Here is a 144179-nt window from a genome sequence, read left to right on the forward strand (position 1 = left end):
TAGTTCCTAGGTGCTTATACTCTCATATAAGTGTGTTGATTTTTTATTTTAGTGAGAGTAAGCCTAGAGGTCTTCCTAGTGATTTAATTCATAAATTCATTTGTGGGAAATCTTCTTAAGCTTGTGAGTCTTTGCATTGTTGTTGCAAGTACTCAAAAGCTTGTCTTGTGTTGTTAAGAAAAATATTTTTGACAAGCTTTTTTTTTTTTTTCAAAAATATCTCTTGTGCTTGAGCTTTTGAAAATCTTGTTTGGGATATTTGATTTTCATATTGAAAGTTAAGCAAGGATTTTTCCACTGATTTAATTTGATAAATCTTGTGTGGGAAAAATCCTATAGCTAAGTGGGTCTTTGCATTGTTATTGCAAGACACATTTGGGCTTGTATTTTGTGTGTGCAAAAATCTTTTTAGAAGCTTATTTTTAAATATTTCCTTGTGCTTGAATATTGAGAAAGTATTGTTTAGAGATATTTAGAATACCCTTGATAGAAATCTTTGAAACCCTAAGCTTGTGATTGAGATATAGTGATACATAGTTTCAAAGATAGTTCTAGAATACACTCTTGTGCTTGATTAGATAAAGTCATTATTCTGAGTGTTGATTGTACACATAAAGCACTGAGCTTATAGTTCCTATATTATTGATGCGCATTGATTAGTGCTTGTGCGTAGTGGTACATATTCACTTATGTAAGAAGCATTTCCGTGTACGCAAATTTTATATACATTTGTTGTATTCCAAGCGTGGGCTTGAAAAGGGAGACTAGCCCTATTGAATAGTTCTAGATTGGCTTATACCCGATTAGGAAAGCTAGGTGCACCATCCTGGTAAGGTGTAGGTTGAGGTCAGCCCCGTGAATTGACCTGGTTGTAACCGGTGCCGCTCCACCCATTAAGTGAGCTTTAGTGGAACCCTCAAGCTAGCGAGCTAGAGGTGGGGACATAGGCACAGTTGGCCGAACCCTAATAACATATCATGTGTCTGTTTATTTTTCCGCAATTTATATTCCTACACATGTATGTTATTGTGTGAATGATGCGCGTGATTTAAATTTAAGATATTATACTTATTTGCATATTTGGGATTGCCTAGAAAGACTCTAGGTTGTGAAATACAACTAATGTCTGGTTTAACTTAGGAATAAGTTTTAAAATTCCAATTCACCCCCCCCCCCTCTTGGGACCAAAGCCAACGAGTTATTTGATTACCTTTGCAGGGGGAGTAGTGTCTTGGAAATCCAAGTTGCAAAAATGTGTTGTTTTGTCCACTATAGAAGCTGAATTCATTACAGCTACTGAGGCATGTAAAGAGTTATTGTGGATGAAGAAATTGGTTCGTGAACTTGGATTCACTCAGAAAAGGTATGTGTTATTTTGTGTCAACCAAAGTGTTATTCATCTCAATAAGAATTCAACCTTTCATGGAAAATCAAAGCATATTGATGTGAGATATCATTGGATTCAAGATGTTTTGGATTCTAAGTTGCTTGAACTTGAGAAGATCCACATCAATAAGAATGCTGCTAATATGATGACAAAGGTGGTGCCTCGTGCGAAGCTTGAGTTTTGTACTGAGGCAACCGGTATCAAAGTTGTTTGATAATCTTAATGAATGTCTCGTTGATCTTATAGGCTGGAGGGGGTGATTTGCTGGGTCTAGCCCACATTAAATAAATAAATAAAAGGGCCCATGCGCTTGAAGCCCATTAGGGCAAAAAATATTAAAGGAGGCGGCTATGGTTGTGTGCTGTGCTGCACTAGACAAAAAAAAAAAAAAATAGAAGCTATTGTTATTGTGTGTGGGGAAGAACACTCATGGCCATATTTATCAACTCGACAATCTGAAGGTCTTTTGTGATCCGATTTTGATGAAATTTGGAGAGCACGTTTGGGATTTGTCGACCTTCGATCTGAACAAGGGAAATCTGTTTTAGAGCTTTGGAGGACTTGATTTTATAGTACTGACAGTAACTGCATTCGAGTGACTTTTTTCTGCTCATTCTTATTTTATCGCGATTCTTTTAGAAATCCTTTTTGCTCTAAGTTTGTGAGCATTTTTTTTTTTTGTGATTGTAGTGCTGTAATTTTTGCCTCTATTATTGTGAAATTTTTATTGGGTCTCATAGGCCCCGTGGTTTTTACCCTTCACATTGGAGGGGTTTTCCACATTAAAAATCGTGGTGTTCCTATTGTGGTGTGTGATTTATTATTATTGTTGGTTGGTTGTTTTTTATCGTCACATATTTTTTTTGGAAAAAATTATTTGTTGTGCTAGTTGTCTTGTTACTTTCCCAACAAGGCATGCATGGATGAATATATGAATAAATATGCATGGGAATGCATTAATGCATTGATGTGAAGGTATGTATGGATGGATGAATGCATGGATATGTATGCCTGCCTGAAATGCATGCATGATTGAGATACATGGATGGAATGTGGCATGCGTGGTGGTTATGTAAATTCATGTATGTATACATATAGTTATAGAATTTATGATTATATGTGTGCAAGTATTTATATATGCCTATATGTGAATTTATGTAACGCCCCAGACCCGTCACGTGGGGCTCGGGGTGTTATGAGATCAAACACGTGTCTCTGATACCATTCACACAGTGGAATTAAATTAAATAACCTCAAACATAATACAAAAGTTCTATATTCACATAAGAAAACCCAAAAAGTACAACCACATTCTCCATATTAGATGACCAGAATAATTAAACATAAAACTATACATATCTGTTCTTTTTATTTACTCACAAAACTACCCTACCCTAGAGCTTTCTACGCTCGATCACCTTGAAGACCTGAAAAGATTAATAAATCGATGGGGTGAGACACCTCTTAGTAAGGAAGAAATAAGTTACAACAGTGTGTGGCTGAAATGTTTAATTTAATTACAAAATACACATACAATCATATTTCCATACCAATAGCAGCTGAGAGAAAATGCACCTTTAATCATAACATAGTCGACTTCTCTGTCACCCAATCACATACACACATACATGATTATTTTACTGATAATTCCCGAGAATAGGGAAGTCTACTTGCCCATACAAGTAGATTCCATCTGCTCTAGTGCTAAGACCAAGGTACTCACCTTTCTCAGTAAGTCATCGGGTTATGTATTTAGGTAAAGTATCCGAGAATAGGGAAGGTCACCCGCCCATACAAATGGCTTTCCTCTGCTCTGGTATCCACAGATAATTACCATAGCACTCGCCTTCCTCAGCAAGCCCTCAGGTGGAGAATTCTATTTTACCAAAATACTTAAGTAATTAAAGTTACACGCAACCAATGACAATTATTTCGCAGAGTTCCACACATATACACATACCACAATCAATCCACACAAGATATACACATTATCCATTCTCAACCACATAGGGTCTATCCACACAAGATGTAACATCCACATAGGACTCTAATACACACAACATACACATCCACACGGGACTAATCAACCACACAGATTACACGATCACATAGACCAGAACACAAACCACCATGTTTATGGTAAATAGGTAAACAAACTCCTTATACCACTTCCAATGTTTCCCCCCTAATATAAACGCCCATATAATGACCTCCTCATACCACTGCCAACGTTATATGACAGTTATATTAGGTACAATATAACGACTTCCTCATACCATTGCCAACGCTATATTGCAATTTACATGAACCACAACACAAATCAAAAGCAAATCCAATCACTTAATACATCCACACATCTACCATAGTATATACAATCAAACAGTATCCACAACCAACTAGTATTTCCAACCAAGCAGAAATCATAGCCCAAATAGCATTCATAATCATAATAATTCATCAACCCATAGTACTCGCAACCATTTAATTTTCAAAACTATTTTCTTGCCACACAATTTTTCCCAATATATTATATATTCAAAAACAGTATTTTCAGTAACTGCACGGTTTAGAAAATTATACCTAAATATGTAGAATTTATACCCAAAATTAGTCGGTTTAAAATTACTAAAAATGCTTAAAATATTTCTCCTTACCTACTCTTCGAGATTCCTACCTAAAATCAATCAAACACAAGACCCTGCATTCCAAAATTCTCAACTTTCTCAAATCTCAGAAAAATGCTCATATAATACTTCCTAGGTTCCAAATATCTCAAAATAATAATAAAACCTTAAATTATCTCGCTTACCCTAATTTTGGGATGTTTCCCAAACCTCTCAAATCAAAATTCTGCTCTGCCTATGTTGCAGAGAATCTTCCCAGGAGTCTAATGGTAGCTTCCGATCGTTGAACCGAGGAGAAACAGGGCTAGAAACCTAGAGAGAAGATGAGAGGGCTGTTTTTCTAAAGAGAGAGAGGGGCTGCATGCAGATTTCTCTCGCTGAAAATGAAAAGAATCTCTATTTATAGGCAGGGATTCGTCAATGAGACACGCGGACTCATCGATGAGTTCAAGAACACCGTTCATGGACGAATCCGGAAACTCGATGATGAATTTCAGTAATATGAAAACCCCTCTTGGTAACTCCTCGTCAACAAGACATATGCCCTCGTCGATGAGCCAAAGTAGAACACTCGTCGACGAGACCAGTTGGTTCGTTGACGATTTCTTGCTAACATCCTTTAAAATATTTCTTTCTCTTCCCTTTTCTCTTCTTTTATTATTTGTATTAATTAATTTTTCCAGTTCGTTACAATTTATATATGAAATTTTAACATGTATACATGTGTATATGAATGTTTAGTATTTTCAAGTATTTATATAGCTAGATATATATATATCTATATATATAATGTAAATGTAAATTAGATATGCTTCTTTAATATGTGTAAATGGGTAAAATGTCCTTTGAGAATAAGACGAGTATAAGTAGGAGTGTGTATATGTGTGTCTATATATATGTATGTATTCATATATAAGTAGATGTGCATGTATATGTGTATGTATAATATAAAATATGTGAATATGCATGGAGGTTTGTAAATATATGTTGATTTATATGTTTAAGTATATATTATATGTAGTTGTCTAAGAAATATATGTAAGCATATGCGTATTAAATTATGTGTATACATTATATTAGTGAGTGTGTATTTGTGTATGTGTGTATTGTATGAATATAAGTGTGTGTCGATAGTCATTTTTTACTAAATAAACTTTGACCCATATGAAGACATCAAATTCAAAAGAAAATAAAGAGAATCAAAATTTCTTCATAGAGCAGTCGACAAGCCTTCCTTTCATTCTTAGCCATTAGTGCTACCCACAAGCGATCGACTTGCCTCTGAAGGTGGTCGACCAATTAGTAAATATTCAAAATTTTGACTTTTTTCATGTGATTGGTTAGGGATTTTGGTTTAATCACATGTCCCATTGTTGCCACTTGTCAACTTCTAACATTGAGAGTTGATGGTTGGTGGTTATTGGAAGTATTTTTGAAATTAAATTTTTGAAATTTAAATTTGAAAAAGGGTTCTCCCTCCCTTCTATTGAAGGTTTATAAAAGGACCTCTTAAGGAAAATGTAAGGACAAGCCCAAGTGGAGGTAAGGTGAGGATTTTAAGGCATAACCATAGGTCATAAAGGTTTCTTCATTGGAAGGAAATAAAGAAGAGAAATTATAATCCTTTACTTTTGTAAGGGACTTCTGGGATGAAGTGGGGGGTCTTCCACTTGATCTATAGAGGTTCATTCTTTCAAAGAGGTTAGTGTCAAACCCTTAACTTCGTTCTTTTTGATTCATTTTGTTGATTTTGGCATGTTGAAGTATGTTTATGTATCTTTGAATGTTATGATTTATAATTCATGATTTTCCTACTCTCCTATGTCAGAAATGCATGTTAAAGATAGTAGAACATGTTTGTATTATGATTGCATTAGAAAAAGCATGCTAGAATATCAAAATTGCACATTTGGGTTGAAGTTCGCTTTTTGGCCTTCAATCAACCCCTTTTCTTTTTGAAAATATAGTCATTGGCTATAGGCTATTGATTGGCCCCTACATGCGGTTGACCGCCAAATCCTAAGAGTGCTCATTTTTGCACTCACTCTTGATTTCTTTTGGGATTCAAGCATTTTGTGTTTCTACACATGCTAAAGCACCTTTGATTAATATTAATTAAGATTCTTTCACAATAGTTTTCGAGATTTCTCTAGAAAAAAAAAAAAAAAAAAGTCTTTTTCATTAAAATCAAATGGATTTGCATGAGTTTTCATAAAAACATCTATGTTTTTATAAAGTTTTCAAGTTATTTGGAGTCATATATCCATGAATTAGCTTTTGAAAGTACACCAACCTTTTTCGAATCACTTTAAGGCGGGTTTGTGGTTTTCCCTCCAAAAATCCACATTTTTTCAAATAGTTTTATGTTTTCCTCTAAAATAAACCAAAAATGTCTTTTAGAAAATTTAACTTTTTTATGACCATTCATGATGTGGCTATTGAATGAATTAAAAAGTCTCTTTTCTAAAAAATAGAACGAAAGATTTCAAGTTGGATTTAATGGTTTTCCTCCCTAAGAAACCAAATCATGCAAATTCAAATGCTTTTGTTTTTTTTTTTTCATAAAATAACCAAAAAACTTTTTTAAACTTAAATCAAAAGTTTTTTTTAGGAGCCACATATGGCTTGGTTCCTCTTCTGAGGATATGTAAGTAATATACTTTGCAGATCAAGTCATTCCAAACCAAAAAATGAATGCCCTTCTTCATTTCTTCATTATTTGTTTGTTTTCATGTGTTTTCTATGTTTCGATTGATTAGACATTAAAGTAGTAGGACCAGTTAGCTTTGGTGTATTCTCAAGAGGGGGGTGAATTGGGTATTTAAAAAATTACTTCCTAGGTCAATCAGTTTAATAGCAATATTGTAACAACCTGCTTATCTTAACATATAATAAAACATATTTAATAATGAAGTCAACTCGAACTCGTGGGTAACGGGGACACATCTAACATACACAGCAGAAATCTAAGTAGCAGTAAATGAAAATCACATTCTCATAACCATAAAATACATAATACCAGAGTCATCTAGATTCCAAAATACTATATTTATATACAATCTCCAAAAATACAAAAATATATCTAGGATACCGCAACAAAAATCTCCTGATCCTAGTTCAAACTTACCCTCCTAGCGGGGTAGCACAAGTGACTCAACGGTGGCCTCGACCCGCCGGTCCTTCTAGGTTTCTTGAAAATTATTTAATGTTCGGGGTGAGACACTTCTCAGTAAAGGAAAATAAGATAAACACAATTGTGTGGCAAAATGAATATTTAGTGCTATAATACATATACAGTACATTTCATAAGCTGGAAAACATTCATGATATCATGTATGAATAATCATAATTTTCATAATTTCTAATAATTTATACTGACCATGAAATGTCTGATATAACTGATAATACTAAAATTTACCCATGATGTATAGCTAGCTGATGTCATGTATTACCCCCCATGACAGGTTGTGTAGTCCGAAGGCAGGACCTGACAATGGCAGGCTGACCATTACTGAGTCAAAAATGTTTGTAAGTACGATGAGTCCGCCACACCCTAGTACGGACTACCAGGTGGACGTCTACAACTCTACATTGAAAGTCACATCAATTATCCATCTCCCACCCCCTTATGGGGCGGTTACCAGAAGTCTAAACATAATATCTGATCTGTATAGCAACAGTACCATGCTCTTGTAACTGAACTAAGCTAATATCCGGGTTCTGATAAAATATAATACATGATAATATATTTGTCTAACATAAATAGATTGATAGCATTTTCTGAAATAACATACATACATATGGCCTTATGTCAGTTTCTTTCATATCTGCGGCCTTGCACCGAACATTCATAAATACGGCCTTGCGCCGAAATCATACGTAAAACATGGCCTTGTGCCGACTATCAATCACGGCCTTGCGCCGAACATTTCATACATATCATTTTGAATATAGAATTCATTTTTCATGTATTTTAAAATCATAATGTACTGCAATATTTCTTACTCTCTAAAAAACATACTTTATTCATAAAATTGTCATATTATAATACTTTCCACGTAAAATAATATTCATGCCACACATTACTGTATAAAACCATACATTCTATTCTAAAACAATAATAACTGGCATTTCATACATATATATACATTTCAACATAATAGCAGTATTTTCTCAAATATGCATTTTCTCCATAATATACAAATATAACACATGTTTTCCTGAAAATTAATTTGCTGATAATAATAATAATAATTTGCATGGAAAATAACTGCTTTAGTTTATTCCCTTACCTGATTTTTGAGAAGAAACTCCCTTAAAATTCACTAGTCTTGCACCCGTAGGGTTTCTCATTCAATACCTTAAAAACGACAACTCTCAGAACTAAACTTCAGTATTTTTTCATGAATAACATTTCCTATAACTATGGGAAGACCAAATTTTGCATAAAAAGTCTTACCTTAACCCAGCGATCAATTCCAACTCTGCCCCACCAACAATCCGCTCCAGAAAACTTGGAGAGAATTTTCTCAAGAGCGTCGTGGTGGCCTCAGATTGTCGATCGGGCAACTAACGAGGCCGAAATCGAAGAGAGAGGAGAGAGAAACCGTAGAGAGGAGAGAGAGTGAAGATTTTTCTAATTTCTGCATAAAAATATGAGGTTTGGGCTATTTATACTATGGGCTTCGTCAACGAGCCATGTCACCTCGTTGACGGGGTCAAAAAGGCATCTCGTCGATGAACTCTCCCTTCATCCATGAAATTTAGATTTTCCAAAAACATCCTCTCAGTATTTTCTCGTCGACAAAGCGCACCCTCGTCGACGAGCATAAAACACCACGTCGTCCATGAACGCAAAGTGTTCGTCAACGAAGTCTACTGCACTCTCTTTTACATTTCCATTTTTTTCTCTCTTTCTATTATTTAAATACCATTATTCTTCGGGTCATTACAAGTATTACTCAACCTAGGTTCTGTCTATGCAATTATAAACTCAATCATTCACAATAGTAAAATATAAATATTCATGTGTTGGAATTTAAAAAGCAAAAATTAAAAGCACGCACAAGAAATGTTATCGGGGTTCAGCCAATTGTGCCTACATCCCCGCCTATAGCTCGCAAGCTCAAGGATTCCACTAATGCTCACTTAACAGGTGGAGCGATACCTAATACAACCAGGTTAATTAGCACAGGGTTGACCTCAACCTTTACAAATTCTCCTTACGGGGCGGATAAGGCCCTAGGTCAAATTCACAGGGCTGACCCCAACCTGATCCTTCTAGGCTAGATCAAGCCCCCTCAGGCCACACCTGGAAATACAATTGTATTCTTCACAAAAAGCTGGATCAGTGATTATTCTTCTCAAGTTAAGCAGATATGTACCCAATACGCGCAATCATATACATATCAATAAAATAGGTAATGTAAGCTCAGCGATGTAAATATATGTGCAAATAACACTCAACAAGATATGATCACAATAATGTTCAAGAGTGTTCTAAACAAGTTGTATCTTTGAGACAGGTTTATATCAAATCTCAATGTTCAATCAGAGTTCCAAAGATGCTAGTCAAATATTCAAACTAACTCAAAAGATTTCCTTAAATGAAATAAGCACATGAGTAGTTTGAAAAAATATTTTAGCTTGTAAAAAATATTTTGCACAACAAAATCAAAGCTATGGGACACTTGCAATAACAATGCAAATATCCTAAGCTTGCTAGTTTATCCCAACACAAGATTTATTATATTCAAATATGTGGGATAAACTTTGCTAACTCCCCAAAAATAAATAAGTCTATCAAACAAGAACAATGGGAGTATTAGCAATCTCTAATAATTAATAACCCAAGCAAGAACTCTCACAAAGCTAAAAATAATCAATGGAATGAAGGTATGAGAGTGTTTGGAAGTATTATAGGAAAAATGGGATTTTGAGTTTGAGAGAATTTTGGCTAATGATTTTTCTTAATCTCTCCTTAATCCACACAAATGAACCTATATTTATAGGTTAGGGTAAAATTATAACCGTTTGGGACATGTTGGGAATTCTTAGAAAAGTTCCAAAATGTTTAAATGAAATTAACCAAAATAACCTGCATTTACCACAATTAAATAATTTTTAACCCGATGTTTTGGGTGGCTGAACTGTGATTCAGTCGCCCGAATAGACACAATAATAAAAGGTATTTAAATAGGTTCGACAGCCCGAGTTTCAGTTCAGTGGCCTGAATCAAAGTCAGAAACATTTCTCTGTAAATTCGAGTGCCCGGTCATAGGTTTGGTAGCGTGAATTCATGTGTTCAGTCGCTCGGGGCTCAGTTTGAACTAAATAGCTCAGTAGCCCAACTTGGTGGAATGTCCTTTTTCAGGTGGTTCGGGCGCCCGTGGAAGGTGTGCACCATTTTGTTTGGTCGCCCAAGAGCCTTAGTCAACTGTTGACTTCTCAACAGTTCAGGCGACCGAGGAGTTTTGAACTCTTGGGGTTTAGTCGCCCTAGCTCTCTCAAATTCCCTAATATTATTCAATTTAGTGCATTTTTAACACTCATGTATTTTGTATGATATGTGTGTGAGTGTTGGGACCTAGAGTCATACTATGGTCTTACTGGGGCCATTTTAAGATAGTCCCAAAAATTCGGCGTCGATCGACCCCTAAGGTCATTCGGTCCCTATGGTCAGTCTATGGCATTTCTGAGCTTACAAACCTACATGCATGACATGCAGGGATTATTACAGACCATATTCCTAGTTACTATTACAGACTCATATTACATTAATTGAATTTACAATATGAAATAGAATCTTCAGGGTTTTCGGGCCTCACTTCAGGTTGCCACATGTCATTATATGAGTATTTGTCAATAAGAACCTACCCACAAACTTAGCAACCATTAAATACTTGAATATTTGTCATAATCAAAACAGGGTATGACCTATAGGGTCAATAATCTCCTCATTTTTTATGATGACAAATACTTGCCTACTTCTTCTTTTTTTGGCCACAAAAAAAAGGGTCTAAATAAACATTTACGTATATAGGCAAATAATCATCTGAATACAAGATATGTTTGGGAAAAGGTTTCTAGAAAATTCGGCAGCATGCCGTTTGAAAACAGAACATTTTTCCCAGAAATACTTGCATACAAGTGACCTGATTGATTAATATATTGATATATATCCACAACTACTTACTCAAACAGTCCAGTATTCTCAGCACATAAAATAGAGGTATAACTTTCAGTCATTCAAGAAATATAATAGTCATACAATGCAAAAAGAATGACAAAGATAACATCTGCAATTAAGCACACAAACAATATAACTAGTCATTTAAATGATTTAAATGACATGAAAACAAGGTTAGACCATAAGCATACACAAACCATTACAATTGAAACATATCATAAGACCCGTGGAAAATTTGAGTTAAAAGCAAACGGCATATGATACCAAATAGAAGGTTTGAGCATAAAACAATCTAACAAGTTCGCAAGCATTTTTATATGAAGAATATATATATTTATATCCCCCTTAGGATGTTGTCAAGAGATACTAGGGGTGATGCTTGCAAAAGCTTGCAAAACAAACTTCAAAGATCATGCAAGCAAGCACAATTTTTCTGGTAGGCATTTGAGCACAGAATAAAATATGACCAAAAAAATACAATCATGTAAATCCTGAGAATATAGCAAATTCAAAACAAGGATCATATGGCAAAATCAAATGATTGTGGCAAATCAATATATTTCAAATTATGATTTTCAGTAATGACTTTTCATTTAAGCACAAGCCACACTTGATTCAAAACGGATCTAAGCTAAAAGATATTGGTGAGCATAACACGATAGGAATTTATGCTTAGATGCTCCCCGCTTTCAATTTGAATTATAGCTTAGATGAAATGAGCTACTTATACTCATCAAGATTGATTTCAATATGTCAAGAATATAAGTCATTCATTTTAAATCTCTTAAACTAACCATACTCATTATTAATCAACTATATTTATCTTTATCAGTATAGTTGTCCCTATAGACCCTAGATGCATCAAAGAATATATATTAAGGCATGCTATGTAGTTCATGACACAAGAACATTCCATATCAAATCATAGAACTTCAAGTGCAGGATATAATGTTCAAGGATTTTCAGAAGAGCCTCAATATTTCAAAAAGTGAAGTGATGCATGTAAGTCATTTATGCGCTTTCTATAGGGATGGATTTGAGCCTTTCTAAACGGTTGATGATTATGCTAGGATGAAGTTTAATTATCTATATGGTTTCAATCATCCTTTCAAAAATGTTTTAATATTAATTTTTGTCATAATCATCTTTAGCACAAGGTTTTATTTTGGGAAAAATTCCTGTCAAAATTTTGGTAGCAAGCTGTTTGTAAATCGGACATTTTCCCATAAAATATGTATCTGATAGGTTCAATTAAGCAATTTATAATTAAGTTCAAGGCACACGAGAACCTAAATCAACTACCAGCATGCAATTCTCATCAACTGCATCCATCATGCAGGAGGCCTTCTAGACTAAGAATGCAATCAAGTAGATTTGAGGATAGATTTGAGTTCAATACAGTGCTATCATTCATTAAGGTATATGAACTATGATCATAAGAGTATTTAATATAAATAGTCATAAAAAAGAAATGCTCCCCTTGAGTTATGCACTTGTTCATTTTATGGCTTTTTCATCACCAAATATTTTAGCCAAGGTTCCTAAGATTTTCAATGGATTTAGACTTGGCATGAATGCTTTAGGCTTATCAAACCAAAAAGTCACAATAAATATCTTTTCTATAAGCTAAGTCTATCTTGCCTCTTCTCTTATAAATTTCAATACGTATGAGAGGCACAAGTTCAAATGACATTAAACTTTAAGAATCGTGCATAGGTTTCTTGAAACTTTGCATTTTTATATATGTTGAAACCTAAACCAATCACGTTAGCCATTTAACTTAATCATGAAGATGAAGCTCTAAAGGTTTTGACTTAAATTTTGAGAGCTTGTGATGATGATTTAAATACTCTTAGTAGTTAAATTTCTATTAAGTTTAGAAGAGGTAGGACATTATTAAAATAGTTTTATGATAGTGAATATGTCCAAACCATTTAGACAAAGAGCTACTAGAAGTATATGAATTTTTGAACACTTCCCTTTGGTGATTGGAAAGTATCCTTCAGATATGATCACATAGAGGAGCAAGGATACGAACCAAGGAATGGGTGAAACCTTGCCGAATATGATCGTGGTTTGGTAAGGATTTCCTATGGATGTGATAAACCAAAATTAGAGGATTTTTATCATTTTGGTTCAAAGGGAATATTTTGATTTAATCAATAAAATTTGAATTCCTTAGTGGTTGCCTCCAATCTTAATTATAGCAAGATATCTTATGAAGAGCACATTTAATATATATTAATCATTTATAGTCAATTGTGCTTTAAGCCTAAAGTGATGACTAAATTTTGATCCAGGCTTTGACTAATGAGATTAGGGTTAAAAATATATAGAATATGATGAATCCCTAAGACTCATTTCTGTGCAATGGACAACAGTTGCTTAACTTTGTGATTTTCATGTTAGCATGGGTTAAACATTTAGAATTAAGTACTAGGCATAGATGCCATGTCCGTTTGGAAGTGAATAAAGTGTCTTAGTATAACAAGATAGTTAGTGAGTGTGTATACTAAGAATTTCATTTTAAGTAACAATTACTTCTCAAACCTACAATCATCACAACCCCCTAAACTTAGAAACTGAGGAAAGATTAACTGGAAGATGATTTCAATTTGAATCTATTTTTCCTTAAGTCCTGTGAGGTTTGCCTTCATAATCACCCAAATCATTTGCTTATCTAAGCCTCTTCCATTTTTACCTCACGTGGCATGATTATGGGTTTGATGAACTAACCATGAACCCTTTTTTGAAAAATTTATTGCTTTTAATTCTTAATGGTTCATTATGATTATTCTTTTCATTTTTATTTTTGAGTGTTATGCTAGAATAATCATCTATTACTTCTTCTAAGCAGATAATTTTTAATATCTTCTTAAATTTTCTCTTTTCTAAGGAGGTATGATAATCTTTTAGTTGACCTAATTGCTTAGCCACCCTTTTATTCTCATTCTTCAAAAATGATCTCTACTTAGATAACCTTGCTAAAAATTATTCATTTTCAATAAAGTCTTATCTAGCATTTCATACGAAGGCATGCTTTCAATAGTAAATTCAATACAAAATTCATCATAAGATATATCATAATTAGTACATGAATCATTGCATGCTTTGTCAACAGGACTATCACAGAGAGTATCAGATGATTCAATATACGATATATTGCAATATTTTTCAAGAGAATCATTGCATACATTATTAACAGTATTATCAACAGATGATTTAGCATATGGCACAACATAGCATTCAGCACAAGAATCATTAATCGAGCTAGAGTGAGAATCACATACCTCATTGCTGATTACTAGCTCATGATTTACCTCCTTTTCCTGGGTCTCTCCATATCTCTTATTCAGCTTAACCCAGATCTCCCTTGCATTTGTACATGTCATAATCTCAAGAAAAATATTAGTCTCTAAATCACATTATAGCATTGTCCATAGCATGTGAATTTGCATGCGACAAATTAATATCATTCTCTACTGGCATACAAATTCCCTTATCAATCACATGCCAGGCCCACCAATTCATAGATTTTGCAAATATGCACATTCTAATTTTCCAAGCGGTGTAATCAACACCACAAAATAATGGAGGACTAGAAGGTGACTGTCTCTCACCGAATGGGGATACACCAATGTGAGTCATCTCAATCTTTTAGAAAAAAACGTTTAAGTCAATGTTACGAGGTTTTGATACCAATTATTAGCTTTGGTGCATTCCTAAGAGAGGGGTGAATTGGGTATTTAAAAAATTACTTCCTAGGTCAATTGATTTAATAGCAGTATTACTCAACCTAGGGTATGACTATGCAATTATAAACTCAATCATTCACAATAGTAAAATATAAACATTCACGTGCTGGAATTTAAAAAGCGAAAATTAAAAGCACGCACAAGAAATGTTATCGAGGTTCGGCCAATTGTGCCTACGTCTCCGCCTCTAGCTCGCAATCTCAAAGATTCCACTAATGCTTACTTAATGGGTGGAGTGGCACCTAATACAACCACGTCAATTAGCACAAGGTTGACCTTAACCTTTATAAATTCTCCTTGCGGGGCGGAGAAGGCCCTAGGTCAAATTCACAAGGCTGACCCCAACCTGATCCTTCCGGGCTAGATCAAGCCCCCTCAGGCCACACCTGAAAATACAACAGTATTCTTCACAAAATAACTGGTATAATGATTATGCTTCTCAAGTAAAGCAGATATGTACCCAATATGCGCAATCATATACACATCAATAAAATAGGTAATGTAAGCTCAGTGATGTGAATATATGTGCAAATAACACTCAACAAGATATGATCACAATAATGTTCAAGAGTGTTCTAAACAAGTTGTATCTTTGAGACAGGTTTATATCAAATCTCAATGTTCAATCAGAGTTCCAAAGATGCTAGTTAAATATTCAAACTAACTCAAAAGATTTCCTTCAATGAAATAAATACACGAGTAGTTTGAAAAAATATTTTAGCTTGTAGAAAATATTTTGCACAACAAAATCAAAGTTATGGGACACTTGCAATAACAATGCAAATATCCTAAGTTTGCTAGTTTATCCCAACACAAGATTTATTATACTCAAATATGTGGGATAAACTTTGCTAACTCCCCCAAAATAAATAAATCAATCAAACAAGAATAATGGGAGTATTAGCAACCTTTACTAATTAATAACCCAAGCAAGAACTCTCACAAAGCTAAAAATAATCTATGGAATGAAGGTATGAGAGTGTTTGGAAGTATTATAGGAAAAATGGGATTTTGAGTTTGAGAGAATTTTGGCTAATGATTTTTCTTAATCTCTCCTTAATCCACACAAAAGAAACCTATATTTATAGGTTTGAGTAAAATTATAACTGTTTGGGACATGTTGGGAGTTCTTAGAAAAGTTCAAAAATGTTTAAATGAAATTAACCCAAAATAACCTATATTTACCACAGTTAAATAATTTTTAACCCGACACAGTTCGTGTAGCTGAATCGTGATTCAGTCGCCCGAACAGACACAATAATAAAAGGTCTTTAAATAGGTTCGGTAGCCCGAGTTTCAGTTTGGTGGCCCGAATCAAAGTCATAAACATTTATTCGTAAATTCGGGTGCTCGGTCATAGGTTCGGTAGCCCGAACTCGTGTGTTCGGTCACCTGGGGCTCAATTTGAATTAAATAACTCGGTAGCCTAAGTTTGTGGAATGTCCTTTTCAGGTGGTTCGGGCGCCCGTGGAAGGTGTGCACAATTTTGTTCGGTCACCCGAAAGCCTGAGTCAACTATTGACTTCTCAACAATTCGAGAACCCGAGGAGTTTTGAACTCCCGGGGTTCGGTCGCCCGAGCTCTCTCAAATTCCCTAATATTATTCAATTTAGTGCATTTTAACACTCATGTATTTTGTATGATATGTGTGTGAGTGTTGGTACCTAGAGTCATACCATGGTCTTATTGAGGCCATTTTGAGATAGTCCCAAAAACCCGGCGTCGATCGACCCCTAATGTCCCTATGGTCAGTCTATGACAATTCTGAGCTTACAAACCTACTTGCATGACATGCAAAGATTATTATAGACCATATTCCTAGTTACTATTATAGACCCATATTACATTAATTGACTTTACAATATGAAATAGAATCTTCAGGGTCTTCGAGCTTCACTTCAGGTTGCCGTATGCCATTATATGAGTATTTGCCAATAAGAACCTGCACACAAACTTGACAACCATTAAATACTTGAGTATTTGTCATAATCAAAACAGGGTATGACCCATGTGATCAACAGGACCTTCATGAGATTAAGTCCCCTTGCATAAGTCCTACGAAAGCATTTTCAAAGGGTTAAGGGTTGAGATATTTTTTGAAATGAACAACACCAAAAGGATGAGAAATTATAGAGGACATCGACTGGCCTTTGTAGATGGTCGATTGCCTTGTTTTCAAAATTTGTCTTTTTATATTTTTCAAAAATTTCAATGTTTGTTTTTTAAAAATTATTTCAAAAATGAGATGCGCGCGTGCACACACACACACACAAAGTAAGCACGTTAACCATGAAAAGGAACGAGTGTTTTAAGGTGCTATTGTTTTGAATTCTAATTAAAATAATAATAATTAAAGCATTACCTTCCCTATTCATACATGTACTCCCAAACCTAATCTGTTTATAAAATTTTTCCTTGTTATTGTCTTTTCAAAAATTAAAATAAAGTGGCGACTCCATTTTTTTAAAATAAAAAAGGACAAGTTGGATAACCAATGATTTGGTTATTTATACTTGTTTGATTTTCAAAATGGTCACCAAATTTGGCAACCCAAACGGGTCCTCAAAAACTCGATGCCAACAGTATGTATAAAGCATTTTGTGTGTGTGTGTGTGTGTGTGTGTGTGTGTGTGTGTCTATATATATATGTATATATATATACCATGTATAGGTAATTATATAGGTATGTATATGTATATATATTTGTGATGTGTGCATAAGTCCTTAAGCAATAATACATCTATAGTTTATATTTTAGTAGGTGTATTAGCATGTGTAATTATGTTTGTTTATTCAAGTTTTTTTATTTATTTATTTTGACAAAAAGAAATCAAAATTCAAAAAATTGAAGAATGAAAATGAAAAAAAAAAATCTAATTTGGTCTTTAACTTTCTCTTTATGAGTGTGGTTTTATGCATCCAATTATGTAGCTTTGATTCTCTAAATCTAATACTGGCTCAAGATGAGATAAGGGGAAGATCTTATAGTATAGTGTATTTTTTTTCATGTCCCTAAGCATGGTGGGGATCATTAACTCCCAAAGATTGTGATTAAGGGAGATTATGGTCTAAACTAGTGACATTATATCTAATGAATCAAGGATTATAGAATTAGATGTTTGTTCTTGAGATAAAGGTTATGAAATCTCCACCTAAAGCATTCTCAAAAGAGTATTTTAAAGACTTTTCTTGATTTTAATTAACCAATGATGAAACCCTAACTTTTTAGACTCTTGCATCATGCTCAAAACCCTTCTAAAAAAAAATTTAAATTCACTATTTTTCACTCAATTTCTTCAAAAGACTTGTAATACAAACCTAGTGACCTGTTTCTAAACTTTGGTATTTAGGTCGGTAATACAAACCCGATATTTTCAAACCAAATGTTTTCCGTCATAATCATCATCATGCTTTTTAAAAATTGGGGCTTGGAGGTCAACCCCTTTTAGGGTGGTACTCTAGGTTTTTTGAATCCATGTTAGAGTGCTCTTGGACAGTAATGATAATACTAGAGGATAAAAAAGGGTCATTTCTCTTATTTTCTCCTCTTTTCTTTTAAAGGCACATACACACACATGGATTGCAGTTACCATTCTAGGAATGGGTGTCAATAGGGTGTTTGTTAACTAACCATTTGTAAGATGATTATTCAGTCACCTTCCTTATGCACAAATGCACTCTCAAATTCAAATATTTGATTTTACGAACTTTTTTAGGGTTTTTTCTTATTTTCCCATATATATATATATATATATGTGTGTGTGTGTGTGTGTGTGTGTGTGTGTGTGGTGGCGACTCCATTTCTTGTGTGTTTTTGTCTATCTCACACATTTTTCTTCAATCTCTTTTCATTTGGGGATCACCATTTCCTTCGTCGGCACCCCAAATAGAATCTTGTGCCAACATTCACCAACTTGGCTTGTGACACCCAAGCTTTGCTCAAACCTACTTTTATATAATACAAAATAGATTTTATTGCGTTTTTCCTTAACTTAACCCCTATGTCTTATATATATGTCAACTATATATATATATGCATATCAAAATTTTTAAGCTTAAGAAAGCTACGAACTCTTAATAATGAATCCTTGAGTTTTTTAGTTTTTAGAATGTTAAACAACTTAAACTATTTTTCCATTAGATGATAATTTTTTTCTATGGAATGAAATTGGCTACTTTATTAGCATGTATTTTTTTCCTGTGAGGATTGCATCATTACTCCCAATGGTATCATGTCCAAAGGTGAAAGCAAAATGAGTAATCTCAATTGCCAATCTTCGTATGTAGCTCTATGGATCCATCGGTCTGAAGTTTCGTTTTAAACACCCATTTACAGCCAATTGATTTTTTTTTCCAGGTGGAAGGTGTTGAAGAACCCATGTATTATTGGTTTCTATGGCTTGGATTTCAAAAGCCATGACATCACACCAACGGGAGTGTAGCACAACCTGAGAATATGAGGTGGGTTCGGGATATTAGGACATAACAGAAAGAAAAGCCAAATGTTGATTAGAAAAACGATGATAAGATTAAAAAAGAGGAGAGACAATGAACTGTACATGAGAGACATCTTGAAACTTGTGAAGCCGTGGAGGACTTTGGTAAAATAGGGCAAATATAATCATCCAAGTAAGCGGGATGTGTGACGGCTTGTTTGGGTCATGAAAAGATTGGTGGAGGGGGTGGTGGGGAAGGGGGCGAGGGTGAGGGTGTCAGTGAGGATACCAAGGGAGAAGGAGAGAAAGGTAGGGGGCTAAGGGTAGGTGTGGTTGACTAGGTAGGTAAAGTGTAGGAAGCGTGTATATTAGGAATAGGAAAGGGAAGGATGGGAGAAGATGTAGGAGTTGGAGGTATGAGATGATAGGGAAAAATATTTTCTTTAAAAGTGACATCACGGGAGATGAGAATTTTTTTTGTTTTCAAGATCGTATACACGATAATCGTTATGATGAGCAGGATAACCCAAGAAAACACATCGAAGAGCACGAGAAAAGAATTTATCGTGATGTTGACAAGTGGTTTGGGCATAGCACAAACATCCAAACACTCGCAAGTGTATATACAATGGTGGTTTCTGAAAAAGAAGTTCATAAGGGGACTTATGATTGAGGTTGGGTGAAGGAGTGTGGTTAATTAAATAGGTGGCTATGAGAATGCATTCACACCAAAAAGAGATGGGAAGATTAGCTTGAAAACGTAAACACCAAGCCACATTAAGAAGATGGTGATGTTTACGCTCGGCAACACCATTCTGCTGAGGTGTATCCACACATGTGTGCTTGTGAAAAATGCCTTGATCATGGAAAAAAGTTTGAAGTGGGGTGGATAGAAATTCTCGACCATTATCAATACTTACATGCTTAATAGTGCAATTGAAATGATTTTTGACCATGGCGCAAAAATTTTTAAGGTAAGTGAAAGTATCAGATTTCTTACATATAAGATAGACCCATGTAGCACATGAACTATCCACGATTGTTAAAAAATAATGTGCACTAAAGAGTGAATCTGTAGGATAACTACCTCATATATCACAATAAATCCAATTAAAACAAAATGTGCTCTTATTTGTGTTCAAAGAAAAAGGTAAATGAGTGTGCTTTGCTCTAGCACAAACATCACAAGGCAAATGAGAAGAAAAAATATTTAAAGTTTTCGCAATACAGGAAGGGTGACCAAAATGTTGATGCCAAAGAGTAGTGTTAGAAAAACGTTGAGAGTGAAAAACTAAGGCAGAAGGAGGTTTATAGTGGTAAAGCTCATCCCGTACTTCACACGTTCCAATCAGCCTCCTCGTTGATAGGTCCTAAAAGACACAAAAAGTGGAAAAAAATATAGCAACACAACTGAGATCATTGGTAAGTTTGCTAATGGATAATAAATTAAATTTAAATGAAGGCACATAAAGAACATTAGAAAGAGAGAAATTAGGAGAAAACCGCATAGTGCTGGTATGAGTTATAGGAACAATGTCACCATTTGGAAGCTTAATGGGGCATGACTGATTGAGAAGCTGAATATTATCAATAGAAGACAAATTGGAAGTCATGTGATCAGAGGCACCTGAATCAACAATCCATTTAGTGTTAGAAAAAGAAGCAGAATGACAAGAGGCAAGGTTACTGGCAAAATTGACAGAATTGGTGTTCAAGGGCAATAAAAGATCTAGTTGATGGTATTGTTCACTGGTGAGACCAGGGAAAACAATCTCAGAAAAGGTTGAAGAACTTGTGATAGTATTTGCAGCCATTGAAGAACCAGATGCTTCCATAACTGCAGGTCAGTTTAGATGAATCAAACCACTGAATTGAATCAAATTTGAATTGAATCAAACAAAAACTTGTAACTGAGAGATGAGAGAGAGCTAGAGGCTGAAGATCTACTGCACTGACTACTGCGTCACCAGACTAAGAGAGTCAACTGAGACAAGACTTTGCCGGACTGAGATAATGCCACAAATGATGATGCTAGAGAACTGAGAACAGCCAAAAAACTAAGAGATGATGAACCAACGAACACCGGAGATGCTAGAAACTTAGAAGTGGGAAACGATAGGTTCAACATGTTTAAGAGATGGTAGCACCGAACAAAATTAAATAGGAGACGACGTCTTCTGAAAGATGCTAGAAAGAAGAGCCGAGAAAAAGAGGCGACCACACGTCAGAATAGAACCGGAGACGACAACAACGTCAGAGAAGCAGCCGGAGAAGCTGAGAGATGGCCAGAAAAAGAAAAGAAAAATGACGAGGGAACTACTGGCAGGACGACTGGAGAAGATGAGGGACCACCAGATACCATGTGAAGATTCATATTTCCATGCATGATATAATTACAGAGAGAGAGAGAGAGAGAGAGAGAGAGAGAGAGAGAGAGAGAGAGAGAGAGAGAGAGAGAGAGAGAGAGATTTGGCTAGTTGCATGCCAATGGACTGAACCGAACCAAGCGGAGTCGAAAATGGAATCAAATCTGCTTCAGAAATTAATGGCTGAGAGAACGCCGAACCAAGCTGAACCAAAACTGAACCAAATATGTGAGAGAACGTTGAACCAAGATGAGCCAAAATCAAACCAAATCTACTTTAGAAATCAATGGCAGAGAGAACGCCAAACCAAGCTGAGCCAAAATTGAACCAAATCTGCTTTAGAAATTAAGGGCAGAGAAAATGCTGAACGACGACGGTGTTTGCTGGGAGAAGGAGTTCTGGACGACAATGGAAACTGCAGGGAGAAGGAGTTCCGAATGACTATGGAGACTACGACGGCGATGACGAATGACGACTGTAGAGCAGAGAGAGAGGCTGAGAAGATTGTGAGTGTCGGGGAGGAACCAACCAAACAACGAAATTGAGAAATGGAGATATGAGAGCAGCAACTGAGAGACAACGACTACCGAAAACGGAGAGAGATGGGAGTCCGTCGGAGAGACGAGCCACGAGACAAGTCGTGAAAGACGCATGCCGGAGAAGACGCTGATGAGTCGCGACTAAGATACATTGGAACGTGTGGTCTTTGATGTCGGAACCTGCGGGAACCTATTGGATGTGTGTGGCAGTGGCAAGGTAAGAAAAACCTAGGTTAAATCTCAGGTTAAAAAAAGCCTTCGCTTTGATACCATGTTAAATTATGAATGAAGGACTTTTCCTCTATATTAATTATTGAATATTACAAGGGTGTATTTATACATGAGAGAATGGACAAAATGGAAAGAGAAAAAATGGGAAGTATATTTTGCTAATATGGAAAGTGTATGTTTCTCTAATAGTGTGGAATGACGTGCCCACGAAATCTCAAACAAAAGCTTATGCCATGTGATTGGATTCTCACGAATCATCTTTTCTACAATTGCTTTCATGGTTTTATTTGTTGAATTTGCTTGGCCATTAGCTTGTGGATTGCGGGGAGTTGATCACACTAGCTTAAGTATGTATTCTTGAGCAAATTCTTTAATCTTGTCCCATGTGAACATAGAGGCCTTGTCTACTATGATAGTCTTTGGTAAGTTGAACCTGTGAATAGTGTTTCTTAAAGAAAACAATTATTGTGTTTTGATTGCCTTCTTTAGTGGAAGGCCTCCGCTTGTCTATTCTTATTCAATGAAGTAAATTATAGCCACAACGGCAGAGGTATGCTTCTTAGATGATGGTGGGTATATTTTTCCAATAAAGTCCATCGTACATCCACAGAATGACCAAGACTTCACAACTACATGAAACTTGGTGACTAAAAGCCTCTTAGAGTGGCCCATGCTTTTGCAGGCTACACATCCCATAACATAGTTGACACAATCACTATAAATCGTCTACTAGTCCACTAAGTCAAATCTTTTTGCAACATCTTAAGAGATCCATTGCGTGTTCATTATGTGTCTTATGATAAATCCTAAGGGCACATTAAGAGTTTGACCTTTATAAAAATCATGAAATCAAAGTGCGCAAACAATTAGTGTTTGATTATAGACCATATTAATATTTTTTTATCGGATTACACTAATGGACTTGTGAATCTATTTAATATCATTTTTGTTTTCCATTTTTTGTTTTAGTTTTAATATACAAAGAAATAAATTATCAGTATACATTGGTTTACGTTGCTAATTTTCTATTTTCACTATTGATTTTTATTTGTTTTTGAAAAATTGAAAGCTAGATTCTTCTATCCATAATTATAATATTCAAAATTAATTTTCCTAAACTAAATTATTCATTTTATCCCTAAACAAAACCCTACGGCTACGCATTGATGTGGTTTGAACCGATCGAATACTTCGGCCCTGCAGAGATAGAAATACAGCGTCCGGTGCATTGACTAGTCCGCACGTTAAATAAAATAAAAGCGTGAAGAAACCCCATAATAGCGGGATTAATTTGAGAGTTGGACGATGGTCAATGGGGTGCAGGATGGAACTGGGGAAGCCTTTGATAGTTATGGTATGCGGGAGCCTCGTCTACTACCACTGTGCATATCGCAACTCCAGCCTCCTCTCTCTCCTCTCCGACGTCCTCATCGTCCTCCTCTGCTCCCTCGCGATCCTCGGCCTCCTTTTTCGCCAGATGAACATCTCGTCAGTAGTTCCTCTCCTCCCTTTGAATCTCTTGTTTTCTCTGTGAAATTGCTGTAGAATTAGGTTTTTTTTTTTTTTTTTTGAACGACTCCAAATTTGATGCAAAGAAGATGCACAATTCTTGCAGTAATGGACTGGCATTCAAATTCTTGCAATAATTTCGCGCTCTGCCTTTGATTTTACTCTTTTCTTTTGGGGCTTTTAACAGGGTACCTGTAGATCCCCTCGAATGGCAAATCTCTCAGGACACTGCTACTAGCATTGTTGCTTGCTTGGCTAACACCATAGGAGCAGCTGAGTCTGTTTTGAGGGTTGCTGCGACCGGCCATGACAAGAGGCTATTTTTAAAGGTACTTCGTTACTACTTTATGAGTTTTTGAATTCTTATATTTTTTCTAAAATTCTGGTTCATTTAGTGTAACTTTTGTCCAGAACCAGTGTTTTTGAAGAGAAAGAGTGTGGAATTCAACCATTAAGGATTTCTGGATTATCTTTGAAAATATTAGTTTATTTGCTAGAATTACAAAGTGGTTTAACTTGGTGCAGTTCTCAAATCAAAATATTAAAAATAAAATTTTCTTTGACTTCATATGTATGCTACCCTGTTTTCATGTGTTTCAGTGCGTAGGCATTAATGCAGAATGTTGGAGATTAGACCTCCTCATACTGCATTTTTTTTTTTTTTGCGTTAAGGATGATATGTGGCGTTACTTTATGGCATCTGTTCTATCACTGTTTGCCTTGTATTGTTTTCTTACTCTTCGTTGGCATCAAATATTCTTTTTCCCATTGGTACGTTTATATGGGGTGACAAAAACAATGAATTACAGACTATACATAATTAACCAAGAAAACCTGTCTTCAATCCCTTTTCGTGTTGTTTTCCCTTTAACTCTTTGCTTTACTTTTACCACCTTCGGGATGCACTTTGTTTCCTTTAGGATCAAACAACTTTAAACCCATATTATCCATTAATTCTTGAGCTTCTAGACCCTTCCTAGGAATTCTATCCTTCATCCTCAAAAATAGGAACCTCCTTCAACCCTTCTATTAGGGATGGATGTGCATACGATAAATCCCGAGTACATTTGAAGAGGAAAAACCATATCCATATTGTTCCCGATTCACATCCAAAAGCAGCCCCCTTTGAACAATCAAACTCACTAAAGTCCTCACTATCATTATCTGAGAGCGCGCCCCCCCCCCCCCCCCAATTTCTTCTTCTCCTTACCTTTGCTAGCTCAATCACAAGTTGCACCCTTCTTAGCATATGGATCTTCTGTAATACTTAATTCTCCTTTTAAATCTCTCCTTAAGATCTTTGGCACCATCTCACCAAAATGCTCTCTCTTCTCTTCATATATTTTCCTTACATGTGCACCCATTTGAATTGCCTTCCGATGAGCATAAACCTTTTGGCCCCTAAACTTGTTTGAATTGATTTCTGTGCCAGCAGGTTTCCATCACAAATCATCATATTTTTTGTTATTATTGTCCACACTAGCTTCTAAATCTTTTGTGGTACCCCCTTCTTCAATACCATCACTGAGCATTTACTTAAATTTTTGTCCTCTACTCGGGATTGCTCCCCTACTAAAATTGAACTGCCATAATTAATTGATTCACAACTAGATTTAACCTTCTCTTGTCCTTCAAGGCTGTTTGGACAAAATTCTCATTTCGTTGATGTGAAGATAGCTGTTTTCTTTTTCTGTAGTTGTGAAATAGATGGTGGACCTGGGCTTGATTCGATTTTTGGCCTAAATGCTACTGGTTCCTACTTGTCAAGCTTGAGATTAATACGGACCTCGACATTGTTGAGATCATTGGGCTTGAGGTGTAGGCTCTTTTAACTCTATATTCCTTGGGCACATTAGATCTCATTACCTAGTTGAGTTGATATTTGAGCCCAATCCAAGCCTCATCATGAAAAAACCAAGTTACCCAACAATAGACCCATATATAACACAATAGAAATAGATGTAGGCCCAGACTGGTTCACCTTCAACCCTTGGGCAGCCTCCTAGGAAACCCTAGCTACCTTTGTTGAAGGCCATAAACCAGTCTCTTCTTCTTGTCAATCCAATTGTCCCACATCAGTTTCGAATAAGTTTTGTTGTCGACCGCACCACAATGTAGCCAAAGTTGCTCCTTCCCTTGCAATATAGCTTCCTTCTAAGATCAAGGTGCTCGCTGTTTGCACAAGAAATTCCAGTCACTTGACAACTATAATCCTTAATTGAATCCACCACCTGTGGATGAAGATCTTTTGCAAAACTCCACTAGCTTTCATTACGAACACCACTTGAGATGAAAATGGAAATCTTTTTCCAGTTCCACCGCAATCCTAATTCCAAAAACTTTCTCTTCCTCACCAATCCAACCACCATTCAATAATCCACCTTTCCATACCTTGTTTTTGGAGAGAAACTCCTTGCTCGACCAAACATTGAACTATCAACCAACCATTGCATCATTGTTGAAGAGACCCTAACCTAATGATTGTGAAGGGGGTTCCTTTCAAACTACAAAACGAAATTACCCTCCCTTACTCTCTCTAAACTTAGATCAAAGAATTTCTTCTCAATCTAGATAGTTTGATAGGACCACTAGCCATAATCAAACATACACTAGATGAAACCAAGGGCTTTGAGAGAGGAGGGGAAAGAGAGGGCAAGTATGATGCAAAATAGTGATCTAATTTTCTTATGAAACCACATCAACAAAAGTACAAAATTCATTTGAATGGTTGGGATACAAGGGGAAGTGGCAATGCTTCTTATGCGAGTTTTTTGAAGTTTGTTTTGTAGGTTGCTTGTTTGCTCTTTCCTTTTACTTGATTTGAAGTGGGTAATGGTAATAGGGTTTGATTTTGGGAGCATATTTGGGTGGGAAAGGTTTTATTGAGGTTGTTGCTGCCTCTTATTTTTAGATTATCCACTTTCCACAGTGCACCAATGACAATTGTTTTTTTTGAGCTAGTGTACCCTTGTGTCATCCCATTTGGAAGGCTTCGACTTTTTTTAAGATTTGGGAATTCATTTGGACCTTGAATCTTAATAGGATTAGTACAAAGGACTTGATACGGGTAAGGAAACCCTATAAGGTCCTTAACCCTCTTGTTTGTACGTTGTGCTATGAGTCCAATAAGAAAAATGTGCACCTTTTCTCCATTGTTGGTCGGTGAGACAACTTTGTGGTGCTCTTTTCTCTTGTTTTGGTGAAGAGTCGTGTCTCAACACAATGTGTATGATTTCTTGTTAGTGAACAGGGTTTTAGGAAAAGTAGAATAGGAAGAGCTTTATGTACTTGTTTAATGTATACCATCGTTTGGATGTCGTGAGTCAAGGAATGCGAGAATTTTCAAGGCTGAGACAAGTTCTCCACCTTTGTTGGGGGGTACAGTTAACTTTCTTGCTTCTTTTTAGGCATATTCCTTTGGAATTGGGGCACAACATTAATTGTAATTAGCTGAATTGTGGAGGATGTCTTATCATCCATTTATTGAACTTATGTTTAGTTTTAGTTAAGTAATTCTTAGTTAATGGAAGTTGTAGTTTTGGATGGTCCTAAGAAGCAAATGGATTGAGTAGTACAAAGAGGTTTCATTGAACGAGGATGAGGATGGCAAGGAAGGCTTGATGATGATTTGGAGAGCTTGTACACTTCTTGTAAGGATTTATTGTTGGATCAGTTAATGGTGGAACAAGGGTAGACGGCTTAGCATTTCCATGTCGTCATTACGTAGGTCATTACGTAGGAGTGAGTATTTCTTGTATGGGCAACATATTTTAGGGGATAAAGTTTTTGAAAGGTCATTACGTAGGTTTGAAGGACACAGATAATCAAATAAAAATTTTAGTTGAAGAGGGTGCTTTGGCTACTATCCCTTTGAAAATGTCTTTCTGTTCAAATTGTTTATGGGTTTACTCTTGCAAGAGAGCAAGGCATGGCTGTGAATGTGCTTTTCATGTTGTATCAAGAAGGTCCCACATGCCAAAAGGTGTATTGTCCATTCTTTGCCTGCCAAATTCTACTCTTAATTCTTTGTGCCAGAAATATACATTTTTTGAGGGAGGGGAGTGACCATACATTAGGGGATGATAGGATGAGATAGACAACTAGGATCTGCAAAAATTCCTTGAGGGATGGGAATTAAGATGGTGAAGAGATGAATATGGTAGTTTCTCCTAAGACATACGAGAGGATAGAAAAAAAAAAAAAAAAAAAAAAAATAATGTGTGAAAAGAATTGAATAAGTTAGCTACTTTGATGAATTATAGAAGGGGTAGGGGAAGAGGTAAGGGGGGAAGTGGTTAATTATGAAGGTCATTAGTTGGGATGTAAGGCATCTAGGGAATGTGAGGAAGAGAGGCTTACTAGGGAAAATTTGAGTAGCAGTTTTGATATTGTTTTTATCCGGCAAACAAGACTTAAGACTTATTTGTGGAAGGTTCTTCCCTCCTAGGGATTGGCTGCAGAATCCCTATCTTGTTTGATACTCGTTAAGTTGAAATTGATAGTCTCGTGGGTGGTTTTTTTCTTTGGCAGTTTTGTTGGAAGTGAAAGGAAGTGTTAGTGGTGGTTCATGTTAATCTATGGCCCATCAAGACCCACTCTAAGGTGTTACTTTGGGATGAGTCATTTGCTGTGTATGATTTTCACTATCCTTGGTTATAAGGTGATACTTTAATGTGGTGAGATTTTTTAAGGAAAAAAATGAGAAGGTAGGGTTACCTTGAGTATGAAGAATTTGATAGGTTTATTAGGGATTGTGGGTTGAAGGATCTTCCTTGCGTAATGCTTTATTTTCATCGTTAGAATTTTTTTTTTGGGAAGGGGGGGGGGGGGGAGGGAGGGGAATGGTAGCTAGTCATTTTTGTAGGTTTTTGTTTTCTAGTGAGTGGGAGGATGAGTTTCCTAATCTTTCTCAAGGGGTCTTGTTTAGGTCATTGTTGGATCATTTCGATATTTTATTAAAGTCTAGCAAGGTCAAGCAGGGCTTGACTCTGTTAAATTTGAAAATAGGTGGCTTAGTCACAAGTTCTTTCGGTCTTTGGGTTAGGAGCGTTTGGAGTGAGAATGTTAAGAAAAGTTGGAAAGGGTTTAAGTTTATGAAAAAACTAAAGCGCTTAAAAAAGAAGTTAAAATTTTGGAATATTGAAGTATTTGGGGATTTTAGGGCTAAGAAAAACAACATTTTAGGTGAGCTTAATTTGTTGGACAGCAAAGAAGAAGAAGGGGGTCTTTTGGAGTGTGATAAGGCTAAAGGGGTAAAGCTAATTCATGATTTAGAGGAGGTGATCTTTAGGGAATCAAGGAGTTGGAGGCAACAAACAAAGGTTTAATGGCTTAGGGGAAGGTGACTGTAATTCAAAATTTTTCCATAAGCTGGCTATTGGTAAGAGGAGAATGAATATGATTATAGAATTGGAATTGAGGGGAGGAGAGATTGCTACTAATTCTTCTTTATTTGTAAGAAGATAATAGATTCATGTATTTTTTCTATTTTGTTGGCTGAGGAGAATGTTTGTAGGACTGTGTGTGAGGGTTTGAAGTGGAGTCCTATTTATAGTGATTGGATGAGGCGGTTCAAAGGACCTTTTGTGGAAAGTGAGGTTAAGGCAATTGTGCTTAAGATGGAGAGGGTTAAGGTTTGGGGTCCATACTCCAAATGGGTCTAGTATGGCATTCTTTCAGGACTGTTGGGATGTGGTTATTGGGGATTTTCAAACAATCATTAGTGAGTTCTTTTTTTAGTAGAAGTATTAACTCAACTTTCATCACTTTGGTGTCTAAGAAGAAGAGGTCTATTAAAGTTGCAGATTTTCAGCCTATTAGTTCTGTGACTACTGAGTAAAAGATTATTGCAAATGTTTTAGTTGATAGGCTGAATTTTATTTTGTGATAGGCGATACTATTTTGGAGGCTCAAAGTGCTTTTGTGGAAAGTAGGCAAATGAGGTTGTTGAGTATGTTCATAGAAGGAGAGATAAGGGGCTTGTTTTTAAAGTAGACTTTGAAAAAGCTTATGACCGAGTTAGTTGGAACTTTCTTGATGAAAATCTTTTTGATGAAGGGGTTGGGTGAAAGATGGATGTCTTGGATGAGGGGAGGGGGTGTTCATCTAATGCTTCTTTCATTGTCATTATCAATGGAGAGCTTAGATCTTGGTTTAGGGTTTCCTTTGGGGGGAGTGGTTAGGCAAGGAGTTTCTCTTTCTCTTTTTTTGTTCATTCATGTGGGGGATGTTTTTAGTAGATTAAGGTGGGAGTGAGGGGGTTATGGTTTCTCATCTTCAGTTTGCGGATGGTAATATTTTTGTTTGGAAGATTAAGGAGTCTCCTTTAAATATTCTTACTATTATGCAATTGTTTGAGAGGGCCTTTGGTTTAAAAATAAATTTGGGGAAGAGTGGGACGTGTTGTATGAATTTGGATAGTTCTAGATCTTTGGAGTTTCTCTTTAGTTGGGTGTGGCATTCTTGAATGACCCTTGAATTATTTTGGCTGTGGTGGTCATCCTAGGACAATTGGTTTTGAGATTTCGAGGTGGAGAAGGTGTCTAAGAGGTTGGATGAGTTTCTCTAGGTGGGCTTGCCTAGCATTCCTTTTTATTTCTTGTATAGTTTTAGAATCCTTGGGAGGCCAGTCATATTGAGAAAATCATTAGATTTTCTTTGGTCGGGGATGGTTGAGAAAAGGGATCATTTGGTTAGTTGAGAGGTTGTTTGTAGGTCATAAGAGGAGTGGGGTTTGGGTCTTGGTAAATTGGTGTATGAGAACATTGATTTAATGGGTAAATGGTTGTGGCTTTTTTCTTAGATGAATCTTCCCTTTTGGCACAAAGTTTGGGTTGAGATGTTCCTGTCAAAGCCCTTGGAAGGGTATTTCACAGTTATATCCTCCTTTTTATTCCTTATACCAATTTTTTTTGTGGGAAATGGGTCCACAATTCGGTTTTGGGAAGATATTTGGGTGGGGAGTTGTTCACTTTGCACATCTTTTCCTTGTTTGTATAGACTGTCCTTTTTGCACAATGGATCTATTTATTCATTTTTATTTCAAATTGGGAGGAGGGGGAATTCTCTTAGAATTTCCATTTTGGTAGGGCTCTTAATTATAGGGAGGTGTTGGAGCTCATCACCTCTCATAAGAGTAGGAGGCCTTTCAAGGCTTTCTCTCTGGGTGTTTGTTCCCTTTGTTTTGAAAGTTCAGATCTGTATCTCACCTGTTCCTCCATTGCTCTTTTTCATGTGGGCGTGTCTAGACTCTAGAGCAACAGAGGATTGTTTGGCTATTTCATTTTCAAGTTTTGGGAGGGGTAAAGATGGTTTGGCATTGTGGAGGTGTATGATTTTTTCAGTTTTGTAGGGGATTTGGTTGGAGCAGAATGCTCGAATTTTTATGGGAAAGATTCAGTATAGAAAATTCAGTATCTGGCCTCCTTGGGGGCTTTTGGAACAAGATGTTTCTTCTTTTTCAGATTTACAGCGTGATCGGCTAGATGTGCTGTTTTGATATTTTTGATATTTTTTGTTTTGTTCTTTTATCTTATAAGAAGGTTTTCTTATGCTCCTTGTTGTACTTCTTGTTCTCTTTAATAAAATCTCTTCTTTTTTAATAAGAAAATTATTATATTATTTTGACATCATAGTAATGCTACTTCCTACTTTTAATATTTTAATGTTTTATTGTTTTTCTTCAAATTGAAGGTCATCTTCTTTGAAGACTCGAAAGTTGTTCTTTGAAGGGTTTTTTGGAGTTTTAGCAGGGTTCAAAATCTAGAGCTTCCTCTTATTATCTTTGATAGATCCAAACTTTAAATACTATTAAAAAAACCAAGGATGGGTCTTTCTTTCGCTCATGTAACAACTCTCTCACCCTCGTGTGAGCACGACCATGGCCATGTTAGCAGGAGGCTATGTTAAAGCATTCGACGCAGATCAAAGGAAAATCCTTCAATATGAGATTGGATAAGAAAGGGGAGGCCCCTTTATTGTTGTCACGGGCCGAGTATTTCAAGCCTTTGTGAAAGGACTGTGCGACGCTAGCTAAACCCCTCTTATTTAACTAGCCAGCCTATCGTTTACCACAATTCATCCACAAAACACTTTCACCAACCAAATATTAGCGGAAGCAGCAAGCAACTTATGAAAGCAGTGAGAAGTAAATAGTAAACATTGAAGCAACGCAATTCATTAACAACACCTCCGTTAAATTGTGTGTCTAGCGAGGGAGGCAAGTAGGCTAAACTCGTTGACAATTGCTAGTGAGTTTTACAAGTTGATGAATAGTCACCCTCCCCTAAAGAGCTTTCAATGCTATTCCCACTCTAGCACTAGGAAACATCAAAGTGATTGAGGAGTCATATTGCCTTTTTTAGCATTGGGAGAAACTACTACTAGAAAATAAACCTACACTAGTATTTACATGATGGAAACCTATCCAAAACGCATGAGACAAGCGGTCACAGGCAAACATAATGCCTTGAACAAGCTCGGCTCATGACGCTTCGCCACTTATGCGGTCGACATCCTTGTAGACTTTGACTTTAGGTACACTTCTACTTTGTTTACGAACGATTGCATATCTTCTGCATAAACCCAATTGATTTCTTTGTCACTAAGGCCTTTCCACTTCACTAAGAACTCGTGCCGCGTCTTCCTTGAGGATGCGAACTCTCTGTCTGTAAGGATGTCTTCAACTTCACTTCTGTCTTCAACTTCACTTTTGTTAGGTTGCATTGTCTTCAATTCGGCTCTAGTTGATTGATTTCTGCTCGGATCTTCAGTGTCGGCGTTGAACGGCTTGAGGCAGTTGACGTGAAATATGGGATGCACTTTCATCCAAGTCGGATGGTTGATTCTGTAAGAGGCTTTCTTGACTTTGGCCAAGATGGGGACTGGTCATTCATATTTGCGAAGTAGTCTCCTATCTCCTCCTTGTAGTGACCTGATCTGTTTAGGATTGAGCTTAACAAGCACCAAGTCACCTACGTTGAAGTGCTGTTGTCTTCTTCCCTGATCTGACCACTTCTTCATTCGCTTAGAAGCTTTCTCCAGGTAGGCTCAGACAATCTCTGCATTTTGTCTCCATTCTCTGGTAAAGATGTATGCCCTAGGACTCTTTCCTCTCCACAACTCGTCCACTGTGTGAGGTAACAGCGGTTGCTGGCCTGTAACAAGTTCAAAAGGCCTCTTGTTGGTTGTTGAGCTCTTTTGGGCATTGAAACAAAACTAAGCCACATCAAGTAGTTGCACCCAATTATTTTGGTTGGCGTTGATGAAATGGCGCAAGTACTCTTCCTGTAGCCCATTGAATCTCTTTGTTTGTCTGTCTGTTTGTGGATGGTAACTCGAAGAGAGTCCTAGCTGTGAATTGAGGATTCTGAAAAGTTATGTCCAGAAGTTGCCGATGAATCTTAAGTCTCGGTCACTAACAATATCTTGGGGACCACCCCAGTACTTCACAATGTTCTTGAAGAACAATTGTGTTGCCTCCTCGGCCGAACAGTACTTTGGTGCGGGTATAAATGTACCATACTTCGAAAACCTGTCTATAACCACAAGTATAGACCCTGCGTCTCACACTCTGGGCAGGTTGGTGATGAAGTCCAGTGAGACACTTTCCCACGGTTTGGATGGTTTTGGTAGGGGCTCCAGCAGCCCTGCAATCTTCTTCCGCTCTACCTTGTCTTGTTGGCAAGTGGGACAAGTTCAGGTATAATCAACCACATCATCATGCGCGTGTGGCCAATAATACCTCTGCTTCAGTAAAGCCAAAGTGCGCTGCCATCCTGGATGTGCGATCCACATGGTATCACGACACTCTCTCAACAGTGTCTTCCTTAGATCACCAGCTCTTGACACAAAGAGCCGGCTACCATGGGTCATCAGCAATCCATCTTCCATCCAGAACTGACGTGCTTTCCCCTCCTTAGTCAGCTTCATGAGGTTTTGCGCAATCGGATCTTTGGCTAAATTATCCTTGATGCGCTCCCGCATCGTCGTGGTAACAGTACTTACAGTCAAGTGTGTTTCCATTTGCAAGGCTGCCAACTTGGCCTTCCTACTTAGTGCATCAGTCACTTGGTTCAGGTGTCCCACCTTGTGCTCAAAGGAGAAATCAAATTTTGCCAAGAATTCTTGCCATCGGCCCTCTTTTGGTGTCAACTTTGGGTGTGTGAAGAAGTGGCTTACACCTGAGTTATTCGTTTTCACCACAAACCTTGATCTAAGTAAGTAGTGTCATCACACGGGGAGACAATGTATCACCGCTAGCATCTCCTTTTCTTGAGCTGTGTACTTTTGCTCCGCTTCACTAAGCTTACGACTCTCGTATGCAACAGGATGCCCCTCCTGTAACAAGACTCCTCCAAGGGCGAAGTTTGATTCTTCTGTTTGCACCTCGAAGGGTTTCATGACATCCGGAAGAGCAAGTACTGGATCTCTCATCATGGCATCCTTCAAGTTGTCAAAGGCTCCTTGACACTACGTCCAGTTCCACCCCTGACCCTTCTTCAGTAGTTATGTCATAGGAGCAGTTTTCCGTAAGTACCCCTTTATGAACTTCTTGAAATAGTTGGTAAAGCCAAGAAAGGAATGCAGCTCCTTCATTGTCGTTAGGATCTTCCATTCTTGAATCTCCCCTACCTTCTCTATATCCATCCTGATATGACCTTGCTCAATCACATAACTAAGAAATTTGATGCTCTGCTGAGCGAAAGAGCACTTCTCTTTCTTTCACATACAGACTGTTCCCTTTCAGCTTGTTGTCGTTGTCGAGCACCTTCTGTAGATGCTCTTTATGTTCCTCTAGAGTGGAACTGTAGACAATAATATCATCCAGATACACCACGACAAACTTGTCGAGGTATTCTCGAAGTACTTGGTTCATCAAGGTACAGAATGTTGCAGGCGCATTCGTTAACCCGAATGGCATCACCAAGAATTCATACGCCCCATACTACGTCACACAAGTAGTCTTCGGCTCATCACCATCAGCAATCCTCACTTGATAGTAGCCTTATCTCAATTCAAGTTTAGTGAAGTACTTGGCATGACTCAACTGATTCAATAGATCGGCAATCAACGAAATAGGTTACTTGTTGCGCTCTGTCACCTTGTTGAGCGCTCGGTAGTCCACACACATCCGCATGCTCCCATCATGTTTCCTTTGAAAAACACTAGTGCTCCGAATGGTGCTTTGGAAGGGCGAATATATCCTGCTTTGAATAACTCTTCAAGTTGTTTCCTTAACTTTGCTAGCTCTGGAGGCGCCATCCAATATGGCCCCTTAGCTGGTGGTTTCACTCCTAACAACAACTCGATCTCATGCTCCACACCTCGTCGTGGAGGCAAGTTATGAGGCAGCTTATCCGGCATCACCTCCTTGTACTCATCCAACACAGCTTGGATGGTCGAAGGCACCAGCTCTTGGATTACTTCTTCATTTACCACTACCGTGGTTAGATATGTCTGCTCACCCTTTCTCAATCCCTTCTTGAGTTGCATGGTTGAAAAAAACTTCTCCTCGTCTCCTTTCGTTGCAACTGCTTGCACCATGCAAGGGTGATCTCCTATTAGACATAGGGAACTAGCAGAAGGCATCGGCACTGCCTTCGCCCCCCCCCTTCCCTAAGGAATTCCATTCCCAAAATGAAGCTTCACAGTCACTTGCTTGGCTACTCCCAGAGCAGGCTGGGCTACCGAATTCATTGCTTTCATGTGTCCTGTATCCTTCTCCAAGGATAAGTTGAGTCTCCTTGCTTCTGCCTGTAAAACAAAATTATCGGTTGCCCCTGTATCCACCATAGCACGGGTACTCTTCACATTGATCCTTAAGTCCACAAACATTAGTCCTTTCACTTGTGTAACTTTTGGTGCTTTCACTTGCTTTTCCAATGCATTCAGTAGATGCATTTCCCCCATCCTCGAGGTATGCCCCTCTTCCCCATCTTTCCACTATTTGATCTAAAGTGGAAGCTTGCAAGGCATTAAGTGCTGCCTTGTGAGGGCACTCAAAAACTCTGTAAGGGTCTCGACACAAGTAACACGAGATTTTACTCTTTCCAATGGGTGTGTTGAACCCTCGAAACGATGAAGCTTCTTTTGAAGTTGATGCTTTATAGTTAGCTCCCCCACTTTTAGGTTTGCCCTTCTTGAAAGACTTTCTGTTGTTTCCTCCTACACCAAACTATTTGGACGAAGCGGTAGTATCAGTAGCGTAGTCAGTCAAGCGTTCCATGGCAACTTGTGCGGTAGACAAGTCTTGAACTCTTTGCCTATGAAGTTCTGCTCTTGCCCACGGTTTCAACCCCTTAAGGAAATAGAACAGCTTGTCCATTTCCGACGTGTCCCTGATATCCAACATCAAAGTAGAAAACTGTTTCACGTATTCCCTGATTGACCCAGTATGCTTGAGGTCTCTTAGCTTCTTCCTAGCATTGTACTCAACATTCTCAGGAAAGAATTGGGCCTTGAGCTCTCTCTTAAAGTCTGCCCAACAATCCACAACCCAACGTCCATTTTCAATTTCATTGTACTTGGTACTCCACCACAGTTTGGCGTCACCAACCAAGTACATGGTTGCAATATCCACTTTCATCTGTTTTGAGTTTGTCCTCATAGCATGAAAGTACTGCTCCATATCAAACAAGGAGTTCTCCAACTCCTTGGCATCACGGGCATCCCCATATGTTTTGGGTTCTGGTATCTTGATCTTGCTAAACTCCGGAGTGTTAGAGTTTCCCGTAGCAAGAACCACCAAATTCACCTTTGCAGTCAAATCAGCTATTTGAGCTTGCAAGGTTTCCACAGTATGGTGAAAGTCCTCTGACATTTCAGCTAACAAACTTGCTTGATGCTTTTGTGATCCCGCCACTTCATCGACAAGTTCCCTCAATTGGGCCATCTCCATGGCCACATTATTGGTTGCTGTCTCAACCTGTGTTTCTAGCACACTAATTCTCTTAGCATTGGTTGGCGCCATGGTCATACCAAAGCTTTCCCAATCCCACAACGAAGGCAATTGAATTCACGTAGCAACTAACCGAGCTCTGATACTAGGTGTCACGGGCCGAGTATATCACGCCTTTGTGAAAGGACCGTGCGGGGCTAGCTAGACCCCTCTTGTTTAACTAGTCAGCCTATCATTTACCTCAATTCATCCACGAAACACTTTCATTACATTCAAGCAAATATAAGTGGAAGCAGTAAGCAACTTATGAAAGCAGTGGCAAGACAGTAGTAAACATTGAAGCAGCGCAATTCATTAACAACACCTCCATTAACATTGTGTGTCTAGTGAGGGAGGCAAGTAGGCTAAACACTTTGACAATTTCTAGTGAGTTTTACAAGTTGATGAATGCTCACCCTCCCCTAAAGAGCTTTCTATGCCATTCTCACTCTGACACTAGGAAACATCAAAGTGCGAGGAGTCATACTACCTTTTTTGGCATAGGGAGAAACTACTAGAAAATAAATCTACACTAGTATTTACATGATGGAAACCCATCCCAAACGCATGAGACAAGCGGTCTCAGACAAGCATAATGCCCTGAACAAGCTTGGCTCGTGACCTGTGCTTGCTCGAGAATAATGTTCTGGAAATAGTTGGGTTAAATTCACGAAGGAGGCAGTTTCCTGGCTCGCTGATGGTCTATGACTATCAACTTTCATTTGGTTGGAAAGGGGCTCTAGAAGCATTTGCAAGGGAAATCTTCATTGCTGGATGGCGATTAGGTGGGCGAGGGTGGGGACTTTTCGGAATTAGGGTTGAGGGGAAAGGTAAGAATAATTCTGTGTTCATTTCTGAAGGCAAGGAATCTAATGGCAAACATTTGCGAATGTGTTCTGCAAATTTGCAAAGGAAATTCATCACAATTTTTGAAGGAGCAGGCGTCGCAAGCTCTTCAGCTCCCAGATCATGGAGTAAGGTGGTGATGGAAGGAGAGGTAGGCGAAGGCTGCTTAAGTAGTCCACAATCAGAAAAATTGTGTTTAAAATTGTGTTTTAAGTGTGGGACTGATCTGCGATTGAAGGAATCGGGGGTGCTGTAACCAGATGACAACGCTGCTTGATTGGAGGCAAACGTCCATAAGGTGCAGGGAGCTAGGGTTCTGGTGGTTGCTGCTAATCTTGCAGAGGTGGCTAGGGCTGCAATAGGGGATGATAAGGCTACGAAGTCTGGGCCTGGTCGTCTGGTTCTCATCCTGGATTTTGGCCAGGTTTGTGAGAAAGGTGGTGCTTCTTCTTGAACAAAGCTGGGCCATTTAATAGAGCAGGCCTGGTGTCTTGACAAGAAGGCTATGGGCTTTTCTCTGGATTCAAAAGAAGTCTCTTATGAACAGGGGCTTTCACAGATAGGTCTCGTATCTGAAAAGCCCCAGGGCAAGGATATGGGTGTTCAGGTCCTTCCTTTGTATGACCCTGTTTATGAACAAGCCCACTTTCCTAGCCAAAATTCACATAGGGGAGAGGTGGTATTCAGAAAGATGTTAATGAAATACAAAATCTCTCTCCAGCTCTCCAAAATAAGCATAGAATGGATCAGCATTCAGAGTGTAATCAGGATGATTTTAATTTGGTTTTGAAATCAGTTTGTGAAGAAAATAATGATGATATATAAGTGTCAGATTGGCTGTTGATTCTGGTTTTGCAGAGGGATTAGAGACTGGTGTCAATAGGATATAAAAAATAAGAAGCTGGATTGGGTAGGAAATCCGGTGTTTTAGGATTTAATTCTGAAAAATCTAAGGGTCCTAAGGTGTATGCTCATTGGAAGGCTGCAATGATGGGTGCAGAGATTAAGAAATTATAGGAAGCAAAAAGAGAGCATTCTGGTGAGATAAGGCCAAAGATTATAAGGAGATATTCTGAAGGAAATTTGAGCATTGTGGAAGATACACTTGCTAAGATAAAGGATTTAGAAAGTGATGGAATTAGCAAAGGAAAGGAGGCTAAGAAGTGGGGAGATTTTTCAGATAACGATAATGATGACATCAGCAAGTTTGACTGTGATGGTGGTTTGCTGTTGGACGAGATTTGGGAACAATATGGATATGTTTCTGATTCCTGTGATGTTCTTGGGGACCCATCATATTTACATCCTGCCCTGTTGGAAGGATTGGAGGGGGTTCCTATTTTTGGGAACAATGGGTTGGATAATAAACTGCAGTGTAATGATGGAATTTTACCTACACCAGTGGAGGTGATTTCAAGAAAGGACTTAGAAGCCCATGATAATAATGGATAAATTGGATTTAAAAATGTTTGATGCTGGTGGAATTGAAGTGCGCTTTGATGGGGGGTAACTGGGTAAGTACAAAGCAAAGGGTCAGAGAGAGCTTGCAAAATTTAAAGTGCTTGGTGAATTAGGACTAAAAGTGATTGAAAAGGGGTTTTCTTGGTTAAGAGTACTTTTCAGTTATTTTTATTTTTTTATTTTTTAATTTTCATTATTATTATTGTTTTGTTTCTGTTTTTTATTTTTTCAGGTGGACCCCAAGTCCCCTTAGGTTGTAACTTCTCTTTCTCAATCTAATATGCCTTCTTTTATTATTTAAAAAATATTTTAATATTTTACTATTATAAAAATCATTATAGTGTGTGATAATACTATGAGATAAAGGGTATCTCTGTCCAAAATGGCTAAATATTGGGGGTTTTTTGTCCCATAAATTTGGGTGCCATGTTACCTAAAATGGGGTTGAGAACGTGATTCCCATGTTTTTGTGGGAATGTAGGGACTCCAGCATCATCTTCCTGAAAATCTGGGAAGATTTTGTGAACAAAATACCCCCCTAAATTTCCTAAGCCTATGCCTAAGTAGGTTTGTGGAATATGTGGCTGAAGTCACAGCTCTTTGTCAGGAATGTACTAAACAAAACATTTAATGTATGTTAATAGTATGGATTTTGGCTTCCAAGACTTAATGATGGTAACATGGTTCGAAATCGTGGTCGTGGGTGTCACGGGATGCGGGTGTTACGTAACGGGAAGCGGACATAATGGTTGTGAATTTTTTTCACGCATGCACAACCATGCCAAAATCGAAAAATAAGCATGAAATCCATTAATGCATGATTTTTAATGAATTTTGACAACTTTCATTCAACCTACAAATGCTTTTTAATAGGCATTATGATTTTTATATTAATTTTAGTACGCTACTTACAAAAAAAGGCATATTTTTTAAAAGTTTGCATTAGTTTAATGGGTAAAAAAATGTAGAAATGTAATTAAAATGAAGAATCAATTAATTAAAGGCATAAAGTTACTAAAAATGAGTCAATAGACTGAATAATTTATATTAAAATACAATAATTTATATTACAATTTTCAATTTAAAAAAATAAATATGGAATTGTAAATCGTACACTTTAATTATTTAAATGGTAGTGTACTTTAGTCACTTTGAGACTTGACTAATTGTGTAGAAATTAGAATTTATTATAAATTTTTGATCTAATATTAAATTATTAATTGTGAAGGTATTTAAAAAAATAAATATGTAGAATATTAATTAATAATTTTTTACTAAATCTGTACTCTAACTCTCTAAGTAACTATAAATTTTATGTTTTAATAATTTTATACTAATTTTTTTATTTTAATTAATAAATTCTACTTATATAATCATTTACAAATTTGCATACTAATTAAATAATAAATATAAACTGAAATTATAAAATAAACTAAATTATTAATTTAGAATAAATTGGTAATTTACAATTACATAAACCAATGAAGTAGAAGAACTGAAGAAACATACCCACTCTTGAGTCCCAAGTCCCCACTGAAGCTGCAAGAGAGCTGCAACCTGCGAGCCTCCAAAATTTGGGGGAATTGAAGGCTTCGAAGCTTATTTTTGGAGCTGCGACTGCGAGCCTGCGAATGGAGACGACCTGCAGAGCACAAATCCTTCAAGCGACAAATCGAAGATTGGAAGCTGATTTTTGGGTTCTTATGCTGGATGAAGGAGACGAACTGATGAAGAGGGAAAAATCGAAACACCTTCAAGGGAAAAATCAAACACCTTCAAGACGAACTGGCAGTCAGCTGACCTGCGATGGCTGCGAACTGCGAAGAACACTTTCAAGGCAAAAATCGAAGCTGATTTTGGGGATTTTGAAGCTTCAGATCAGTAGATTGAAGCTGTACGAAAGAGACGAAGAGTGAAAGAGGGAACAGTACAACAAATCGAAGCTTCGAAGCTGCTTTTCGTTTCTTTGGAGGCTTCAAATGAGGAGATCTAAGCTAGGTGATGGAGGGAAACACACAAAATGGAGCAGATTCGAGGGGATAAGGAAGGTACGCAGTAGTGTAAGGGGTTGTCGGCTGTAACGTGTCGTAACGGATGTTATGGGCCGTAACGTTAGTGTAACGGCCGTTATGGTTCCGTAACGGCTGTTATGCATGTGAATTTTCTGCTCACCGCTAATGCGGCCTGTAACGGTATCGGAGAGATGATTTTGCGCGTAACGGCCATTATTTAATACCATGGATGGTAAATAAACAAATGGAGCCGAAAATATTTATATTTAAAAAATTAGAAGTGTTATGGTTCATAATCTACCAATGAAATTTTCAGAAACGAATGGTTGTGTGTTTGTTGTGCTTATTCTTATTTTAGTATTGTTGTGCCCATCTTTCTAGAGTGAGATTGGCCCGTTTGCTATCTTTTTAGAACCGAGTCTTGGAAATTATTTTGTTCTTGCAATTGGAAAAATGGGAATGCAGAAAATGCTGTCATTTTTTGTGTTTTCAACAGTTAATGCTGCAATAGTAGATGCTATGATAGTGGCGAATGAGATGGTGCCTGGTGGACTGTGAGGAGGACGGGTGAGGGTGTTGTTTTTAAATTGAATATTAAAAAGCTTATGTTTGATTAGTTGGAGGTTTTAGAAAAACTGTTGACGCACAAAGGGTTTTGGTTCTAGGCCGAGGAATTGGATTAGGGGTCGCTTGTCCATTACCAATGCTGCTGTTATTATTAAGGGGGAACAGGTCAAGGTTTACAACATAAGTGTTCCTTTGGGTGGTAATCTTAGGTCTTTGGATTTTAAGGATCTATTGTTGCCAAATTGTCTAAGCATCTTGATGGCTGAAGGGTGCTTTGTTCTCTTTTGGTGGGCATCTCACAATGATTCATTCCTGTGTTTATTTCATTCCTTACTATTTTTTTTCCTTGTTTCAGATTTCAGCTGGGGCAGCTATGAAGTTAGAGAAGGGTAAGAGCAGAAAAAAATATTAATTTTTAATATAATGGATGGGATGCTAGTATTGGTGGTAAATATACTCATGAGAGTCCTTGCAGATATCTTCTTTGTTCCCCCTTTCTACTATGCATAAAGTTGATGATGGATCTCTTTTCTGTTTTTGGGAGGATATGTGGGTGGGAAAATATGTATATATATATATATATAATCTTTTCCCATTGTATTTACTATCTTTCTTTGCTACATAATGCTTCAATTTCTTCTGTGATAGTCATAGAATTGGATTCTGTTTCTTGGAATATTCATTTTCATAGAAATTTGAGTGATCATGAGGCGGTTGACCTTTCTTGATGCTCATTTTGTCGGATGCCTTTTGAACTCCATCTGTGGAGGATTCTAGAGTTTTGACCTTGGATGGTTCAGGTTTCTTTCCTTGCATATTTTTTTTCCCTTACTCATTCTCCTGTGTCTTTTCTCCTTGCTAATTGTATTTGGAAAGCTAAAGTTCCTTCTGAGGTCAAGGCATTTATTTGGTTGGCTGTCCTTTAAACCAATAATTTGTTGGAAAGTAGGTGACCTTACCAGAGGTATCTTAGATGTCTGTGTTGTGTTGGATAATGCTGAGACTTGTTCCTATCTTTTTTTTTTTTTTGCATTGCTGAGTGGGTTAGAAGTTATGGAATCGATTGGTTAGGGATTTTTTTTTTTTGAGAATTGGATGTGCCTGGAGTCATTAGAGGATTTTTTTGCAGGTCTGTTTTAGAGGTTTTGGGAGGACAAATGGTGCTCATAAATTGTGGCATTCTGCTATTTTTGCAGGAGTTTTGGGCAGTTGGTTGGACGGCAATCCACATATTTTCATTGGACACACTCTGACTTTAACCCTGCCTTCATGGCGTCTCTTTTTGGCTCTCTCTTCTGGATGTTACATGTTTTTTTTTTTTCCCTCGAGCTCCAGAGAGACTTAATGGCTTTGTTGACGTGATGTTTTATTTATTATTATTTTTTGTTTTGTTTGCATTTTCCTGTTTTTTGGTTTAGAATACCTTATTCTCTGCATTTTATCTCGTTTTTTTCTCAATGGAATTTTGTTTTTCTATAAAAATAATTATAAATATTATATGATCCTTGTGTTTCTTGCCAGGTGGTTGCCACACTTTATGTGCTATCAGCTTTGGGACGAGTGGTATCGGGTGTCACCGTTGCTTATGTTGGTATGTAAGCCATTTTTATATTTTTCTGTCTTGCTTTGATGCATGAAGGTTTTTTGTGTTTCATTTGGAAAGGTGAACAATAATGAATGCTTGTGGGATTCATTACGTCCTATAGAAAAATTAGTAATTTTTTTATACATATGCTTCCCCGAAGCTGCATGCACCATGATTTGAATCTCATGACATAATAAAGAGTCCTGATGGCATAACCGTCTTCTCATAAAAGACAGAAAACTTAATGACAGTCACCCAAATGTGAAATGCTGCCAGTGAATTTAGAACCCAGAAACGATTGTCTATTGGATAAAGAATAGTACAGTACTACCAGAATGACAGGAAGGATTTATAGCTAAACTATTGGCAATGTTGATACATAACCTATTCAGTACCTTTTTCAAGGATACAGTGTGGAGAACTCTCACTTCTGATGTGTAGTTCTTCGTGCATGTTGGAAGCCCTTGTTTTGTCTTGAGATTAAAAAGCTATCACAGTTTTCCATTACCTATAGATGATCATTGCTGTTAATCCTTTCACATGTCAAGGGTTCTGATCCTTCCAGAATATGCTAACTTCATCAAAGGCAAGCAACCCCTTGAGATGAAGGGCATAAACATAATTTTGAGTTGAGAGGAGAGGAGAGGAGATGGTCGCGAGGCAGTAATTTGTGCTGATCAGCACTTAATTATAGAGTTGTTTGTGGGTGATTACTCTTTGATTATAAATGAGAATGTTTTTTGTTTTCAAAGAAGAATGGCTCTTTTAGCATTATGGAAAGAGGTGATTAGAAAGTCTATTACATCTTATGTGGTCTGAGAAGCTTTTTTAGGTGGAGGAACTTCAGAGAGCCTTTTTTGAAATGGAGAGGGATAAGGTGCTAGGATTGCATGGTTATTTGCTGGCTTCTAGGATTGCATGGTTATTTGCTGGCTTCCCTCCCTCCAACCTCTGCACTAAGCTCTTTATTATTTTTATTATTATTATTATTATTATTATTATTATTATTATTTTTTCTTCCCAGGAATGCTGGAATGTAGTGAGAGGAGACTTGTTGAAGGTATTCCTGGTTTTATGAGGTGACTGGGAAGAGCATGAATGCCACTTTCATTACTTTAGTCCCTAAGAATGAGCGTTAAATTGAGATATTTTCGTTCAATTAGCTTGGTTACTAGTGTTTATGAGATCATTACTACTAAGGTTCTTGCTTGTTGGTTGAGTGGTCTTTTGGGTGCTACTATTTCTAGCACTTAAGAGTGATTTGTTGGGGGTAGACAGATTCTGGATTCTATTTTAGTGGCTAATGAGGTTGTGGAGGATTCTAGCAACTGGGTAAATTCGATTTTGAAAAAGCTTATAATCAGGCGAGTAAAAGTTTTCTTAATGAGGTTCTTAAGAGGAAAATTTTGGTGTGGATGGAGGAAATGGATTAGTGGTTGTTCATCCTCAGCTACTCTTTTAGGATATTGTCAATGGCGAGCACGAAACTCATTTCATTGATCCTTTATCACTTTTCTGGTTTACCTAGGTTGTAGAAGTCCTGGGTAGGGTAGCTAGCAGGGTTTTTGTAAAGGGCTTATTGGTTGGGTTTGAAGAGGTTTATTTCTCATTTACAATTTCCTAATGGTACTATCTTTTTTGTTTTATGATTGGGTTCTTTCATTGTTTTTTGTTGCTAATTTTTGAGTAAATATTGGGTTTGAGGATTAATGTCTATGAATGGCTTGACTGGTATGAATTTGGGTTATAATGAGCTATCTGATTTGGCTTCTTTGGCTAGGTGCTTTACTCTTGGTTGACTTCTTACTCTTGGGGTCCACGACAATTCTTGGTCAACTGCTTTTTGGATCCTGTCATTGCTTTTTGTTGCAAATTTTTGAGTAAATATTGGGTTTGAGGATTAATGTCTATGAATGGCTTGACTGGTATGAATTTGGGTTGTAGTTAGTGAGCTATCTGATATGGATTCTTTGGCCTCTTTGGCTAGGTGCTCTACTCTTGATTGACTTTTTACTTATCTTGGAGTCCACGAAAAATCTTGGTCAACTGCTTTTTGGATCCTGCCATTGCTAAGATGTGTAAGCAGTTGGATATTTGGAAAGATGTTTTTTATTTTTAGGCTGTGGTGGTTATGTTGCTCTAATTCAATTGTCCTGTCCTTCTATTCCCCTTTATTTCTTATCTTTGTGCTTTTCTTTTTTTGGGTGGTTGTATGGCTCTATTTCAGGTGTCTTTGTCTTCTATTCCCCTTTCATTTTATTTTTTATTTTTTTTATCTTTGTTTAAAATTTCTGTGGGCATCGCCTGAATACATTAGATAGGCTGTTGATTTTCTTTGTTTAGTTGTAGGAGAGAAGGACCATTTCATGAGTTGGGAGGTGGTTTGTGGGCCTGAGTTGGGAATAAGGGTTTAAATTAGATTGGGGGTGGGGGTTGTGTCTTGGGAATTTTTTGTATAGAAACATTGCTTTGGTGGGGAACTGGTTATGGCATTTTCCTTCGGAAATTAGTTCCCTTTGGCACAAAGTCATAAAGGTTAAGGTTTTTTTTTTTTTTTTGGATATCGCCGGGTGTCCACATCCGTTTTTACGGTCCGTGACTAATCCCACGCCCCGTGATTCTGGCCCCACATTACCACGAGGATGTAAGTTCAGGAGCCCAGTGGAAGTTAGGATGCTAAATTAGGAGATAATGTTGACTACTGGGGCCCTTGAAAATTTATTTCCTTGGTTTCTTTGTTCTTAGGTCAAATATACAGTGGAAAATGGATTTCAGGATGACTTTTGGAGGGGCAAACTTCCTTTTCTGTTTCTTTTCCCATCTTTATCGCCTTTGCAGTCTTGATAATGCCCTAATTGCTTTAATTTTTTTTTTTAATAATTAAAAAAGTCACTTATTAAGAAGAAAGAGATGAACAACAAGAAATGAAGGAGATGGCATCCTCCTAATTAACAAAAACTAAAGAAAGGAAACAAGAAAAAGTATTTACAATAAAGCTTACTAATTCTTCTGAATCTCAGTTTAAAAGTGCCTGCAGCAAAAGCTCCCAAAGAAGCAAGAAAGACAATTTTATCCTATAGCAGGCTCAAAGGCAAATGTCAACTCTTGAAGATATGACAATTCCTCTCTAACCAGACACACCAAATAACAGCAAAAGCAGCCCATCTCCACAGAATTCTCGCCTCATTAACCCTTCCTTAACCCATAAGTGGATGGAAAACCATCCAAAGACTCTTGGCAAACCCTTTGCTCTCCAAACAAACCAAAGAGTCTATTCCACATATTCCAACCAGGAGAACAGCGCAGGAAAAGATGAGAACGAGATTCCACATTACTGCAACACATCAAACACATGTCTACCTGTTGCTAGGCCTTCATACTTGCAACAGATTCTTTGGTGTCATCTATATTAAGGATTGGCGATCAAACGAAATCCCTCACCTTTGTAGGAATTATAGATGATTTCCTAAAGAGAAAAAAATTGGATGCATAATATTATGAGAATAGAAAGATTTGCAGAAAATATATTCCAGAACTATCTAAAGTCCAGATCCTGCTATCATATCTAGAGGAAGGCTGAGAAGAGTGTAATCAGTAGCGACTGATATGAGCTCATTAGCCCCTTTTTCATTAAGATCCTTAAAAAGTGAAAATACCAAGTGGCTTTGACCCCCTCATGATCACATCTAGGCTAGACTTTGAAATGCTCTCCCTAACCAAGCTGCACTTCCTATTATATCCTAAAAAGCTGATAGTCAAATTAATGGCTTGAGGGTCTTGGCTGCCTTTTCATCTCCAAATGATTCTGGAGTTATAATTAATTCCTCTTGACAAACATGTGATGTCAAACGAACTTTCACCTTTTCTGGATTTGGTAAAATGCCAAGAATAGGATTAGCACACACTGTAGGATCCCTTGAAGATATATTCTCAAAGCTTCCAGTAAGAGCAGAAAAAGGAGAGAAAACTTTGACAGGAGAAAAGCAAGCTGCAATTGTAGTCAGCTTCAAATGGAACAATTGCTAAGTTACCATTCCCGGGTCGGACCTTAGATTAGTAGGTTCCTTCAAATGGTCAACATCAAACTCAATAGGATTAGATAAGCCAGCCAGGCTTCTCCTTTAGCTGTAATCCTTCCTCCTGGAATCTTGCTATAGATCATCCTGTGCTAAATAATCCAAAAGATCAACTTATTTGTTTGTACATCATTAGCAAGACAAGTATAGTTCGGATTATCCTGTTTGCATTGCAAACCTTCTATTAGCAGGCCTTCATCCTCTTCAAAAGGGCTATATAAATCATCATCCTTCTCAGCCAAACCCCCATCTGTGCCATAACAAAGGAGCTCTCACCTCAGAATTGTCATTGCCATCAAAAGAAAACTGAGCAGAAGTACCCAGAGCTTCCCTGAAAGTACCGAAGGTTTGGTTCACCAGAACATCTTTTCCCACCTTCTGTCTCCTTTTTCTGTGTCATTTATAAGAAATAGCAGAGAGGAGCCATCATGCCATGAGGCCATTGGAATCACAGGATCTTTTACTCGTCCTTAATCACAGTTGGTAACCCTTGCCACAGCTGCTAACCCAAACTGCCCTTATCCTCCAATTTTCTCACTCTTTCAAGAGCTCCCCCTTGAATTTACACTTCATTATCAAATAGGGCAGCTGGTTTCAGTCTCAGACTCTCAAGCCTCTGCTTGTTCAAGCTGAAATGGGAAGTCTTTAAAAGAAAACGAAAGTTCCTTCAGGTTTTAGATTTGTTGTCCTCAATTCTTTTCCTTATCAATACTTGTTTAAAACCATGACCCTTTAAAAAGAACACCTGATTGTTTTTAGTAGTCTGCTGGTCAGTGGCCTTAATAAGCATCCATTGGGCTCAAACAAGGTTTGGACCTTTTGACAATCCTTAGGCCCAGCATTGGAATTAAAAAAAAATTGAAGTTGTAATTGGGCTGAAGATCACATCCCATATATCTCCTTTCAAAATTATGATTCCTTTTCCATCTTTTACACTGATTATGACCCTAGCTAGAACTGCCATTGTCTATCTGAAATATTGCTAGAACTGCCATTATCTATCTGACATATTGCGACCGTTGAAGAGATCGACTTATGAGGACTTGTCCCAATTTAAAGACAGATTCAAATCCAGTAGCTTATAATTGATTATATGCTTTTCAATGTGACCAATATGTGAAGAACCACAATCTTTGCATTTTTCGAAAGTTCCATGAATCTGATTAAGACCCTTAACCCTTATTCAACTCCCAAAGCACCAAATAAATATGAGTTTACAGAAAATGCTGCCATCCCAGCAGTTCAGGATTATTGGAATAACGTGAGATCGTGCATGGCCCTGCTGTGAGATCCTTACCTGGGATAGATTGCACCCCCTTTTATTGGCTAACAACCTCATGGATACAGTAAGATTAGTTTTCCTGAAATTTTTTTTTGGGATAAAAGAAAATAATATATTATTAAAAAACCGGGAAGCAGAATGCATGATTTAGAGGACAAGAAATCCTCCCCATAGATCTAGAGTACAGAAAAGCAAAAATATGCCAAATAAAAAACAATACGAGTATTAATTACAAAATGTACAGCTTTCCAGTGTCTTGTGAGGTCAGACAGTGATAATCTGCAAAAAAATCCAAGAGTGCACCCAAAAGGAAGCCAAGAAAGTTGCTCTATGCCATATTAGTTGTAAGCAGGTTGAGTGACATTTAAGAATCCTAGCATTTCTATCAAGCCATAAGGTCCAGAGGATGGTGAAAACAGCCGCTGCAAATGCAAAAAAGGGAGTTCCAAAGCTGCGATGCCAGTGCCACCCTGCAATGAATGAAAAGATGGGCATTTGTTTTGGTGCTTCCACAACACATGACACACATGTTAGGACTGTGATCCTTATAGAGCCTTCTCTTTTGTGGCAAACCATGTGTGTTAATCCTTTCTAGTATCACGGTCTAGACAAAAGCCTGTGTCTTCTGAGGCACCTTTAGCTCTCGAAAGAATGTGGTTTCAATGAAGGGGGGGGGGGGGGGGGTGATTTTAGAAGGTGTGCAATAAAAGATTTAGTAGTGAACGTGTTTGATGAATCACCCTCTCTCTCTCTCTCTCTCTCTCTCTCTCTGTTCCTACTAATGGAAGGTGGTCCAACAAAGAAATAAGGATAGTGAGCTTATCAACCTCTCTTTCATTGAGCAGCAGCAACAACAACAACAAAAAAAAATCTCAAGTCCCACTAGGTGGGGTTGGCTACGTGAATCCTTTTTCGTCAATTCATCCGATCGAGAATGTTTTCCTCTATTAGATTAAAGTCTATTAAATTCTTTCTTCACAACATCATTCCAAGTTATTTTAGGTTTACCCTTAACCCTTTTCATGCTTAAAATAATAACTAACTCACTTCTCCACTTAGGTGTTTTGCTAGGTCTGCAATTCAAATGCACAAACCATCTTAGTTGCCCTTCCCTTATCTTGCTTTTGACCATTGCTATTCTTAAATTATTGCGTATATGCTTGTTTCTTATTTTATCTTTGAATGTATAACATTCATCCACGTTAACATTCGCATATTAGCAACTTTTACTTTTTGTACATTTTGTTTCTTAGTTGCCCAACATTCTAAACCATAAAGTATAGCCGGCCTTATAAGCCATCTTATAAAACTTTCCTTTTAATTTTAAGGGTATTCTACGATTACACAACTCACCTAGCACACTCCTCCATTTTACCCAACTTGCTTTAATTCCATGTACTACATTTTGTTCAATTTCCCCTTTTGCTTGCATAATAGATTCAAGATATCTAAATCTATTAAAGCTATTAATTTCTTAATTATCAAGTTTAATCTTCTCTCAACTACTACTCATTACATTACTGAGCTTACATTTTTTATATTTTGTCTATTCCTACTTATCGAAACCTTTAGACTCTAATGTGGTCCACTTCAGTCCTTCTAGCATCAATCAACACAATATCATCTGCAAACAACATATACCAAGGGATCTCATTTTGGATATTCCTAGTAAGTTTATCAATCACTAAAGTAAAAAGATAATGACTCAAAGTAGAACCTTGATGTATACCTATTGTGATTGGAAAATCTCTAGATTCTCCTTATATAGTCCTAACACTAGTCACTACTCAATCACAGATATCCTTAATGACCTCAGTATATTTATTGCATACCCCCTTCTTTCTGAGACCCACCAATGAACTTCCTTAGGTACTTTATCATATGTTTTCTCTAGATCAATGAAAAACCATATGCAAGTTTCTCTTCTTTTCCCAAAATTTTTCTATTAAACTTTTTAGAAGATAAGTAACTTCTATTGTTGATCTCCTAGGCATAAAACCAAATTGATTTTCTAAAATCCTCGTTTCTAATCTTATTCTATGTTCAATTATCCTTTTCCATAATTTTATTGTATGATTCATAATCTTAATTCCACAATAGTCATTATAGTTTTGAATATCGCTTTGTTTTTGTATCTATTAACGCACTTTTCCTCCATTCCTTTGATAGTTTCTTGGTTTTTATAATAATGTTGAATAGATTAGTTGACCAAATATTTCCTTTATCCCCTAAACATTTCCAAACTTCAATTGGTATTTTATTTGGTCCTATATATTTCCCACTTTTCATTTTTTGTAACATTATCTTAACTTCAAGGACTCTAATTTTGCGAATAAATCTCCTATTTTTTAGTCTTCTCCTCATTTGTCACTTCCACGTTCAATCTTTTATTTTGGTTTTCATTAAACACCTATATCTTTGCATTTTCCTTCTTCTAGCCTTAGCAAGTTTATAAATGTCTTTTTCTCATTTTGTATCTAGTCTAGTTTATAAAGTATCATAAGCTCTATGTTTAACTTCACTAATAGTCTTTTTTGCATCTTTTCTTGCTTCTTTATATTTTTCAAGATTTTCTATATTTCTACAATTTTTCCATATTTTATACCAATTTATTTTTGTCTTAACGATTTTTGAACTTCTTGATCCTACTACCAACTTTTTTTACTACCCCAAGTATCTACCTTTGGATTTACCTAAAATTTCTTTTATTATCTTTACGATAGAGTTAGCCATTTTTTTCCGAATAGTATTTGCATTTATCTTACCCCTTACTAACTACTGTTCAATTATACTCTTGGATCATTTTATCTTTGAATTTTGCCATATTATCTTCCTTCAAGCTCCACCACCTAGTCCTCTTACGTTGATTTATGTTACTCTTTCTCTTACATTTTTTAGTATGTATAATACAAGAACTCTATGTTGTGTAGTCAAACTTTCACTCGGAATAACTTTACAATCCTTACAAGATAGATGATCCCCCTTCCTAGTTAAGAAGAAATCTATGTGGCTTTTATTAAGCCCACTTTTGAAAGTTATTAGGTGTTCTTCTCTTTTTATAAAACAAATAATTTTAATAACCAAATTGTAAGACATGGCAAAATCTCAGATTGTATCATCAGCCTCATTTTTATCTCCATATCCATGGCCTCTATGTACCCTCTCATGGCCTATATTATCCTTTCCAATGTGTCCATTTAAATAAGCTCCTAATAATGTCTTTTTAGACGTTGGTATACCTTGTAAAATACTATCTATATCTTCCCAAAATTGTCTTTTAAGGTTTTTTGCTAAGCCTATTTGGGGAACATATGCACTAATGACCTCTCTTTCATTGAGATTCCTAAAAAAATGGAAATCCCAAGAAGAAGAACCCCCAAAATGAAGGGATTGATGTGAGCGTTATGTAGCAATGAAAGCTTAAATAAACGAGGAACCTTCTACTCCAATGAGGACTCCCTACATCCTCCCAAAAACAAAATTTTGATGTTACCCACTTTGAATCGGATGAGAGGAAAGAATTGACTAGCTACTTGGGACACGAAATTCTAGGTATCAATTGTATTGAATCCCTTCTCTGTGAGTGTTCTTCTCATTATGTAGCAACATTTGAGCTAATGACATGGCAGCTAATTACGTGGCAGTTACATGGCAGCTAGCAGCTAATTACATGGCAGTTACATGGCTGCAGCTAAGTACATGGAAGTTACAGCTATAATACAAGAATCATGCCATAAATAGATAGGCAAATTATAGGCTAATTATGACTTGATATAATCTGACTTACACCCCCCTCAAATTGATGTGGGTCGATCAAGAAGCATCAATTTGCCCACAAGAAATTGATGGCGCTGACGAGTCATGGCTTTCGTAAAGATGTCAGCAATCTGGAGGTCAGTGGAAATTTGAGGAAGAGAAATGACACGAGTGTCCAGTGCTTCCCGAATAGAGTGACAATCCACTTCAATATGCTTCGTGCGCTCATGATAAACGGGATTAGTAGCAATATGAATAGCACTAGTGTTATCAACATGGAGAGGAATGGGATTAGGCTGAGAGAAACCTAGCTCAGCAAGAAGGCCACGAAGCCAACTAATCTCAGAACAAGCAGTAGACATCGCATGGTATTCAGATTCAATTAAAGATTTCAAAACACGAGCCTGCTTTTTACTCTTCCAAGAAATCAATGAATCTCCAAGGAAAAGGCACCAGCCCGTGACAGAACGACGAGTATCAGGACAACCGGCCCAATCAGCATCACTATAAGCAACAAGATGAATAGGAGAGCCAGAAGGAAAGAACAATCCACGGCTAGGGGACCCCTGAAGATATCGAATGATACGATGAACAATAGCTAAGTGTAAATGGCATGGAGTTTGCATAAACTGGCTAACCTGTTGGATAGCAAAGGAAATATCAGGCCGAGTAATAGTCAAATAGTTCAAGCTACCCACCAGTTGGAGATACACAATAGGATAAGAAAGGAGATCACCCTCCTCACGACGATACTTCGTGTTTACTTTTAGAGGAGTATCCACAAAAGAAGTATCCTGAAGACCAACCAAAGTAATTAAATCCTGTGTATACTTATGTTGATTTAGGAAGATGCCTGAAGGAGCAGTGTGAACTTCCAATCCCAAGAAGTACGTAAGAGGATCAAGATCCTTCATATGAAAAGAGGCGTGAAGATGTTGCTGGAGACGATCAATCAAAGCAGAATCGGTCCTGGTGATAACAATATCATCAACATAAACCAAAAGAAGAACAATACCAGCAGATGTCTTGCAAAGGAACAAAGAAGAGTCATATTGACTTTGCTGAAAGGAAAACTGAATCAAGGTAGTTCGAAACTTGTCAAACCATGCTCGGGGATCCTGTTTCAGCCCATAGAGAGATCGCTTCAACTTACATACGTCCGAAGAAGAGGAGGGGGGAAAACCAGGTGGGAGGGCCATTTAAAATTTCTTCTTTGAGATCACCATGAAGAAATGCGTTTTTGATGTCCATTTGATGAAGCGGCCAGCCTTGTGAAGCAGCAATAGAAATAATTGTACGCACTGTAGTCATCTTGGCTACCGGAGCAAAAGTCTCCTCATAGTCCACCCCATACTCTTGCTTGTTCCCAAGGGCAACCAATCGTGCCTTGTACCAGTCCAAAGTTCCTTTAGAGCGGAGTTTGATTGAGTAAACCCATTTACAACCAATGGCCTTAATATTAGACGGGCAAGGAACCACGTCCCATGTAAGATTATCTTAGAGTGCCCTAAGTTCCTCATCTATCGCTTTCCACCAACATTCATGTTTAATAGCCTTAGAAAACATGTAGGAATGGGAATAGAAGTTAAAGTAGGCATTTAAATCATACTGATCAGGAGGGCATGATACTTGTGCAAAGCGTCAAGGACCAGGTGCAGGAGCCATGTCAGGCTCAGGAGGCGCAGACGGCGTTGGATCAGAGGCGGAAGAAGAGTCAATCTCGAGAGAGGGCAAAAGCGATAGACGTCGAGTATACACAATTCTAGGTTTGAACCGTTCAGGAAGAGGAGGCAATTCATCATAACACGGAAGAACACTAAGCTCAAGCTAGGACTCAACATGGGTAGAAAAGTAATATTGATTTTCAAAGAAAACAACATTATGAGAAGTATGAAATTTGTTTCATAGCAAACATAGCCTTTGTGAGAAATACTATAACCCATAAAGACACATTTAATGGACTGAGCAGAAAGTTTAGGACATTAATGAGAAGGTAAATTAACAAAACAAACACATCCAAAAGCATGCAAATTAAGATAGTTAGGATGCTGATGATGCAAATGAAAATAAGGAGAATCAAAATTCAAGACTTGAGAGGGTAGTCTATTAATTAAGTAAACTGCGGTATATAATGCCTCAACCTAGAATTTAGAAGGAAAAAAGGACTCAAGCAGTAAGGTGTGAACAACGTCCAATCGATGTTGGTTCTTATGTTCGGCCACCCCATTTTGTTGTGGGTTATTAGAACAGGAGCATTGAGACACAATGCCTTTTTGCTGTAAGAAATCATGAAACTCGTGGGACATGTCTTCCCCACCAAAATCATACCGCAAAATCTTAATACCTTTAGAAAATTGGGTCTTAATATATGCTACAAAGATTTGAAAAACAGACAAGACCTCAGATTTGGACCGAAGAAAATAGACCCAAGTATATCGACTAAAATCAACAATGAATGTCACAAAATATTTGTATCAAGCATGAAAAATTACAGGAGAAATACCCCAAACATCACTATGCACAATATCAAAGCATTTTGCAGCACGACTACCATGAGAAGGAAATGAAAGAGTTTTACTCTCTCGAAGTTTGCATACCGAACAATCAAATGACAAAGCTTTAGAAACATGTTCTTTATTGCCTAACAAACCAGAACTTAACATATGAGACTAAACAACAAAGTTCGGATGACCCAAACGTTTGTGCCATATTTCACTCTGAGAATTAACTGTCATACAAGCCAAAGATAAACTAGGAATGGAAAAGTGCAATGGAAAAAGTCTGCCAACTTTAGGCCCCTTCACGAGTATCTTCCCCGACACCTGTTCGTGCACAAGACAACCATCACAGGAGAAATGAACATCACAGTTATTATCAACTAACTGGCCAACTGAGATAAGATTAGTAGAAAGTTCAAGAGGTACATAAACATCTCTAAAAGAAAAATTAATATTCTCGACTTCATCTATAGCTAAATGACTCCCATTAGCTATCTGAATCTGGGATGAACCATGATAAGAGCGAACATTGCAAAGAGTGTCGAACAATCTAGTCATATGATTGGATGCAGCAGAATTAACAAGCCAAGATTGAGATGCAGTAGTACCATTACCTTGGAGCCCTAAGGCAAAAAAGGCTGACATAATCATTTGTTGAACCATCTCTAGAGCAAGGACAGATTGATCACTAGTTGTAGAAGAACCAGCAGAAGAAGAAGACCAACCGCAGCCTGATAGGCATGAGCTTGTCGGTTCTGGGAACGAATAGGACATTCTTTGATAATATGGCCTGACTTCTTGCAGTAATTGCAAAATTTCTTTGAACAATGAGCAGCAATGTGTCCATACTCCTTGCAACTGAAGCGTTGAACCTTTCGCATATCCCTACCCTTGCCTTTCCCATGAGCTGCATACGCAACGACATTAGATGTCATTTTTTCTTGCTGAAAAATGACTTGTGTTGCGAGATGCTGCTCCTCCCGAATTAATTCTCCAAAATACACATCCAATGAAGGAGAAAGATCACAATTCATCAAATTAGAGTGAGTTGCCTTGAATTTAGGCCATAATTTCATCAAAAACTGGTCTCTCTTGCTCTGTACATGAACTTCCTGGACAGCAGAGAGAGATGCAGCTGGCACCTTAGCATAAACCATGTTAGCAAATTCACCCCATAAGTTTTGAAACCCAGAAAAATAATCTTGGATGGAGAGATCGCCCCGAGTGTAATTGGCAATCTCATATTCCAATTGAAAACGTCGAGCTATGTTGTCTTGATTATAAACTCTCTTCAAAAATTCCCACATACTTTTAGCAGTCTTGTACAACCTCAGATATAGGACAATTTGAGGATTAACAGATTCTAAGATCCATGACATTACTCTAGCATCTTTGACCTTCCACTGAGCCAAATTAGAAAGCTCAGTTGGAGTCGGGTCACTACCAACAATATGGCCTCATAACTCCTTCCCCATAACAAATATGCGGAATTGAAATTCCCAAGTACCATAATTTTTACCCGTGAAGCGCTCACCACAAGAATTTGAGTTTGTAGTCATGATGCCCGTAACAACAATAAAAGACAAGGCAAAAAATGCAAAAACCTCCAACCAGCAAAGCACAAAGCAGCCCAACTCACAAAGCCCAATACAACCTAAAAACAATTGACTTAAAATAACCCCTCTTGCTTAATACACTAGAAGCAGGTCAAAACCAGTCCAAACCAGTAAAGCCCAAACAACCCAACACAAAGAAAACAAGCCCAAAACAATTACCTGCCCTAGAAAGAGAAGCAACTGTGTGTGCAATACAATCTGTCCAGCACAACTAGCCACCCCATATCAAGCGGACAGCTTCCGGGTCTCTTAGACTGCCACAAACTCACACTAGAATGTCACCACAATTATGCCTAGAAACTACTGACCACAAAATTCTCCAAGAATGTCTTGGAAGCACCACCCAAGAATGTCTTGGCGGCACCACAATGATGCCCAGACACTACCGATAGCCACAAAACTCACACCACAATGAACCTCTAATGCCTAGAGATTCCTGAAACCAAAGAAAATTGCCTAAGATGACTCAAAAACCCTCACAATCATGAAATAAATTGACCTAGAAAACCTAATTCAAGTTTTAGGCTATGATACCATATCAATTGTATTGAATCCCTTCTTTGTGAGGGTTCTTCTCATTATATAGCAATGTTTGAGCTAATTACATGGTAGCTACCAGCTAATTACATGGCAGTTACAATTATAATACAAGAATCATGCCATAAATAGATAGGCTAATTATGACTTGATATAATTTGACTGACACTAGGGACGGCCATGAGGGATGATGCCATGCTTCTTGACTCCCACCCATTCTATGGGGAATCACCTTACTCCCTTTTAATCACCCTATGCCATAGTAAATCAACTTCTAGAGGGAACCTCCAAAGCTGCCTACAAGGTAGATATTTTTGGATACCACATGGCCAATGCCCAGGTCCCACTTTGACTTAGGTCTACTAATCACTTCCTAGCTAACTAGATGGTCTCTCCTACCCTCACCTGGATCCAACCATAGGAAATCTCGGATCAGCCTCTCTAATGATTTGGATATGTTTGAGGGATTAATAGTTGCCTAAACTAGCATTCACCTTTCTTTAGTACCACAGAAAAAGATCAACTTCAGCAGTTATGGCAAGATGGATCCGGTACCTGCTTAACATAAAAACTTCCTGTCAACTAGCATCCTGTAGTGATGGAAATGCACAATTGATGAAATAAGAGAGATCAGCCCAATCCTTCAAAGTTTTTCAATCTCAACTTACTTGTGTTCAAAATTTTAACATCCATAATGCCCCCATTTGTGAACATTTTGGTTTTTGAAGGTGGGGGGAAGTTTCTCTTGGAACTTTCATTTCTTTAGGCATCTAATTGATGGAGAGGAAAATGAGCTTTATTTTGCTTGTTACAGCACTCAACTCATTTCAGCTTTCCTGCATAGATGATAGGAGGATTTGGATTTTGGATAGTTTTGGCATCTACTCTTGCTTATCTTTCTATTCTTGTATTATTCGGTCTCCTACATCTCCCTCTATAGAAAATCATATTTGGAAAGCTAAGGCTCCTTATAAGGAGGGCTAAGAAGAGGATGATAAAGGATTTGATGGTAGCATTGCTCTTGATATTTTGTTTTTTTACAATCAGCCCAGTAATAGTGATGTCTAACAATTAAGACCTCCTGAGTTGCAGCATAGAGGGTGCACTCTTGGTTCTTCACACAGCAGCAAGGTTCCTTCCAGCATGCAGCAAGGTTACATTCAGGTTTGCAAGGCTCTGAAGATGGGCTTTCTTTGAAATGGAGCAGGAGTCGAAGCAAGTTGTGATAAGATTGACGTAGTGTGGGAAGGGCAGCAAGCGAGTGGAATCTTCAAATAGACCACCTCCATTGATGCTACATCTGTTTTTTGGGTGGCAGAGAATGATGCACCCAATCAGAGTCTACAGCAGCTGGATTCCAAGTGAAGTCCAATGATAATGCAATTGGGTGTAATAAAGAGATTAAGAATCGAAACAGGTGTGGGGGAATGCTCTCGGTTTTGATAAGGAATTGATTTGGGCTGGATGTTTCAAAGTTTGTAATCAGAGAGCACTTGTTCAAGCAGGTGCTGAGATGCAAAATGTGCTTGAAGACAGACAAATTAGTTCTGCTGGGAGGACTAAAATCTTTAGAGAGGAACAACGATGTAAGCTTTACCATTTGGAGAATCTAATGGAGGTGAAAGTGGTATTAGATGAGAAGGTAGGGGGGGTAGATGTTAAGAAGAATTGAGGTGATGCTTTTGATGATGATATTTATTGTATTAGTGAGTTTGTGTGTTGCAATGGATTTGCTTGATGAATGTTGCAAAGAATTTGGGTATGACTAAGATCCATCAGATGCATTGGGGGATATTTATCATGTGTCTCCCACCATGTTATAAGGTCTAGAAGGTATTTCCATCTTTGGAATTGGATAGAGAAAATTGGGTGAATCATAATAAGCAGGATGGAAGCTACATCTTCTATGAATGAAGTTACTAGAAAGGATTTTGAAGCTCAATAAATGATAAAGAATGGGAGTATGGTTGTCTGATGCTGGAGGCAATGAGGTTCGGCAGAATGGTAATAAGAGCAAGGCAACAAAAGGTCAACATGAATTAGATAATTTAAAGTGGTCAATTTGTTTCCCCCTTTTGCTTCCTTTAGTCTTTCATCTTTTGATAAATTTCTTTTGTTATGAAAAAAATTCATGAGAAAGGTGAAGTTTATAAAAGATAAGTTGGAAATTTGGAATAAAGAGTTATATCAAGCTAAAAGAGAGGAAGGATGTTGGAGATGGAAGGCATTTATAGATTGTTGAATGATGGGGGTAGAGCTAGAAGAGTTCGTTTGAGTAATGGCTTGAGGATATTCCCATGAGAGGGGGATATTTGTTGGAGAAAGAAGTTACGTTTAAAAATGGATTAAGCATACTGATTGTAATTCTTGGCTGTTTCATAGGGTTGCTAATGTGGAAAGGAGAAGAGCTTCTTAAAGAGTTAGAATTAGATTTTGGTTTCATGGTGAGAGACTAGAGTTAAATAGGTGACTGGATTTTGTTTTTACAATGAGATGTATAATGAGTAAGTTCAAGTCAGGGAGATGGTTGAAGGGCTTGGCTAGAGTCCTATTAAGGAAGGGAAAACTCATTGGTTAGAGAGGCCATTTCAAGTTAAGGAGGTCAATGCGGCATAGAGAGGTAAGGCTCTAGATCCTAATGAATTTTTTTTCCCAAAAACTATTTGAGTGGTTACTAAGGAAGATATTATATGGTTTTGTCATGAATTGTATGGTAATGGGCATGGTTTTAAAATGCAAACCAGTGACCAACCCAGTGATAGATCAGAGGTAAATCGGTGACTGAATTTGGTTCTTACTCAATACAGAGTTGGTAATGGTAATTTTATTCATTAATGGGAGGATCCTTTAAGTTGGAGATGCTTCTTTGTCTACTTTGTCTCAATTCTCTTTTTTGTACTTTCTTTTGTGTGTAATTAGGGGTGTAAGTGAGCCAAGCCTATTCACGTCCTACTTGGGCTTGACTCACTTGTGACTTGGCTCAACTTGTTTCTATTTGAATTCGAGTTGAGCTTGAGTATTCGAGCTGCTTAATGAGTTGAATTTGAGTTTTGTAATAATTTCACGAGCCTAGTTGAGCTTTTATAATTTCATCATTTTTAATTTTTATATTATATAAGTCATATAACATATATTATATGTATTTGATATTATATATACATTAGATTATTTTAAAACTAATTTATATTCAAATTGAACTTAATTGGGTTGAGCTCAAGTTTTAAGAAATTGTAGTCGAGTCGAGCTCAAGTTCAACAATTTTGTGATAGATTGAGTTTGAATTGAGTTTCAAGTTCAAATTTTCGAGTCGAGTCAAGTTTCGAGTATCCCACTATGTCGGCTTGGCTCTCAGCCCTACTTGAATACACTACTATTTATAATGCTCCAATTGTTTTTTTTTTTATTCTTATTTTTCGCCCCGGGGGGGAATCTCTCATGGGATTTACTTTTTTTTTTACCCTGGAATCTCAATGACAGATAGGAGTGGATTATCTTGTCAACTAATGGTGATTTTTATTTCATTTGTTCATCATCCTAGGTGTGAACTCATACTTGGCAAGGGGATAGTTCGTATCCTTTCACCCATACTCTTTTTTGGCATTGTTGTTGAAATCTTGACTCCTTTTCCTCTGGAGAGTACTTTTTTAGAAGGATGAGGTTTCCTGTAGGCTCTATAATGTTATCCTGGGGTTTGGTTATTGGCGGAATTAATGTAATTACTCCTTGTAGTTGAAGAGGCCTAACAAAGCATTCAGTTTACATATTTGTATTATGTGCTTCGTTTCTAAGGAGACAAGGGAGCACTTGTTTCTGCATTGTGAGTGGATAGACGGGTTCAATGCAAGCTTTTTACCTTTGCTGGAGTGGCGTTGGTGCTTTCTCTTGTATGACTTGTTTATGGCAAAGCTTTGGGCCCTTGGGGTTTTGGCAAAAGTAAGAGGCAAAAGGAAGAAAGGGAAGTGTTGTAGCAGTCTGCATGGTTTGACTATTATTTTATTCTGTTTAGAGAGATGCTATAGTTTTTAAAGGTCAAGCTACTCCTTCCAGCTTCTTCTGGATAAAGTTGTTTTTCTTGCTTCTTTTTGGATTTTTAGGTTACATTTGGTTCCATGGATGTTTATTCCTAAGAATGTTAATGGTTGCAGTAGAAGAATTTGATAGTTTATATGAAAATATATATATTATTACCATAAAGCAAATAAAAATGCAAAAAATTTTATGACTTCGTAATAAGGAATATGCAATGAATAACTTTTCTCAAATCTTGCCATTGGAATGCCTACTCTTTTTTTTCCTATTTCAGGTTGGATTGAATAATAAGGAATAGACAAGGATTTACTATTGCCATGGGAGAATGTTCCCAAATTTCTGTTTGCGTCCCATGTTAATCCTAGGATAGCTATTCCACAAACCAAACATAACCATAGCTTCTTGGGTATTTTGAGGTGTTTCATTGATTGATTTGCACACTTGAATTGGGGGTCACCATGGTCTTGAATTTCCGCAAGTTGCTAGTTCTCCGTTGAAATTTCCGTTTTCCTCCACCCTTATAATCGAAATGGCAGTCAATTTTTGTCTTACAAAATTTCCATGGAAATTTCCACAAATCATTCAAAATTTTTCAAAATTCAAAATTTCAGAAAAATATGTCAAAATTATAGCTATAGAATAATTTTTCCTTAAGATTCAAGACCAAAGTTTTGTTGATATTTTAACTATATAATAAAGTTTCCTATGATTCAAGACCAAAGTTGAAACTTCTTGCTTAATTAATTTTTTCTTCTTTTATTGAAGTTGAAGACTATTACAAGAAGAATATGAATGATAGCTTTCACATATTTAAAATTGCATGAAAAGTTAAACTTGATATTAGTTACAACATTTTATTTGATCATTTTCTGTTTTGTATGGTAAATAATATTAAACTAATTTATGGATTTCATTTATATTAATTGAGTATGTTTGATATTATTATTATTATTATATTATAGTTGTTACACCCTATGTTACATGTGTGTCATTTAAGTATTTTATTTATAATACTTTAGTTCTAAATCTTAAATTTTTTTGTTTATTAACAAGTCCAAAAGTTTCATAGAAGCATTCCATGCTTCACTATTGATTTCCGTCATTTTAAAAAATTGAAATCATAATTGACATTAAAACTGAATTTTCCATACTTAGCTTTGAAATTTTAGTAGAAATCAAAATTTAAGACCTTGGGGTTGGTGGTAGCTGTTTTGTAATTTTTTGTTTTTATATCTTCATGGACATCTTGTATTCCAACTTTTATGCTTTTTCCTGATCTCTTGATATATTCTGTTTTCTATGTGCGCCTCCTTGCCCTCCCCTCCTAAGTTTTTTATTCAAGGTTGATTATATGCATCTTATAAAATCTATTCTAGTGACAGAATTCTCCATTGGATTAGTGTTTGAGTGAATCTTAGTTGGTTTTGCTTAACTTTCTAATACCACTACTATTTTATCTTTAAATTATTGCGTAATTGTACAGCCTTTTCCATAATTTTGTTTTATGCATCTTGTATATGCAACCAACTTATTGTAGTTTTGTTTTCTGGAACAGGATTATGCCTGTTTTGTCTGTACTTGTTTGCTGAAAGCTCACAATTGATCAGCACATGTTTCTCTCAGTTTCTAGGGAGAAGAGACTGCACAAATGAGGCACAGGATAACATGTAGCTTCTAATATCTGGTAAACATGCATTTCAAAGTCCAATAATTTTTCTGTTTGGTTGCATGGGTAGCCGCACCTACCTTTTGCCTCTGTAAATACTACTTATGCTCCATATTTGGAGAATTACATATTTGTTTTTACAAAAAATAAATAAATTCATTGAGAAAATTAAGAAAAAAATGGGGCACTTGATCTCTTTTCCCGTATTCTTGGCATGGAGAAAGATATTCATTCAGAGAGAGAGACTAAAATGGACAAGATGCCCTTAAGACTAGAAAAAAAGAAAAAAAAAGAAATAAAAAGACCACTACAACAGGTCTGTATCCGTATATCAGGAATTTTGTGGGAAATGATCAAAAGAAACCTTCATATTTCATGATAACTGGCATCCTACTGGTTCCTCCCATGCTAAGGTATGGCCTCAAATTATTGAAGGGTCTAGATTTACATTTGAAACTAAAGTTGCTACAGGTTTGGTAGATAATTCCTAGGGTTTATCTTATTCTTCAATCAATTCTTCAGACCTGCAGAGTACCTGTTGAATTAGAGCTAGATATCCCTATTCTTGATCAAGTCTATTGGCATGGTGGTTCCATTAGATTTTTCCTCTTAGGGGGCGTTTGGTTCATGACATAGAAAATATTCCCATGATGTGATATATTTTGAATTTTTATTCTTGAGAATGAAATGCTCGCCTTATGGAAATATTTTTGTTTAGTTCACAATATAAGATTCTCAAGTATGTAAACTAGATGGCCTTGTATCATTATATCCTTGACATGTGCATAAATAATGTTTTACAACAACAAAAAAACCAAACCTTAGTCCCACTAAGTGGGGTCAGCTATATGAATCATTTTCCGCCAATTTATGCGATCATAGACTATTTCTTTTGATAGATTCAAGGATATTAAATTTTTACTCACTATCTCCTCCCAAGTTGTTTTAGGTCTACCCCTACCCCTTCTATTGTCCCGCATAGTAACTAAGTCACTCTTCTTCACAGGGGTACTATGTGGCCTACGTTGCAAGTGTTCATACCATCTGAGTCGTCCCTCCCTTATCTTATCTTTTATAGGAACTACACCTAACTTACTACAAATATGTTTATTTCTTAATTTATCTTTCAATGTTATACCACTCATCCATCTAAATATTCTCATCTCGGCAACTTTTACTTTTTGAATATTATGTTTTTTCATCGCCTAACATTCCGATCCATATAGCATATCTGATATAACTGTCCTATAAAACTTCCCTTTCAATTTTAAGTGTATTCTATGATCACATAGCGCACTTGAAGCACTTCTCCATTTTACCCAACCTGCTTTAACTCTATGCATTACATCATCTTCAATTCTCCTTCAACTTGCATAATAGATCCAAGGTATCGAAATCTACAAGTGCAATTTATTTCTTCATCATCAATTTTAACTTTGTCTCCAATATTCCTCCTATCATTACTAAAATTACATTTCATATATTCTGTTTTATTTCTACTTATCCTAAAACCTCTAGATTCCAAAGTTTCTCTTCATAATTCTAACTCAGTTTCTACTCCATCCCTAGTTTCGTCAATTAATACAATATTATCTGCAAACAACATACATCATGGAACCTCCTTTTGAATACTCTTAGTTAATTGGTCCATCAGTAAAACAAAAAGATAAGGACTCAAAGCAGATCCTTGATGTACACGTATGATTATTAGAAATTCTCTAGTTTCTCCATTTATAGTCCTTACACTAGTCATTATTCCATCGTACATATCCTTAATGACATCGGTATACCTACAACATACACCCTTTTTTTTTTTCTCTTCTAAAACTCACCATAGAACTTCCCTAGGTATCCTATCATATGCTTTCTCAAGGTCAATAAATATCATATGTAAGTCCCTCTTCTTTTCCCTAAACTTTTTCATTAACATTTTCTACTAAGCCAACTTGAGGAGCATAAACACTAATGATATTTATTATCTCTTGTCTTAATACCATCTTGATTTTTATAATTCTATCCCTTACTCTAGTTATATCCACAACGTTATCTTTTAAGTTTTTGTCTATTATAATGCCTACTCCGTTGTTATGTTTTTCTTTTCCAGTGTACCAAAGTTTAAATCCTAATTTATCGATTTCTTTAGCTTTCTCCCCCTCCCACTTAGTTTCTTGAAGGCAAATTATATTAATTTTTCTTCTAATCATTGTATCCACAATTTTCATGTTTTTACCCGTAAGTGTCCCTATATTCCAAGTTGTTAATCTAATCCTAGTTTCCTGAACTAACGTCTTTACCTGCCCACGTCCAGAATGATGCAGGAACCCTCGCATATTTGACACCGTACCTGGACGCCGACACAGCGTGTCGCTTCGGGGCGACGACCTAGCCCAACCTTGCCCACTTTTCGCTACACCCGGGTGGTTCAAGTGCAACGCGTCACTCGTAAGGGACGCCCCAGCAAATATTCGGTAAGAATTCATATCATAGTGATCTGACAAATTTTACGCTGGCTGTCAGTTACCTAATGCAACCCTCCTCCTTAATCCGGGTTTGGGATCAGTTGTGTGTGAAAAAATTAGGACATTAAGTGCATCACAGGCGGAGTTATAAATAATATATGATAAATAATTATATTTTAAACGCAAAATCTTTTGTAGAATTGTACCTACTTAAATCTATATCTTAAAAACTTTCAACGATGATAAAAAGTCAATACCTAGTATCCAATTAATCATAACAATTGGGGGAAAAGTGGTCTCTGCAAGGATTACTATTTTATTATAACATGATGATATTATTATTTTCATTTTTCTTAATAATTAAGTGTGTTAAGAATAATAATAGTGCATAGTAATACAACATTATGGGACATTGATGTATAATTGGCTAAAATAGTAAGGGTGATGTGGTTCCAAAAGCAGAATTTGTATGAGAATGAAATTTTATGAAACTTACTCATGAGAGAAGTGGAAGCTGTTCATGTTTTGTGGGATTTTTTTGTTTTCAGGATTGCTAAGATATCCTCCATGTCAAATTTCTGTACTAAATAAATACGAGAATGATTTGCCATGGGCATTCCATTCGGTGGAATGTTGAAAGATAGTTGTGAGCTTAATGCCCTCTTAAAATACACTTGGGCCCTAGGAATTTCAGAAACTTAAAATGCTGTCTGGGTCAAGAGGAATATTATTAAATACTGTGGTTATTTTTCTTGGCTTTCTATTACTTTGGACAAAGTTTTCCAATGGGGACTGAGGACTCATCTGCATATTGTGTTGATCATTGTCTTGATGGCAGAGACCATCTCTTCTTCAAGTGCAGTTTTGAGGTAATTTTCAATCGGGTTTATGCTAGCTATTTTGAAGATAAATCTGAAGGTGACTCGTATACAAAATGCCAATGCATTTACCCACACCGCTGCTAAATATTTTCATTCTTTGTTTATAAATTGGTTTTGGCAGCTTGTATCTACCGAAGTTTTGGAATGCAAAAATAAACATGAGCATGAAAGGATTCACACTGATACTAAAGACACTGCTAAGAGGATCTTTTGTTTGGCGTAAAAGGCAATTTGATGGGTTCTAGGGAAGCTCATGGTGAAGGTAAAGGAAGGTTGTAATGGTAGCTTTAGGACAATTGGCAATCCAAGATCCTAATTATAGGTCAAAATGGCTCAAAGTAAAGCCAAAATCTAGTGAAAATTTCAAAATATGGTGGCTAAACTTAATTCATCATGATTTTTGTAAAATGCAAGAGAACTTGGAATTGCTCCACATGGGGGCGTGCCGCTATTAATTCTCCTCTAGTAGTTGGTCTCAAGGGGCGATGATTTCAAAAGAGTATGGAATTCCAAAATTTGGTGAGTCAATAATGAAATAGGCCTTTCCATGGTTTTTGGTTTTCAATGGCGGTGGAGATGTTGTGAAACGATTACAAGAGGGACTTGGAAACCATCGTAGTTTTGAGTTAAAATTGCAAACTAGTGGTGCTCTAGGTTTTTTGGGATTTTCCCACAATTTTTGAGCCTTGAATGTTTTGAATCACAAACGTTATAAATTGTTTTAGGATGTGGCTTGATATTTTTTCTTTCTTTTGGGATGATTCTTGACAATAGAGAAAAATTATGAGAGAGAGAGAGAGAGAGAGATGGTTTCATACATTGTATAGACACACTACTTGCAAAATTACAACTAACAAATTACAAAATTACTCCAACTATAACATAACCATAAAATAACCTCAAAGTACTTAATATACAAAGAAAAGGGGCTTCATTGTGTTCATCATGAAGCTCCCGTGCATGCACGGTTTAGGAAAGGGACAAACTATAATGGGTATATAGTACGCAACCTTCGGTTACTTTTTGTAAGAGGTTGTTTCCATGTCTCGAACTCGTGAGCACTGGGTTTCACGATGACAAATTTGCTATTGCACCAAGGCTCCCCTTCGCGCACAATAACCCTAAATTAAATACAACTCCAAAGTTGATTATAAATTTTCACAAATTTAAATAATAATCTTTGCTATAATGTAGTCAACCAAAGCTCTTCATTTGAGTTTCTCCATCAGTTGCACTTGCAGTGGGAGGAGGGGACATGTATACCTCAAAGAGAAAGAGAGAATATTAAAAACTGCCACCATGCTGCCATGCATGAATAGTGCAAGTTATAATTGACAAATGTAATCTTATTTGCTTTTCAAAAACCACTTAATAAATTGGGTATGTTCAATATTTTTTTAGTAAGTACTCTTTGAGAACATGTCAAACATATAATCTGATGTTGCAAAATTATATATTTTAGCATCACAACTTGCTAAATATGTTATATTTCTCCCTTGCTAATATGTCTTAGGATGCTTAGGTCCTTTAGAACATAAAGAAAAAGAGGTATTGTCTCTTTCCCTAGAGAGTAATTTGTAGAGCTAGACGAGGAGAGTATATGTTTGTTGGAGGGATTCACCGGGCAAGTTGTCCTAAAATCCTAAGGGTCTTATTTGGTATTGTTATTGTTTTCTATTTTCCGTTTCTATTTCTACATAGTGAAGAAACATGTTGTAAAAATGTGTTTGTTTATGTTGCTAATTTTTTATTTTAATTTTCGGTTTTGAGTTGTTTGCAAAAAAAAAAAAAAAAAAAATTAAAACCATATTTTATGAATATTAGTTGTTTTGGAAACCTATTGTCAGAAATTTTAATATCTAAAAATGGTTTTTTACGATTAAATCATTCATTTTATACACTTGTAAATCTATATTAAAATAAAAAGAGATCATATGAATTCAAATATAATTAAAAATAGAAATATGCATAAAATTGAAAAAATAATAATAAAGTCAATTACAAAATATTTTTACTATTTTTCAATTGTCATGTTCAATAAAATTTTTATTGTAAAGTAAAATTTGAAAGTATAACACTTAAATAAAATTATTAGAATATTTTTATTTTTATTATTGTACCTTTTTAATGTGTTATTTGCAAATTTGTTATTTTAATCATATTTTTACACTATTATTTGATTTAAAGATGAAAATGAATATTTTTTAATTAAGTTTTAATTTGTTTTAGTTTTATAAATATTAATCGAACATGTTGGTTTCTCATTTTTAATTTCTATATTTGGTTTTTAGTTTTCGAGGTTTCTGGTCTTCATACCTGTCTTAATCTCGGTAGCATACAAAAGAAGGGAGACACATTGTCTCTTTTGAATGTGTGTGTACGCGCGCGTGTGAAACAACTTCATTTTACTAAAAGTGGCATCATTTCAACCTTTTTGGTTATTTCCAAAATTGCTAAAATGACATTTCATATGTAAATAGTGTTGTTTCGATATTTGTTCAATAGAGTCGAAACGAAAATATTTTGCTGCAAAACAACATTTTTTTAAATGCAACATCAGATTATATGTTTTGCTAAAAATTATTAAAACCCAAAGTCAAGCCCCGGAAGGATAGAAAAAAAAAAAATCCTCAAGAGAAAAAAGGGTAAATGTCAATTTCTGAAAGTGTTTTTCATCAGACAAGAACCCCCTAGGGCACTTTTATAGAAAGGGGTCTTAACAAATAGGTTGCAGAAATTGGGATGAACGACATTGTTCACATCAGAACTAGTCTCCTTTGGATATATTAAATTATTATTTCATATTGCTATTCTTCTTCCTCTTCTCTTTGAGACCTCTTACATCAAGCATATGTTGCTTTGGATAAACATTTCTTCTTTTTTTTTTTTTTTTGAGTAACGCCGGGTGTCCTTCGCTGGCATCTACCAGAGCAAGCCCTGGGACGCACCATAGCAGAAACTAATCCCATGCCCCACAGTTCCCACCCCAAGGCCCTGTTGGGAGGTAAATCAAGATTTGCTCAGTGAAGCAGGAATCGAACCCGAGATGCCTACTTGGGTTACAGGCACGTCCGGATCCACTCTTGCCACCTGAGCCAGCGCCCGGGGGTTCCTACAATTCTTTCTTGCACAATAGGAATAAGAATCACAGTACAAGCCTCAAAAGTCAAATCTTTGACACGGGTGTCCCTACTAATTCTTGCATCTAACTCTAGGAGCTTTGATGTATTGAATGAATATTTTGACCCCCAAATTACCATGGGTAGAACAATAACATTGATTTCTTATATTGATTTATCATAAATCCTTTTACGTAGTCGTGTCAAGTTTTTTTCTCAAATGAATTAGAAATTCTATTGCATAAGATAAACCAAAGTTGAAAATGAAAAAAATAGGATTTCTAGTGATCTGAAATGGAGCTTTAGAAATAGAATTAGAAGAAAAAACTCTATTCAAGATGCAAGCGGTCGTTTTCAATGTCTCATTTCGTAAATATATATTAGACAAATGATTAATATTCAACTCTTTATCAAATCTCAAGAACGTAATTTTATCTTTTAACGACACTAAGCTTTGTGCATACTATAATGGGCCACATTTCACCTTTGGTGCAAATGTTCAGCAACATGTTTCATGCCTTGGCAGCATTCATTGTATTGGAATATTCTCCGCTTTTATGACATCCTACTATTTTAATTACCCTTCTACATTAATTTTCAATTTTTTTAAGGGCGGACCATGGATCAACGGGAAGGTTGTTCCTTTGTGATAGTTGGTCATGGGTTTGAGTCTTAGGAAACAGTCTCTCTACATAAAAAGTAGTAGGGATAAGCTTGCATACACTGTGACGACCCTCCCCTTACCCTTGCAAAGCGAGGAGTCTTATGGACCAAGGACACCCTTCAACATTACTTTTCAACCTCAATCTTATGAATTTTTGAAACATCAAGTGCATTCGACTTAGAGGAAAAACTCTCTACAAAGGTGACCCTTAATGCAAGGGAATAGTCCACAAATATTTGTTTAAATAATTTTCAAAACATGATGGCCAATCATGGAGCCTTGTCATTTGATTTTTGTCAACTTCTCTTTAATGCAATTTATACAAGTCCCAAAATCCACAAAGTTGAGTAAAGTGAAATTCAGTCATTTCCGTTAGTCTTTTAAGTTATATATTCAGAGACGTTTACAAACGCACGAAAGTGAAATTCGGTCATTTCCGTTAGTCTTTTACGTTTATTATGGAGCTTCAAAATGATGGTAGCGAGTCGCATGATTCATTTAAATGAGTGCAAACTAAGGTTCGGTTTGGTTTAATTAATGGATATGGCTAACCAAAATTTTTTTTTTGAATTTGACTAATTCGCTGTATCGACGGATTGCACAACCCTAAAGCAAACTGTGACTTTAGAGCTTGTTCTCAAAACTATCCTTTGAAAAAAATTAGCATAGCTTTAGGTCTAAAACTTCGAATGATGCACATTTGCAACCATTTAAAAATGGATTTTTAAGACTTTGCAAATATATAATATTACTAACCTAAATTACATGGATGAAAAAACCATATCAAATTAAGAGATTGTTATGTTCTCTACCCATGTGCTTTGAGAAAATATAATTGTTTTCCTAAAAAATGAGTGTAAGTATGCAATTAATTCCATTCAAAATTTAATTTCAAGGATAAAACTTAAGATCCAAATATAATAAGGATAGTAATCAATAAAAAATGATGGAGAGAGAGGTGTGAAAACTATATTTTCTAGAAATAAGGTTGAGGCATATCCTATACATATGAGAGAGAGATAAAAACAATGAAATTCCTTTACTTCGTTTTGGAAAAAACATGCTTGCACTCCTTAAACTATTAAAGGGGCAATGAAATTAACATTCATTAAATAAAATATTAACAATGTCTTAAATATATATATATATATATAAATTTTTATATATATTATATATTTATACATAATATATATTCTATGTTTTAATATATTTTTTTTTTGTCATTTGAGCACAAAATAATTTTGTCCTTTTCACCTTTATGGTCATCTTTGCCACACTCATATTATTAAATATTTATTAGATTAATAAAGGTAATTTTGTTTGAAAAAATTACTAGCCATTCATGTAACATATAAATTACAATAATCTTTTAGATTTAACATTATTTACTTTTTGCAACCATGAATATAATTTGAGGGGTGTACTTTAAGAGGTCATTTTGTAGTAGATGGTATAATTTAGGGGACGTAAATATAATTTTTCTTTTCTTTTCTTTTCTTTTTTGAAAATGAAGAAAAATGTAACATATTACGGAAAAATATTTTTATGCTCCTGATCCAAAAATCAATATACTTGGCCTTCCTACTCAAATTTCTGTAATTTTTTAATTTCGTTATTTAAAAAAAAAATTTATTTTTGACCAATAATATATATATATATATATATATATATATATATATATATATATATATATGATTGTAGTTAGCTCCCTAAGTATGTTTTGTTTGCTAAATGTCTATTATAACGGAATAATTCTATTATAAAAATTTGATAGCTTGCCAAAAAAAAAAAAAAGATGTTGTAATTATAAAGTAAATGGAAATTCAAAAAAATTTTATGAAATAAATAGATAAAGAGTACTATTCTCGAATTTCAACAAAGAAATATCCATTTTATGTGACGACCCCAAATTTCTACCATTTTTTTTTATCTTTTATATATTCTTTTTGCAACAACATTTAGTACTCTGATACCCATAATGATCTTCACTATAATGTCCTGGACGCAAAGTGGTATCGAGGATACTTGTTCATAAATCATATCATCTATGCAGCGGAAAACATAAAATACTTAAACCTTATTTATAATACCAGAGTTTCAATATTTCCCAAAATATACATATACATCTATCAAAAATCCACAAAAACTCCTAGGGACTACTCAAAATACATCTTTCAATAAAATACTTATCCTGCAACTAGAGCAGTACTAAAGTCCCCTCTATCTCCAGGCTCGCTCCGCATGTCGGTCTGGATTTACTGAAATATTTGAATTTCTAGAGTGAGACACTTCTCAATAAGACGAAATATGTTATTGCCAGTGTGTGACAAATGAGTTTACATGAATAATACATTTACTAATCAAGCTATAACTGAGATAATATTTTAGGGTAAGACATATCATAACTCACACTTATGTTACTTAAAATACAAGTATTTCTGAATTTTCCATTTAATCATACTTTTTTGTTGATTTTTTGGGTCCTATCTCGTTTTTGATAATGACAAATACAATATATTTAATGTTTGTTGAGTTTGTGTACATGATTATATTGGGGAAATCATATGGCGGCACATATTGACTTGAAGAAAAAGAAGACCCAAAGTGTTTAATTTCTTTATATTTTTAATTCGGGTCTGTAATATTATTTAAATTCCAACGGTTTGTAATAATTAATGCATATCATGCATGTAGAAACTTATAAGCTCAAAATCATTAAATGACCTTAGGGATCACCCTTTGGTCGACTGACATATGATTTTTGGGTCTAATAAAAAATGACGTTAGGAATATACAAATTCCAACACTTTTAGCTACAATATTTATAGTTTCTGTTAGCTGTAAATCTACATATCTATATAACTATAAAAATTTCCCTGGATGGATAACTGTATATCATGAATTAACCCCACATGATCTGGGTTGTGCGGCTCGTGGGTTGGACTTAACTCTAACTGGCCTACCAGGCTAAGTCAAACTGTAAACCTCTATAGTACGATCGGCCTGCTCAACTTGATCCTGACTGCCAGGGAGCTTTTCGTCTCTCCTCTGAGGCACAATCGACTGTCATTCCACACTCTATCTGAGATGTGTGGTTGCACTATCTATATTGTATTAGCTACGGTACCGTACTCTATAATCTGTTCTGGTCCATCAGGGATCTGATACTATATAATACTATGTCTATATATTACTATTTTACCATGATTATGTAACCATGATTTTGTATAAGTTAAAATATCATGATTCTATAATATATGTAATACCATGATTCTGTAATATATGTATTTCATGGTTCTGTAATATCAGAATTATAATAGTTTGGTAAAAACTATATAATCATGGTTCTATAAAAGCTGTGTAGGACTCTGTACTAAACTAATATTTCTCATGTCACACAATTAAATAAAACTCACATACTATAATCTGTATTTTTCCGTTGTATAAGAAATATATATATATATATATATATATCTGAAGAATTTTTCCTGGAGTCTAGATTTCTGAATTTTTCTGAAAATACATAATTTCATACCCACAATGTCATACTTCTAAATTATCCAAAAATCATATTCTAAAAACACATAATTATATATATATATATATATATATATATATTATATTTTACTGGTAAAAATTTCTAAAACAGCTGGCATAACATATTTCCCTTACCCGATTCTTGAAATAAGCCCGCAGGGATCCTAATCTACGCCTGTGATGTACACGCAAAACCCCCTGTATTTATAAACCCTAATCCAGTCACATTAACCCCAAAAACATTCTCTAGTTAACATTCCTTAACCCATATTCCTTAAATAATTAGCAAAACTCAAAAAATAGCTTCCTTACCCTAACTTTGGAGTGATGCCCAAGTAACCCAAATCAACAATCTGCTCCGATTAACTTGTAGAGAATCATCTCGTGGTGGTTCCTAATCGTGGAATTGAGCTATAATGAAGCCGAAATCGAAGAGAGAAGGGGTGAGGAGTCGAACCTAGAGAGAGAAAGTGAGGGAGAGTGATTTCTTCCATTGAAAATGTGATTTTAGCCTATATATGGGCTGCTGGCCAGATGTACTCGTCGATGAGACACATGTACTTGTCGACGAATCAAAGAAGGGTGTTTGTCAACGAAGATAATGGGTTCATCGACAAACCCTTAATGGTTTGAAATTTCCCCTCTCAGGATCTTCTTGTCGACGAGTCCCTATTGTGTACCCCTTCAAATTTTATTTTCCCTTCTTTTTCTTTTCTTTATTTTTCCTTTTCCTTGTTTTCTCATAAATTAAATTTTTCGGGTCTCCACATTCTCCCCTCCTTACAAAATTTCGTCCTCGAAATTTACTATCTATCACATTTCCAACTTTAAGAGAAAACATTGCAATTTTATTAATTACTCTCACTTATAGCAGAGGAATATCGTGGTTACAAAGGAGGGCTCTAGGAGATTACAATCATTCAAAGCAAATTCTCCCAAAACCATTCATAACCTAAACCAAAACATTACCTATCCTACCTTACACTGTATAAGTCAAAATACATACATTGTCATTTACTTTTTCTTTTACTAGCTTAGTTTTGAGCTCCAATGAATAGATGTGGATATCTCTAGCTCATTTGTTCCTCTAATTTCCATGAAGTTTCCTTAACTGTATGATTGCGCCATAGTACTTTTACTAGTGGAATCCTCTTTGTATGCAGTTCTTGTTCTTTCTTATCCAAAATTTGCACTGACTTTTCTTCATAAGACAAGACATCATCAAGTTCCAGTGCCTCATAACTGATCACATGGGAGGGATCTGGGACATATGTCCTTAACATGGATACATGGAATACGTCATGGATTCTAAACAGAACCGATGGTAAAGCTAACATGTAGATAACTAGACCCACTTTTTCAAGAATCTCGAATGACCCAATATACCTAGGGCTTAGCTCACCCTTCCTCTTAAATCTCATAACCCCTTCCATTGGTGCTACTTTCAGGAATACATGTTCTCCTACATCAAACTCCAACTCTCGTCGGCTAGTGTCAGCATAGCTCTTCTGCCGACTCTATGCCGCCCTAATTCTATCTCTAATAAGTCTGACTTTATCATGAGTTTGATGTACTAGCTCTGGTCCCAAAATATGTTTTTCCCCAATCTCATCCCAGTATAATGGGGATCGGTACCTCCTGCCATATAATACCTCATATGGTGTCATCCCAATGCTGGCCTGATAGCTGTTATTAAAAGCAAACTCGACCAGTGGCATAAATTGTATTCGACTGCTCCCGAAGTCCAGCACACATGCTCGTAGCATATCCTCCGCAATCTATATTGTCTTCTCCATTTGCCCATTTCTATAAGGATGAAATGTTGTGCTAAATTTCAACTTAAAACCCATGGCCCTCTGCAAAGTCCTCCAAAACTGTGAAGTGAACCGTGGGTCTCTATACGATACAATGGACACTAGCACGCCATGCAGCCTAACTATCTCCTATATGTACAACTCTGCTAGTTTGTTCAAGGAGTAGTTAATTCTGATAGGAAGGAAATTGATTGTCTTCGTCAATCAGTCCACGACCACCTAGATGACGTCCTATTCATGTAATGCTGGCGGTAACCTTGTAAAAAATTCCATAGAAATATGTTCCCACTTCCACTCAGGAATATGGAGTGGTTGCAACTGTCCTTCCAGTCTCTAGTGCTCAGCTTTTACCTGTTGGAATGTCAAACAATGCTCTACATAATCAACTATCTCTTTCTTCATATTACTCCACCAAAAGGACTCCCGAAGATCCCTGTACATTTTAGTACTTTCAAAGTGTACAACATACAAGGATCGATGCGCCTCCTCTAAGATGGTTCTTCTAATTTTAGCATCTGTAAGTACGCATAGTCTAGTACAAAATCTCAGAGCACCATCATTAGATATTAAAATCAACCCCCTGTCCACTCTATACTCTATCTTTGATCTTTACTAATTCTGCATCGTGTATTTGAACGATCTTAATTTTCTCTAGTAAAGTCAGCTGAAGTACTAGACTAGCAATAAATGCTTGGTGATCCCTCTCCACCAGCTCTACCCCAAACCTTTCCAAATCCATTCTAATCTAATGTTGCATCACCACTTTTGACATTGAGGCACTCCTTGATTTGTAACTCAAAAAATCAGTTATCGCATTTTCTTTCCTTAGGTGGTAACTGATGATACATTCATAATCTTTAATTAACTCCAACCATCTCCTCTGCCTTATACTTTACTCTTTCTGTATGAAGAAATATTTCAAACTCTTATGATTTGTAAAGATCTCACATTTCCTACCATACAGATAATGCCTTTAGATCTTTAAGGCGTACACCATTGCAGTCAACTCTAAATCATGCGTCGGATAGTTCTTTTCATATTACTTAAGTTGCCGAAAAGTGTATGCCACAAACTTTCCTTACTGCATCAATAGACACCCAAGTCCTTTTAGGGACGCATCATTGTAGATCACAAAATCTCCATCCCCTGATGGAATGGTCAAAACTAGTGTGGTGACTAGTCGTTGTTTCAACTCTTGAAAGCTCTGCTCACAATTATCATTTCATTCAAACTTAGCATTCTTCCTGATTAGGCGTGTCAGAAGCCCTGATAGTCTAGAAAATCCCTTTACGAACCGGCGATAATATCCCACCAGTCCCAAGAAACTTCTGATCTCCTAAATATTCTTCGGTCTCACCCAATTCACCCATGCCTCTATCTTGCTAGGATCTATAGAGATTCCATCCCCAGATATCACATTCCCAAGGAATGCAACTTTCTTTAATCAGAATTCACACTTCTTGAATTTGGCATACAATCTCCTTTCTCTAAGCATCTGAAGTACTAGCCTCAAGTGCATCTCATGATCCTCGAAACTCCTCGAATAGACCAGTATATCATCAATGAAAACCATTACAAATTGGTCCAAGTACTAATGGAAAACTCTGTTCATCGGATCCATAAATACAGAAGGAGCATTCATCAATCCAAATGGCATGACAAAAAACTCATAGTGGCCATACCGGGTTCACAACGCTGTCTTGGAGATATCCTCTACCTTGACCTTCACTTGATGGTACCCAGAGCGTAGATCAATCTTTGAATAAACCCGTGTACTATGGAGCTGATTAAACAAGTCATCTATACAAGGAAAATGATACATATTATTAATAGTTACTTTATTTATCTCTCTATAATCGATGCACATCCTCATCATCCCATCCTTCTTCTTAAAAAACAAATTGGCACTCCCCAAGGCGATACACTAGGTCTGATAAATCCTTTGTCTAATAATTCCTGCAACTAGTCTTTTATTTCTTTCAATTCGGCTGGAGCCATTCTATAGGGTACTTTAGAAATCGGTGCTATCCCTGGAACTAAATCTATTTTCGATTCAGTGGTAAACCAGGTAATTCCTCTGGAAAAACATTTGAAAATTCCCCGACTATTGGAATATCAGTAAGTTTCAATTCTCCCTCTAGCATTTCCTTTATACAAGTTATGTACCCTTGAAAACCATCTCGGAGTAGTCTCCTCGCTTGTATGGATGACACTAAGTGTGGTGAGGAACGCACGTGCGACCCTACAAAACTAAACTCTTGCTTTCCAGGAGGCGTAAATATAACCTCTTTCTAATGACAATCAGTACTGGCATAATTTGCTGTTAGCCAGTCCATACCCAAAATCATGTCAAACCCCTGCATTTCTAATACTACGAGATCAGTTGGTCACACTCTTCCCTGAATTTTTACTAGAAAACTTTTAAGCACCCTTCTACACCTCACTACTAATCTCGTCGGTCTGACTACTAATAATTCAAGTATCTAGCAACTGTGTTTCTACCCCAGATAACTTGATAAACCCCCATGACACGAAAGAGTGTGTGGCCCCTGAGTCAAATAAAATAACAACTTTATATGATAAAACAATAATAGTACCTGTCATGACGTCGTCTGTAGCCTCAGCATCTTTCGGCGTCAACGCATAGACCCTCGTTGAGGCTGTATTCCTCTACTGGGCTCCTCAGGGTTCCTGGTTATTCCCCCAGAATGGTTTAGGAGTTGATGCGTTGATCAATGGCCCATTACACACCCGTGCAACATGTCTGGCTCTCCCACATCGATAACAAACATTTTCTCCCACACGACATTCTCACGTATGTCTTCTGCCACATCTAGGACAGATAAGATTAGTAAGCTCAGTGATGACCTGCTTAATTCCCATATATTTTTTTTCATAATATTATAAAAACCAATATCCCAAAACTCAGCATATCATAATCCACCTGGACTCGTGGGTACTAGAGATATATCAGTAACATATAACGGAAGTCTAAGCAGCAAGAAACATACAATCATATACATCTCATTATACCATACACCACAATACCAGAGTTACTACAACCACTGTATTTATATACATACAATACACAACCCAAAAGATATCTTAGGGTCATCCCACAAAATACACCCGACCCTATCAAAACACTTACCCTTCTGGAAGGGCAGATCAACAGTACTATATCAGTGGTGCTTTACCTGCTCTCCTGTTAGGGCTCCTGAAATGTTTATGAAATTCGGGTTGAGACACCTCTCACTAAGGGAAATAAACTAATGCTAGTGTGTGGCAACATGAGCATTTCTGTATATATATCATTTCTGGGAAAAGCATGTATAATCAAAATATGGCAGAACATAATGATTTACATAGTATATTTCATCTCATATAAATAGTAATACCAAAAACAAACATCCCTGGAAGGTTAACTGACTATTGTCATGTATTCGCCCCACATGACTGGGTTGTGCGGCCCGAAGGTGGTACCTGACAATGGTTGGTCGACCACTGTCAAGTCAAAAGTACAGTCTATAAGTCAGATGGGTCTGCCAGACCTGGTCGTACACCAGGGGCGCTCACACACTTCTTAAAAACCACATTGACCATTCAATCTCACACCACTCCGTACAATGGCATTAACATAAATATCATGATCATGGTGACCATGGACACATAGCAATGGTACCGTGCAAGTGTTAGCCTAAACCAAGCTAACCAGATTCTGATATCATATAACATATACTGAAACTATGATACATGGATATTTCATATCATTAATTATCAAATCAATCATATCATTTTGCATATATACGTATATCATGAAAATCATCAGCCTGTACGCCGGTATTTCACATTTTACCATAGTTCGGGTCGTACGCTGGCAAATCATATCCATAGCTTAGCCCGTACGCTGGCAAATCACAACCATAGCTCGGCTCGTATGCTAGAAAATCATATTTATAGCTCAGCCTGTACACTGATAAATATATCCATAACTCGGCTCGTACGCCAGCAAATCATACACATAGCTCGGCTCGTACGCCGAAAAATCATATTCATAGCACGGCTCGTACGCTAGCAAACATATAAAAATTTTGGCCCGTAAGTCGATTTTCCATTATAAAAATCCATATCTTCATCATATTTCCAGAAAACAGCATTTCATATTAATTTCAACTCATGCCACACGAAACAGGTTTTTCATATATTTAATATACTATCATTTTCAGCAGTATTTCCCAAATATAAATCATATATAAATATATTTATTTCTCTAAAATCAGATGTTGTAATAATATAATACATTTTCGTAAAATAACTAGTTTAGTTCCCCTTACCTGAGTCCTGAAAAGCTCCCTAAAACAAACAGTCCTGCACCCGCAGGATTCCCCATTCAACACCCTGAAAACAACATTCCCTAGAACTAAAGTTCAGTACTTCTACGCATACTACGCTTTCTACAACTGTCAAGAAACCAAATACTGGGTAGAAAGTCTTACTTTGGATTTGGGATGATTTCCAACTTAGCCCCACCGACGATCCACTTCGGCAGATTTGCAGAGAACTTTCTCAGGAGCGTCGTGGTGGCTTTAAATCGTCAAACTAGCAGAAATCCAGCCCAAGATCATAGAGAGAAGGTAGGAGGGTCGTAGAGGAGAGAGAGAGTGTGAGAATTTTTGAGTTTTGTGCGTTTAGACGAAGTTTTAGGCTATTTATACTAAGGGATTCGTCGATGAGCCACGTCACCTCGTTGACATGTCCTTCAGAAAGTTCGTCGACGAACTTGAACCCTCGTTGATGAATTTCAAACTTCCAAAAATCCTTTCTCAGTATCTTCTCATCGACGAGACGAAACTTTGTCGATGAGATCCTGACGAACTCTCGTCGAAGAAACCCCTGTGTTCATTGACGAGGCTTGGAAAATTTCTTGGGATTATCCCATCCAAAATGCAACGTCGTTAACTGCCTTCTTTTGTTCCTGTTTCCATTTTCCTTTCTTTTATTATTTAAATACCTTTATTCTTAGGGTCGTTACATTCTCCCCTCCTTATAAAATTGTCTTCGAAATTTACCATTCATGTAACTCATCATCCCTTAAAACAAAGCGGTCTACTTATTCTATTACTTACTCTCACTTGTGGCAGAGGAATACCGTGGTTACATTTTGAGTCCTGGGAGATTACATATACAAAAGAAAAATTCTCTCAAAACTAAAATGTTACAATAATTAAACCATTACATGTACTTGTAAAAGAAATACTATCTAACTACTTACATTTTACTTATTTAAACTTCTTGGAATAGGTTCAAATACTTTTGCTTCATCTGCTCCTCGAATTCCCAAGAAGCCTCTTCAACTGTATGATTCCTCCATAAAAATTTTACCTGAGGAATCTCCTTGTTACGTAACTTCTGCACTTTCCTATCCAGAATCTGTATTGGTACCTCCTTATACACTAGTGAATCACTGAACTCTAATTCACCATAGCTGATGATATGAGAAGGATCTGAGACGTATTTTCTCAACATAGAAACATGGAATACATCATGGATCATGGACAACATAGGTGGCAAAGCTACCTTGTAGGCAACCAAACCCGCTTGATCTAGAATCTCAAATGGACCGATAAACCTAGGACTAAGTTTACCCTTCTTTCCAAACCTCATAACCCCTTTCAACGGAGCTATCTTCAAAAACACATGATTACCCACATCAAATTCCAGATCCCTGCGGCGATTATCAGCATATATTTTCTGTTGGCTCTGAGTTGCACTGATTCTATCTTTGATAAGTCGAACTTTATCACACGCTTGCTGTACCAGCTCTGGTCCCACAACTCGTCGCTTACCTATCTCATCCCAAAATAAAGGAGAATGACATCTTCTACCATATAGAGCCTCAAATGGTGTCATGCCAATACTGGTATGATAACTGTTATTATACGTAAACTCTACCAACAGCATGAACTGAGTCCAACTACCCCCAAAATCCAATACGCACACTCGGAGCATATCCTCTAATATCTGTGTCTTCCTCTCAATCTGCCCATCTGACTGAGAATGGAATGTCATGCTAAATGATAATTGAGACCCTAGAGCTTCCTACAAGGTACTCCAAAAACATGACATAAAATGCGACTCTCGATTTGACACAATTGATACTAGCACCCTATGAGAATGAGCTATCTCCTGAATGTAGATCTTCGTTAAACGGTTAAGGGAGTAGCTGATCTCGATAGGTAAAAAGTGGGCAGTCTTAGTCAAACGGTCAATAATCATCCAAATGACATTCTGGCCGTGTAACGCCGTCGGCAGTCCTGATACGAAGTCCATAGATATATGATCCCACTTTCACTCTGGGATAAATAGCGGCTGCAATTGCCCTGTTGGCCTCTGGTGCTCAGCTTTTACCTGCTGGCACGTCAGACACCAGGCTACATACTCAGCGATCTCTCTCTTTATACCACTCCACCAGTATGACTCTCGTAGATCCCTATACATCTTCGTACTACCGGGATGAATTCTATACAAAGATCTGTGAGTCTCCTCTAAAATAGTTTTCTGATCTCAGTATTGGCAGGAACATATAATCTGGAACGGAACCACAAAGCCCCATCATCTGCAATACTGAATTCCTCCCCCTGATCACTCTGTACTCTATTTATCACCTCTGCTAACTCTGGGTCTTCCTTCTGGGCGGCTTTAATCCTCTTCTGCAGAATAGGTTGCACCATTAAACTGGCAATGTGAGCCTGAGAACCACTTTCAACTAATTCGATGCCGAGTCTCTCCAGATCCATCATGATCGGATACTGGATCTCCATAGTCACCAACGTTAATTCCCTGGACTTTCTGTTCAACGCATCAGCTACCACATTTTCTTTCCTTGGGTGACAACTGATGGTACAATCAAAATCCTTAATTAGCTCAAATCACCTTCTCTGCCTCATATTTAGTTCTTTTTGAGTGAAGAAGTACTTCAAATTTTTATGGTCGGAGAAGATCTCACATTGCTCGCCATACAGGTAATGCCTCCAAATCTTCAAGGCGTGTACTACTACAGCGAATTCAAGATTATGTGTAGGGTAGTTCTTTTCATATTTTTTCAACTGCCTGGACGCGTACGCCACCACCTTGCCATGCTACATCAATACATAACCAAATCCCTTCAAGGACGCATCACTATAAATGACATACCCCTCACCCCCTGACGGGATGATCAGCACCATGCTGTAACTAGCCTTTGCTTTAACTCTTGAAAACTCTACTTGCAGCTGTCGTCCCATTCAAATCTGACATTCTTTTAATTAGTAGTGTCAAAGGCCTTGATAAAGCTGAGAATCCCTCTACAAAACGACGGTAATACCCAACTAGCCCCAAGAAACACCTGATCTCCTAGACATTCCTCGGTCTAGCCCAATTCACTACGGCCTCAACCTTACTAGGATCCATAGAAATACCATCTCTAGATATAACATGTGCCAAAAACACGACCTTCTCAAGCCAGAATTCACATTTGCCGAACTTGGCATATAATTTCTTTTCCCGTAGCGTCTGTAGAACCTACCTCAAGTGTGTCTCATGCTCCTCATAGCTCCTCGAATAGACCAGTACATCATCAATAAAAACAACAATGAATTGGTCTAGGTATTGGTGGAAGACTTTGTTTATCAAATCCATAAATATAGCAGGAGCATTTGTCAGACCAAACGGCATAACAAGGAACTCATAATGCCCGTACCTGGTCCTGAAAGCTATCTTCAAGACGTCTTCTGCTTTCACTTTCACTTGATGATAACTAGATCTAAGATCAATCTTCGAATACAATCGTGTATCCTGGAGCTGGTCAAACAAATCGTCGATACGGTGTAGAGGATACTTGTTCTTGATTGTCACTTTATTAATCTCCATATAGTCTATACACATCCTCATTGACCCGTCTTTCTTCTTGACAAATAGAACTGGAGCTCCCCACGGAGATACACTGGGTCGTATGAAGCCCTCATGAAGCAGATCTCTTCCTTTGTCCCTGCTCCTCTACATCAATCTCTGCCTAGGCTGCCCTATCAACTAACTTATTAAAGTCCTGGATCCATAACACCACCACTTACTTGAATATACTCCGCCTCAAGCCTCTCTCAAACTGCCTCTGTGATGACCCGAAAAATAATAGTATTTAAATAATGATTAAGAGGGTGGAAAATGGAGATAGTAACAGAAGGAGGAAGTCGACTTCATCGACGACATTGCACTTTGGAAGGAATAATCAAGAGAAGTTATCGGGGCCTCGTCGACGAATACAAGGGATTCGTCGATGAGGGTATAAGAGGACCTCGTCGACGAAGGCAAGATTCGTTGATGAGGAAATATCGAGAGAGGTTTTGAGCAGTCTGAATTTCGTCGACGAGGAGTTGGTTTCATCAACAAAATTATTGAAGGACTCGTCAACGAGATGACGTGGCTCGCCAACGAATCCAGTCCTATAAATATCAAAAACCCAGACAAAACGTCAAAATTGATTAAAATTTTCACTCACTCTCTCTCTCTCTCTCTCTCTCTCTCTCTCTCTCTCTCTCTCTCTCCCTATGGTTTCTTTATCTCATCTCTTCGATTCCAGCTTCGTTGCTCGCCGGATCAATGATCTGAAGCCACCACGACGCTCTTGGAGAAGTTTTCCGCATATCTGCCGGAGTGGATCGTTGGTAGAACTCCGTTGAAAATTATCCTTGAGTTGAGGTAAGGCTTTTTAAGCCAAATTTGGTCTTACGGTAATTATAGGAAATGATATACACATGAAAATATAAAAGTTTAGTACTGAGAGTTTTCATTTTCAGGGTATTGAGTAGGAAACCCTACGGATGTTAGACCAGGATATTTTAGGGGTTTTCTCAGTAGCCAGGTAAGGGAATAAACTAAAGCAGTTATTTTTCATGCAAATCACTATTATTTATGAGAAAATTGATTTTTTAAAAAATATGTACGATATTTGAATATTATGGAATAAATGCATATTTGGAAAAAATACTGCTGTTGTACGGAAATTATGATTTTAGAATGAAATGTATGATTTACCCAACTTTGTGTGGCATGAATGTTATTTTTCATGAAAAGTATTATGATATGAAAGATTTTATGAGTAAAACATGTTTTGAGGTATTATGAAATGATACAGTATGTTATGATGATTTTGTCAAATACGTGATAATTGATTTATTTTTATAATGTATTTATGAAATGTTCGGTGCGAGGCTGTATCTATGAAATATTCGGCACAAGGCCGTATTTATAAAATATTCGGCACGAGGCCATTTTATGAAATATTTGGCACGAGGCCGTATTTATGAAATGCTCAACATGAGGCCGTATTTATGAAATGTTCGGCGCGAGGCCATATTTATGAAATTATGAAAGATGCTATATTATCATGTATTATATGTTATCAAAACTTGGATGTTAGTTTAGTTCAATTCAGGAGCTCGGTACCGTAGCTATATAGATTAGATATTTATGTTCAGACTTGTGCTAACCACCCTACGAGGGGGTGGGAGATGGATAGTCGATGTGATTTTCAGTGTAGAGTGGTAGACGTCCACCTAGCAGTTCGGACTAGGGTGTGGCGGGCCCATCGTACTTACAGACATTTTTGACTCAGCAGTGGTCGGCCAGCCATTGTCGGGTCCCGCCTTCGGGCTGCACAACCCGTCATGGGGGGTTATACATGACATCAGCTAGCTATTCATCTTGGGTATGTTTTCAGTATTATTAGCTATAACAGATATTTCATGATCACTATGAGTTATTAGAAATATGAAAGTATATGATTATTCCACCATGTTATGATGTATGTTTTTAGATATATGAATTGTACTGCGTATGTATAACTGTAATAAATATTCATGTTGCTACACAACTGTATTTAATTTATTTTCCCTTACTGAGAAGTGTCTCACCCCCAAACTTAAATTAAATTTTTAGGAGACCTTGAGAAACTGGCGGGTCGTGGCCGCCATTAAGTGAGTTGAGCTTCCCTACTAGAAGGGTAAGCCTTGATCTAGGATCATGAGATTTTTATTGTATGATCCTAAGTCTATTTTGATGTTTTGGAGATTGTATTCAAATAATGTATTTGGGAATGTAGTAGACTCTGGTATTATGTAATTAATGGTTTGATAGATAGATTATTTTTACTGCTACTTAGGTTTCCGCTGTTTTATGTCAAGCTATCCCTGCTACCCATGGGTTCGAGTTGATGTTATTACTATTTATGTTTATTATGTGATAAGTTAAGCAGGTCGTTACAATTTGGTATCAGAGCCTAGGATACTAGGTTCTGTAGACTTTAGAATGCAGCAGTTATGATACCAGAGTATAGAATAAGGGGATTTAAGGTCTGGTTTTATAGTCTAGATGCAAGACTTCCGTGGTTGTTTAAGTGATTTTCTTGGGGTGACGATTTCAGGAAAGTCATGGTAAACTATTGTTGGGTTGGGTATCTAGGTTACAAGATTGAGCCTTGAATTAAGATCAGGAGAGATGAATTAATTAGGAGAAAATATTGTATGAGTTGGATGATATGTATAAAGAAGGGGGATTTGAGTTAAGTTATTTGCTTTTCAGGATGGACCTTGGTGGCGGTAGTGCCCACGCTAGTGGGAGTGAGGATGCTGGACCCTCAAGCGCTATGGGTAGTGATTCAGATGTCGTCTTACGCAACGTGGCACAACAGGTTATGGTAGAAATTGCTAAGAGTTCGAGGGAATAGGGTGGTCCATCGGCAGGCCATAGTAGCTCGATCGAGAAATTCATAAAGATGAATCCTTCGGCTTTCTCAGGAGGGACAGATCCTGCAGTCGCTGAAAACTGGGTACAGGAGATAGAGAAAGTGTTTGCAGTACTACAATGTTCGGAGGAGCAGAGGGTGCTATTTGCCATATATAAACTAACTGGAGAGGCTGAGAGATGGTGGTCGGCGGTGAGATTATTAGAGCAGCAAAGGATTGTACCTGTGGAGATGACGTGGGAGCGATTTAAAGAAATATTCTTCGACAAATATTTTTCAGCCTCGTTCAGGGAGGTTAAGATTGAGGAGTTCTTGAATCTGAAGTAGGGACAATTGTCAATGCAGCAGTATGCGGCGAGGTTCATCGAGTTATCTCACTTCGCCCCGTACATTATTCCAGATGAGGTGAAGAAGGTACGACAGTTTGAAAAAGGCCCAAGGAGCAGAGGCAGAAGAAGAGATCCGCACCTTCAAGTTCCCAGCAGGGAGTCGGCCGTGGTTCGTAGAAGAGAGGTGGCTATTATAGAGATAAGAGACAGGAGACCAGGAATCGTGATTTCCAGGGTGTGCTGCCACCTCCAATTTGCCTAACTTGTGGGAAGAGGCACCTAAGGGAATGTCATACCAAGCGAGGTGTTTACTATCGATGTGGGGAGCCAGGGCATGTGATGAGGGATTACTAGGCTCAAATTGGTGCTGCTCCTGCTCCTAGACCTGCTCGAGGAGGCTATCAGGTGCCACGTGGAGGCCAGCAGAGGAATATGACCCCAACCAGGGTTTTTTCTTTGACACCGAGTGATACTGAGACAGCTGGTGACGTGGTGACAAGTACGGTTAATATGTTTTCATTTAAAGTTATTGCATTTTTTGATTCTGGTGCCACACACTCGTTTGTGTCCTTAGAGTGTGTTAAACTATGTGGGGGTAGAAACGCAATCATTATATGTTGAACTGTTAGTAGCTACACCAACCAGGTCAGTGGTGAGATGTAGTAGGATGCTCCGTGGTTGTCTAGTTGATGTTCAAGGGAGAATTTTATCTGCTGATTTGGTGGTGCTGGATATGCACGAGTTTGACATCATTTTCGACATGGATTGGCTAGCAGCTAATTCTGCTATTATAGACTGTCGTGCTAGAGAAGTGATATTCAGACCTATAGGAAAACCAAAATTTAGATTTATAGGGTCACAATTGCAATCCTTACCTCAGATGATCTCCGCCGTTCAGGCGAGGAGGCTGCTCCAGAGTGGTTGGGATTTGTGGCTTTTGTGAAGGAAATGTCAGAAAATGAATTGAAGCATATCAATACGCCTGTGGTGAAAGAATTTATGGATGTGTTCCTAGATGAATTACCAAGTCTACCACCTGATCGTGAAGTAGATTTTCCTATTGATCTACTTTTAGGTACAGCGCCGATTTCTAAAGCACCGTACCGAATGACGCCAGCAGAGTTGGCAGAACTGAAAAATTAGTTGCAGGATTTGCTTGATAAGGGTTTTATCGACCTAGTGTATCTCCATGGGGAGCTCCAGTGCTGTTTGTGAAAAAGAAGGACGAGTCTATGAGAATATGTATAGATTACAGAGAGATTAATAAAGTGACAATCAAGAACAAGTATCCTCTACCCCATATCAATAATTTATTTGATCAGCTCTAGGGTACACAGGTGTATTCTAAGATCGATCTCAGGTCAGGCTACCATCAGGTAAAGGTGAGAGCAAAAGATGCATCGAAGGCGGCTTTTAGGACCAGGTATGGGCATTACGAATTCCTGGTTATGCCATTTGGTCTGACGAATGCTCCTGCGATATTTATGGATTTGATGAATAGGATTTTTCATCCATATTTAGATCAGTTTGTGGTTGTTTTTATTGAGATGTACTAGTCTATTCGATGAGCTATGAGGAGCATGAGATACATTTGAGGCAGATTTTGCAGATGCTCAGGGAAAAGAAGTTGTATGCCAAGTTTAGCAAATGTGACCTCTGGCTCGAGAAAGTTGTGTTTTTGGGGCATGTTATCTCAGGGGATGGAATTTCTGTAGATCCCAGTAAGATTAAGGCGGTAGTGAATTGGGTTGGACCGAAGAATGTCCAGGAGATCATAGTTTCTTAGGGTTAGCTAGTTATTACCGTCGTTTCGTTGAGGGTTCTCAGCTTTATCAAGGCCTCTTACACGACTAACTAGGAAGAATGCCAGATTTGAATGGGACGATAGCTGGGAGCAGAGTTTTTAGAAACTGAAGCAGAGGCTTGTCATAGCTTTTGTATTGATCATCCTGTCTGGGGGTGAGGGTTATACTATCTACAGTGATGTGTCCTTGAAAGGACTTGGCTGTGTATTGATGCAGCATGGTAGGGTGGTAGCATATGCGTCCAGACAGTTGAAAGACTATGAAAAAAACTACCCTACCCATGATCTTGAATTGGCTGCAGTGGTACACGCATTGAAAATTTGGAGGCATTATCTGTATGATGAACATTGCGAGATTTTCTCTGACCACAAGAGCTTAAAGTATTTCTTCACCCAAAAGGAATTGAATATAAGATAGAGAAGGTGGTTAGAGTTAATTAAAGATTTTGATTGTACTATCAGTTACCACCCAGGGGAAGCAAACGTGGTAGCTGATGCACTGAGCAGGAAATCTGGAGAATCAGTGTTTGCAGCTATGGAGATCCAGCATCTGATCATGATGGATCTAGAGAGACTCGGCATTGAATTGATTGAGAGTAATATTCTAGTATGTATCGCCAGTTTAGTGGTACAACCTATGCTTCAAGAAAGAATTAAAGTTGCTCAGAAAGAAGATCCAAAATTGGTGAAGGTAATGGATAGAGTGCAGAGTGGTCAGGGAGAGGAATTTTGCATTTTAGATGATGGGGCTTTGCGGTTCCATTCCAGACTGTGTGTTCCTGCTGATGTTGACATTAGGAGGACTATTTTAGAGACGGCTCATAGATCCTTGTTTACGGTTCACCCCGGAAGTACGAAAATGTATAGGAATCTGCGAGAGTTTTACTGGTGGAGTGGTATGAAGAGGGAGATTGTCGAGTATGTAGCCCAGTGTTTGACGTGCTAGCAGGAAAAAGCTGAGCACCAGAGGCCGGTGGGTTAGTTGCAGCAGCTATTTATCTCAGAGTGGAAGTGGGATCATATATCCATGGATTTCGTTTCAGGGCTGCCATCAACCTCACATGGCCAGAATGCGATTTGGGTGATGGTAGACCAGTTGACTAAGTCTGCCCATTTCCTCCCAATCAAGATCAGCTATCCCCTCAGCCGTTTAGTGAAGATTTACATCCAGAAGATAGTTCGTTCTCATAGCGTGCCAGAATCTATAGTGTCAGATCAAGACCCACGTTTCACGTCACAGTTCTGGACAAGCTTACAGGAAACTTTAGGGTCTCAACTATCTTTCAGCACGGCATTCCATCCTCAGTCAGACGGGCAGACTGAGAGGAAGATACAGATATGAGAAGATATGCTCCGAGCGTGTGTATTAGACTTTGGGGGTAGTTGGACTCAGTTCATGCCGCTGGTAGAGTTCACATATAATAACAGTTATCAGTCCAGTATTGGCATGGCACCGTTTGAGGCTTTGTACGATAAGAGATGTCGATCTCCTTTGTATTGGGATGAGATGGGTGAGAGGCGCGTTGTGGGGCTAGAGCTAGTACAACAGACATATGACAAAGTTCGACTTATCAGGGAAAGAATCAGAGTAGCTCAGAGCCAACAGAAGAGTTATGCCGATAATCGCCGTAGGAATTTAGAATTTGATACTGGTGATTATGTGTTTCTAAAGATAGCTCCATTAAAAGGAGTTATGAGGTTTGGTAGGAAGGGTAAACTTAGCCCTAAGTTTATCAGTCCATTTGAGATTTTAGAGAAAGTGGGACCGATGGCCTACAAGCTAGCTTTGCTACCTACACTATCCAGGATGCACGACGTATTCCACGTATCTATGTTGAGAAAATACGTCCTAGATCCTTTTCACATCATCAGTTATAGTGAATTGGAGCTCAGTGATTCGTTAGTTTATAAGTTGGTGCCCGTGCAGATCCTGGACAGAAGAGAACAAGAACTACGTAATAAGAAAATTTCTCTAGTAAAGGTTCTATGGAGGAATCATGCAATAGAAGAGGCTTCTTGGGAGCTCGAGGAACAGATCAGATAGAAATACCCACAACTATTTCAAAAAATTTAAATGTAATTAAAAAATGTGAGTAAATATGTAATATTTCTTTTGCAGGTATATGTAATTCTTTAATTAGTAAGTGGTATTTTAGTTTTGGAGGAATTTTCTTTTGGTATATGTAATCTCCCAGGACTTGAAATGTAACCACGGTATTCCTCCACCATAAGTGAGGGTAAGTAATAAAATAAGTAAACCATTTTGTCTACTAAGGGATGATAAATTACGTGAATAGTAAAATTTCGAGGACAAAATTTTATAAGAAGGGGAGAATGTGATGACCCGAAGAATAATAGTATTTAAATAATGATTAAGAGGGTGGAAAATGGAGACAATAACAGAAGGAGGAAGTCGACTTTGTTCATCGACGACATTGCACTTTGGAAGGAATAACCGAGAGAAGTTATTAGGGCCTCGTCGATGAACACAGGGGATTCATCGACGAGGAAATACCGAGAGAGGTTTTGAGCAGTTTGAATTTCGTCGACAAGGAGTGGGTTTCGTCGACGAAATTATTGGACTCATCGATGAGATGACGTGGTTCGTCGACGAATCCAGTCCTATAAATATCAAAAACCCAGATTAAAAGTCAAAATTAAGGAAAAACTTCACTCTCTCTCTCTCTTTCTCTCTTTCTCTCTTTCTCCCTACGATTTCTCTCTCTTCTCTCTTCGATTTTGGTTCCATCGTTTGCCGAATCGACAATATGAAGCCACCACGACGCTCCTGGAGAAGTTCTCCGCATATTTACCGTAGCGGATCGTTGGTAGAACTCCGTTGAAAATTATCCCTGAGTTGAGGTAAGGCTTTTTAAGCCAAATTTGGTCTTACGGTAGTTATAAGAAATGATATACACATGAAAATAGTGAAGCTTAGTACTGGGAGTTTTCATTTTCAGGGTATTGAGTAGGAAACCCTATGGGTGTTAGACTAGGATATTTTAGGGGTTTTCTCAGTAGCCAGGTAAGGGAATAAACTAAAGCAGTTATTTTTCATGAAAATTACTATTATTTATGGGCAAATTGATTTTTTTAAAAATATGTACAATATTTGAATATTATGGAATAAATGCATATTTAGGAAAAATACTGCTGTTGTACGGAAATTATGATTTTAGAATGAAATGTATGATTTACCCAACTTTGTGTGGCATGAATGTTATTTTTCATGAAATGTATTATGATATGGAAGATTTTATGAGTAAAACATGTTTTGAGGTATTATGAAATGATACAGTATGTTATGATGATTTTGTCAAATACCTAATAATTGATTTATTTTCATAATGTATTTATGAAATGTTTGGCGCAAGACCGTACTTATGAAATGTTTGGCGCGAGGCCGTATTTATGAAATATTTGGCACGAGGCCATATTTATGAAATGTTTGGCATGAGGCCGTATTTATGAAATGCTAAGCACGAGGCCGTATTTATAAAATGTTCGGCGCGAGGCCGTATTTATGAAATGATTTCAGCGTGAGACCGTATTTATGAAATTATGAAAGATGCTATATTATCATGTATTATATGTTATCAAAATCCGGATGTTTATTTAGTTCAGTTCAGGAGCTTGGTACCGTAGCTATATAGATCAGATATCTATGTTCGGACTTGTGCTAACCACCCCACAAGGGGGTGGGAGATGGATAATTGATGTGACTTTCAATATAGAGTTGTAGACGTCCACCTGGCAGTCCGTACCAGGGTGTGGCGGGCTCATCGTACTTATATACATTTTTGACTCGGCAATGCTCGACCAGCCATTGTCAGGTTCCGCCTTCGTGCTACACAACCCGTCATGGGGGGTAGTACATGACATCAGCTAGCTATTCATTCTGGGTATGTTTTCAGTATTATTAGTTATAACAGACATTTCATGATCACTATGAGTTATTAGAAATATGAAAGTATATGATTATTCCACCATGTTATGATATATGTTTTTAGATATATGAATTGTAAAGAGTATGTATAACTGCAATAAATATTCATGTTGCCACACAGCTGTATTTAGTTTATTTTCCCTTACTGAGAAGTGTCTCACCCCCGAACTTAAATTAATTTTTCAAGAGACTCTGAGAGACCGGTGGGTCGTGGCCGCCATTAAGTGAGTTGAGCTTCCTTGCTAGAAGGGTAAGCCTTGATCTAGGATCAAGAGATTTTTGTTGTATGATCCTAGGTCTATTTTGATGTTTTGGAGATTGTATTCAAATACTGTATTTTGGAAATGTAGTAGACTCTGGAATTATGTAATTAATGGTTTGATAGATGTAGATTCTTTTTACCACTGCTTAGATTTTTGCTGTTTTATGTTAGGCTATCCCCATTACCTATGGGTTTGGGTTGATGTTATTACTATTTATGTTTATTATGTGATAAGTTAAGCAGGTCGTTATAGCCTCGCCTTCTTCACTTCATTAGGAACAATATACGGGGCGAAATAAGAAAGCTCGATGAAACGCGCCACATACTGCTGGACGGATAGTTGTCCTTGCTTCAGACTTAGGAACTCTACTACTTTAGCCTCCCTGATAGTAGCTGGAAAATATCTATCAAAGAACAATTCTTTAAACCGGTCCCATGTCAGGGCTATCGGAGTCGCCCTCTGCTGCTCCAACAGTCTCACTGCAGTCCACCACCTCTTGGCCTCTCCTATCAGTCTATAGGTGGCAAAGAGGACCTTCTGTTCTTCCGTACATGGTAGCACCGCCAAAACTTTCTCAGTCTCTTGCATCCTGTTCTCAGCAGCTGTAGGATCGACTCCTTTTGAAAAGGCCGAAGGATTCATCTTCGTAAACTTTTCGATAGTGCACTGTTAGCCTTACAAGGCTTAAAATCTTATTATATTGTTTTGATGCTAACAAACAAGTAGAATTTAACATATTTGTGTGAGTAATGTTATTTCAGGGCTCACATATGAGAAATTAAGGTGAAAGTGCTTACAAGGATCAAATGAAGCTTAAATGAGTCAAAGCATGGATTTAAAGATGATATATTAAACCTTAAAGAATATGAGGTCATGCATGATTTGTTGAAAGCCAAGGAATGTTTAAAGTAAAAAGAGGTAAAGAAAAGAAAAGTGAGAGAGCTCAAAGAATATTAAAGCTTGAAGACCAAGAAAGGGCCAAAGCAAGCATGAAGACTTAAGCGTTTAGAATGTTAATGTCTTAGAAGTCTCATGTAAGTGCTTTAATGATTAAAATATCGTTTGAAATATTTTTAAGCTCTTAGGTTAAATTATTAAACCTAGATACCTTTTAAAATACCTAGAAAATATTTTTATAAGGTTAAAAATTATTTTAAAAAGGTTAGAATCATTTTTGGAATGAAAAGCACCAAAAAGAGTTTTTCCAAATGCTATCAGTTTTTATACATCCGCATTGAGGTGAATTTTTCTCTATAAAAATCTCATTATTTTAAAATGTATTCAACATAAAAGTTGTAGGATTTTCTCTTAAATTTCTTTTGAAACCAAGAAAACCTAATTTGGAATTATAACAAAAAAAGTTATGGCCAAAAAACTGAAGCGGGGTCACAGTTATTAGCCATCTGAACACTGTTCACGGGAGGAATTTCAGCTGTCAAAACAGTACACAGAACGACCTCAGATGTCTGAAGATTAAGCTCAGACATCTAAAGATTTTTTGGGATAGAACTAAAACAGGTAGTAGCTATTCAAACATTTGAACCCGGCACTTCAGACATCTAAACTCGACACTTCAGACGTTAGAACCCTATCTTCAGACATCTGAACACTGTTCAATGGGCAAATTTTTTTAAAATCTAATTTTTTTAAAATAGCCGTTTTGAGCTCCAAATTTTCCAACAACTTGGGAAACTCTCTAAGAAAACTTTAGCAACAAGGAAACTTGTTTGAAAGCCTATAAATACATGGTTTTGCAAATCAAAACACATCCAAGAATTGAAAAAATCTGTTTTGAGAAGCTGAAAGCACTCTTGTTCTTCCAAAGTTCACTTGCTCCCTCATTGCAAATCTCTTTTTCTAAGATATTTCGAAGTGCTGATCCTTCTTCCTTTGAATTCCTATTGCTAATCCTCTTCTAAGAAGGATCTTGGTGAATTCTACACTTAAACTTCATTGTATTTCATATTGATATTTTACATTGAAGTATATAGTGTTGAACTTGTACTAACTTACTCTTTGTGAGAGTATATTTGTATGCATATTATATCTTGTTTCTTGTAGTTCTTTGACGTTCCAAGGATTGTTTGGATTGTTGGCTAAGCAAGGGGATATTACTTAGAGAGGCCTAGCCTAAAGAAGTGACCGAACGAGGGGACATCGTTTGGAGAGGCGGGCTCTAGCCTAGTGAAGGAGTGTTTGAGCATGGGGTATAGCTTGTAAAGGTTTTGTTCCACCCATCAATGTAATAGGTTTAGTGAATCCTTTGGTGATTTGCCAAAGGTGAGGACGTAGGTTGGGTATAAGCTGAACCTCGTAAAAATCCTCGTCTCACTCTCTCTTTCCCCATTTTTTTATTTTCAGTTCATATACAACTGCGTGGATGTTTTAAATATCTAAATTAAACACACTACGCATATTTGAAAATCAAGTAAACTTAGAGTCCAATTTTGATTTGGGTTGCGGAGACCGAAAGGGAGTACGTTGGTTACACTATATCTTGCGGAAACCATACGGGAGTACGTTACTTGGTTAACATCCCAATGATAAATTTACCAAGAGTTTTTTTGAATTCTAAATATTTGGAAAGAGTGATTGGATTCATTTATATAGGGCTTTACATCAGCAAGCATAAATTCTCATTCACTACAGGGCTTGGTTCAAATTTGGCTAATATCAACAAACAACCATTTTGAGTTTTTATATTACATAAGTGTTGTGTATTGGCTTGTTTGTTTGCTTTTTAATTATAGTTGATTGGTTTGGTTGAATGATTGGATGTTTGTATGGTTAAGGATTAAATAAAGAAACTAAGTTCTTGAGTGCTTAACAAATTAAACAAATAAGTCACAAATTGGTTAAAAAAAATAAAATAAGTTTAAGAATTCTAAAAAGGAATTAAAAGAGATTTTTAAAAGCCAATTCATCCCCCCTTTTGGGAAGATATTCCTAATTTCACGCACTTATGGCCTTTCGGCGGACCACCCTGCTTCCTGGAGCTCCTAGCGATCTCAACCATAACCTGTTGAGCCATGTTACGTAATACCGTGTCAGAGTCAGTCCCGCCTGCACATGAAGGCCCTGTTCCATCACTGCACTCGCATGGGCACTACTTCCTCCTGGATTCATCCTAAAAAATAACAAATGTAACTTAGAAATCCTATCCTCATAATTTACCCACTTAACCTCACCACTTATCTTAACATTCCTAACTTATTCCTAACCTCAGTCCTACATTCTAGGAAAACAACTCGACAATAGCTTACTATGGTTTTCCTGAAATCATAAACCCAAGAAAAACACAGAAACTACTACAGAAGTCCTGTCTCCAGATTATAGAACAAAACCTCAAATAATTTCGTATACCCTAATATTGTTTTCGCTGCATTCTAAAGTCTATAAGACCTAGCAACCTAGGCTCTGATACCAAATTATGATGACCTGCTTAATTTCATAGATTTTTTTTTCATAATATAATAAGAACAATATCCCAAAACTCAGCAGATCATAATCCACTTGGACTCGTGGGTACCAGGGATACATCAGTAACACATGACGAAAGCCTAAGCAGTAGGAAACATACAATCATATATATCTCATTATACCATACACTACAATACTAGAGTTACTACAACCACTGTATTTATATACACACAATACACAACCCAAAAGATATCTTAGGGCCATCCCAAAAAATATACCCGACCCTATCAAAACACTTACCCTTCTGGAAGGGCAGATCAATAGTACTAGATCAGCGGTGCGTTACCCGCTCTCCTATCAGGGCTCCTGAAATGTTTATGAAATTCGGGGTAAGACACCTCTCAGTAAGGGAAATAAACTAATAGTAGTGTATGACAACATGAGCATTTATGTGATATACATATAATCATAAACATAACTAGTAGAACTGTATATATATCATTTCTAGGAAAAGCATGTATAATCAAAACATGGCAGAACATAATGATTTACATAGTATATTTCATCTCATATAAATAGTAATACCAAAAACAAACATCCTTGGAAGATTAGCTAGTAATTGTCATGTATTACCCCCACATGATTGGGTTGTATGGCCCGAAGGCGGGACCTGACAATGGTTAACTGACCACTGCCAAGTCAAAAGTACAGTCTGTAAGTTTGATGGGTCTGCCAGACCTGGTCTGTACTCCAGGGGCGCTCACACACTTCTTAAAAACCACATTGACCATCCAATCTCACATCACTCCGTACAGCAGCGTTAACACAAATATCATGATCATTATGACCATGGACATATAGCAACGGTACCGTGCAAGTGTTAACCTAGACTAAGCCAACCAGGTTCTGATATCATATAACATATACTGAAATTGTGATACATGGATACTTCATATCATTAATTATCAAATCAATCATATCATTTTGCATATATACGTATATCATGAAAATCATCAGTCCGTACGCCGGTATTTCACATTTTACCATAACTCGGTCCATACACCGACAAATCATATCCATAACTCAGCCCATATGCTAGCAAATCACAACCATAGCTCGGTCCGTACGCCGACAAATCATATACATAGCTTAGTCTGTACACTCGCAAATCATATCCATAATTCGGCCCGTATGCCGAAAAATTATACACATAGCTCAGCCTGTATGCTGGCAAATCATATTTATAGCACGGCCCGTACACTCAAAGACATATAAAAATCTCGGCCCATTAGCCGATTTTCCATTATAAAAATCCATATCTTCATCATATTCCTAGAAAACAGTATTTCATATTAATTTCAACTCGTGCCACATGAAACATGTTTTTCGTATATTTAACATACCATCATTTTCAGCAGTATTTCCCTAATATAAATCATATATAAATATATTTATTTCCCTGAAATCAGATGCTGTAATAATATAATACATTTTCATAAAATAACTAATTTAGTTTATCCCCTTACATGAGTCTTGAAAAACCCCCTAAAACAAACAGCCTCGCACCCGCAGGGTTCCTTGTTCAACACCCTGAAAACAACATTTTCCAGAACTAAAATTCAGTATTTCTATGCATACTACGCTTTCTACAACTGTCAAGAAACCAAATATTAGGTAGAAAGTCTTACCCTGGATTTGGGATGGTTTCCAACTCATCCCTATCGACAATCCACTTCGGCAGATTTGCAGAGAACTTTCCCAGGAGCGCCGTGGTGGCTTCAGATCGTCGAATCGGCAGAAATCTGGCCCGAGATCGTAGAGAGAAGGTAGGATGGGCGTAGAGGAGAGAAAGAGAGTGTGTGAGAATTTATGAGTTTTGTGCGTTTAGATGAAGTTTTAGGCTATTTATACTAAGGGATTCGTCGACGAGCCACGTCACCTCGTCGATGAGTCCTTAAGAAAGTTTGTCAATGAACCTGAACCCTCATCGATGAATTTCAGACTTCTAAAAATCCTCTCTCAGTATCTTCTTGTCGATGAGATGGAACTTCATCAACGAGATCCTAAAGAACCCTTATCGATAAAACCCTTGTGTTCGTCGACGAGGCTTGAAAAATTTCTTGGGATTATCACATCCAAAATGCAATGTCGTTGACTACCTCCTTCTGTTCCTATTTCCATTTCCCTTTCTTTTATTATTTAAATTCCTTTATTCTTCGAGTCATTACATGCTCGCCCTGATACCCACGATTCCCCATCACTTGCCTCCGACCTTTGCCGCACTAATCCCCCCTCCATGGGCTCCGATTGGAACCTGCCTGAAATCTAGGAAGCGTGGGCCTATTTCTCTGGCTCTGTGTCCCAGTACCCCTCTGTCTGCTCTCCTCTGCTACAATGGCCCTGTCCATCGTATCTGAAAAATCCCGCACTTTTAAAATGGCCATTAGTTCATAGATTTCTTGCCTTAAGCCCCTCTTGAACTTCCTTGCCTTCTTAGCCTTGTCTAGGACAATATATGGGGCTAAATGTGACAGCTCAACAAATTTCGTCGCATACTGCTGAACTGTAAGATGCCCCTGGGTCAAATTCAGGAACTCTTCCACCTTGGCTTCTCTGATGGTGGTAGGAAAGTAGCATTCAAACAAAATTTATTTAAATTGGTCCAATGACATTACTACTGACATTGGCCTCTGCTCCTCTAGTAATTTCACAGTTGTCCACCACCTCTCAGTCTCTCCTGTCAACCTATACATGGCATATAAGACCCTCTATTCATCGGTGCAGTGCAGAACAGTCAGTATTTTCTCAATTTCATGTATCTAGTTTTTCGAAACTACAAGGTTGGCTCCCCCTGAGAATGCCAGAGGATGCATGCCCGTGAACTGCTAGATTGTGCATCCCTGTTTCCCTGACGGGCATCCCTGCTCCCTAGAAGTTCATGCTATCTCAGCCATAACCTACTGAGCTACACTGTGCAAGACTGCATCTGAATCATTGCCGCCCATACTAGAGGGTCCTGCACCATCATCATCACTGGCATGAGCACTACTATTCTGAGGGTCCATCTTGAAAAGAGAATAAACATAATTTGAGGACCCTATCTTCATAACATAACTAATATATTTATCTAAATAAAATCTTATATCATCAATTAACCTAATGTCCTTATTCTCAATTTAAGATTCAATCCTGCAATTTAGAAACAAACCCAAAGATAGTTTACCATGGTTTTCCTGAAATCGTCTTTCCAGGAAAATCACAGAAACCACCATGAAGTTTCTACCTCCAGACTGCAAAACCAAAACCCTAAATTCTCATCTTAATTCCTAACATAGAGTCACTAAAATCTTGATCTTCTCATTTCCTATCATCTTCAAGATCTATTCCTATACTCTGGTATTGTTTTACGTTGTGTTCTAAAGTCTACAGAACCTAACAACCTAGACTCTGATACCAAACTTGTGACGACCACCAAGTTTCTACCATTTTTTTTCATTTATATATTCCTTTTGCAATAACATTTATTACTCTAATACCCATAACGATTATAACGTCTTGGCCAAAGTGATACCGAGGATACTTGTTCATAAATCATACCATCTATGCAACGGAAAACATAAAATACTTAAACCTTATATACAATACCAGAGTTTTAGTATTTCCCAAAATATACATGTACATCTCCTAAAAATCCACAAAACTCCTAGGGACTACTCAAAATACATCTCCCAATAAAACACTTACCCTGCAGTTAGGGCAGTACAAAAGTCCCATCTATCTTGGAGCTTGCTCCGCACGTTGATCTTGATTTCCTGAAATGTTTGAATTTCTAGGGTGAGACACCTCTTAGTAAGACAAAATATGTTATTACTAGTGTGTGGAAAATAAGTTTACATACATAATACTTTTACTAATCATTCTATAACTAAGATAACATTTTAGGGTAAGACATATCATAACTCACACCTATGTTACTTAAAATACAAGTGTTTTTGAATTTTCTATTTAATCATACTTTTAGCTATAATATTTATAGTTTCCATTATCTATAAATCCACATACCTATATAACTGTAAAAATTTCCCTGGATGGATAACTATATATCATGAATTACCCCACAGGATTCAGGTTGTGCGGCACGTTGGCTAAACTTAACTCTGACTGGCCTACCAGGATAAGTCAAATTGTAAACCTCGGTAGTATGATTGGCCTGCTCAACCTGGTCCCGACTGCCAGGGAGCTCTTCGTCTCTCCTCTGAGTTACAATCGACAATCATTCCACACTCTATCTGAGATATCTGGTTGCACTATCTATACTGTATTATCTACGGTGTAACGACCTAAAGAATAATGGTATTTAAATAATAAAAAAGGGAACTAGAAACCAAAAATAGAAGGAGGCTGTTGACTTCGTTCGTCGACGACATTGCATTTTGGAAGGTATAATTTCGAGGAATTTTTCAGCTCCTCGTCAATGAATACAGGGGACTCGTCGACGAGGGTATAACAGGGGCTCATTGACGAGAACATGATTCGTCGATGAAAATATAATTGGGTTCGTCAACGAGATGACATGGCTCGTCGACAAGGAAATACCGAGGGGATGATTTTGGGTTTTCTGAATTTCGTCGACAAAGGGGAGAGTTCGTCGACGAATTTTGTACTGACTTCGTCGACGAGGTGACGTGGCTCATCAGCAAAGGCCACAGTTTAAATAGGCCTAAAGTTCATTTTTGGCCAAAATTTCCTGCACAGACTTTTTCTCTCTACTACCCGTTGGCCCCTCCTCCTTCTCTCTTCGATTTCGGGCCGGATTTTCGCCAGTTCGACAATCTAAAGCCACCACAACGCTCTTGGGAAAGTTCTCTGCAAGTCTGCCGGAGTGGATCGTCGGTGTGGCTGAGTTGGAAACCATCCCAAATCCAAGGTAAGGCTTTCTATTCAGTATTTGGATTTGTGACAGTTGTAGGAAGTGTTATTCGTGTAGAAATACTGAACTTTGGTTCTGGGGAATGCTATTTCCAGGGTGTTGAGTTGGGAACCCTGCTGGTGCGGGGCAGATTTTCTTAAGTGCTTTTTAGGAATCAGGTAAGGGGATAAATTAAGTTAGTTCTTTTTAAGGAAATGTATGTATATATAGCATTTGATTTCAGGAAAGTAAATATGTTTATATATATATGATTTATATTTGGGAAAATGCTATTGAAAGTGATGATATGTTAAATATACGAAAAACCTATTTAGTGTGGCATGAGTAGAAATTAATATAAAATAATGTTTCTGGGAATGTGTTTATGATATGGATTTTTATAATGGAAAATTGGCGTACGGGCCTTGATTTTTATATGTTTTGCCGGCGTACGGGCATGCTATGTGTATGATTTGCTGGCGTACGAGCTGAGCTATGTGTATGATTTGCCAACGTACGGGCTGCGTTATGAATATATTTTGTCGGCGTACGGGCCGTGCTATGGATGTGATTTGCCAGCGTACGGGCTGAGCTATGGATGTGATTTGCCAGCATACAGGCTGTGCTATGATTTGCCGACGTACGGGCTGAGCTATGATAAAATGTGTAATACTGACGTACGGGCCGATGATTTTCATGATATGCGTATATATGCAAAATGATATGATTGAATTGATAATTAATGATATGAAATATCCATGTATCACAGTTTTAGTATATGTTATATGATATCAGAACCCGGTTGGCTTGGTCTAGGCTAACACTTCCATGGTATCATTGCAATGTGTCCATGGTCTTTGTGATCATGATATTTATGTTAACGCCGCTGTACGGAGTGGTGTGAGATTGGATGGTCGATGTGGTTTTTAAGAAGTGTGTGAGTGCTCTTGGTGTACGGACCAGATCTGGTAGACCCATCAGACTTATAGACTGTACTTTTGACTTGGCAGTGGCTGGCCAACCATTGTCAGGTCCCGCCTTTGGGCCACACAACCTAGTTATGTGGGGGTAATACATGACAACAACCAACTAACCTACGAGGAATATTTTTTTGTTATTATTATTATATGAGATGAGATATGTTTATGAAAATGCAGTATGTTCTGCCATGTTTTGATGATATATATGTTTTCCTATATTTGAAAAAATAGTTAATGAATATATTATGTATGGTATATGTAGAACACGAAATACTCATGTTGCCACACACTGGTATTAGTTTATTTCCCTTACTGAGAGGTGTCCCCCAAAATTTTATAAAATTTTCAGGAGCCCCTGATAGAAGATTGGGTAAAGCCTTGCTAGTTTAGTACAGTAGAGCTGCCCTTCCAGAAGGGTAAGTATTTTGATAGGGTTGGATGTATTTTGTCGAAATGGCCCTAAGACATATTTTTATTTAGGTTGAGTGATGTATATTTATGTATACAGTGATTGTAGTAACTCTGGTATTGTGATATATTGTATAATGAGATGTATATGATTGTATGTTTCCTGTTGCCTAGGCTTCCGTTTTGTGTTCTGATATATCCTTGGTACCCACGGGTCTAGGTGGATTATGATTTGCTAAGCTGGAATTTGTGATATTGATTTTATTATTATATTTTAAGAAAGAAAAAAAAATGTGAAAATAAGCAGGTCGTCACATACGGTACTGTGCTCTGTAATCTGTTATGGTCCATAAGGGATTTGATACTATATAATACTATGTCTGTATATTACTGTTTTACCATGATCCTGTATAAATTGAAATAACCATGATTCTATATAAGTTGAAAAAGATTCTATAGTATTTGTAATACCATGATTTTGTAATATCTGTATTTCATTGGTTTTGTAATATATGAATAATCATGGTTCTGTAAAATTGCATAATCATGGTTGTATAAAAGTCATGTAAAACTCTATACTAAACTGATATTTCTCATGCCATACAATTAAATAAAACTCATATACTATAATCTGTATTTTTCTGCTATATAAGATATATATATATACATATATATATATATATATATATATATAATTTCATACTCACAATGTCATACTTCTAAATTATCCAAAAATCATATTCTGAAAGCACATAATTATATATATATATATATATATATATATATATATAATATTTTACTGGTAAAAATTTATAAAACAACTCACATAACATATTTTCCTTACCTGATTCTTGAAAAAAACCCCGCAGGGATCCTAATCTGCGCCTACGACGTACGCACAAAAACCCCTGTCTTTATAAACCCTAATTCAATCACATTAACCCCAAAAACATTCTTTATTTAACATTCCTTAACTCATATTCCTTAAATAATTAGAAAAACTCAAAAAATAGCTTCCTTACCTTGATTTTAGAGTGATGACCAAGTACCTCAAATCAACAATCTGTTCTGATTAACTTGTAGAGAACCATCCCTAGATCCTTGTGGTGGTTTCTGATCGTCGAATCGAGTTAGCGGAGCCGAAATCAAAAGGAGAATGGGTGAGGAGCGGAACCTAGAGAGAGAAAGTGAGGGAGAGTGATTTCCTGCGCTGAAAATGTGATTTTAGCCTATATATGGGCTGCTGGCCACGTGTACTTGTCGACGAGACACACGTACTTGTCGACGAATCAAAAAAGGGTGTTTGTCGATAAAGACAATGGGTTCGTCAGCGAACCCAAACATAAGGTAAAGTTTTGTGATTTTCAAGTATTCCAAAACAGTGACTTGGGTCAACTTGATCACTTGAATACCAAATAAAATTTAAAGTTGTGTGTATTTTTAAGGAGTGTCAATTCATGATGAGAGTGTCAAATCCTTTCCCAATTCATATTCAATCAAAAGTTTATTTTCTATTTTTTTATATTGCATTTGAAAGTATGGATTTTGAACTTTAGATTTGAATAAATTCTAATATAATTTTATATTACATTTTATTCAAATTCAATACAAATTCAAATTCAAGTCCATCCAATATTTCATATTCTTAAAGATAGCTATTTTGCAAATCAAATCAAACCTAAAACATGAAAACTTGAAGTTGATACTCAGGTTAATCAATATTTTAAAATAAAAACTCTGTTAGCAAAAACCACTTTCTATCTCCTTATGTTTGTCAAAAATATAAGGACGTCTTTGAAATTAAAAATCCTACAAACCTCTCGTCAAATTTCAAAAATTTCAAGAAGGTTTATGTTTTAATAAAATCTTTAAAATTTCAAGACAGGTTAAAAGTTCTGCAGTCTTGTCTTTTTCTCATACCTGAACAAAAGCTCATTTCTTTTACCCAAACTTATTTTTTTTTTGTGAAACTGACGTTAGATACGTGCTCATCTGTGGTGTCCTGTGTCGCTGCACATGCATTAACAACAGCTAGCCTCCACACCATGCACAAATATCACACAACTGAGCATTCGAACAGAAAAGACAAGTGGGCAAAAGGCTGCTTTAATTGACAAGTAGGGAAGCACAGGATAAGCTTATCCCGCCAAAGACAATGTAATAATAATAACAATAAATGAAGTAATGAACATCCATTTCCAGTGCTGATAACTCTATCCCTCATCAAACCTGGACCAATTTCATTGACCGCTGCAAACGGATGTGTAAGGGATGATAATAATTTTATTCAATGAGAAAATGTTGTTAGTACAGATCCTTCTTTCTTGATGGAGCAGAGAAGATAAAAAAAAAAAGGATTATACTTCCCTTTCTCTCTGGAGTTTAAATTGTCACAGTTTGATTGATATTCAGGGTAGTTCAAGTCCTGTTGGGGGTTTCATAAAACTAAAATGTAAAACTACTTGAGAAAGTGAACTGTGATTCTGTGAAATTTCAGGACTTGAAATCTGTAATGTATCCTATGAAAAATTCACCATATAATTGAGGTCAGCAAATGGCCAGTGGTTAGACTCCCACCAACATGAGCTTAAAATTGTTATGAGCACTACTCCCGGCCTTATCTGATGATTCCAAGCATGGGAAGAGCTGGATGACCTGCATGCTGTCATAACTGGCAATTCCAAGCACAGGAAGAGCTGGCAGACTATTGCTGCTTTCGTCTCTCGACAAGCAATATATCTTTCCAAGCTTCGTAAAACATCCAGGTGATGCCCGAGGATGGCATGACTTTTAAGCAGCTTGCACCCCACCCTCTGTAGAGCCCCAACAAACCCTCCTCCCGAATAACTTCTGAAAGTGCCGCTGCCATGTGTGGAGGACACTTGCCTTGTAGAGCTCCAACCATCAACCGTTTCCTGGCAACCTCCAAGGGAAAGCTGATTGTGCTGGCTGTAAAACCTGGCCACACAAAGGGAAGTCCATCGAGTCAAACTAGATGATATATCACTAGTCAGTTGATCAAATTTTGTGATCATCTGATCATCAAGGCGCCATTTGCAAGAGGGAAACTAGAAGTTCTGTGTTTCCACGAAAGTCACCCGTTTGCATGTTATTAAGTGCTGATTAGGAAAACCCCAACCTGTCTCACGCTCACCATGGGAAAGCTGACCTAAGACCTCCCCACTGATAGACAAGCACAATTACTACATTTTGCACTCTCTAGTGTCAAATCTTAGGCACCCTCACAATATTCAAGTGGAACCGTCACTCATTTGTATTTGAAATAGATGAAGATTGAAGAGTAAGGAACAAAGACAAAACTAACCTGGCAGTAGTACTCTACGCCATATCCAAAAAGAATTTGATACGTGTAGAATAAACCAATTTTCTTAAAATTCTTAACAAAAACCCATCATATGAAGCTCCTAGGAAAAAATGCTTCAATGTGCTCTGATTGTCCCAATCCACCCAGCTAAAGAGTTTTTGACAGATATACTAATTTCATTTACAAGAAACCATTTCAATTTTTTTTTTTTTTAAAAGGCGACTTTAAGCTCCATGAGTAAGTTTTTTAAGAAGCGGTTATGAGGACTCATTTTGATCCAGCATGGTTTAGGTCAAGTTTCATACCTGCCAGAGCTCCAACCAGGAGCATCTCTGCTCGGTTTAAGGATTCTTTTTTCTTTGCAAGACAGTAAGATTTCTTCATTGTCTCATACATAAAATAGAAGCATGTGCTGTACGGAAGCATGCCAATAAGTGTTGGCGAAATACCAGCATAAAGGGCACGGACCCCACCATCCTTGTAAATCTTTCTAAGTGAAATGCCTATGCTGGGGTAAGCCTCAGGATTTACAGTTAGCCGATCCTATGAGAAAGTAGGAATAAAGTTTTCAGTGCAAAAATAACATACAACACAATTTAAAATTTTTTCTTCTCTATGTTTTCAGAACTATCATTTCATATGATCACACAAAAGCAACAAGTGAGGTGATGTTGCAGACAATGAGTAAAAATTTCATCAGAAGTGAGGAAAAATAAGAGCAAAAACTCTCAGCACTATAGCTGAAGTAGTTGATCATGCAATGTAACAATATTAACTGGGAAAAAAAAGAAAATAAATAAAAACTCTGGATTCCACAGTAGAGAAGTATTTTCAACATGATTCCAATGGGCTTATGATGCACATACCTTTAATACTTCTAGAGGATGGCATGCGAGTGTGCTAACAACTCCAGCAGCAGCACCGGCCACAGCAACCGGAGAGATCCATGAGAGAGAGAAGTTAAAGCAGATAGGACCTATTTGCACCTTAGGGCACTCAGCCTTGCTCCATTTCTCTTGCGCTGATGTCATTGTTCTCTTGACACACTCAAAAGTTCCAAGTTCAATTGCCTGCGTAGGGATTATACGAAGCACGTTGACTGTGTTGCCAGCCCACAGCCCTTGCCATCCTTGCTGCTCAATGACTTCCAAAAAGCTACCAGTAATGTTTTTGGACCCAACACCCACAACCATTCGTGTCCTGCATATCTTACACTTTTTAAAACAGGCATTATATATCAATACATTATGCTTTAGCAGTCACGTACAGAATAATGTCTAAAGATTTCAAAAAGTCTACGTGCTTTTGTTTAGATTGCAACAGTCACAGACTCACATAGTGGATAAAGTTTATTTAAACGTTCCAAAAATGTCTAAGTGCTTCTACTTAGATCAATAGAAACACAACTCAATGAAAACTTAGAACAACCTTCAATTCCCTTGCTTGACTTGACTGTGACACACAGAGTGTATATCTGGAAAATTGGTTTGTTTACTTCATGATTTTTGTAAAAAGAGAATTTTAAAAGAAAGGAAAAAAAAAAAAAGAGAATATAGCTAGCCAAAATGCCATCAACTTTGCTACTTGGCACTGTCTTAAGATACTTTTTAACTAGCAACAAAATATTCCATAGTAACTTAAGTTCAACTTCAGTAGGAGTTTGACACTGCCAGCAGCCATTATTTAGATTCACTGACAGAGTCTAATTCTACTTTCATAGGTGAACAAACCTTAATTCATAGTCAAGAATTGAACTTCAACTCCAATTGAACAATAGTTCTCTAAGCATGGAATACACCTCCAAAAGAAATAAATAATTAATGAACAATCAGAACATGAGCAAACACGCTAGAAGAAAGTGCCCAACTGACATATGAAATGGATCTTGTTCTAAAGAAGTGAGTAAGGTACTTGGAAAATTCGTTTAAGTCTGAGTCCCTGATTCTCCATTCCTTCTATACAAGGTCATATTTTCTGTCCAATAAGCTGGAATCAGGATTTATTTCAATACCTTAGTTCCATGCCCTGGTTGGACTATCCCTCATCTTAGCAACATCGTTTTCTATGGGCATCCAACACCAACATCATCTCTATTAATCAACTTAATTACCTGTCTACGACTCCACAGTAACCAATTTGTGAAGGCATTGAACTTGTTTGCCAAGACTGCTGACAAAAGCATGCATTCAAATAAAAGAAACAAATTACTTTTGGAGACTTTTCTATATTCCCCAAATAACAAAAAATAACCAATCCAATTATTGTGTTATTGCACATATACCTGCACAAAAACAAATCATAACATGTACCCTAATTATTAAATAAAAGCTCAAACTCAATCTCAGTATTTGGCATTTAATCAAGAACAAGTGTGATGTTATCTACAAGATTTTGCGAATTAACACAATTCTTTTCACAAGCAGCTAAAAGAAAATTTTCCTCTTTTTCTCTGCAGCAAAAACTAAATAAGATAAGTATGGCCAACCTGATGGTCTCTAGAGGAGCAAGTACAGCTTTGGTCATCGCCCCTGCCAAAGCTCCACTAACGAACTCCCCCACCTCTCTAGTTCTGAAGAAACCCTAGTGAAATTAAACAAAAAATTATGGCCAACCTTGAGAACAATATTCTGATTTAGTTTTTCTGCAAGTAAAAAATCATAATCCAGTAAAAGAAAGGCCATTAAAATAACAATTAACATATAATCATGTTATAGGAAAATAATTTGTACCCAAACTCACGCAACGCAAGAATAATTGCTAGACGATGAAATATTAAATAAAGAACAAGGCTCAAACATTAATTTTGCTGGAGAAAATGGTTCATTTCATGATATAAAGAAAATAAAAATTTCTCAATTTCAGAGTTTCCAACCTCTGCGCCATTTTGATCAAAATAAACAACATCCTCAACCCAACTGTGCGTATAGACGAACTCTTTCGCACGGTATAAGAAAGATTTTATTTTATTTTAGATATATTCATTCCCACAATTTTCTCGGCAACCAAACTGAAGTTAAAGCAAAATCAAAGTAAAGCAACTCACTTTGATGGACTGTGTAAAGTCAGGAACATGGAATCGGAGATCAAAAGTGTTATTCACTCTATTGATTTCAACCTCCTTGGGCAGCATGATCACCCCATACACGTCTCCCATTACGCAGTAACTCTTCTTCTGTGATTCCGATTCCCATGCCATTACACACAGAAAGAGAAATTTCAGAGGGAAAAAAGAAACCAACTTGAAAGGAGAAGGGAATGTGAAGATTCTGGCATGAGCACTAGATCACATATACATACAAAAATGTTCCATATACAAAATATATAAACATATATATATATATATATAGAGAGAGAGAGAGAGAGAGAGAGAGAGAGAGAGAGAGAGAGAGAGATGCCTGGGGAGGAGTTTTTTGGACCATTCTAAGGGGCTGCGGAGGGATATTCCCAGGTAGTGGAGAGAATTGGGATGCTTTTGATTTTAGGGTTTTTGGGGTGCCTGTGAGCGACCAATTGCACTGCCTTGAGAGAGCAAGAAGAAGATGAAGCAGATATATCCTCGTGATAAAGCAAAGATGATCCAGAAATGGCAAATTTTGAATGTGAGAAAATCTATGTTTTATGCCCTGCAGATTGTAAAAATATAATTAAAGAAAATCTTTAACACCATTAATGCTATGTTATGGTGTCTTGAATTAATATAGGCTATCATAGCCTATAGCACCTATCACTATTGAAGCCATGCTCCCAAAAAACATATTTGGAAGGTCAATAAATTTGTTTATAGGAACCAAGACAAAGAAAGAAAGATAAACAAAAAAAAAAAAAAAAAGAGTATCATTGCTAAAGCATTGATTAAGAGTAATTATAACTTGTTTGGTATGATAAATGAAATGGATTGTGGCCATAATGGAAACAATTTATTATGGCAAGTGTTTAAAAATATAAAGATTTTCCATTCCATTTTAGTTTCTTTTTTTTTTTGGTATAAAAAATGGTGTTAATATAACATAACTTACTTTATTATTATTGTTATGAAGTGAAATATATAAGTCTTTCTTATGAATCCAGCAATTATCACTAATTTATAAGAATAGAGGAATAATCATAAATGGAGACTTATATTATGACGTTTGTTTGTAATATTTTTTTTTTCTAACTATTAGTAATACAAAACTTCCTATAAAAAAAAAAATACTTATTCGCAAGAACGTGAATCGTCACTCTAAAGAAAATTCATTATGAATAGGAATAAACAAAAATAATAATTTAGGGTTGAAAATTTTTTTATTAGTTATGACATAGGATTTGTATTAACTAATTTATACAATATATGAAAATTTCATTTTAAATATGAATTTGTAAAATAATAAAAATTTTAAAAGAATATTATCAGTAAAAAAAAATCCAATCTTTTGTTGGTACAAAAATTAGTTTTGGGCACACTAATGGCCAATATGTAAGGTTGTATCCTCCCAGGATTGATTATGATGCCCTTTTGGTCACCAAACACTTGCACAAGGTAATGTAAGGGTCACTGGGGTGAGATTTTACAAAAACGTTTCTATTGATGAGAACAACAATTGATAAGAATAACAGAGTCACTCCAAAGACATACTCAAGCAATGGCCAATGGTCTTTGTGGTTACTTTCATCTTGCATTTGGGAGCATAGATTTGAAGCCTTGAATTTGGATTTGTGTGGATGTAGATAAAAGACAGTATATAATTGTATTGAGTTTCATCTAAATTTACATTAATTCAAATCTAAACCCCAAAATTCACACTCCCAAATGCTACTTAAATACCTACAAAATAATAGTGGACCTTTTGAAGGTCCAAGTAGTGTTCAGGGGATCTCTCAATGCCTAAGTTAGAGGATGGTTGTGAGAGGTAAAATTGTCAAGAGAGAAAGAAGGTTTCTGCATTAGGTTGGATTATGAATACTTACCTTACTAAAGAGCATTCACTTTGTTTTTATAGTTAGAGGTTACCACATGGCTAGCTCTCACTGATTGGATGCAATTTCTTTTCCTATATAACTCTCTCACGTCCTACATAGGTGGTTATAATATGCCAAGCAATAAGTACCTTCTTTTGATCATTCTATACGTGTAGGTTTGCCTATATGTTGAACTGCCCTAATTATGATTTGTGAGTGGTTTATCTGTAGAGACTCGGAAAATTAAATTAATGAAAGTAATAAAAGAAGAGAAATGAAAGAGAAGGGAAAAGGGGGATCAACAAGGATTCGTCGACGAACCCAGAGTCTTCGTTGACGAATGTCCCTATAGGTCTTGTTGATGAAGTACACATGTCTCGTTGATGAAAAGATACCGAGAGTCAAGAAAATTAAGAAAATTTTGGGTTCATCGACGTACCAGCCTCTTCGTCGACGAAGTGGCTTCATGGGCTCGTCGATGAATTACTTGAACTCGTCGACAAATGCCGACCTATAAATAGTCAAACCCTCATTTTTCAGCGAAAATTTCTCTCTCCTCTCTCTCTCTCTCTCTCTCTCTCTTCGATTTCGACTTCGTTATAACCCAAATTAACAATCGGGAAGCGCCATGAGGTTTGTGGGGAAATTCTCTACAACTTAGCCAGAGTAGATTGTTGATTGGATTTCCTTGGGCACCACTCCAAAATCAGGGTAAGTAGGCTATTTTAGGATTTAAGTATTTATTTGGAGTATACAGGGCCTTGGAAGTGTTAAATGAGAATTCTTCTGAGAGTTGAGTTGACTAATTTAGGGAAATATGAATTTCAGTTTTTTGAGTTGCGAACGTCAGGGGGTGTAGGATTTGGGTTTTTAACAGACCTCTCAGTAAGTCAAGTAAGGGGAATATATTATAATAGTTATTTTGAAAATTTCTGGTTGAATTAATACGTAAAAATGGGAATATGATATTTTGCTTGAAATTATTATGATATGAATATTAGATAAAATTGTGTGGCATATGAGTAATACTGAAATGTGAAATATGAATATAGAAATTTTTTCTATGATAAATGGGGGAAATTTGAGAATATGATATGTTTTATTGAGAAATGTGGAAATTCGCAAAATGAGATATGTACTATTATGAGAATGAAATGTGTATTGAAAAGATGGGTGTTGACCTTATTGGTCACACCCGGTTTTGATTATGACAAATACTCATTGTATCTAATGAGTGGTTGAGTTTTTGTGCAGGAATCAAGAATGATAAGATCAAATTGTGCACAAAGCAAGAAAAGCTTGAAGACAATTTCATACTCTTAATTGTAATATTTTTCAGTGAAGTTGTCTGTAATTGTAATTAGGTTTTTTAGTTTGTAATAAGTTCACACACATCACATGCATGATTTAATCTGTAAGCTTAAACCGAACCATAGAAAGACCTCAGGGTGAACCCTCGGTCACACCCGGTTTTGACCTTAGGGTGAACCCTCGGTCGACCGACACCGGACTTTTTCGGTGTTTCCAAATTGGACCCCAAGTGGCCTTAGGACACACACATATGCACATATGTTTATTAGGCACTTGAAATTGACTTATTTGGGTCAATTCGGGACCGAAATGCACACTTGGTGCACTTTCGGTCGACCAGCACTCTCAGTTCAATTTGGCCTGGTCGACCGAAACCGGTCCAAGTCAACAGTTTGACCCAGGCCTGGTCGACCGACCCCTTACAGGTCATTTGACCTCGGTCGACCGAACCCCCTGGGAGTCAATATTTTGACCCCTCGGTCGACCGACCAAAATTGTACTGCAACTACCTGGTCGACCGAAGGGTTTTGGGAGGACTCCCACCTGTCTGGTCGATCGAGCCAAATAGTTCAAAAAGGCCTCGGTCGACCGAACCTCGGAGCTTTGAAAAATCGCCTTTGCCCGGTCGATCGACCACTCAGTTCAAAATGCTCCCGGTCGACCGAGCTACTTGAGTCCTGGTCGACCGAACCACTTGAGTTCTGGAGGGGAGCTATATGTATGGGCATGTAATCTCCCCTATCCTCGAGAACTTTCGCTGTTAAATATGGGTTGCATGTGAATGAGTTGAAAAATGGAATTAAAGCTTATAAAAGCTTGTGTTTTATATTTATATGATTATGAGTATAATTGGTATATTTTTCTCAGATGGTATTTTCATTGAAATGAGAATATTATGTTATAACGAAACTTTTATTGTCACACACCATAAATAATTTATTCCGTCTTACTAAGATGTGTCTCACCCAAATATCTAAATATTTCAAGGAACTATGAAAGACCAAGAGTTAGAGCTCTGAGATAGAGGGGAGCTGGTACCCTGATAGACAAAGTGAGTGTTTTGACTTAGGGATGTACGTTTCCCCTAGAGTTTTGGTTGATTTTTGGGGATGTGTTAGATATGTATGTATATATGAATATGGATGTTTAATACTCTGGGCATTTGTATTCTAGATGATTTGTAATTATTGATTTCTGCTGTTAGGGTTGTTTATATAACTTTAACTGATTACCCGGTACCCGATTCGGGTTGGGTTATGCTAATATGGTATTAGAGATTCTGATGTGGCCGATGTTTGATTATTATTTATTATTCATAGGAGGAAAAAAATGGTATGAAAATTGGGGCGTCACAGTTTGGTATCAGAGCCTAGGTTGTTAGGTTCTACAGACTTTAGTAAACAGCGGAATACAATACCAGAGCATATGAATGGATTGTGAAGAGAATAGGAGATGGGCAAATTGAGATATGAGTCAGTTGTTGTTAGAGGATAAGATTGGGAATTGAGGGTTCTATCTTGTGACCTGGAGGCATGAGTTCTGTGGTTGTTTTAGTGATTTTCCTGGGGTGACGATTTCAGGAAAATCATGGATACTATCGCTGGTTCTTGTTTCTGAGTGGTAGGACTAAATCTTAAATTGGCAAAAATATGAGGATATTGGAGATGGATGATTGTAGAGGAATATTTTATGAGTTTAGTTTGTTGAGTATATTAGTGATGTTGAGATGGTAGAGTTCTAAGACTATTATATATTATTTACAAGATGGATCTAGGGAGTAGTAGTGCACATGCTGGAGGTGATGATGTAGGGCCTTCCAGTATGGGTGGTAGAGACCTTGATGTAGTGCTACATAGCATCACCCATCAAGTGATGGCAGAGATGGCTAGAGGTTCAGGGGAGCAAAGTTGCACAATTGAGCAGTTCACGAGTATGAGACCCCCGTCGTTCTCCGGAGGAGCTGACCCACTCGTGCCTGAGAATTGGGTCCAGGATATAGAGGACATGTTGGCAGTTCTCCCGTGTACAGATGAGCAAAAGGTATGTTTGCGACATTTAAATTGATTGAGGAAGCTAAACGCTAGTGGAAATCAACGAGACTGTTAGAGGAGTAGAGACTTGAGCTTGTAATGGTGACCTGGAGCCACTTTAGAGAGATCTTATTCGAGCAATACTTTGATTTTCCTTATACTTGGTGCCTAATGAAGGAAAGAAGGCAAGGAATTCGAGGAGGGCCTGAGTCAGAGTTGGTTCGAGCAGGTTGTAGGCTTTCGGGATTTGACTTTTTCAAAGATAGTGGATAGAGTTGCGGTGATTGAGAGTGGCTTACAGAGAGGCGCTACGACACAAATTCAGAGAAAGAGGCCCACGCCTCCAAATTTTCAGGCAGGGTCTAGCCGATGGCCTTGGAGGAGGCAGGATAATAGAGGAGGACGGAGATAGGGAGTGGGAGATTGGGTAGTACAGGGCATACAAATGCCCCCTCTTTGTCCTATATGCTGCAGGAGACACCCGGAAGAGTGTCAGGTCAGGGAGATTATTTGTTATCAATGCCATCAGCCTGAGCATATGGAGAGAGACCGCAAAGCACCGCCAGCTGTTGCATTTGTTCCTAGACCATACAGAGTAGGTCACTAGGTACCTTAGGGCAGATGATAGAGGAATACCGCTCTGACATGAGTTTATGCGCTAACACCAGGAGATGCCGAGGCGGCAGGAGATGTAGTGACAGGTATTTTTTTAATACTGTTATATAAAGCTACTGCCTTGTTTGATTCAGGAGTGACTCATTCGTTTATCGCTCGAGAATTTATTAAGTTGTGTGGGTTAGAAACTCAGTAGTTGGTTGTTAGTTTGTCAGTGGCTACGCCGACTGGGCTGTAGGGATATGTAAGAAGGTACTTAGGAACTATCCAGTTTGTATTCAGGGGAGGTCTTTATCAGCTAACCTAGTGGTTTTGGATTTGCATGGTTTCAAGGTCATTCTAGGGATGGACTGGCTAGCTGCCCACTATGCCAGTATTGACTGCCATAAGAGAAAGGTAGTGTTCAGAGCTCCAGGAAGACAAGAGTACAGATTTGTGGGGTTATGTGTGCGCACCCCACCATAGTTGTTATCCGCCATTCAGGCGAGGAGGTTGTTGTTAGAGGATGGCCAGGGATATTTGGCTTATGTAAAGGAGATATCAGAAGGGAAGTTGAGAGTAGAGGATATCCTGGTAGTGAGAGATTTTCCTGATGTTTTTCTTAAGGAGTTGCTGGGACTATCTCCTGATTGAGAGGTAGAGTTTGCTATTGATCTAGTTCTGAGGATAGTGCCAATTTTGAAAGCGCTGTATAGAATAGCACCGGCAGAGTTAAAAGAATTGAAAGAAAAGTTGTAGGAACTATTAAATTAGGGGTTTATTCGACCCAGGGTGTTGCCCTGGGGAGCGCCAGTTTTGTTTGTAAGGAAAAAGGATGGGTCGATGAGAATGTGCATCGACTACAGGGAAATAAATAAAGTGACTATCAAGAATAAGTACCCGCTTCCCTACATCGATGATTTATTTGACCAACTACAGGAGACACAAACTTTCTCAAAGATAGATCTACGATCTGGGTACCATCAGGTGAAGGTCAGGGTGAAAGATGTTTCAAAGACAACATTCAGGACTCGGTATGACCACTATGAATTCTTGGTTATGCTGTTTGGACTGACAAATGCTCCTATAATATTTATGGATTTGATGAATAGGGTCTTCCACTAGTAGTTAGATCAGTTCATGGTAGTGTTCATTGTGGTCATATTGGTATATTCAAAAACCCAGAGGAGCACAAGGAGCAGGATAGTGCTTCAGGTGTTGAAAGAAAGAAAGCTGTATGCGAAATTCAAGAAGTATGAGTTTTGGCTGAGACAAGTTACCTTCCTTGGACATGGGGTATCTAGGGATGGTATTTCGGTAGATCTGAGCAAGATCAAGGCGGTGGTGGACTGGGTGGGACCTAAGAATGCGTAGGAGATCAGAAGTTTCATGGGATTAGCTGGGTACTATCACAAATTTGTTGAGGGCTTCTTTAAATTATCAGGTCCTTTGATGAGATTAACCAAGAAAGGTGTGAAGTTTTAGTGGTCTGATGAATGTGAACGAAACTTTTAGGAGTTAAAGCAGTGGCTCATCATTGCACCGGTGTTGACGATTCCTTCAGGAGAAAAGGGTTTTGTAATTTACAATGATGCATCACATAAAGGGCTCAGCTGTGTTCTGATGCAGCAGGGGAGAGTTGTAGCATATGCCTCTTGATAGTTGAAATAATATGAGAAGAATTACCCTACCCATGATTTGGAGTTAGTAGTAGTAGTTTATGCGCTAAAAATTTGGAGACATTATCTCTATGGGGGTAGGTGTGAGATTTTTACCGATCATAAGAGCCTGAAGTACTTTTTCACACAAAAAGAGTTAAATATGAAGAAGAGGAGATGGTTGGAGCTGATTAAAGATTACGAATGCTCCATCAGTTACCACCCGGGAAAGACTAATGTGGCAGTTGATGCTCTGAGCCGGAAGTCAGTGGGAACAACAATGTTGGTCACGCCCCGAACCCGAAAATGGGCCCCAGGGTGTGATTTAGTAACCTAACCTATAACTGTATCATACAACCATCCATGATACTACACAATATAAGGGTCCGAACCCGTAGGGTTCATGTATACCCTATCTACAATCACATACACAATATACACAGCGGAATAATTTAACCTATTAAATCATAATACCATACTGGAGTCTATACAAAACTAGGAACTAGTCCTATAATACAACACATACCCTCGAGTGCCTACATAATCCAAAAATGACAACCCAGCCAAAGATCAGTACTTACACAAGTTCAAAAATGACAACCCAGCCAAAGATCAGTACTTACACAAGTTCTTAGACAATGCTAACCAACAACCACGCTCCTAAAATGCTAGGACGCTACTGTCAGCTACTCGAAGGACCTGAAAAATATTTGTATGATAGGAGTAAAACACTTCTCAGTAAGGGAGAATCAAGTTATATTAGTGTGTGGCACATGAGTGCTATTTTAACAATAAAACATAATATTTCACAATTTTAGTATTTTCACAATACAGTTCTAGTATACATACGATATAAAGTAATATGATCTAGTGTCGTCACACTCTTCGGCCTAAGCCGGCCTGTCTGGTGGTATTTCACGCCCTTTGGCAAAAGTCGGTGCCCCCGGTAACCTGGCATAGCATAAGCCCCCATAGCATTGAACCGGTGCAAATTTGGTGTTCTCACACCCTTTGGTATAAACCTATTTGTCTAGTGGTATTGCACACTCTTCAACAAAAGCTAGACATCTGAGCCTATGGTAGTTAACTGACTCGATTGCCTATGGTATTATTCCGGCACGCCTCATATCTCAACCTTCGGTAGTTAACCGGAATGCTTCGATTATCCTCGGCCTTTGGTATTATTCCCACTCAACATTTTTACAAAACCTGGAACATTTTGGAACTCATGTTCCTATATATCATTTCAACAATTCACAACCTACAGCAGTTAACCGACACTTTTTTTCACAAAACACATCATTCAATACATTAGCTCATTCCACACTTATTTGGGTAAAAAAATAATCTCATATTAGATACTCCGAAAATACAGTTTAACATAATCAAAGGTACGGTCATCTCTATATTACAATTTAATCATATATATAAATTTCCCATAAAATCGGAGATGATACCCGAACCCCCAATTCTCCTAAAAAAATTGTAACCCGAAAATATCATCATTTCACCCGATAGATTTTCCTAAATAAGTAACCCAAACTTTCGTAGAATCGTAAACCATAGTTTTACTGATTCATATGTCACAAATAACTGATATAAACAGAAACCCCTTACCTTTCCCCGAAAACTGAAACACGAACTATACAGCTCCAAAACAGCGAACCGAGTTCCCAAAACCTAAAAATCGAAGAACAATACTTCAATATAATCCTATTTACTATAGATCTACCAAATCGAACTAAATTAGACCCTTACCTCGATTTTAGAACAAAATTCAAAAATCCTTAAAATGAAGATCTGATCTGCTATAATCATAGAGATTCTCCTCCTGATCCACGTAGTAACGTCGGATCGTTGATTCAGGTAACAGACGGCTCAAAACCTTAGAGTGAGAGAGTCTTCTTCAAGTTTTAGAGAGAGAGAGAGAGAGAGAGAGAGAGAGAGAGAGAGGGAGAGAGAGAAAGGGAGGGAGGATTTTTGATTTCTTAGCAACTAAGCAAGTGAATAAGATACTTATAAACCTTTGACCCGGCCAGACTCGTCAACGAAGTGGAGTGCTCGTCGATGAGCATAAGAAGGGCATTCGTTGACGACGATATGACCTTGTTGACCAGCTTGAGATTTTAGAATTCCCAAGATCTCTCGGTACTCACTTGTTGATGAAACTCTAAATTTTGTCATCGAGCTATAGAAAGGACTTCGTCGACGAGAAAAGGAGCCTCATCGACGAGCCTTGTTGATTTCACCTTTAAACTTCCTTTCTCCTTTTATTATTTATTTAATCCACATTTCTCAGGTCGGGTTCTTACAACCTCTCCTCCTTACAAAAATTTCATGCTTAAAATTTGCAATCTCTCGCTCGCTAACTCATCAATATACCAAAATGCATACCGGACTCTAGAGAGAGCCGGCGACCACCCACATAGTAGCTCCATCCCAAATATATAACATACCCTCACTTATGGCGGAAGAATACCGTGGTTACATATACAGTGTCTCGGGAGTTCACATTATCACAAAACCCTCCCAGAGACTAACCACACATTATCACTCTAAAAAACATAAGTATCACATACCTATCTAATCGACTCTGCAACTCTATTCCTTAGAACAATTGTGGATATTTCCGGCATATTTTCATCTCTAATTCCCAAGAAGCCTCCTCAACCGCATGATTCCGCTACGACACTTTCACCAACTGTATCTCCTTCGTACGCAGCTTCTGAACTTTCTGGTCCAGAATCTGAACGGGTATCTCCTGATACGCCAAAGCATCTCCAATCTCTAAAGATTCGTAACTAATCACATGTGACGGATATGGTATCTACCTCCTTAACATAGATACATGGAACACATCATGGATCTGAGAGAGCGTTGGGAGTAGTGCAATTCTGTAGGCTACTGGACCCACTTGCTCTAGTACCTTGAATGGTCTGATATACTGCGGGCTCAGCTTACCCTTTTTTCCAAATCTTATTACTCCCTTCATTGGAGCGATCCTTATGAATATCTTACTCCCCACCTCAAATTCCATTTCCCGACGACGAACATCCACGTAACTCTTTTTCTGACTCTAAGCTGATTTAATTCTATCCCTGATCAATCTAACCTTCTTAGAAGCCTACTGTATGAGTTTGGGCCCCAATATTTGCCATTCACCGACCTTATCCCATTATAGAGGAGACTGACACCTCTGACCATACAATGCCTTGAATGGTGCCATACCAATACTAGCTTGGAAGCTATTGTTATAGGCAAACTCCACCAACAATAGAAACTGAATCCAACCATCGCCAAAGTCTAACACGCAAGCCCATAGCATTTCCTCCAAGATCTGGATTGTCCTCTCTGACTGTCCATTAGTCTAGGGGTGGAACGCTGTACTGAAAGTAAGCTTCGTCCCTAGTGCTTCCTGTAAACTCTTCCAGAATCAAGAAGTGAATCTTGGGTCTCAATCTGAAACAATGGATACTGGTACCCCATGCATTCTAACTATCTCTTGCATGTATAGGTTTGCTAGCCTACTCAAGGAGTAGCTAACCTTCATCGATACAAAGTGAGAAGATTTAGTCAAACTTTTAATGACCACCCAGATTGCATTTTTCCCGTGAAGTGCTGGTGGTAATTTGGTGACAAAGTCCATGAAGATATGCTCCCATTTCCACTCTAGAATACTCAATGGTTGTAATGGCCCTGCTGGCCTCTAATGTTCAGCCTTTACCTGTTGACACGTTAGACATTGCTCCACAAATTGAGCAATCTCCCTTTTCATGCCACTCCGCTAGAATGATTCACGTAAATCCTTATACATCTTTATGCTACCCGGATGTACCATATACAAGGAACTATGCGCCTCCTACAAGTTTGTCCTCCTTATACCCTCATCGTTTCGTCGTTTGGAACACATAGTCTGGTTCCAAACCTCAACACACCTCCTTTGGAGATGTTAAAATCTACAGTCAGCCTCTGCTGCACTTTCTCTACAACCTCGACTAACTCTTCATTTGCCTTAATTCTCTCAAATAATGTTGGTTGGATCACCAAGATAGCAATGAAAGCCTGATGATTACCATCCACCAATTCCACGCCAAGACTCTCCATATCCCGTCTGATATGATGCTGACCTACTACTGCAGATATTGATACTTGCTTTGACTTCCAAATCAACACATCAGCTACCACATTAGCTTTCCCCGGGTGATAGCTAATGGTGCAATCGTAGACCTTGATAAGTTCCAGCCACCTTCTCTACCTCATGTTCAACTCCTTCTGTGTGAAAAAGTATTTGAGGCTTTTGTGGTCAGTGAAGATCTTACATTATTCACCGTACAAGTAGTGTCTCCAGATCTTCAGTGCATATATTATTGCCGCCAACTCCAAATCATATGTGGGGTAATTCTTCTCTTACTTCTTGAGTTGCCGATAAGCATAAGTAATTAATTTCCCCTATTGCATCAACACACATCCCAAACCCTTCAAAGATGCGTCATTATAAATCATATAACCACCGTCCCCAGATGGGATGGATAAAACAGGAGCAGTGACTAGTCAGTGCTTTAACTCTTGGAAACTCTGCTCACACTCGTCGGTCCAATCAAATCTCACATCCTTCCTCGTTAATTGTGTCAAAGGGCTAGAAAATCTAAAGAATCCCTCTACAAACCATCGGTAGTACCCAACCAGTCCTAGGAAACTCCAAACTTTTTGCATGCTCTTCAGTTTCACCTAGTCGACCATTGCTTCAATCTTACATAGATCAACTGAGATACCACCTCCCAACACGATATGGCCTAGGAATGCAACCTGGTTCAACCAAAACTACATTTCTTCAGCTTAACATACAACTTCCTTTCCCACAGTATTTAAAGCACCAACCTCAAATGGTTTTCATGATCTTTCGGACTCCTAGAATATACCAGAATATTGTCAATGAATACCACTACAAACTGGTCTAGGTATTCATGGAAACTTTGTCCATTAGATCCATAAATACCTCCGAAGCGTTAGTCAAACCAAATGGCATGACCAGAAACTTGTAGTGACCATATCTGATTTAGAAAGCAGTCTTTGCAACATCCTCTATCTCAAATTTCACCTGATGATACCTTGATCATAGATCGATCTTTCAAAAGACTTGTATTCCTTGCAACTGGTCAAACAGATCATCTATACGAGGCAATGGGTATCGATTCTTCACTATTACCTTGTTAATCTCATGGTAATCAATGCACATTCTCATTGACCCTTCTTTCTTTTTCACGAACAATACTGGTGCTCCCTAGGCAAAATAGGTCTGATAAAACCCTTATCCAGTAGTTCCTGCAGCTGCTCCTTTAACTCTTTAAGTTCTGCTGGAGCCATTCAGTATGGAGCTTTAGAAATTGGTGCCTTGCCTGGCAGCAATTCAATAGAGAACTCCACCTCACGATCAGGAGGTAAACCGGGTAAGTATCCGAGAATACATTCGAAAATTCGTTAACCACTCGGATATCCTCAAGCTTTGAATCATCCCGAGGTGGTTCCTTCACATAACTTAGGTACCTTTGACACCCATCCAAGAGTAACCTTCTCGCCTACATTACCAACAAAATCTATGGCGTCAAACACACACATGATCCTATGAACTCATATTCCTATTCCCCAAGAGGTATAAACACCACCACTTTCCTACGATAGTCAATCACAGCAAAACTGGAGGATAACCTCTAACGACTGGCTATTAATAATTTTTTTATTTGTATATCATAATATCATCTGCCTGAAATAGGACTGAAAATAACTCAGGCTCAAAAGAGCACTGAAGAAACTCTGTCTATCATACATAACTGAGAAACGGTACATAAAACTGAGAACTACTAAATACAATACCAGATAACTACTTTGTTTTGAAATATACTTACTATACAAAAATACCCAGTGATGTCACTACAATCTGGAAACTATCCCAAAACTTTGATATCTCAAAGTACCTACCCTTTTCTGTATGGGCAGCACAAGCTAATCTCTATCTGCGAGCCTGATCCGCTCGCCTGGCTGGATCTCCTAAAAAACAGTAAGTCACTGGGATGAGACAATGCTCAGTAAGTGGAAATATGTTATTACTAGTGTGTGGTGGCTAAGTTAATCATTTAAAATACTGTAATAATATTGTAGTTTGAGAAAACTAATAAACTGTATAGAATATATATATCTATCAAGCAATCTTTAAAATATAACTGTGTATCTATCTGAAGGTACTGCTAATATAATAGTATAAACTGCTGCTGTGTGATATATCTGTACATAGGAACTTCTGCTATACCTTGGGATCTGTATATCATGATATATCCCCTCATGATAGGGTTGTGCGGCTCGTAGGCTAGAGTTACTCTGGTCGGACCTCCAAGTAAGTCAATTTTTATCATCCATCAATATGTAATGATCTATGAAGATCCAAGCCCATTTCAATCACTTCAGGTTATCTCAAACCTCTGTCATTGTCTAACCGGATACCTCAATCCAGCATGCTGGGGAGACTGTAAAACTCTCCTAGCATAGTTAGACGGAATCCACATACTATCTGAGTCATGTGGTTGCATGTGTCTGAATCTAACAACGGTACCGTGCTCTGCTGTAAATATATCTGTCTATAATTTTCACAGGGTTTTGATATCGTGTAATATTGTGTGTGTGTGTGTGTGTGTGTATATATATATATATATATATATATAATCATCTTACTACTTTTAGTATGATTTCAAAAACAACCATAACACTATAATTCTGAACTGTATTATCTGAGATATCTGACTGAAATATATATATTATCTGTCTATAACATTTGTGTTTTCTATTTGTACTATTTGTAAAGTTTGTATAAAATATCTGTATATAATATCTGTATACTTTGTATATAATATTTGTAATCTCTGTATACTCTGTATATAATATCTATAATCTTTGAATAATCTGCTGTAGCATTTTGATGTTATCACTGTATAATCTGTCTAAATAAACTGTCTGAGTTTATGGTTTAGAAATCATGTTTTTCTCTGAGAAATACTATAAGTCTCATTCATTGCTAATAATTTGAAATATCTGAATATCTGTATATCTGTAACACTGTAAAATATATATATATATATATATATATTGTACTATAATAAATTCATGCCACACATTTGAATAAACACAATCTTATGCTCAATTTTTGTAATTCTGCTATAAAAATAATATTCATAACTCTCTGGAAAAATAATATGATCTGCATACTTGTAAATACATATTCATAATATTCTATATACATATTAAAATTGCTAGCATAACATATTTCCCTTACTTAAATCTGAAAAGCCCTTACTAAATTCTGGCTTTATACCCACAGGGTTCCTAACTCAACATCCTGAAAACAATATTTCCTAGAATAAAATATAAGTATTTTTCTGTGTACAACACTTCTTATAGCTGTAGGGAAAGAAAATTCTAAATAAAATACCTTACCCTGGATTTGGGATGAATTTCAAATCAACTTTTCCCACGATTTGCTCCGGTAGACTTGTAGAAAACTTCACCAAGAGCGTCGTGGTGGCCTCAGATCTTCAATTCGGCGAGAAATGAGGCCAGTATCGAAGAGAGAAGGTGAGGGGGTCGTGAGAGAGAGAGAGAGAGAGAGAGAGAGAGAGAGAGAGAGAGAGGAGGGTTTCTGCACTGAAGATTTGATTAAAAATCCTAGTTTTAGCTATTTTTAGGGCGGGATTCGTTGATGAGACACGTCATCTTGTCAACGAGTCCTGTAGAAAGTTCGTTGACGAACCTGCACTCTCGTCAATGAGCTTCAGTCTACTTTAAACCCTCTTTTGGTATCCTCTCATCGACGAGATGGGTCTTCATCGACGAGATCCTGAAGAGCCCTCGTCGATGAAACCCCTGTGTTCGTTGACGAGTTTTGTAGAAATTTCCTGGGTTATTACATTCTCCCCTCCTTATAAAATTTTCATCCTCGATATTTACTATCTGTATTACCTTCCATCATCCCATGAAAGCAAATGGTCTACTTATTTTACTACTTACCCTCAATTATGGCGGAGGAATACCGTGGTTACATACTATGTTCTGGGAGATTACATATATAAAACTAAAACTATCTACTAACTAAATCCATGCATATACCTGTAAAAGAAACTTATATAACTATTATACTTTACCTGATTACCTCTATACCTCTTGAAACAACTGCGGGTATCTCTGTGTGATCTGCTTCTCGAGTTCCCAATAAGCTTCCTCTATAGCCTGATTCTTCTACAAAACTTTCACTAACTGAATTTATTTTGTACATAATTCTTGTGTCTTTCTGTCTAATATGTGTACTAGTGCTTCTTCATAAGCTAATGAATCCTTAAGCTCTATTTCCGCATAGCTAATGATGTGGGATGGGTTTGGAATGTATTTCCTCAGCATCGCAACATGAAACACGTCTTGTATTCTAGATAAAACTAGTGGCAAAGCTAGCCTATAGGCAACTGACCCTATCTCTTTAGTATCTTAAAAGGGCCAATATACCTAGGGCTCAACTTGCCCTTCTTTCTAAATCTCATAATCCCTCTCATAGGAGCTACTTTCAAGAATACCCGATCTCCCACTTCAAACTCTTAACTCCTGGCAGTGAGTGTTTGCATAACTTTTCTGCCGACTCTGTGCGGCACTGATTCTTTATTTAATTAGTCGGACCTTGTCACAATCCTTTTGTACTATCTCTAGACCCAAAACTCGCCTCTCGCCTACCTTATTCTAGAAAAAAGGAGAAAAATATCTCCTGCCATACAATGCCTCGTATGGAGCCATGTCAATACTAGATTGGTAGCTGTTATTGTAGGCAAATTCAACTAGTGGTAGAAACTGAGTCTAGCTGCCCCTAAAATCTAGCACACATGCATGAAGCATATTTTCTAAGGTCTGAATTGTCCTCTTAGTTTGACCATATGTCTGGGGATGGAAAGCTGTACTAAATGCTAACTGTGTACCCATAGCCTCCTGGAAGCTTTTCTAGAATTGTGAAGTAAACCGAGGATCCCGGTCTGAGAATATGGATACTGGTACACCATGGACGCGAACTATCTCTTGAACATATATCCCTGCCAGTCTATCCATGGAATAGCCAACATTAATAGGGATAAAATGGACAGTCTTCATCAAACGATCAACAACTACCCAAATTGCATTCAATCCCTGCTGCACTGGTGCTAACCCCATAACAAAATCCATGGAAACGTAGTCCCACTTCCACTTTGGAATAAACAACGGTTGCAACTGCCTTGCTGGTTTTTGAGGCTCAGTCTTAACCTACTAACATGTTAAGCATTGCTGAACCAACTCGGCTATCTTCCTCTTCATTCCACTCCACCAGAAGTACTCTCACAGATCCTTGTACATTTTAGTGCTGCCGGGATGGACTGTCTATAGTGATCTGTGAGGCTTCTCCAATATAGTTCTCTTGATCTCGATGTCTGCAAGAACACATAGTTTAGTACGGAACCGTAGGGCTTCATCATTTGATATGTTGAACTCCTCTCCCTGACCATCCCGCACTATAGCCATAACCTCTGCCAACTCTGCATCTTTACCCCAAGCTGCTTTAATTTTCTCATATAGGGTAGGCTGTATAACTAGGATGGAAACAAAAGCTTGAGGACTATCCTCTACCAACTCTATGTTGAGTCTCTCCAAATCCATCAGGATCGGGTGCTGAATCTCTATGGCTGCTAATGCTAATTCAATTGATTTCCTACTTAGCTTATCTGCTACCTCATTTTCTTTCCCTGGATGGTAACTAATAGTCATAATCTTTGATAAGTTCTAACCACATTCTTTGCCTTATGTTCAATTCTCTTTGGGTGAAGAAATATTTCAAACTCTTGTGATCTATGAAGATTTCACATTTCCCACCATACAGATAATGCCTCCATATTTTAAGAGCGTACACCACTGCAGCTAACTCCAAATCATGCACAGGGTAATTCTTCTCATATTCTTTAAGCTGTCTTGAAGCATATGCAATGACCCTGCTGTGCTGCATCAGTACGCACCCAAGCCCTTTCAGGGATGTATTACTATACATCACAAATCCATCCTCCCCCGCTGGGATAGCCAATACTAGGGTTGTAACTAATCTCTGCTTCAACTCCTCAAAGCTATGTTCACAGTCATAAGTCCATTTAAACCTTACATTTTTCCTCGTAAGTAGCGTCAACGGACCTAAAAAACTAGAGAAACCATCCACGAAGCCCCGATAATAGCCTGCTAAACCCAAAAGACTCCTAACCTCTTGAATATTTCCAAGCCTCATCCATTTTACCACTACCTCTATCTTACCTGAATTGACAAATATACCTGCCTCAGCGATCACATGACCGAGAAAAGAAACCTATTTCAGCCAAAATTCACATTTCTTGAACTTTGCTTATAACTTTCTCTCTCTTAATATTTGTAACACCAGCCTTAAATGATACTCATGCTCTTCAAAACTTCTTGAGTAGACCAGTATATCATCAATAAATACAACCACAAACTGGTCCAAATACTGATGGAACACTTGGTTCATTAAATCCTTGAATACCACTGGTGCATTAGTCAACCCAAATGGCATCACCAAGAATTTGTAATGTCCATATCTCATATGAAATGCTGTTTTCGAGACGTCCTCTGCCCTCACTCTCACCTGATGATAACTTGACCACAGGTCGATTTTAGAATAAACCTGGGTCCCCTGGAGCTGAACAAATAAATCGTCGATCCTGGGAAAAGGATATTTATTCTTAACTGTCAATTTATTTATTTCCCTATAATCTATACACATCCTTATGGTCCTATCTTTTCTTTTCACAAATAAGACTGGTGCTCCCCAAGGCGACATGCTGGGCCTGATGAATCCCATATCTAGTAATTCTTGTAGCTGATCTTTTAACTCTTTTAACTCGGCTGGGGCCATCCGATAAGGAGCTTTAGATACTAGTGCTAACCCCCGCAAAAGATCCACTATAAACTCTACTTCACGGTCTAGGGGTAAACCCGGTAATTCTTTTGGAAATACATCTAAAAATTCTCTAACTACAGGGACATTAGTTTGTTTCAATTCTTCTTTCGGTTATTCCTTAATGTAGGCAACAAATCCCTGGTAGCCTTCTTGAATCAGTTTTCTTAACTGAACAGCTGATGCAAGTTGTGGTGAATAACGTACCCACGAACCATGAAATCTATATTCTGGCTCGCCTAGAGGTATGAAAATCACCTCTTTCAAGTGATAGTCAATACTAGCATGATTATCTGCCAACCAGTCCATACCCAAAATTATATCAGATCCTTGCATATCTAATATCACCAAATCAGCTGGCAATATTTTTCCCTGAATAGTTACTGGAAAACCCCTGAGTACCCTTCTACATCTCACCACTAACCCAATCGGCATAGCTATAGCTAACCCAATATCTAACAACTGTGCCTCGTACCCTGTTAATTTTGCATATACCGCAGAAACAAAAGAGTGGGTGGCACCTGTATCAAATAAAACAATAGCGATAAATGAGAAAGCAGTAAGGGTACCTATAACTACGTTTCCAGCCACATCAGCGTCACCCGGCATCAACGCGTACACTATCATCGGTGCCATATTCCTCTTCTGTTCTCCACAGGGCGCCTGATAACCACCCCAGTATGGTCTAGGAGCTGGTTCTTGAGCTGGAAATTCCTGACACGACCAAGATCTATGCCCAGGTCTCCCACAATGGTAGAAGACGTCCTCACCCATCCTACATTCACCTGAATGTTTGTGGCCACATCTAGGCCAGGTAGGAGCAGCCCGTGCACCCTGAAAACCACCACGGTCCAAAATCCGTCACTGACCACCTCTATATTGATCCCCTCTCCATGGCCCTCTACTAGAGCTCACCTATAAATCCTGAGCCGCAGACCTCTTCCTTTGACTTTGAGCTGCAACGCTCCTTTGCATACCACTCTTAATAAAAGCAGCTCTATCCACCACCTCAACAAACTTCTAAGCTCAAAAGCCGATAAATTGCTCAAATAAACTCTACTTCGAACCTTCTTCAAACTTCCTAGCCTTTTTCTTTTCGTCTGGTGCTAAATGTGGGGCGAAACGGTATAGCTCAAGAAATCGTGCAGCGTACTGTGTCATCGTCATCAACCCTTGAAACAAATGCAGGAACTCCTTTGCCTTCGTGCTCCAAACGATAGCAGGGAAATATCGCTCGAAGAATAATTCCTTGAACCGACTCTGCCAGCCTCTGCTCCTCAATCATATGCATTGATCTCCACCAGCACTTTGCCTCTCCTGTCAATTTAAACATCGCAAATGCCACTTTCTGCTTGTTTGTACATGCCAGTACTGCTAAATTCTCCTCGACATCCTGAACCCAATTCTCAGTCACAATCGGGTCAGGTCCTCTAGCAAAAAAAGGAGGCCTCACCCGCATAAACTGCTCGATCGTGCAGCTACGCTCTCTTCCACTCTTGGCCATCTCAGTCATCACCTACTGGGTGATACTGCGTAGTACGACATCTGTATCTCTACCTCCCATATTGGAGGATCCTGGTCTGTCACCTCCAGCATCTGTACCACTGCTACCCGGTTCTATCTTGAAAATACACAAACACTATTTTAAAATCCTATACAGATCTACTTTACTTCATCTAACTAAAACCTCAAATTCACCGTCAACTATTTCCCTTGTTCCTACCTCAAAATCCAGTCTTACGACCCAAACACACGACTCGTTGATAGTTTACTATGATTTTCCTGAAATCATCACCCGAGGAAAAACACAAAAACCACCACGAAAATCTTGTATTCAAACCACAGAACAAATCCTCAAATTATTTTCCTATATTCTGGTATTGTATTCGCTACATTCTAGAGTCTATAGAACCTAGCAACCTAGGCTTTGATACCAAACTGTAACGACCTGCTATTAAATTTTTTTTTTTTTTTTTATATCTGTATATCATAATATCATCTGTTTGAAATAGAACTGAAAATAACTTTGGCTCAAGAGAGCACTGAAGGAACTCTGTCTATCATACATAACTAAGCAGCAGTACATAAAACTGAGAACTTCTAAATACAATACCAGATAACTACTCTGTTCTGAAATATACTTACTATACAAAAATACCCAATGACGACACTACAATCTGGAAACTATCCCAAAACTATAATATCTCAAAATACCCACCCTTTCTTGTATGGACAACACAAGCTAATCTCTATCCGCTTGCCTGATCCGCTCACTTGGATGGATCTCCTGAAAAACACTAAGTCACTGGGATAAGACAATGCTCAGTAAGTGGAAATATGCTATTACTAGTGTGTGGTAACTGAGTTAATCATTTAAAATACTGTAATAATACTGTAGTATGAGAAAACTGATAAACTGTACAGAATATATATTTATCAGGAAATCTTTAAAATATAATTGTGTATTTGAGTTTGCTGTCTGAAGGTACTACTAATATAATAGTATAAACTGCTACTGTGTGATATATCTGTACATAGGAACTTCTGCTATACCCCGAGATCTGTATATCATGATATATCCCCTCATGATAGGGTTGTGCGGCCCGTAGGCTGGACTTACTCTAGTCAACCCTCCAGGTAAGTCAATCTCTATCATCCGCCATTCTGTAATGATCTATGAAGATCCTAGCCCACTACAATCACTCTGGGCTATCTCAAACCTCTGTCATTGTCTAACCGGCTACCTTAACCCAGCATGATGGGGAGAGTGTAAAACTCTCCTAACACAGTTACACAGAATCCACATACTATCTGAATTATGTGGTTGCACGTATCTGAATCTAGCAACGGTACCGTGCTCTGCTGTAAATATATCTATCTGTAATTTCCACAGGGTTCTGATATCGTGTAATACTGTATATATATAAAATCATCTTGCTAATTTTAACATGATTTCAAAAACAACCATAACACCATAATTCTGAACTGTATTATCTGAGATATCTGACTGAAATATATATATTATCTGTCTATCACTTCTGTGTTTTCTGTCTGTACTATCTGTAAAGTCTGTATAAAATATCTATATATAATATCTGCATACTCTGTATATAATATCTGTAATCTTTGTATATAATGTCTGTATACTCTATATATAATATCTGTAATCTTTGAATAATCTACTGTAGCATCTTGATGCTGTCACTGTATAATCTGTCTAAATAAACTATCTGAGTTTATGGTTTAGAAATCATGTTTTTCTATGAGGAATACTATAAGTCTCATTCATTGCTAATAATATGAAATATCTGATTATCTGTATATTTGTAATATTGTAAAATATATATTTTGTACTGTAATAAACTCGTGCCACACATTTGAATAACACACAATCTCATGCTCAATTTCTATAATTCTGCTATAAAAATAATATTCATAACTCTCTGGAAAAATAATATGATCTGCATACTTGTAAATACATATTCATAATATTCTGTATACATATTAAAACTACTAGCATAGCATATTTCCCTTACCTTAAATCTGAAAAGCCCTTACTAAATTCTAGCCCTATACCCGCAGGGTTCCTAACTCAACATCCTGAAAATAATATTCCTGAGAACAAAATAGCAGTATTTTTCTGTGTACAACACTTTTTATAACTGTAGGGGAAAAAAATTCTAAATAAAAATACCTTATCTTGGATTTGGGATGAATTTCAAATCAACTTTCCCATGATCTGCTCCAGCAGACTTGCAGAGAAGTTTGCTAGGAGTGTCATGGTGGCCTCAGATCTTCAATCCGGCGAGAAATGGAGTTAGGATTGAAGAGATAAGAGGAGGGGGTCATGAGAGAGAGAGAGAGAAAGAGAGAGAGAGGAGGGTTTCTGCGGTGAAGATTTGATTAAAAATCCAAGTTTAAGCTATTTATAGGGCAGGATTCGTCGATAAGACACATCACTTCGTCGACGAGTACTACAGAAAGTTCGTCGACGAACCCACACGCTCATCGACGAGTTTTAGTCTGCTTTAAACCCTCTCTCAGTATCCTCTCATCGATGAGATGGGTCTTCGTCGACGAGATCCTAAAGAGCCCTCGTCGACGAGTCCTGTAGAAATTTCTTGGGTTATTACATAACCAATCCATCCCCAGTATAACGTCAAAACTGAACATATCGCACACTACCAGGTTCACCGCTAGCGGCCTTCCCTGAATTATCACTAGACAGTTCCCTAACATCTTCCTGTAGATCACTACACTCCCAGACGGTGTAGCCACAGACAACCCCTCATCCATCACTTGGGTTTCAACCCCACACAATTTCACAAAATTTGCAGATATAAAGGAGTGGGTTGCTCCTGAATTGAATAAGACAACAACTTTATTTGAAAGTAGTAACATGGTACCTGTCACCACATTATCAGCATGCTCTGCATTGGCTGGAGTACGTGAGTACACTCTCGCCTGAGCTGTGTTTCCTTAAAAGTTTCCTTGAGGCACCTTATTATTTCCCCAATTCTAACTCGGTGCAGGTGTATTATTCATCTGCGTACAACACTCCCGGATCCTATGGCCTAATTTGCCACAACGATAATAGTTACCCACAAACGGTTGGCATTCACCATCATGCCACCTATTGCACCTGGTACAACGTTCGCGAGATCAGTTCCCTTGTGGACCCCACTGTTCTGTACCCTAGCAATTACCCAAACTGTAGTTCCTCTTCTTCCACTTCCAATGTCGAGAATTAGTTTGAGAACCCAAAGGCATTGACCTCTTCTTCTGATCCTGTACCACCTCATCCTTCAAGAGACCAACTTCGATTATGGCAGCTTTATCCACTAGAATAGAAAACTCCCGGATCTGCAGCATTCCCACTAGCCTACGAATATCCTTCCTTAGATCCTTCTCGAACCTCAAAGTCTTTTCATACTCGTTCGAGATCATACATGATGCAAAGCGAGATAGCTTGATGTATCTAGCTGTATAACTCTGCACTGTCAGGGTCCCCTGAATCAGACTCGAGAATTCGTCTGCCTTTGCATCACGGGTGGAAGCAGGGAAGTATCTCTCAAAAAATACCTCCTTAAAATGTCTCCAAGTTATCCCTGATGGATTGGCCCTCTGCTCCTCCAGCAGACTTACAACCATCCACCATCTCTCAGCTTCTCCTGCCAACTGGAATGTAGTGTAGAGGACCTTCTGCTTGTCGGTGCAGTGCAGAACATTCAGTATCTTTTCTGTCTTTTGCACCCATTTCTCTACCACAATTGGGTCGGATCCCCTAGTGAACGTCAAAGGATGCATGTGGGTGAACTTCTCAATGGTGCAACCTGCAGCAGTAAACGAACGCTCACATCCCCTAACACTTCACTCGATCTCTCGTATAATCTGCCTGGTCAAACCCTGAGGCACGAAAGGAGACCCTTCACTTGCAGTCCCCTCTGAGCTACTATCCCAGTTACTATCCTTGAGCTCCATTATGAAAATAGGATAGGAATAGTTTAGCATTCCTATATCATAGCACAATTAACACAATTATTGCAAAATAATCATGTTAACTCCTAAGCTCTCTGGTCCAGGCTTGCCCCATTGCACAAACATGAAACCATCAATGGTTTTCTGTGGTTTTACTGAAATCATCATTCCACGAAAAACACAAAACAATGTCAATGAATTCCTGTCTAGCTACAAGACAACCCTCGACCTACTCTACAAATTCCCTACATTCCTATATTATGGTATGTTTACCTAATCAAGCCTAACCAAGTCTACAAGACTTAACAACCTAGTTAGCTCTAATACCAAGTTGTCACGCCCTGAACCCAGAAATGGGCCCTAGGGTGTGATTTAGTAACCTAACATGTTCCTGTATCATACAACCATCCATGATTCTACACAATATAAGGGTCTGACCCTATAGGGTTCACGTATACCCTATCCACAATCACATAAACAATATACGTAGTGGAATAATTCAACCTTACAAATCATAACACCATACCAAAGTCTATACAAAACTAGGAACTAGTCCCATAATACAAAACATACCTCTGGGTGCCTACATAATCCAAAAATGACAACCCGAGTAACGATCAGTACTTACACAAGTACGTAGACAATGCTAACCAACAACCATGCTCTTGAAACACTAGAACGCTAGTGTCAGCTACTTGAAGGACTTGAAAAATATTTGTATAATAGGGGTGAGACACTTCTCAGTAAGGGAGAATCAGGTTATATCAATGTGTGGTACATGAGTGCTATTTTAACAGTAAAACATAACATTTCACAATTCCATTATTTTCACAATATAGTTCCAGTATACATATATACATATAACACAAAGCAATATGATCTAGTGTCGTCGCACTCTTCGACCTAAGCCAGCTTGTCTGGTGGTATTTCACACCCTTCGAAAAAAGCCAGTGTCCCTGGTAACCTGACATAACATAAGCCCCCACAACGTTGAACCGCTGCAAACCTGGTGTTCTCACACCCTTCGGTATAAACTGGTCTGTCTAATGGTATTGCACACTTTTCAGCAAAAGCCGGACATCTGAACCTACGGTAGTTAACTGACTCGGCTGCCTATGGTATTATTCCGGCACGCCTCATATCTCAGCCTTCGGTAGTTAATCGGCACACTTTGATTGTCCTCGGCCGTCAGTATTATTCTGACTTGGATTTTTCTCAAAACCTGAAACATTTTGGAACTCATGTTCCTATATATCATTTCAACAACTCACAGCCTACGGTAGTTAATCGGCACGCTTTTTCACAAAACACATCATTCAATACATCAGCTCATTCCACACTTATTTGGGTAAACAAATAATCTCATATCAAATACTCCAAAAATACATTTTAACATAATCAAAGGTACGGACATCTCTATATTACAATTTAATCATATATATAATTTTCCAACAAAATCAGAGATGATACTCGAACCCCCAATTCTCCAAAAAAAAAAAAAAAATTGTAACTCGAAAATCTCGTCATTTCACCCGATAGATTTTCTTAAATAAGTAACCAAAACATCCGTAGAATCGTAAATCGTAGTTTTACCGATTCAAATTTCACAAATAACAGATATAAACATAAACCACTTACCTTTCCTTGAAAACTAAAACACGAACTATACGGCTCCAAAACAGCGAACCGAGTTCCCAAAACCTAAAAATCGAAGAACAATACTTCACTATAATCCTATTTACTATAGATCTACCAAACTGAAAACTAAATCAAACCCTTACCTCGATTTTGGAACAAAACCCAAAAATCCTCAAAACGAAGATCCGATCCTCTACAATCGTAAAGATTCTCCCCTTGATCCACGTAGTAACATCGGATCGTTGATTTGGGTAACAGATGACCTGAAACCTTAGAGAGAGAGAGAGAGAGAGAGAGAGAGAGAGAATTTTTAATTTCTTAGCAACTAAGCAAGTGAATAAGATATTTATTAAACCTTTGACCTAGCTAGACTCGTCGACAAAGTGGAACTATTGTTGACGAGCATAAGAAGGGCGTTCGTCGACGACGGCATGGCCTCGTCGGTGAGCCTGAGATTTCAGTATTCCCAAAATCTCTCGGTATTCAATCATCGACAAACCTCTAAATTTCATCGCCGAGCTATAGAAGGGACTTCGTCAATGAGAAAAAGAGCCTCGTCGATAAGCCTTGCTGATTTCGCCTTTCAACTTCCTTTCTCCTTTTCATATTTATTTAATCCACATTTCTCAGGTCGGGTTCTTACAATGTCAGTAGCAATGATTTAGCATCCGATTCATATAGATTTAGAAAGGCTCGGTGTGGAACTTATAGAAGGCGATCATTAAAAATTTATTGCCAATCTGGTATTACAACTGATCCTACTAAGAAAAAATTAAAGCGGGGCAGAGGAGTGATGCAGAGTTAGTAAAGCTTATAGATAAAGTACAGGATGGTCAGGAGGCAGATTTCAGTATCTCAGATGATGGAGCCTTGAGGTTCTGTATCAGGCTGTGTGTACCTACCGACCCTGAGATTAAGAAAGTTATTTTGGAGGAAGCACAACGATCCCCTTATACTGTACACCCTGGTAGCACTAAATAAGATTAAAGTGTTTTTATGTTTCCCACTACATAGGTGGTATGTTTTGTGAATAGGTATCCTCGGTACCACTTGAAGTTCGAGATGTTATAGTGAATAGTATTATGGTATCAGAGTAATAGAATATTATTTAGTATATTATTATATTGTTGTAGGATATTTAAGATTAAAAAAATGGTAATAATTTTGGGGTTGTTACAGTCGATCAGCTGAGGAATGTTAAGTTTGAAAAATGGTTGGTCAACTGAGTTATAAAAATTATTTTCTGGTCAAAAGGTCTGGTCGGTCGACTAAATTGAATAGGCTATTATGGGTCGATCGACTGAGCACCTAAAAATCTTGAGTTTAAGCCCTCATTTTAATTTCAAAAATATTTTTAAAACCTTGTATGATTTTATCTTTTATGAGAAAGTTTTCTATTTAAAGGTTGGGTCCCTATGGTTAGTCTATGGTCCTGCTTGAACTTTCAATCATATCATGCATGGGATGCATTATTACAAACCAAAATATATTAAAATGCATTACAAATGAAATAATAAATGTCTTCTTTTTCTTTACTCTTTTGACTTCATGGAATACGCCAGATGACGTATTCTTTGAGTCCCTTCTGGCTTCCATCTTCAATCCCCTTACGTATGTGTTGAATTATAACTTGTTTAAGTACTAAATACACACATAAGATACATGTGCTTTGTCAGTATCAAAATAAGGATCGGACTCAAAAAGTCAACAAAGACATTTAATATAATAATAAAATTTAAGAATATATATAATAGTTATTCTTTGTATAATACTTAATGTTACCTTTAATATGATGAAAAAAAGGACAAACATTTCCACAATAAAGTTTAGTAAAAAAGGATAAACATTTCCATGATAATGATTAGGAATAGTTATTTTTTATTGATTCTTTCAATTTATAATTTTATTTACCTTATGATGATAACTTGTGTATGCGTGTGTCTATATATACATATATATATATATATATATATATATAAAATATCAAATCGTTCTATTGCGATTACTATATTCGATGAAAAAATAGAAATTCTGCGAACCAAATACAACCTAATACTACTTTCAATTTGCAAATTTGCTATCATTATAAATAAGATGAAATATAATGAGAAATTTGGGAACATTGATAATAATCACTCTTTGCCTGTTACTTATTGTTCTATTTAATGTGAAGTGAGAAAGGAATAAATATTTATATGGTGAAATTTAGGAATAATAACCTTGTTATAAGATCATAAAATTTTTTAAGGCAAAAGACACTAACCTTTCTTGAGGTTTGACAAAAAAGACCTGTACCTTCCTTCCAAGGTATCAAAAATTCTAGTAGCCTCCCTTGAGGTTTGTTAAAAAAGCACAAACCTCCCCTCAAATGTGTATATATATATATATATATATATATATATATATATATTACAAAATACAATGGGATCTTTGTGTTTTTTTGACAAATCTCAAGAGAGGTTAATGTCTTTTGCCCAAATTTTTAATTGTTATGTATTTATGATAATGTGTCTACTATGTTTTCCTCATAGAAGCTATATTTTTAATTTAAAAAAAAATTAATTAAAAGACCAACTATATATAAAGTAGTTAAAAGAGAATTTTGGAAAGTTGAAAGAACGTCATAATATATAAGGGATTTCCTCTCTAATATTAAAGATAATATATATACTTTTTTTATATATGAACTATTAAAATTTTGCATTATAACTATTCTATTCCTAAAAGTTATTGGCGCAAAGGCAACTCAAGAGGGGGTTGAATTGGGTTTATTAAAATTAAAATATGCTCGATACACAATTTAAAGTTAAGTAAAACAATCAAGAAAATCACACAATATAAAAATTGTTAGAGAAAGAAGGGATAGAAAAATGTAAACGCATTTTGTAGTGGTTCAACTATCCCCGCCTATATCCACTCTCTCAAGACTAACCATTTTGAGGTTAGGTTTGACAAAATGGATAAAAATTTGTTAATTTGAATCCGACCTTGTAGAGACCCAAAAAATTTATTTATGAAAAATAATAATAATAAAGGAGAGAGAAAGGAAAAGAAATCTTAAAAGGGGGAAACAGTAGGGATTCATCAATGAACCCAGGGGCTTCGTCGACGAATGCCCCTATAGGTCTCATCAATGAAGTACACGTGTCTCGTCGATGAGAAGATACCGAGAGATAGGAAAATTAAGAGAATTTCAAGTTTGTCGATGAACTAGCCTCCTCGTCAATGAAGTGCCTTCATGGGTTCGTCAATGAATCACTTGAACTCGTCGACGAATGCTGGCCTATAAATATGTAAACTCTCATTTTCAGCGTCATTTTCTCTCTCCTCTCGCTCTCACCCTATCTAAACCTACGGTTTTCCTTCTCTCTCTCTCTCTCTCTCTCTCTCTCTCTCTCTCTCTCTCTCTCTCTGATTCCAGCTTTGTTAAAGCTCGGATTGACGATTGGGAACCGCCATAAGGTTCATGGGGAGATTCTCTACAACTTAGCCAGAGCATATTTCAATTTGCAGTTCCATGGCACCATCCCAAAATCAGGGTAAGTGAAGTATTTTAGGGTTTAATGGGCTATTTGGAGTATTTAGAACTGAGGAAGTGTTAAATAAGAACTATTCTGGGAAATGAGTTATTTAACTTGAGAAAAATGTGATTTTTAGGGTTTTGAGTTTTGGATGCAACGAGCATAGGATTTGGGTGTTTACAAGCCTCTCAGTAAGTCAGGTAAGGGGAATAAATTATAACATGTATTTTGAGTATTACTGGTTGAGTTAATACGTGAAAATGAGAATATGCTATTTTGCTTGAAATTATTATGATATGAATATCATATAAAAATTGTGCGGCACATGAGTAATATTGAATTGTGATGTTTTGAAATGTGAAACATGATTATAGAAACGTTTTCTATGATAAATGGGGAAATATGAGAATATGATATGTTTTATGATGAAATGTGGAAATTCGCAAAATGAGATATATATATATATATATATATATATATATATTATGAAAATGAAATGTATTGATCTTATTGGTCACACCCAGTTTTGATTATGACAAATACTCCTGGCACTGATGGTCGTACTGAGAATTGCATGCAGGTTTACCTTATGCGTGCTTTAGGACTAAAAGACATATCATGATGGCGTGTGGTGTTTGTGCTGAAGAATGAAGATCTATGTGTTGTATTTTATATTCATTTGATTATTTCTTCACTCTAGGATGTAATTTATTATGAACTGTGCATGTGTATGACTTGTATTAATTTGCATCATGCATGGTAGGTAGGTATGCTCAAAACGACCATAATTGGACTTTAGGTACCTACACAGACCTTAGGGATCACCCTTCAGTCGATCGACACTGAATTTTTTCTGGTAGGATAGAAAGTCCTTAGGTCTCTAAACAAATGCACAAAAAGTCCCCATTATCATCTTCATATCAGGGAAATTATAATTGGCTAAAATTGGACTGAAAATTGAAAAGGTTAAGAGGGTTGGGGCTACCGAACCTATCACGACCTGCTTAATTTTCACATTTTATATATATATATATATATATATATATATATATTTATATTACAAAATCACAATACTCAACTCAGTAGATCATAATCCACCTAGACCCGTGGGTACCAGGGATACATCAGAACACATAACGGAAGCCTAAATAACAGGAAACATAAAATCACCATATTATAAAGACGAAACATCCATCACATTACCATAAATACCAGAGTCACTATATCCACTACATTTCAGTATATACATCCCAAAAACAAGATCTAAGGACATTTCCCACAAAAATCCAACTGTCCCTACTAACTTACCCTTCAAAGAGGGCAATCAAATAGCACTACATCAGCGGGGCTTTTCCCGCTCTCCTGTCTGGGGCTCTTGAAAAATTTATAAAATTTTGGGGTGAGACACCTCTTAGTAAGGGAAATAAACTAGTACCAATGTGTGGCAACATGAGTATTCCGTGTCATACATATACCATACAGAATATATTCAGTAACTGTTATGTCAAATCTGGGAAAACATATATATATATATATATATATATGTATATATCACCAAAACGTGGCAGAACATACTGCATTTTCATAAACATATTTCATCTCATATAATAATAATACAAAAACATTCCTGGTAGGTTAACTGGCTGTTGTCATGTATTACCCCTATATGACTGGGCTGTGTGGGTTTGCTAGACCTGGTCCGTACACTAGGGGCACTCACACACTTCTTATAAACCATATCGATCATCCAATTTCACACCACTCCGTACAGCGGCGTTAACACAAATATCATGATCACGAAGACCATGGACACATAACAACGGTATCGTACGATGTTATATTCTGATATCATATAACATATACTAAAACTGTGATACATGGATATTTCATATCATTAATTATCAAATCAATCATATCATTTTGCATATATACGTATATCATGAAAATCATCGGCCCGTACGCCGGTATTACACATTTTACCATAGCTCGACCCGTACGATAGTAAATCATATCGTAGCACAGCCCGTACGTTGGCAAATCACATCCATAGCTCAGCCCGTACACTGGTAAATCATATACATAGTTTAGCCCGTATACTGGAAAATCACATCCATAGCACGGTCTGTACGCCAGAAAAATATAACCATAGCTCAGCCCATACGCTGGCAAATCATACACATAGCACGACCCATACGTCGGCAAAATATATAAAAATCTCGGCCCGTACGTTAGTTTTCCATTATAAAAATCTGTATCATTAATACATTCCCAAAAAATAGTATTTCATAACAATTTCTACTCATGCCACACTAACAAGTTTTTCGCATATTCAACATACCATCATTTTCAACAGAATTTTCCCAAATATATAAATCATATATAATTATATTTAGTTTTTGAAATCGAATGCTATTAAAATATACATATTTTCATAAAATACTAGTTTAGTTTATCCCCTTACCTGATTCTTGAAAAGCCCCTAAGAAAATCTGTCCTGCACTTGTAGGGTTCCCTACTTAACTCCCTGAAAACAACATTCCCTAGAACTAAAGTTTAGTATTTCTATGCGTATAACACTTTTTACAACTGTAAATTAACCAAATACTGAGTCGAAAGCCTTACCCTAGATTTAGGATGGTTTCCACCTCAGCCCCACCGACGATCCGCTCTGGCAGACTTGCAGAGAACTTTCCCAAGAGCGTCGTGGTGGCTTCAGATTGTCGATCCGGCGAAGATCCGCCCAAAATCAAAAAGAGAAGGGGGAAGGGCCATAGGATGAGAGAGAGAGAGAGAGAGGGTTTCTGCGCTTAATTTCCATAAAAAATCTGAGTTCTTCATTATTTATAGGGCTGTATTCGTCGATGAGCCACGTCATCTCATCGACGTGTCCTTTAATAATTTCATCGATGAAACCCATCCTCGTCAACGAAATTCAGACTGCCGAAAACCTCTCTCGGTATTTCCTTGTCGATGAATCTTGCCTTCGTCGATGAGGTCCTCTTATACCCTCGTCGACGAATCCCCTATGTTCGTCGACGAGGTCCTTAAAATTTCTTTCAATTTATTCCTTCCAAAATGCAAAGTCATCGACGAAGGCTTCATGTTCGTCGACGAAGTCGACTGCCTCCTTTTGTTTTTGGTTTCCATTTCCCTTCCTTTTGTTAATTAAATACCATTATTCTTCAGGTTGTTACATTCTTCTATCCTTAGAAAATTTCGTCCTTGAAATTTACTATTCACATAACTCGTCATCCCTTAACAAGAAAAGGGTCTACTTATTTTATTACTTACCCTCACTTATGGCGGAGGAATACCGTGGTTACATTTTGAGTCCTAGGAGATTACATATACAAAAGAAAAATTCTCCCAAAACTAAAATGTTACACTAATTAACCATTACATGTACTTGCAAAAGAAATACTACCTAACTACTTACATTTTATCTATTTAAACTTCTTGGAATAGTTGCGGATACCTCTATCTCATCTACTCCTCGGATTCCCAAGAAGCCTCTTCAATAGCATGATTCCTCCACAAAACTTTTACTTAAGGAATCTTCTTGTTACGTAGCTCTTGTACTTTCCTATCCAAAATCTGTATTGGTACCTCATACACCAGTGAATCACTAAGCTTTAATTCATCATAAATGATGATATGAGAAGGACTTGGGACGTATTCCCTCAACATTGCAACATGGAATACGCCGTGGATCCTGGACAATACAGGTGGCAAAGCTAGCCTGTAAGCTACCGGTCCTACTTTATCTAGAATCTCAAATGGACCGATAAACCTATGACTAAGTTTACCCTTCTTTCTGAATCTCATAACTCCTTTCAACGTAGCTATCTTCAGAAACACATGATCACCAGCGTTGAATTCCTAATTACTGCGATGATTATCGGCATAACTTTTCTGTCGGCTTTGAGCTGCACTAATCCTGTCCCTGATAAGCCGAACCTTATTATGCGCTTGCTGCACAAGCTTGGGCCCCACTACTCGCCGCTCACCCACTTCATTCCAAAATAAAGAAGAACGACATCTCCTACCATAGAAAGCCTCAAACAGTGCCATGCCAATGCTGGTTTGATAACTGTTATTATATGCAAATTCTACTAGTGGCATGAACTGAGTCCAACTATCCCCAAAATCCAATACGCACGCACGGAGCATATCCTCTAATGTCTATATCATCCTCTCAGTCTGCCCATCGGACTGAGGATGGAATGCTGTGCTAAATGACAATTGAGACCCTAGTGCTTCCTGTAGGCTCTTCTAAAAATGTGACATAAAACACGGGTCTCGATCTAATACAATCGATACCATACAGGTAATGCCTCCAAATTTTCAATGTGTGTACCACTGCAGCCAATTCAAGATCATGTGTAGGGTAGTTCTTTTCATATTCTTTCAACTTCCTAGACGCATATGCCACTACCCTGCCATGCTGCATCAATACACAGCCAAGTCCCTTCAAGGACGCATCACTGTAAATGACATACCCCTCACCCCCAGATGGGATAACCAATACTGGTGCTGTGACTAACCTTTGCTTAAGTTCTTGAAAACTCTGCCCACAGTTGTCGTCCCACTCAAATATGAAATTCTTCCTTGTCAATCGTGTCAAAAGTCCTAACAAAGCTGAGAATCCCTCAACGAAACGACGGTAATATCCAGCTAGCCCCAAGAAACTCCTGAGCTCCTGGACATTTCTCGGTCTAGCCCAATTCACTACTGCCTCAATCATTCTAGGATCCATAGAAATACCATCTCTAGATACAACATGCCCCAAGAACACGACCTTCTCAAGCCAGAATTCACATTTGCTGAACTTGCCGTACAACTTCTTTTCCCGAAGTGTTTGCCAAACCTGCCTCAAGTGCGTCTCATACTCCTCATAGCTCCTCGAATAAACTAGTACATCATTAATAAAAACAACAACAAACTGGTCTAGGTATTGGTGGAAGACTCTGTTTATCAAGTCCATAAATACTGTAGGAACATTCGTCAAATCAAATGGCATAACAATAAACTCGTAATGCTCGTACCTGGTCATAAAGGCTGTCTTCGAGACGTCTTCTACTTTCATTTTTACCTGATGGTGGTTGGATCTAAGATCAATCTTCAAATACAACCGTGTACCCTGGAGCTGGTCAAAGAAATCGTCGATATGAGGTTGATGATACTTGTTCTTGATTGCCACTTTATTAATCTCCCTATAGTCTATACACATCCTCATAGTCCTGTCTTTCTTCTTCATAAATATAACAGGAGCTCCCTACGGAGATACACTGGGTCGTATAAAGCCCTCATCAAGAAAATCTTGCAACTGATTCTTCAATTCTGCCAATTCTGCTAGCATCATCCGATAAGGTACTTTAGAAATCGGTGTTGTATTGGAAGGTAGATCATTAGGGAAACCTACCTCACGATCAGGTGGCAAGCCTGGTAACTCATCTGGGAAAACATCTGTAAACTCCTTTACTATAGGCATGCAGGCAAGTTTCAATTCATTCTCTGACATCTCCTTCACAACAGCCACAAACCCCTGACAACCACTCAGCAGTAGTCTTCTGGTCTAAATAGCTGAAACTAGCTGAGGTGAGGGTTGCACTCGCGACCCTACGAACTTGAATTCTGCTTCCCCTGGGGATCTGAATAGCACTTCTCGTACTCGGCAATCTATGCTGGTAAAATTAGCTGCTAGCCAATCCATGCCAAATATAATATCAAACCCGTGCATGTCTAGCATTATCAGATCAGCAAACAAAATCTTTCCTTGAATATCAACCGAACAACCCCAGAGTATTTTACTACATCTTACTATAGATCCAATCGGTGTAGACACTAACAATTCAGTATTCAACAACTGTGTTTCTGCCCTACAGAGTTTAACGCACCCCAAAGACACGGACGAGTGCGTAGCTCCTGAATCAAACAATGCAATAACTTTAAAAGAAAGCATAATAACCATACCTATCACCATGTCACCTGCCGTCTCAGCCTCACCCAGTGTTAGAGTAAACACCTTGGCTGGAGCCGTATTCCTCTGCTAGCCCTCACGTGGCGCTTAATAACCTCCTCGATATGGTTTGGGAGCTGGAACTACATCTAGTGGGATAGGGCAGTCTCGCACCATGTGCCCCGATCTACCGCAGCGATAGCACACTACACCACCAACTCGATACTCTCCCCAATGCCTCCTACCACAAGTCTGACAGACTGGAGGACCCTGCCCTATCTGCATCTCACGTCCTTTTGTCTCCTATCTCCGCCCTCTGCCATGGTTTCCTCTCCTCTATTGACCTGGTCTATGACTCTACTCGCAGCCCATAGATGCAGATCTCTTCCTCTGTCCCTGCTCCTCTACATCAAGATGCTCACCAATCTCTGCCAAGGCTACCTTGTCGACTAATTCAGCAAAAGTCCTGGATCTGCAGTACCACCACCTGCTTGAATATGCTCCG

At 37.5% G+C, this 144179-nt stretch overlaps 3 protein-coding genes across 14 annotated transcripts; 1 reads left to right on the top strand and 2 right to left on the bottom strand.

The window, feature by feature from the left end:
* Window positions 1–23702: 23702 nt before the first annotated feature.
* LOC131158067 (reticulon-like protein B23) lies at window positions 23703–102234 on the top strand. 12 transcript variants are annotated; one of them, XR_009137399.1, is made up of 8 exons: window positions 23746–24015; window positions 24224–24365; window positions 42215–42248; window positions 43381–43450; window positions 62794–62922; window positions 65213–65372; window positions 66202–66232; window positions 66366–66814. XR_009137399.1 is itself a non-coding variant. In XM_058112629.1 (5 exons), the coding sequence occupies exons 1-4, from the start codon at window positions 23840–23842 to the stop codon at window positions 62907–62909; spliced, it is 504 nt and encodes a 167-aa protein (XP_057968612.1). In that variant the 5' UTR covers window positions 23703–23839; the 3' UTR covers window positions 62910–62922; window positions 65213–65551. The 12 variants fall into 12 exon arrangements, 3 of the variants coding, with proteins under 3 accessions (XP_057968612.1, XP_057968611.1, XP_057968613.1); XR_009137400.1 differs by lacking the exon at window positions 66202–66232; XR_009137394.1 differs by lacking the exon at window positions 42215–42248 and having other exon boundaries at window positions 23754–24015; window positions 66142–66232.
* Window positions 102235–104477: 2243 nt separating this feature from the next.
* On the bottom strand, window positions 104478–109365 carry LOC131158066 (probable mitochondrial adenine nucleotide transporter BTL1). The gene is made up of 6 exons (XM_058112627.1): window positions 108935–109365; window positions 108583–108711; window positions 108025–108119; window positions 106406–106739; window positions 105845–106082; window positions 104478–105172 (listed from the first exon to the last, which is right to left on the bottom strand). The coding sequence occupies exons 1-6, from the start codon at window positions 108956–108958 to the stop codon at window positions 104919–104921; spliced, it is 1074 nt and encodes a 357-aa protein (XP_057968610.1). The 5' UTR covers window positions 108959–109365; the 3' UTR covers window positions 104478–104918.
* Window positions 109366–131773: 22408 nt separating this feature from the next.
* On the bottom strand, window positions 131774–132559 carry LOC131158576 (uncharacterized). The gene is made up of 2 exons (XM_058113445.1): window positions 132484–132559; window positions 131774–132411 (listed from the first exon to the last, which is right to left on the bottom strand). The coding sequence occupies exons 1-2, from the start codon at window positions 132557–132559 to the stop codon at window positions 131774–131776; spliced, it is 714 nt and encodes a 237-aa protein (XP_057969428.1).
* Between the last annotated feature and the right edge of the window lie 11620 nt (window positions 132560–144179).

The sequence above is a fragment of the Malania oleifera genome, chromosome 6 (genome assembly GCF_029873635.1).
Source record: "Malania oleifera isolate guangnan ecotype guangnan chromosome 6, ASM2987363v1, whole genome shotgun sequence".
Taxonomy (NCBI): Eukaryota; Viridiplantae; Streptophyta; class Magnoliopsida; order Santalales; family Ximeniaceae; genus Malania; species Malania oleifera.

Bases quoted from the DNA above. Each gene is read 5' to 3' on its own strand.
- LOC131158067 (XM_058112629.1), top strand. From the start codon at position 23,840: ATGGGGTGCAGGATGGAACTGGGGAAGCCTTTGATAGTTATGGTATGC. The intron at 24,016-24,223 runs GTCAGTAGTTCC...GGCTTTTAACAG, and splicing joins TTTCGCCAGATGAACATCTC to GGTACCTGTAGATCCCCTCG. The intron at 24,366-43,380 runs GTACTTCGTTAC...GTTTCTTGCCAG, and splicing joins ACAAGAGGCTATTTTTAAAG to GTGGTTGCCACACTTTATGT.
- LOC131158066 (XM_058112627.1), bottom strand. From the start codon at position 108,958: ATGGTCCAAAAAACTCCTCCCCAG. The intron at 108,120-108,582 runs GTGAGTTGCTTT...TAATTTCACTAG, and splicing joins ACTTTACACAGTCCATCAAA to GGTTTCTTCAGAACTAGAGA. The intron at 105,173-105,844 runs GTATGAAACTTG...TTGTGTGGCCAG, and splicing joins CCTGGTTGGAGCTCTGGCAG to GTTTTACAGCCAGCACAATC.
- LOC131158576 (XM_058113445.1), bottom strand. From the start codon at position 132,559: ATGGAGCTCAAGGATAGTAACTGGGATAGTAGCTCAGAGGGGACTGCA. The intron at 132,412-132,483 runs GTTTGACCAGGC...TTACTGCTGCAG, and splicing joins GTCTCCTTTCGTGCCTCAGG to GTTGCACCATTGAGAAGTTC.